We start from the raw sequence: 114,669 nt of genomic DNA, 5'->3' as shown, positions 1-114,669 counted from the left end.
TTTACTTGAAGGGAAAAGGAAAGTGTATTACTTGCTCAGACGAGCAGAGAACCGAAGCATTGAAAACGCTTTTTGTAATGACGAGGGAAATAGCCATGCAATAACATAGTCCACAAAATAAATATTTGGCATCCCTTAATTGGCAAGTTACTTATTCATGCCCGATGAAGTCTCCGGGTTTGTAAATTTTCGTCTCGTTTTTCGCAATAAGTAGCAAAGAATCAAACTCAAGAAATTTCTTAGCGTTTACCAGTTACTATATATAATGCTTTGTTACATTTATAAAGATTTTTTACGTTTTTAACACGGAATATTGCATGGGAGCTGCATCATCATCATCAGCATGACTACCCCCACTGCAGGGAAAATGCCTCTCCCATGTCTCTCCAATTAACCCTGTCCTTCGCCATTTGCGGCCACCATATTCCCGCAAATTTCTTAATCTCTTCCGCCCACCTAACTTTCTGCCGCCCCCTACTACGCTTGCCTTCTCTTGGAATCCACTCCGTTACCCTTGAGGACCAGCGGTTATCTTGCCCTCGCATTACATGCACTGCCCCGCAGAGCACAACGGTAGGTCTTAAAATGAACATGCAGAAAACCAAAGTAATGCTGAATAGCAGTTCGCAATTAGTAGCGAGGTGCTAGAAGGGGTAAGGCAATACTTGTACTTAGGGCAGGTAGTGGCCGCTGATCCAGATCATGAGAGGGAAATAACTAGAAGAATAAGAATGGGGTGGAGCGCATATGGCAGCTTTTCACAGGTCATGAATGGCAGTTTACGAATATCCCTGAAGAGAAAAGTATGCAACAGCTGTATCTTACCGGTACTGACCTATGGGGCAGAAACGTGGAGGCTAACAAAGAGGGTTCAGCTTAAGTTAAAGACGGTTGTGGATGAATTTGAATGAATTTGTGGTTGCATGTATCAGTTTTTAGTACGCTATGTGAAGTTTGGCTAACAGCTGTCTTCACATATGATCGGTTTCTGTGCATATGGAAACAGAGCCATGCACTCTGCGTCGCCTCTACAGAGCGTTCGATCAGTACACATGGGGCGTATTATATAAGCTGAAATCAGAAAGCAGCCTGATTTTTTGGCTGCGGTGCTCTTGTCCCCTGACTGGGTTTGTCTACATCCGCACAGACGTTTCCTTTATAACATAGCATCTGTGGAGCTGTGTGGCTTTGTTGGCAGGGGAATCCTACGTTCGAACGCACTACACAAGGGTGACGCGATCTGTACTTTGTAACATGGCACTTGTCAATCTCCGTAAGGGAGAATGGTTTATGCTTTATAATTTTTGGAGGTTTAACGTCCCAAAGTGACTCAGGATATTAGGAACGCCGTAGTGAAGGGCTCCGGAAATTTCGACCACCTGGGGATCTTTAACGTGCACTGGCATCGCACAGCACACGGGCCTCTAGAATTTCGCCTCCATCGAAATGCCGCGGCCGGTATCGAACCCGCGTCTCGGGTTAGCAGCCGAACGCCATAACCACTGAGCCACCGCGGCGGCTAAGAGAAAATGGCTAAGCAAAAAACGAAAACAGAACCACCATTCTACCTTTTTACCCTCGTTCGAGCTAAAGCTTTCAGGTGTCCTTCTTTCTTTGTTGGCCTCATTCGTTTTACCTCTTTACCAAGTTCTAAGGTGTAACTCCACATAGAGACAACTCGACAAGAGAAGCTCCAATTGGATTACAGGGAGTACGAATTGAGAAGAGCCCTTTTAACACGCTTGATGATGTCGGGGCCAAAGCATCAGTTCGTATGAACCGGAATGTCGAGTTAAGCGAGTTCGAATTACCGCGCTTCAACTTATTACGCTCTTTCTTCCATGTCAGGGAACTGTGGCTGGCCTCGGTGTGCGCGTTGGCACTGTCCTCGTCGCCATCCGTGCTGTGGAACGTGGAGATACCCAGGCCCGCACCAAGAAGCGACTTCGAACCGTGCGAATCAGCCAACGTCCGCCCCGCTAAGCAGATAACGAATACCAGCGGTCTAGTCATTAATGTCACCCTTCTGCTGCCGGCGATCCACCAGGGAGTGAGGGAGAGCGTCAAGTACCTGCAGAGGCACGGTGAGGGAGAAAACAGATGCACATTTGTTTGCTCTCTCCTTGTGTGATATGTTGATTGGCGTGCACGTCACGTGGTTGAAACGAAAAAAGGACAGAAAGCTGATCTATAGTTGGTGCGTTTCTAAATGGAACAGCTCAGACTAAGGACGGAGTGAAAGAAAAAAATTGCGAGGACACTTTGGCAACTAAAGTGTTGAGAGGTGAAAGCCGAGGACACTATGCCGTGATGACTTCCGGAGGATGTGACGTCACACCGTTCCCGTGAGTATATCGATACCCAAATTATGCATCTTTCGAGGATCTTAAGTGTTAATTACGCTTAATTACACATTTTTTCATCTAGTCTGACACAAATTCGACGTTTTTCCGACCATTCTGGGACAGTTTTAACTATGCCGTGACGACTTCCGGTGGATGTGACGTCACACCGTTCCCGTGGCTATATCGACGTTCACGCTATTCCGATGCAATTTCGACATTTTTGTCTCTAATTAATTAACCAATTAATCTACAGTCATAAAACATGGCTTCTAGGTTCATTTTTTCCTCCTCTATCTGAAGCAACCATTGGTTTTCTTCTGTATTTTTTAGTTCCCGAGTTAAACGCGTGTGACACCGCCTGCTAACGGACGACAGTATGAGCCATTAAAGGCTTTCGCCTTAATGCAGCGCCTGGCTTGCCTACTCCTTTTGTCCGTGCCTCTGTGCTGTTCCATTTAGAAAGGTGGTCGTAACGTGCCAGGGGAATTGGACGCATATTCTACGCTCTGAACAGAAAGGAGTATAAAGAGAGTAAGGGAGACAGAGTAAGGGAGTAGGAGAGGACAGGTTACTTCCTTCTTTGCTCCCACATAGGCGTACAAAAGAAGACGGTGGAACAAGCGAAGACAAAGGAGGCTCCTGCAGGGCAAGCGCCAAGGGATATGGCCTGAAACCAGTGTGCGATTATGTTCACGATTATATAATTTCATCTGGTAGATTCCTCTGCTAGAATGAGAATTCACTATTTTTTTCTTTTCCGTATTTTTTATTTTGTACAAATTCTAGCTTTAGGTTCCAAAATTTTCCAAATACTCCACTCCTTGTACAAGAGTGCGTTTGTATACACTATGCACCCTGGCCAATCCCCCGCCGGGGGTATGTGACATTAAGCCTGAGGACATCACATCATCATCATCATCAACAACAAAAGGCACACGAAATGATAGGACTGGCTCCTTCGTCTTCGTCAGTCCTATCCTGTCGTTTTGTGCATAGAGTTTCTTACTATTACCTAGAGGGAAAGCTGGCGGCGCTGCACTTCAGCCACCATGGACGCTCAAAGCATCATGGGGCGGTGAGCTACTTGTTGCGGCACAGTCGTAGTTTTTCAGGAACACGGAGTGTCATTACTAAGATGTTTCATTCCAAAAACGCTGTCCGTGTGTGCGCAGACGACTTTCGCGCGAAAGCAGTGTGCAAAAGCCACAGTAGTGAAAACGCGACGACACACGGCGCCAATAAAAGGTTTTACTCTTCCGAAATGCCATTAAAAAACCTCTTAAGGTATCTAAGCAACAACATTTTTTTAAAAACATATTTACTTTTAAAAATGCGCTTGTTAATTACGAAATATCAGTTTTTATAGTGTTCATTACTTGGCCAATAGGAGAGCGAGTCGTCTCTTATTTAGGGCAAACTTTGCACTTAAATGCTTTTCTGCTCGTTTGTAGCAATCACTAGACAAGATATTGAATGTTAGGAGGTTTGTAGTTATTGAACAGCTTTATTTTTCTATTATTTTTTGGCCAAAAGTTGCAGTTCCGCAACAAGTAGCTCACCGCCCCATGATGCTTTGAGCGCCCATGGTGGCTGAAGTGGTATCGAGGGGTCGCCATGCAAACTCCCATAGAGGGGTCGCCAGCTTTCCCTCTAGGTAATAGTAAGAAACTCTATGGTTTTGTGTGCCTCCTTTGTCTTCGTCTGTCACGCCGTCTTCTTTGGTAATTCTCATGTACTAACTAGACCATACAAGAGTTCTACTTGAAACCATATCGGCCTATTTGTTTTTATAGCGTAGCTGGGCTTTCAAGATACAATGCGCAGGCATCATTCGAGTGACAATCCGGGAACGCGACTGCATGCTCACAGGCTTCCAGAAGTCCAAGTACGAGAACGTGACCTGGCCCAGGCTGAGGCGACGTCCGGGAGCCCGGGACTTCGAGACGGTCGCCTACGCATCCCAGTTCGCCACAGAGTACATCGCTCGCAGGTATCCACACCACGCGAAGTCGTGCATACTACGACGTCTATATTTGTCTAGATAGATCATGTAACCGATGTTATACAAGACAGCAAGTTCCAGCAAGTTACAAGAGAATTTGACAGAGCTACGTTTGTTATTCAGTGAAAGACGTTTCCGTTTATGGTGAGTGAAATATCTGTAATCGTGTGCGCGCGTGAGGATTGAACTGCTGTGTAAGTACTCCGCATCGATTCTGAAAAAGGTCACATCACAATCATGTCTGCCTGATTCTGTATTCACTTTTCTTTCCGACTTAGCCCCCGTAATTCTTGAAAAAGTCAGCATAAGACCATGGTCATGGTGGACTCCTCTGCATTTGCTGTCTTCAAAGCGAAGCTATAGTTCTGTCGTGCTATGTTGACAACAGCCGCACTATAGTTACGTACGTGATCCAGGGAGAGAAGAATGGTTCAAGGAGCCAACGTGGGTTAATGATGTCCTAGTTTAAATTCAAAAGAAATGGACGTGGGCTAGGCGTGCAATGCGAAGGCAAGATAACCGAAGCTCGTTGAGGGTAAAAGAATGGATTCTGAGAGAGAGAGAAAGCGCAACAGTGGGTAGCAGAGTATCGGGTTGGGTGGATAAATTAGGCGGTTCCCGGGAATAAGATGGCCGCAGCTGGCGCAGGGCCTGGTTCATTGGAGAGATGTGGGAGAGGCCTTTCTCCTAAAGTGGACGTATTCATGCTATTGGCGATGATCAGTTCTATACAATGTTGTCACTGCTTCACTTTAGGGGACGATTCAGAGAAGGTTTTGTTGTTGACAAACATAGTATGGCTTGTTGTGGCAAGTTTGTCGAATGAATGAAGTCCAAGAGATGAAGATGACAGGGTACCGGTGTCCTCGTAATATATAATGCTGGCGAACCTAATCACAAAGCCGCTGCTGTCATCGTTAGTTCTAGACCCCGACTGGTCTCAGATCAGAACAGCCATTCGCCACAAATGCGCCCTTTGAATGCGGACACATCTCAGATTCACGGCCTTTGAACCTTGAACAGGGCCAACACCTGGGTTTCGCAGTCTATCCTACAACGAGTCTTCCGAGCGTCGTCAACGCCGCTGGCACCCGGCGACATTCGACCCGCATCATCTCCATCGACGATGTAGGCGTTAAAGAAACTTCTCCGCGACGCTGGTAAAGATCAGAACAGGCTCACAGCAAACAGTGGATATTCGTGGATATTCGTGTTGCTGCCAAAAAGCACAGGGCATATGTGATGGGCTACTATAAGCTCCGGAAGTGAGACTATGGGCGACTTCCGGAATTGGGATAAATCACAACTCGAATCCTTCGATAGGCGACTTTGGCGTTTCCAACGGCAGTTCACTTGACCGTCAGTTGAACTGAACGGCAGTTAGCACCGTTCAAATCTCAACGGCAGTTGAGTTCGACTGAGATCGGGGTTCCCAGTTGAACGGCCAACTGACAAGATGGCGACCAACGAATAAAAAAAAAATCCTGTAGTGATTGTCGTGGCTCTGTGTACTGCGGCATGCGCAAAGCAGCAAACTAAGCAGCAAAACTGGAGACGCATTAAACACATGTAGACATAGCGCGTGCATCGAGCAGGCGAAGGGTGAAAACAAAAAAACGACGATGACCAGCGAACCGACCCACATCGGATAGTCTTCGCACGAACCAAAATCGGCACGCAAATTTTTACCCAAAAGAAAAAAAACAATGCACAAAATTTGCCGCTATAGAAAAGAATATCTACAAGGCAATCATTTACTACCCACAAAAAAAAATGTACACGCTGTTTTTCTTTACTTTCACTTCGCTCTAGATGAAACTTCACGTGGTTAGTGTGCTAACTGAACTGAACGCAAAGTGCTCGTGCAACAGCAAGCGAATCCAGTTGAGTTCAACGACAGTTGAAATACTCAACTGGAGAGATCTTTAGAGTTCTTTCCTTCAAACCGTTTTTATTTTTCCAGTGCAGCAGCCCGGAGATATGATCTTGTGGAAGGTGTGTCCGTCTTTCTTCTTTGAAAGACCTTTCTGCTTTCGCGCCTCAGTTGGTTTTGAACGCGGATTCTCGTCCGCCCGTCAGGTTGAAGCTGAAAGCGGACGACGTACACGGCGCCGTCATGTGCGTGGACGTGGGCGACACCGCGCTGGGCCGCATCTGCCCCAAAGACCTGACCGAGGAGACCGTGTGTCCGCGGAAGGCACTGCACTACCGCACCCCGGACGGCAGCTGCAACAACTTCGACAGGCCGTCGTGGGGCTCCACCTTCTCCGCGCTCGTGAGGCTCCTGCCCGCCAGGTACGCCGACGGTACGTTTTCCCCGTCAGCTCGTCTTTAACTTATCACGATTTCGGCTAGCTGCAACCGTACCCTTATAAAAATGGTCTACAGAAAGTCTATAAAGTTCTTACGACTCTACCGACTTCCTATTTTTGTCTATTCATAGTTTATAGACTGCCTATAGAGAAAAGTATACTGAAAGTGTATGTCCATAAATCTATCGATTCTCTACAGACTGTTTATAGCATTTGTATGGCCTATAGACTTTTCTCTTGGATTTTTTTCATAGAGAGTCTATAGACTTTACAGACAGAAATCTATAGACAGTCTATAGACTGTCTAAAAGAATTTTGTAAGGATAGAGTCCCTCAATCATTACCAAGAGCTCAGGACAAGTGTTTCTAGTTCCCTTGGCCGCCACCAAGTGGCGCATGAATTTGAACATTCAAAAATAGCGCGTTGGCATCATCTGTGAGTTATGAAAGAAGAATGACCGAGTGGCTGCAGAACAGAACGTGATTGGCCGCTAGGCTTAATGGCCCTACATGGACTCTGTCCCGAATCCCTGGTGATGATTACAGGGAAAAGTTGAGAGGTTGAGGTTGCTGCAAACTACAGGTGGGATTAGCCTTCGGATTCTGCCGGCAATTGTTCAACCATAAGGACACTTGAATGCTAAATAAGGTCCACTAATTAGGCACATACCTGAGGCCTGGCTGATCTACATCGCTGTTCTCACAGCCACCCATAGTTCCCAATAGTCAACTCCTTATGTCACCATCTGGAGTCCAGGTCCGAGTCCTGGATAAAATTTAAAAGAAGGCATGAAATCTCCTTTGTGCATAACTGTTTTCCTCATGGGTAGACTATGTCCTGAAGGGAAAAGCGAGGGGCTCCTGTCTTCTTGAGGGAAGCGAACAACACAGACACTTCCGCGTTGTACAGTGCATAGCACATAACATAATGTTCTATATCCCCGCACACACCACATGTGGAAGATACACCACATGTGGGAAAAGTGGCGCCACCGTCTATGCGAATTTCTTAAAGAACGCTTCGTCCACTACGAGAATGCCGGGAAGACGAGCCTTCGCATTCGGTTTGGCTTGTTCGGCCGAAGACGTGGATTCTGTCTTGGAATGGGTAGCTGCGCCGCGATGCGCTCCTTAATGCGCGGATTAAATTATTTTGCTGGAGCGTTTTTCGCGTCAGTAATTTTAACTCAAGTGAAAGTTCGATGTTAGTGTGTTATGGAAACTTACCCAGCATTTCTTCGAGGTTTGCCTCGAGAAGAGCCTTATTGTTACGGCTGAATCCGCGTTTCGTGCGAAGCTATAGCCATGCCAAATACGAAACCTCATCTTCCCGGCATTCCTCTGCCTCTCAATGGTGGGCTATTGCAGCTCCACTTTCCTTCGAGGTAATGCAGTCAAAACTCGTTATAACGAAATAATGGATATAACGAAGGAACTACGATTTTCCTTGCAAGCTCCGTCAGCACAGGCTATAACGAAGCTGCGCTTATAACGAAGCCGGTCCCCTTTAACTTCGTTATAACGAGGTTCAACTGTATTGAGGAAATCTATGGTTGTAGCAGCTGACGCTGTAGTGAAACTTTTGCCCTCTCCTGTGGAAACATCGCAGGGATATCAAGACCCCGTGTCTCGACGGGTGGCTCGCCGCTGCCCAGTGGCCGCCTGGTCAGCCTGACGCTGACCAACCTGGACCGCACGGGTAGACCCCTGGAAGACCCGAGGGCCACGTTGATGCTGATGCAGTGGGGCCAGTTTGTGGACCACGACGTGTCCCTGACCACGCTGTCTGTGTCACGCACGGGGTTCCCGCCCAAATGCTGCCGGCCGCAGATGTCGGCCGAAGACGTGCATCCGGAGTGCATGGCCATCTCGGTCTCGTGGCGGGACCGGTTCTACCGCAAGTTCGACACCACTTGCATGGAGTTCAGCCGCTCGGCGCCCGCTGCCAAGCGAGGCTGCAGGTTGGGTACGACATCTGCGAAGATGCGGTGCTGATAAGAACTATTCTAGGTCACTGATGATCACTCAAACATCGGCCTTGCTTTTAGGATGTTTGTAATGTGTAGAGCTGCCGCCAGCCGTAAACAGCGTATCAGCTTTTGGTACCAGGCCATTCCAAAGCACTTTATAATACTACAGACACATCACTGAATCTTTGCCCTTGTGTTTTACTAGGATTTACCCGCCACCGCGTTCAGTTTCTATGGCGCTCGTCTGCTGAACGCGAGGTCAAGGAATCAGAGGCTTCATATAGGAAGAACAGCACACAATGCGGTGGCCCGGGATGCATCATGTCAAACGGCGTACGCTCATGAAACGACGCATTGTGTTGCCGATTATCGCGTGTTTGTTGACTAACTACGCAGTAAGTGTGATCGCAGACGACCCTTGTGATTGACACGGCTGTAGTTGCGATTTCTGCGTTCGTGAAGTGATTCCCGTGAGTTTTATAAGCGAAACAAATCAGAAAACGTTCATCCCAACTGTAGTCTGCCATATGCTGGCTATGTAGCTGTGGGCAGGAGATGCACGCATAATCTTGAGGAACACGCATCAGCTGGCTGAACGTCTTTCTCGCGGAAGTGCGCGTACCACTGATACAAATTTAGCGGCATGTCGCATCTGTATGCTACAGGTTCATCGTCCAGAACGACCGCTTATATGAAGGGCGCTAAAATCCTGCCTTTTGGCTGGCGCCTTACGTATGCGTGTATGATGACTCACGCTTGGAAACTTTTTTTTCTTTAATGTGCCAAATGACAGGTGATGGCACGCTCATGTGTTACTCCTCAGATATTCATACCCAACAATACTGGACAAAAGTATTTTTGAACGGCAAAGAGTTTATGAAGGCCATTTTTTCATATATTTTAAGGTTTCACTATAACAGTCAACGTATTCTCAGATCTCCCATCTACAGGGTTACATTTTTTTGCTATTAACATTTTTGCAATCGTCAAAAGCTTCCCACATTTGTTTTTTAATGGCAGTCAACTGTTCGATGCGCCGCCGCGGTGGCTTAGTGGTTATGACACTCCGGCTGCTGACCCGAAACACGCGGGTTCGATCCCGGCCGCGGCAATAGAATTTCGGTGGAGGCGAAATTCTAGAGACCCGTGTACTGTGCGATGTCAGTGAATGTTAAAGAACCCCAGGTGGTCGAAATAATTCCGGAGCCCTTCACTACGGCGTCGCTCATAGCCTGAGTTGCTTTGGGACGTTAAACCCCGATAAACTAAACTAAACTTAACTGCTCGATGCCAGCGATTGAGGAATTAAAAGTCTTAAAGCTTACTTCGCCTTTTCAACTAACGTTCCCCTCCTCGTGGTCATTTCGAGAGTGCAGACACCAACGCTGCCTACTCTACGGTTTTATCTGTCAAATGAAAGAAATTAAGCCCTATCGAGTTACGCTGTTTGTGCAGCAGCGGTTATCGTCGAGGTAGAATCAGTCGCTTATGACACCGGTCTGTCGCGCTTCTCAGGTGCGCGGGACCACACCAACCAGGTCACAGCTTTCATCGATGCATCCACGGTTTACGGTTCCACCGCCGAAGAAACCAACCAGCTGAGGTCGTTCCGGAAAGGTTGGTGCCCATCGTTTGCAACCTGAACAGCAGTTCCTCATTGTAATGGTTAGTGCACAAGCTAATGGCCGGAATTTGAAGGCCTGCTGGTTCTTCAACGAAATGTAATAAACTAATATTACCTAGCGTGATTTAACGTTAGGTAACAGGTAGATAATCGATGGTTACTGAACATACTCATTTGCGGCTGCAAGGGGTTCATACTTAAACGGAATAAATGCTCACTCCATCGGCACAACGAAAAAGTACCATTCAATTTTGCTTCAGACATGAATTATTACAAACAACCATTCTTAACTATACCTGTCAACACCAAAGTTTCACACTGCGGTTAATGTCGCCGGAGATACAGAGCTAAGAAACGACTCAAAACCATCACTGGTGCTGATCCTGCTGGAAAAAAACAACCTAGAATTTCAACAGTCGTTCTTTTCACCCAGAAATCGAGGATTTCCCTTTACGCCGATATTTATATCAGGGAGCAGCCTTTTTGAGGCTTACGGTGTTGTAGAAACAGGGAAAGCGGTATGTCTACTATAACAAAAAAAAATGGCTGAGGCTTAACTTGGTTAAGCCTGGAGAATGCGAAGCATCATCGTGTCGTGTAATTTGGAGGCGCACAACCACAGCGACGGCGCGAGGTGGGCCCCCGTTTCTCCACTGTCGTGACGTCATCGTGTCACGTGGTGTGACGTCATGTATCACGTGATTTGGAGGCGCATAACCACGGTGAAGGGCTGAAGTGGTAGCTATAAAGTAGTATGCTTAGCATAAAAAACTTCCACCGCAGCGGCGGCCGGGTTCTTTGAGCGTCCGCCTCTCATACTGCAACACAATCTTCCGCATGTACTCAACAAATATAAACATACCACAGATTTCAGATTCAAAAAATTGCGACGGTATTTTGTTGATATGTGATGTATTTTTTTTGCACTCATTATGTATTTCTGATTCTCTAGGTGCACTATGATCTACACAGACAATTTCGTGCATTTCTCTAAAATTTTTGATCATTTCATACAACTTGATGTGTATATTCTGCTTTAATGTATGTATATTTCATTGTAAGTGTATTTCATTGTTTGTATTCTATAGTGTGTACTTTTGTTCTCCTTTTGTTGTATCTTGCTTATGTTTATTTCAATCACCTTAAATGTATAAGCCACTGTATATAACGGTTTTCCGGGCCCAGTCAAGCTGCGAAAGCAGCTTTTTGCCTGGAAATCCTTCCAGTTCTTCTGGAAAAATAAATTCAATTCAATTCAATGCGGGAGGTTCGGGGTTCGATCCCCAGTGCCGCCGGGTACCCACCGGTGACGCAATGAGTACAAGCTTTCCCCTGCCTGATGCTTTAGGATGAAATACTTGGGAAATGGGTCTTCGATCCCACCTTGAGTAGGAGAAAAAACCTTGTGCCATGGCACTCTTTGGCCTTGGATGCCAAAGAGCGCCAAAAAAATTCATCGCCATCAACAAAAAACTCAGTGATGTCACCACTCTAGGATCATGTGCTGAACATCTGATCACTGAGTATGAAGCACCGCCGTATTCACCTGATAGCCGAGGAAAATGTGCTATGTGTGGTCCACTGCCCAAGCAGCACAGGTAATCGGTCCAGTATTGTAAACGTATTGGTAAAGTCCGGTCCAACAAAGGACCAGAGTGAAACCATCTATTTGCAATACTGGGCTGTTTACCTGTGCTTTTTGGGTGTGCCGTCTGTAGCTCAGGTCCGTATACCCTTCAAACTACACCACAGACTACATGATGACACATGGAGGCCCGCTGGATCGCACAACTTGTTCACTGTGCTCGCTGTCGGCTCGGCACTTGCTATCTATTGCTGCTCACACGTAACTCATCGTTGTCTGCAGGCCTGCTTCGCACGCTGGACGTGAAGTGGTCCAAGCCCCTGCTGCCCCCGGGCTCCGAAGCTGAGATCCTCGAATGCCAGGAGAGGGGACGGAACTCCAAGTGCTTCATGGCAGGTTCGTGCTGCGCTCTGTGTGCAGAATATTGGACTTCTTTGGTATTGCCACGAAAAGATAGAATTCCGAAACGTTCCTGTATGTAAAAACTTTCTTGTAAATCAGAAATACAGAGGAACATTGAATAACGCGTGCTACTGTAAATCGCGCGAGTTGGCGGCTGCAGCAGAGCCGAGCTGGAATAACGTTTTTCTTTGCAGCGACGTCTAACACCACGCGAAGCAGATTTGTCAGCAGTGACGTCATGACTACAAAAGTTCTTGGCGCATATCCTCAAACGTTGATTTAAAATAAAATATTCCACCTCTAAAAGTTCAACAGCGGGTTCTAATAATGCAAAAGGACGGCTTTCTTCCTGGCACCGTAGGGGACTCCCGTGTGAATGAGCAACCGGGCCTGACAGCCCTGCACACTGTCTGGATGCGAGAGCACAACCGCGTCTCCCGCGTGTTGTCCTCGCTCAACCCCGGCTGGGACGACGAGCGACTCTTTCAGGTGAGACCCAAGGCCACAGTGATGGACCCCTCCGAAAGTTGCACGCGTCAAATGATGTTTTGATTTCAGATGTTCAAGCTAACCGTTCAGTCTAACGAGCCCAAGTTTTCTGATGACGATGATGATGAAAATTAGAAACTAGCGCCATCTGTTGGCTGCCAATAGCGAACACCGCTTAACTCAATAGGGATATTTACACTTGGGATTTTGAGAAAACTAGAGAGTCTCTAAAGATTCCGCACAAACGTGGTAACGTCCATGGCTCACTCTTACTTCTCGCTGCAAAATATGACCAATAAAATGCTTCTTCTCGCACTGACTATTTCCTAAGGCCATAAATAACCAATAGGATGCACCGAAGATTCTAAATTTCCAAGGTTATTTTGAGTATTCAGCGCCAAACGCCTTGCCGTGGCAGGCGCGTGAACTACAAGCGTTTGTGTTTGTCCGCATTTCTTTGGCTCGTGAACGAATATTCCTCCCTCCAGGAGTCGCGACGAGTGGTGGCTGCCGAGGTGCAGCACGTGACCCTGTCGGAGTTCCTGCCCGCCGTGCTGGGCGAGTCGGTGGTGCAGATCTTCGGCCTCAAGCCCGCCACGGCGCCCCGCTGGCGGGGCTATGACCCCACCCAGAACCCTGGCGTGTCCAACGTCTTTGCCGCCGCTGCCTTTCGCTTCGGCCACAGCCTGGTGCCGCATGCCTTCCACCGATACGACAAGCGACACAGGCTGCTCCTCAACGGTGGGTCCGCGCATCCGCCCTTGGCATGCATAGTTAATAAACAGGGCTAGTCCGCACACTGTATATTTGCTGGCAAAGAGCGCAGCTATACTCCGTTTCATAGATAGCAGGCAACGCTGCCAAAGCTAGCACGCCTATTCGCGCAGGCTAAGTCCGCACGCAAAAAGTAGTTTGCCATACAACCAAAGCTAACACAAACATATTTCGTAGCGACAAATCTTAAGTGCGTGACTGGCACCTCCCGGACTTCGTTTTACCTCTTGCCGCATTTTCGTCCTGCGACTCGTAGAGATTTCGAAAAGCAAAAAGTACACGTGGCGGTATGATACGCGGTTGGTAGGGCAAATCGCTTGTACTGAATCCGCGCCCAAAAAGTTGTTCACTCTCCGTGAAATTATGGCCAGAGAGCCTGAACGCTGAGCGCCTCACAGCTTCGACCGTGATTTTTAATGTTACCACATATTTTTATACCGCTCTTCGTATTCGTCCAAACAATGACCGGAGTTTCGAGAAGAACGAATGATACGTGGCGGAGTAAAATGGTTTCGCGGACGCACTTCTTCCGCAACCTCCGCAGCGTTGCCTGCTATGTATGAAACGGAGTATAGGTTACCTTGGTGTCTGCGTGTTACAGTGCATTTCTTGTAAATTCAACTATTTACTGCACCTCCTTCCTGTCTCAAGTGCTCTCTGCCTTCTAGATTTCGATCTTCAAAGCCTGCATTTTTCTTTACTCCTGTTCTTCTGGTTCGACGCGTTGTTTGTTTGCCAAAAGGAAGCGTTAAACGACATTGCGCTTTCCACTACACTCTGAAAAGAGCTCACAACGCCACGTGTGTAGTACGCAGAGATATACATGGTGTTTCACCTAAGACTATCCGCAATTTTTAAAAATAGGTATTGGGTGTCAGAAGAGTACTTTTTTCGACGTATCATTGCTTGCGGTGTAGTGCGCCAGAATACAGCTAAGCCGAGGTAACTCGTAGGCTGGTTAACTAATATTGAATAGTAAGCTTTTTACTTACTACTGCTATGCTCGTTTACTGAGAGGGTTGCAGCCCACCGTAAGTAATATCCGTATCATTTTTTAGATGTTCCAAAATATCATTCTCGTCGCCGCTGCAGTGCAAGCAATTTTTGGGCCGTGCCACAGCCGAAAGCAAAACCGCGCGACCAGAAAGAGTGCTAGTCACGCCTACGAGCACGCGTCACAGATTGACGCCCCTGTAACGTGCTCTTTTCCAGCTTGCCGCGCCCAGTCGGGTGCTGCTAAAGGAGCACGTGCGCACCCGTACATCATAAAAGGCTTAGCATGTAGCGGATAGGCATGCGAGTGTAGGCATATACTGGATGAACGTATGCCTACAATCCAAACAGAAAGGAGTAAAAAGGGGGTTAACTTCTCTCTAGCGAAGGGAATGACGTAGAAGACAGCTTGCTCCCTTTTTACTCCCATATAGGCGTACTGTGTTTAGAGTACACTGTGCTACCAGAAGCCATTTGGAGTGCGCACCTTCCACTGCACCTACAGTCTTTGTCAAAAGTAACCAGGCTACATGGTTTGCTTCTAGTTCGTACAGTGGAGCCCTTACAGCTTCCCTGAAGCTTAAATGGTCGTTAAAGGTAAGGACTGGGCGTCTTCTTACCTTTCAACACGTTTTGATCTTTAGGAAAGCCACAGGGGCTCCACTATACAAGCTAGAAGCAAACCATGAAGCCTGGTTACTTTTGACAAAGACTTTACGCAGCAGGCATTCGGCTCCTCCGTTACAAGTCTGCGCTACTACGTCGACTCCGCTGTATGAGAATCTCCACCGTCTAATCTCTTCCTGCCTTACGCTCGCCTGCGCCCCCAGACACTCCCCTGCACTCGGAGTTCTTCAACCCGACGCACCTCTTCCGACCGGGCGCAGTGGATCGCCTCGTCCTGGGTCTCGTCAACCAGGCCGCCCCGGGAATGGACGAGCAGCTGAGTCCCGAGGTCACCAACCGACTGTTCCAGCCGCAGGGTCAGGACTTCGGACTGGACCTGATGGCGCTCAACGTGCAGAGGGGGCGCGACCATGGGCTGCTCCCTTACGTCGCCTGGCGGCGCCAATGCGGATTGCAGGAAGTCCGGGACTTCCGGGACCTGGAGCAGTTCATGGGGCCCGCGGCAGCGCAGGCGCTCGGCAAGCTGTACACGTAAGTACAGAAGTCTAGATCAATGTAAAGTCGCAGCATACTCGTACTCTGAATGCCTGGGAAAGAGGCTCGATCTACTTTGTTGAATTATAGCTAACATTATAGCTAGCTAACGCTGTATATTCAAGCGCTATTTAACATTTATGTAACCAACTGTATTTTTCTCTCCGTTTTTATATATTTACCACTCTCCGTCTGAAATATCACTGACCGTGAGGTTTGGTTTGGTTTGGTTTATTGGGGTTCAACGTCCCAAAGCGACTCAGGCTATGAGGGACGCTATAGTGAAGGGCTCCGGAAATTACGACCACCTGGGGTTCTTTAACGTGCACTGACATCGCACAGTACACGAGCCTCTGGAATATCGCCTCCAACGAAATGCAGCCGCGGCCGTGATCGAACCCTCGTCTTTCGGGTCAGCAGCCGAGCGCCGTAACCACTGAGCCACCCCGGTGGGCTGACCGTGAGGGATAATGTGAATAAATAAAAATAAATATGTTTAGTTTAGTCTATTCTAGTATAGTCTAGTCTAGTTTAGTTTAGTTTATGGGGGTTCAACGTCCCAAAGCGACTCAGGCTATGAGGGACATCGTAGTGAAGGGGTCCGGAAATTTTGACTACCTGAGATTCTTTAACGTGCACTGACATCGCACAGTATACGGGCCTCCGGAAATTCGCCTCCAAAGAAATGAGACCGTCGCGGCCGGGATCGAACGCGCGTATTTCGGGTCAGCAGCCGACCGCCATAACCACTCAGCCACCGTGGCGGCAAAAATAAATATGATTATGTCTTCATGCCCCTCCACAGGGAGTTCTTAGTTGCACTGAAAGCCATTGAATAGAAAGAGTAGGCCGAAGGGATGCCTGCAGCACTCTTTTTTCTGGATCGCCCGTCCCGTCGTGGACAAGCTAGTTATCCTCAATTTTCCTTTTTTTCTTGCTGTTGTGGAAATATTTGATTCATTTATAGAAGGACGGTACGACTGCATGACTTGACTGAGTAAGTTATCATGTGAAAATCAACCAGTTGAATGTGTAAAATTGAGTTCGCTGAGGGCTGTTTGAGAGATTCACTGGTTATGCAGCGGATCGTCAGCTGCGGTAGGTTGATTAGGTGTATTAAACTAGTTGCCAAAGGATGGATTAGGTAAATTGGTTTTTGAGGAAAGGAAATGACGCAGTATCTGTCTCACATATCTCGGCCGACACCTGAACCGCGCCGTAAGGGAAAGGAGGAAGGAAGGAGTGGAAGAAGAGAGAAAGAGGTGCCGTAGTGGAGGGCTCCGTAATAATTTCGACCGCCTGGGGATCTTTAACAGCACAGCACACGGGCGCCTCTTGCGCTTCGCCTCCATCGAAACGCGGCCGCCGCGGTCGGGTTCGAACCAGGGTAGACGAGCGCCTTACCACTGAGCCACCGCGGCGGGTAAGGATGGATTAGGTCATCGACGCGTTCGCTAATTCGGGAAACTGAACGAGCAGGTCGTTGGACGACGTGGACCTGTTCCCGGCGGGCATCGCCGAGAAGCCCGTGCTGGGTGGCGTGGTGGGCCCCACCCTCGCCTGCCTGGTGGCTGAGCAGTTCGTGCGGCTTCGCCGGGGAGACCGCTTCTGGTACGAGAACGGCGGGCTGGCCTCGTCATTCACGGCCGGTGAGCATGCATGCTGTGCACGTGGTATGGAGGCACATATGTCCACTACGGAAGGAGGGCAGCATTTTGTCATGAGCTGCACGCTCTAGACAGAGAGGAATAAAAAGGAGAATAAGCTGTCCTCTAGCACACTGCCTGCACTCTTAACATAAAGGAGTAAAAAAGGAGTAATCTGCCCGCTAGCACACTCTCATTTATAAAAGAGAGCGCACTAGAGGTCAGTTTACGCCCTTTTACTCCCATATAGACGTATTCATGTTTAGAGTGCAGTTTGGATGGAAAAACTGCATTTGGATACTTTTCTGCCAAGAATTACAGTAATTTCCGGTATTCTGCCAGATGGGATGAATTTTTGCTAGAAAAATTTAGTTCACTAAATTGTCCGCACCCATTAAAAAGTCCGTAGGGAGCAAGGCGTGCCATTCAGTACATACAAATTTATGCGCACGCACTGCACAATTATCACGAAACCTCCCAATAAAATGAGCATCGGAGGTTTTGTGCCATATTAGGCGACATTGAAAAGAAAAAATACTGTGTCGTCCGCACCTAAATAGAGCCCGCAAGACGCTAAGTTTAAACTTTTAAACATGTATAGCAGGCAGATTGTGTGCCGGAAATTACGGCAATTAAATTAGGACTCCCTTACCGGGTAATGCTAGTGTCGTGCCTTCCCCTGTTCCCCTTGTCTGTAGTACCTGAAGCTTTGTCACTGAAGGTTGAAACCAAATTGAGATTGTGTGAGTGAAAACGGTCAACTTTTTTGCGGGGCCCGCATGTATTTCGCAGACCAGTTGCGTGAGCTACGCAAGGTAACGCTGGCGCGGGTGCTGTGCGACAACCTCGACGACATCGAGACGATACAAGTCAGGGTCATGGAGCAGGTGGACCAAAGACGGTGAGCCCCACGTGTCGACGATGAGTGTTGCTGTGTTTCTGTTCAGCGATAACTGAGGAATATCGGCGCGGGTATTTGTTGGAGCCGATACTGCTCGGTACACGTGCGTCACTGCTTTAGCCTTTGTCCTCATCATCTCCTCTACTGCAGCATCGTCATCATCATTATATCTTGGGCCAACGTGCGTTTATTGCAGAATAGATCGAGGCCTTCCCCAATTTGAGCCAAACTCTAAACTCGCTAACCTTACTGAACCACTTATGCTTCTACCACTGTCGATTTTGTTTGCTTCCTTTTTCTACTCTGTCCTTTTTTATTTTAATACTATATGTGCCATAATAATAATAATAATAATAATAATAATAATAATAATAATAATAATAATAATAATAATAATAATAATAATAATCAGCCTGACTATGCCCACTTCAGGGCTAAGGCCTCTCCCATGTCTCTCTAATTAACTCTGTCCTTTGCCAGCTGCGGCCACCGTATCCCCTCAAACTTCTTAATCACACCCGCCCACCTAACTTTCTGCCGCCCCCCTGCTACGCTTGCCTTCTCTTGGAATCCACATCCCTTTACCCTGAAGGACCAGCGGTTATCCTGCCTTCGCATTACATGCCCTGCCCAAGCCCATTTCTTCCTCTTGATTTCGACTAGGATGCCATTAACCCGCGTTTGTTGCCTCGCCCACTCTGCCCGCTTCCGGCCTCTTAACGTTACGCCTATCATTTTTATTTCCATTAACATCTATGGCGGCCTCTCCGGATCCAGAGATTCTTAGCGTCCTCCGCTGGGTCATAGGTCTGACTGTCGCCTTGTTCAGTTGCTCCGCAGCCGCTGGGGACTGGGGGCCGGGGGTTAATTGGTTTGTTCATAGAAGGTTGTGGTCAAGTACTACACCAAGGCGGCCAAATCCAGGATGGCATAATAATAGGCTGACAGAAAATTAAAGTAAGGTCGTGGAACCAATTATCTTCAACAAACCTTAGCAGGCTTCGGCTGGGCAAGTCCCCGGAACGCAGGACTCAAGGAGAAGACGATTACAGGAAGTTGGACTTTCAGCTGCGAAGGAAGAACACCTGACCTTGTGGTTAATGGACGACGCTAAGAACTCTCTATCTCCTCTGGGATCGCGTACCTTTCCCCAAGTCCAATTTTTTTCAGCTTAGTTTTGAGTAAAAATATGTCATTAACCTTTGACCTGCAATTTTCCCCTAAAACTGTGTTTCTTTTAAATTTTTACGCCTCATATCTATTTAATTATAAATGCGAGAACATTACATGGCTCTGTCGCATCAGCAAAAAGGGTTCGGAAATTTGTCCGCACGAATTGTGATTGGACTGAGAGTGTGTGATAAAATGTTGCCATGGGAAAAATTTGGTTGATGAGGTGTAATTAGCTAATTCGCTAAACGCAAAAAAAAATGCGAAAGAAATAAGCTCCGACGTCAAAATAGCCATGGAAATCGATATATTGCATGGACATCAGAGCAGTCACGGGCGTTGATATAGTATGTGGACGTATTGCTTTCGCATTGCTCCAATGCGGGTCGCCGTAGTGATCTCAAAATTTTTTTCTCTTTGTCTTTTCACTGCAGGAACAGAAGGCGGCCGTGCACAAGGATACCGGAAATGAACTTTTCGTTTTGGAAGTATTAATATATTCACGCTTGTACATATTCATTTGTGAGCACGTCCCCCTATGTTGCGATATGGAGATCAAATAATAAAAAGAGAAATGAAAGGCTGAAGAATCCTGGCTTTTTCTACTTGTTTACTCATGACAACAGAACTATAATCAGCGTTAAAATACTGCCTGAAAACAGGCCACCTTGGATGATTCATGGAAAAAAGAATGCACTTCGAGTCGTTGCAAATGGACGCAGGCATATCATTTACGTCACGACATGGACGACGTCATGAATGTACTATCCATCGCATAAGTTCCTTGAAACGCTATGGAAGCTAGACATATTCTCGCCTAATACAGAGAGTGGTTTAAGGTGGCGGTCCCACTCTGACGGTGAGCGGGAACCATTTTTGGTGATATTTGTACGTCGACTGTACCTCGCTCGTTCGCTTCATAAATATGGTTCAGATATCTCCGAAAAGCTACTTTTCTCTGCTTTCGAAAGATGCATTTTGTTTAACGGTAGCTGCAAATTTATTTCAACTGTAAAAGAAAACGCAAAGATGAAAACTGGCAGTTGAGCTCAACTTGTCTCAGGAAATGCAAAATTGTGAAAAACCTCTTGCACCTAGAGAAATATCTTTCAAGATACTTTGAGATCGGATGCTAATCAACATATTTAAGCATTTAGAAGTACGTGTATAGATTAGTTTATTAGCCACGCATGTTTGAAAAGCATAGAAAACAGAACAATGTAATCTGCAATAACTTTTGGGATATGCATTGCACTGCGGCGTTTTTTTGCACAGTTTGAGGTCGTCTAATTGCCCTTCTATTCTGAAAATTTCATCCGTCTGCCTTGTTTAGTTTAAAAGTTATTCATGATCAAAGTTAGCGTTTTTTCGAAATAGTTAAAAACGGAATGCAAAACTGTTCAGGTAACCAGCGCGTGGCAGTTTTGAGATTTTGCGTGAAGAAACTTAATACTTCGCTCTACGCGGCTAAGCATCGCCTTTACTCTACGGCTTTTGGGGAATGCGCAATGTCTAGTTGATTTTAGCTACCTTTTTTGTTCTCCTCATGAAGGACACAAGCTCTTGAAACGTACCGCGGCTTCTTTTTTTCTGGCAAATATACTCTTAAAATGTCGGTCTCTCATTCCTTTAATCAACTTGTAACAATTGCCAAGAACAAAGTCCACAGAATACAAACAATAATAGCAATAACGCAGCGACATGCGATAAATGTAGATAAATTTAGTAAGTAGCGCCATCTACACACATGCACGTGTACTAAATAATCACAGTTCAAAAAAATAACGAGTGTGGCGCTGCTAAACATTTCCAATCAGGAGGTGTTCACGAGAGGGAACGATACCTCTACGATGTTCGCACGTTTCCCTCGATTTTGCCCTATGTAGTGTGTGTCGAACTTCCAAGCAGATTTCCGTCATATTGCTTTGCTGGATTGTTTTGTAGCGTAAAGCTAGTAAAGCCACACTGCACGGGTCAGAGCCGAGTTTTGCGCGAGTGTGCGCCGCCTGTTATGCGCATGCGCGAGAACCGCGTGACATCACGAGAGGCGCAGGTCCGCAGATGCGTCGCCACCTCGCTGCCGGCGCCGCCGGCGTGCGCTCCTCTCCGACGCGTGACCTCGTGTTTACGACAGTTGCGCCGCGCGCTACTGCGCATGCGCGAGGAGGGTGCGCGGAGAAATGACGGTCGCGCTCAACATGTAAGCTCTGGTAAGCTAAGGAGAGTCGAGCCGCTGCCAAACGGCGCAGAAGACTGGAAAATGTAAATTCTTCCGATCCCGAGGTTGTCGCCTGGCAGTTTGCTGTCGAGCAGCCAAGGCGAAACGTGCGGCCGAAACACCGGATCACTTTACGCTACGTATACCCAGGCATAGCAGAGCTAAGCCACTGCCAATTTTTTTCACCTGACGCTACGAAACGCATTCTGGGCGTCGTATTATTTTTCGAGGACAACTTTGGCATTGCTAAAGCGACAGGAAAGGGAAGAGACAGGCTTTCGCCTCGTGCTGCCGGTTGTTCGTTGTTCCGGCTAGCGCTGTGGAGGGGAGTTGGAGAGCGCTCGATTCGCCTGCACTCAATGCACCAGTTCGGCAAAGTTCTGCGGCAGCGGCGGGTGTGTACCGCTAGTTCCGGCACTTTGAGCGCAGTTTGGCACTGTCTGCTTCCAAAACGGATGGTCGAGTGCAGGCCTGGCCGTCGCTAGCCTTTACGATGCCAATGAATTGTAGCCAGCTGTTTACAGCCTACATCAGCGGCAGCCAACCTCTCGTACCTCATGAAGAAATGTGCAAACCGCACATCACAATAACATGTTGCCATGAACCAGCCTCGATCCGTTTCTTTGGAGAACTCGAGCAGCGTTCTAGCTTGTCGACGAGTGAAAGTTACTTGAGTCTCCGCCGTTTATCACAACCCGCAAACCATCATCTGCTTCCATGGCGGCTGCAGCTGCACTATTTCAGCACTAACCATGGAGCAGGTGCAGTTTTCCTGAACTAGACTCGCACTTCTTTCAAACGAATGCCGTGGTTCAGAGGGCGCCATGTTCCACCGCTGAAATGAATCCATGTGGTATATAAGTCGGGTACAACTCAAGAACGAAACAGCACATGCCCATCAAAGGAGACCGCCCAGCCAAGCGCGTCGACCGAACAGTTTTCTGTTCGGTCTCCACAGGTGCGCCGCGACAGCAGTGGAGACTGAAGCTGCCACGACCGTCTGTTGCCGAATATGACCCCACCTGTAACATTCAGCGCTTTTGCGAAAAAGACGCTCTCGCGCGGATCTATGCGAAAGGTGAGCAGCCCAGCCCTCTCTCCCCCCCCCCTCCCCCTTTAGTGGCCAGTGTAGCTGAGACAATAAACGGGGGCACCACACCTACTAGTACCTTCGCCTTTCTCCCTGTCTTTTCCCCTGCTCCTGCTCTCAGGTGCTCCTAAAGACGATGGCGGATGCCGGGGCAGCAAAATCTTTTCCTTTCTTTTTGCGTTATTATTCTTTTAGCCTTATCCCGAACAAAGGACATCCACCGTCGGCGACACGGGGACAAAGCGCCGACTCCTTCGTTCTCTTTCGCAGACTTGGCTGCATGCACAGCCACACAAATCGACGTGATTGGCTGAGAGCTCCGTCTGAGTTGCGTGTGCCGCTTCGTTCTTTTGTTGTAACCGACTATAGTGCTGAGAAGTCCCCTTTTCGGGAACTGGCACAAAGGACCGCCCCCTCCCCTTGCTGCGCGCCTCTCCTGCAGGCGGGGTAGACTAGCGCCGCAGGAAAAGGAATTCTCGGAAAATGATTACAAGCACGTTATAAGCGGTGTTTACATGACGGGTTGAGTGGAGGATTTGAGCTGAAAACCGGTTACTGGGTTCATGTAAACGAGTCGGGTCCGGGAGTCGAGGGAGCGAGTCCAGTCAACTCCGCTGCAGGGGGTGGGTTGACTCACTCGACCCCAACAGCAGATAGCACGTAAACCGGTCTGAGTCGGGTTAGTGGAAGGAGGGGTGATAAATGCGAACCTGTTATTCGCTTGCGCCGTAGCGCCTGCGAGGCAGCCGTGCATGCCGCAATCTTCCCGGCTGCCACTGCCCTTTCCCGCTGCGCCGTTCGGCGCTTGGTGCCGCTGCTGTTGAACCGGTCGCGACTCGCTAAAATCGAGTTCATGTAAACATGCAGTCAAGTTGGGCTGACCTTGCTCAACTCGATCTCCTGGCTCGACCCGCCGAAGTCGGGTTCATGTAAACGAGGTTATAGTTTCCTGACAATAGACGGTGTGAAAATAGCAGCTGTTCCTACAGTTTCCAGGTACGCGCGCGTGGACACGCACGCATACACACACACATACGCGGGCGCACTTTTTCAATCTTTGATCCAACCAAATCGAGGCAAATCGACGCAAGGTTAGAAAGATATACATTTCAGCACGCGATGGAAAATTCTGGAGGGAATAAGCAACCTAATGATGCAAACTGGATACAAGAAAGACGTACGTCTAAAATGAATAAGAGCACGCAGTTGAGGGTCCAAAGGAGAGAGGGGAGGGGGTCGCCCTAAGTGCCTACAGAACTATCGCTTTGTAGCCGACCCCTTTTTTTCGGCAGCATTCCTGCACACCTCGCCCCCCCCCCGTTCTTCTTCGTACAATGTCTATAAAAAAGTCTCGAGTCCGCCTAGTGAATGGTATGCATCTGTATTCTGCATTTTTGTGAGCCTTGGCAAAATTCCGTCGAAGTTGATCGGAATTGGTTGCAAGGTGCCGCCGCATGTACGACGAATATTTGCTTCTGAGGTAAACACATTCCGACACCCTGCGGTGCTAACCCTCTCAATAGCAATTTCACGTCTCTTGCGCAATGTCGATTCATCTCAAGGGTAAACAGAAATTGACAATTGCCCACTTCTCTCTGCCTTTTTCTTTACCAACCATAGTTTATAAGGTTGGACAGGCATACGCTGAGCGTTGACTAAATTGTATAGCTGTCTTTGTTATAGTTTTCTTATCATAGATGCAATATCATTTGATAAAAAAATATATTTTTTTCAGCGCTATAGTTAGCAGGTTACACTCTAGACCAGGAGTGTTCCGACTACTACTAATATTACTATGCATCAACAGTGACGAAGCGATTGAACGCGCAAAAGACGAGGGCAGAAGGAAGGACACAAGAAAGGCACCGATTTCAACTATAAGGTTCATTGAAAAAAAAGAACGCTAGAAATATATACATGGGACATAAACATAATTAATTTTCTTTATTTCACACCTTCCTTATTTTTGGCGTCCGCTTCCTCTTTTCGCTTACTTACTAATTTGCTCTGTGCAATTATGTCGACAATTATCACTAACTCTCCCAAGTTTCCACTGTGTCGACGTTGTGCCTTTTGCGATGCGGGCTGGGCAGCATTATTTTTTTCTTTTTCTTTGGTCCCACTAATATATGTCACGACATTGAAAACTGGAAAGTCTGTAGTCGCGTAAAACTCAAGAACGAAACGGCACGTTCCCTCAAAGGAGGCCCTCCAGAAGTAACATCGACGGTACAGCTTTCTGCGGCTATTTAGCCAAGGCTAAACAAGAGAGAGAAGGAAACGGTCCTCTGTTCCCGTGCTGGCATCCTTATCCCGAACAAGGATCACCTCACCTCTGACGCCGTTTGGACAAAGACGGTACCCTCTTTGCCCCGGCTCTCCAACTTTTTCCCTTCACCCTTCCGGAACCATAGACCGAATAAAGGAAGCCCCACTCTTTTTGGCTTTGGCGAGGGACAGGCAGAGAAAGAAGCATGCGGAACCACCCCAGCCAACACCTCCCCCCACGCACGACGGGGACTAGCAGCCGGGCTTTCCATGGTTCGTTTGTAATCCTCTGAAGGCAGGCGCAGCAACAAAAGAAAAGCCTTCACGCAGCACGGGTGCACTGGTCAAGAAAGGACCGGACACGTATCTCAACATCTCAACCAAAACCAGTCTCGGGTCGCTGGGGGCAAGACGGGTAGACACTTTCTCAGTGATGGATCAGTGTCGTAGCCTGGTGGCAGAATATGAACTACTCGCAAGATGGCGGCAGTGGAACCGCCACCTTAAACGTCTTCCTCCACATCTCGTCGTCTGCCCATGACATATGGGCCATGGGCAGATGAGGCCTGTGCACGCCTGAACATGACTCTGGCAGCTGGTGCCCAAAGAACAACCTAGGAGGCAGGTGGGCCACCTAGCCACGTGACCTTGAGGCGTCATCAAAACCTGCTCACCGGATAGTGAGGCCTGCCCATCGTGGCAGGTGGCAGTTAAGTTAATGATTGGTCACCCGGGAAGAACAACCTTGGCCGCAAAATGCCCACCGCTGGGAGCACCCCGCCATTCACGATTAATGTCAAAAGCAGAGCTGGCGTTTGAATAAAAAGTTCGGGAATCGACGAAAGATAAACATCACATTGTTTTCATTTCTCCGTTCTTGTTGCGCAATGAAGAAGCTTTCTCTCCATCGTAGAGGTCGGCGCAATCAGCGTAACCCTTATGATCCAAAATGGCGTCTCCCGATCGAACAGTGGATGTCCCCACAATGAATTCTGCTGCATCGAGGCAATCGGGGCGCCCTACTGACCGAAAACTGGCACTGAGTAGAGGAAAGACGCAGCACTGCCTCAGTTCTCAGTGGACACCTCAAGCGCGCCGTCAGGAAAGGGATGAAGGAGGTAATAAAAGAAGAGAGAGAAAGAGGCGCCGAGGGAGTCTGAAATTATTTTGACCAGTATGGTGACATGGTGACAAGCATGGGGTTCTTTAAAGAGCCTTTTGCGTTTCGCATCCATCGGAACGCTGGCGGCGAACCCGCATTCGCAGGCTCAGCACCTACATGCGCACGACCCTATGCGCACTGAATCGAAATCGAAAATGTCTCGGTTGCTTTTATCAGGCGGCAGACATTTTAACAGATATCCATTTTACTCTGTTAGTGCATGATGATGCAAGGAAGCTACTTCGAAAGATATGGCGAGCGAGATTTTCTTGCTCGCATGCTTGTCAAAGGTTCGTAGATTTCCCAAAAGTCCCATCGCCACCAATATCAACATTCATCAGTTTTGTTTTGTTTTAGTATTGGCGTGAAAACAGCTGTCCGTCGCGCCTGAAAGTACCTCAGAGCAACATTTCTGGGTAAGTTTCGCTTTTCCCGGCTGCACGTGCTTTCACGATTACTTTTTCCTCAATTCAGGGCGCTCCTTCCAAGCTCCGACTCTTTCCGAAGTTCTCAGCTGGGTTTCGCATTGCGATCTCGTTTCCGCGGGTGCGCACTCGATAGTGTTGTTGCTGCGTTTCAATCACGTGCAGTTTTCTTCCAAGGCGAAGTTAACAATGCCTCTGCGGTTCCGTTTCGTCGAGTACCGTCCTTTCGCTGATCGCCAACTTATCTCAAGCTCGCATGCCGCATGTAGGATCATGTAGGAGAAGGCTCTTGGCGCTGTGGTCATTTTCTTGCGCGCTTTTATCGACGGCTTGCCGCGTTCTCTGCTTTGATCAGCATGGTTTCTGTTAGATCATTGCTCTTAGCTGAGGCAACAACGTCTTAGCTGACGCAGCATAAGTGCGCGTCTTGGCGATGCAGCGCTGACAGGAGCGTTTTGGTAAGATTTCCTGAGGATAGTGTAATGCGGGATCACCTGTCACCCTTGACTGATAAAAGTGTGTGCTCTCGCGTTGCTCGGCAGGCGTTGGTTTTTCTGCAAAGAGTCGTCCGTCTTGCTTTCAAGAGTCCTGCATGTTAAGGGGCGGGCGTGTACAGTGTGCTTTACGTGTTGCCGGAGTGGTGCGTTGTTTTCATACACTTTGTGCATGCTGCTGTGTCGCTCGGATATCGCAAACTTGGATAAACCTTGGCCTCCCGACGCACACCGCTGCTGTCCGAGCTTTCCTGTTAACCTGGATGCAGTATTTTAAGAGAAAAAGTGCGGTTACCCCGGCTCGTTGTCACGCCGTGTATTGTTTAGAAATTTTACTTGCTGCATTCTTGCCTAATGTAATTAGAAAGAACTGCGCTCATACAGCTAGAACTGATCGAGACATGAACTTGTTTGAAGTTGGAACACTTTGCGAGCGTTTATTAATTATGTTTGCAAGAAGTGGGGTGATAAAAATTTTTACCTAGAGTGGTCTGTGATCATGTAATAACGTAATGGCTTAATGTGGGATTTGAATGAACTTGCTGATTTCAAGGACTGTCGAATCTTGGGCGTGAGCTTCACGTTCATGATCTATGTGTCGTGTTTGTTCGTTTTTCAGCTCATTGTCAGTGTCCACTTGTGCTTCATTTTATGAGCTGTACAAGGTTCTATATATCGCCTTAATGCACCTCGGCGGTTTTGTTCTACCATTGTATTTGCTTACCATGATTTATGGTATTTCTTTTCATGTTGTCGTCTTTGTTTTCTGTGCCACTTTTGATGTTCTTCCGGCAGTATGTGTAGCACACTAACTGCTATGCATATACGCTTCTGTGACGAACTGTCTCTTCCCCTGAGAGAACACACTGTTCTTTTTTTCTGTACATCATTGCAACAACTTGAAACTTAGAATCTCCGTCCTGACGTTTGCAAAATTTGCAAATGTGTCTACTGACGCTTTGTTAATCGATTACAGTTGTTGAAATCATAGTTTATGCCAACTGGATGAATTAGAACAAAATAATGTTTCAATGGATGGGATCAACTAGGTAGCTGGGTGCCTTCGTTTTTTTTTTTTTTCGTTGTGATTCAGTTGTCAATTGCAGGGCTTGTGCTGTTAATTTTTGTCTTATGAAATGCTGACAAATATTGAAGCCTACATTTGAAGTGCTGTGAATTGCTGTGACGTGAATAAAAAAATCATTTTCCTCTTTGTCGGTTGCATATCAGCTGTGAAGATTTATGCTGCTAATTTACATTTTGTGCCCCTTGAGCCCGTTGATATTTCATCATATTGTTTTTAAACATACGTTTTGTTGATTGGTTTTGGTAGGTGCCATGCTGCATTTGTGTGAGATGTGCTTGAAGTGAGTTTCAGTGGTCACTTTGGAAATTCTAAGAAAAATGAGTTGTGCAGTGGTGACTGACTTTACATAAAAGCTTAAGGAATCGGCCAAAATATTGATTTGTCATCTACCATATTCTCTGCCTTTGACCTTTGTTGCCTTTCATGCATAAAAATCTGGCTCACTGGCGAGAAATTTCCAGTGAATGACAATTTCAATGCCGCAGCCAGCACATACTTAGATGTGATCGAGAAGAACAATCTTTTGAAACAAAATTAAACCCATGACAATGGCTCAATAAAAATGTTATTCTGCTCTTGACCAGGGAATAGAGAGTTTGGCACCTTGCCAGAGTGGGTGCCTCTAAGCAGAGGCGAAATGTGATGATGCCCATGTGACAAGATATGGGAGCCCATTAAATAACCTGATATGGTTGTCTAACATGCCCATTCTTATTGTACCGCCTGTTCCGTATTTATCTGTCCGTGTTAGAAAAAATTATCCTGCACAAACTACTGGACTGTATGCGCTGAAACGCCGACTACAAGGTAGCTTATGATAGTCTTCGTCTTTCGATATGTAATTTAACATCTAAACTTGCCTACATTTTCAGGAATCGGTGAAAAACTGCATTCGGCTTCGGCAGAACTTTTCGTCCAGGTGAGCAAAGAAGCCAGTCTGACAGACTGCGCCATCTGGCGAGCGGTGTTAATTTCAAGGAGCAGACGACACGCACATCCCAAGAAACCGCGCGAGGTGCGCATTCCAGCCCCAAGCCGTGACATCGGTTGCCTCACCGCTCGCCAGATGGCGCAACCTGTCAAAGTGGCTTCTTTGCTCGCTTGGACGGAAAGTTCTGCCGCAGCTAAATGCAGTTTTTCGCCGATTCCCGAAAATGCCGGCAATTTTAGGTGTTAAATTACTTATCGAAAGACGAAGACCATCATAAGGTACCTTGTAGTCGGCGTTTTGAGCCCGTATAGTTCAGTAGGTTGCGCAGCGGAATTTTTCGTAACAGGGACAGATAAATACGGAACACGCGGTATACACTGAAACTATTACACTTGAGAACCTAATGATACAAAAATTTTTATGAAATGAAAATACAAAAATTTGAAAACTACGTGACCCTTGTCAAGAAACACGATTAATATTATAATAGAATTGCGTGCAACTTCTATATTGGTTGCTTGGTTTATGGGGTTTAACGTCCCATAGCGACTAAGGCTAGGAGAGACGCCGTAGTGGAGGGCTCCATATATTGTTTACTAGACGTGTTAACTACCTTTGTAATCAGCCATATTTGAATGATGAAAACAGCACTAGAAATGGTATTAAGAACAAACAAAGACAGAACTGCAGTGCCTGTCCTGTCCTCATTACTCTTTGTATTATTTTTTTACGTTATTTTTGTTGTTCAAGTTGGCTGACCAACTGTTTCCGTAATTTGCATCCACCGTCATGAGTTGATGGAGCGGCACTTTGCAAATTAATTTAATTTCTTACCATCCAGGGTACATAGCTTGATATTTAATGGTGCCATGTTTAAACTGTGTGCTCATAATTAAGCTGCGTATAGTGTGTACTTTGGTTTAAGCTCATAGTTTTTCAGTTTCTTTGGCCGTGTGCCGTTGCACTGAAAAACTATGAGCTTAAATCAAGAATACCAACTAGCCCAAGAACTAACTCTAATGAAGTGTATTTTGGGCTGTGTGCAAAGGTCTCAATGAAATTAAGCTTGTTCGCTAGCACTGCGTCCCATAAACTTTTGACTGCGGCTGTACCTTGTTTTCATAAACAACCTTTTGTTCACTTATGGGCATTTTTCATTTCATTTCATGTATTGAAGCCTTAAGGGCCCGTGGGCATTACATAAGGCGGGGTCAAGAACAGTGTGTAACAACATATGATACCAGCTCAACAAAAACAAAAAAAGCAAAGAAACGAAACAAAGCAAAAAAAAACCATGAAAGGAGACAGTAACACAGGATCAGATTTTGATAAAGCCGAATACATCACGTAAGACACAGGTGACTCGCTAATTCAGTGCGGAAAATTGCTCGATCTGTGCAAGAAGCAATATTATCAGGCAAGGCATTCCATCGGGCATCTGGAAAGAATGAATCATTCATAGCTGACGTGCGGCCTTTCATGGGAGCTATGGGATGACTGTGGTTTAGGCGAGGGGATATTCTTGATGGCGGCTGTAGCAAAGGATGCCTGTTAAAGGGGCTGCGAAACACTGCTTGGGGGTATACCGGCTATACTTCAGTTGGGTTGTTTATGTCACACAGATGCTGACTTAAAAAGAATTACAGGAATCGATGCACAGGAACGGGAGTTATTCAGTGAAGAAATTTCAAAATACAAGCAAACAAAACGCTGCCCTCAACTAGATTTTGGCGGGGCTTCCCACTCCTATTTCGCTCTCCCAATGACGGCACGTGGGGCAACCAATCAAAACAGCCAGCCAGAGCACGTCGCAGAAGTTTGTACTGCATGGTTGCCTGCTCTCTGTAACTCCTTCTTGCTGAGGCTAGCAGCGTCGTTTCCATGCCAGAGCGCCCCTGGTGGTGTATTTTTATTTTACTTGCTTTGCAGGGCTTTTATCTAAGACAAACAAGCTGTTTTTGTTGATCTAATATAAAACGCAGACAGGTGACAAAATGTGTCTCTATTTATTCACACAATTTGCAGTATATTTACTGTTTGTCCGATCATCAAGCTCGCGCCAGGTGATGTCATATCCGCTGCTAAAAACCCACCACTGTGTGGCGACACCATCAGAGCCATGAAGTTGTTTTTGGGAGGACATTAAAATATTAAAAAACGGAATATATGCGGTATTACCGACGCTAATAGCACCATTATAACTCACTGTATGCAATCAACAGGCAAAACAGTTGACTAAAATTGTGTTTCTGGGCCCCTTTAATAGGGCGGTAGAAAAAGGAATGAAGGAGGCATAGGCATGAGAGACTTGGGAGGGAAAGGGCTCGTTTTAGTGCAGTGACACTACTATCACGCGAGTACTGTGACATGATAAACCGCACAGCTCGATTTTGAACGGCTTCTAATTCATTTGTAAGGTATGCTTGTGAAGGGTGCCAGATGGATGAAGCTTATTCAAGCTTTGGGCGTACGTATGTCTGATAAGCTAGTTGTCTGATTTCAGGTGGTGCTGATGTTAGGTTCCGTCGCAGATAACCAAGAGTGCGTGAGGCATGGGAGCATATTGAATTAATATGAGTGACCCATGATAAGGATGATGTCAGGTGAACGCCAAGGTATTTGTAAGAGGAAGTTCGGGCAATGGGAGTTGAATTAATATGGTATGTGCAGTTAATAGAGGTTTGTTTACGAGAAAAGGACATGAGTTGGCATTTGTCTAGGTTAAGTGGCATGTGCCATTTTTCACGCCATGATGCAATTGTGTCTATATCATTTTGTAGCTTAATGGTTTCTTCAGGGGCATGGATGATGTTATAAACAACGCAGTCATCCGCGAAAAGTTGAAGTTTGGTTCTTGTGTTAGATGGGAGATCATTTATGTAGATTAAGAATAACAACGGTGATAATCCTGCGACCTGAGGGACACCTGATGTGACGTCAGTATGCGATGAGCTGCAACAGTTGGCGAATGTAAATTGCACGCGCCCTTTCAGAAAGTGCTCGAGCCAGATAAGTAACGTTTGCGGGATTCCAAGTAAAGCAAGTTTAGCTAGCAGATGATTATGCGGAACACAGTCGAATAAAAGTCGAGAAATATGGCATCAATTTGTAGGTGATTGTCCATGTACTGAAGGATGTCGGGAGTGAATTCTGCGAGCTGTGTTTCGCATGATAGTAGCTTTCGAAAGCCATGTTGGTGCGGGTAAAAGTAATTTAGTGATTTAAGATGAGCGATTAAATTTGATGCTATTATGTGCTCAAGGAGTTTGGATGGCATGCTGGTGAGCGAAATTGGTCGATAGTTGTTTGATTTTGACCGATCGCCTGATATGTAAATAGGTATTATTTTTGCTTTCTTCCAATCATGAGGAACTTCGCCGGTACTGAGGGAATGTGAGAACAACAGGTATAGTATTTTACTTGATATTGTGATAGTATTGTTTAAAGAGACACTGAGGAGAAATTGAAGTTGGCTTGTATCGACAGAATACCAGCTCCTGATTACAAAAACGCCACTCATACTGACAACAAAGCTCTTGTAACGTAGAAAAGAGCAAGAACCAAAATACAGGTATCGCCGCCACAGGCCAAACTCGCAAGTACAAGCGTGATGAGATCATAGGCCAAAACAGTGTTGCTAGAACCAATGGTTCTAGCAACACTAGGACACTAGAAGCTACGAATCACTGAGGCGCAACCAACGCATGCGCAAATCTTCTTGACATCGCCGGATGGCGCCACGTACACGGCAGCTACGCGCGCGCCTGCAGCATCGGGACCAATCAGCGCCTGCTGACCGGCAGACCGGCGGTAGGCGGGCTCCCGGTATTCCGCTAACGGTAACAGGATCCATCGTAACGCTGGCAAAACGCCGGTGCAAACGTAAACGAAGCGACGGTAGCGACGGCCGCAATAGCCGATAGATGCCTTCAACGTGCGGCTGGCGGCAGCTTTCTTTTCGGCTGCTGCTAGGCCGCACTGCTGGCCGCCAGAAATCACGGAGTCTGCGTTACGTCATGTGTACGTCATGTTTCACGTCACTTAGTCCTGTATCGTCATAGGAGAATCCCAAGTTTGAATCAGAGCGGCGGGAAAAACTTTTTCAACTTCTAATCCAAATTTCTTAGAAATAAATGCGTCTTTCGCTGCAGGCCGAGTGGCAACAAAGCCATGACATGCCGGACTATAGGATTTTGCTTTAAAAAAATTATTGATAGAGCTCTCCTCACTGTCACTTTAACATTTTGGTGCTAATTTTGTAGAACCCTGCTCTGGTCTTGCCATGGACAAGACCTGACTGGCTGAGCGTGCGACTGCAAGCCCGACACCATGCCGGCGTCGAATCTGTGGGCGGTGGACAGCACCGGGAGGGTGCACACTCTGTCCACCGTGGGCACCAGGTGGCAGGAGCTGCCCTACTCTGGTGTTGACCTGAAGCGGGTGTCGGCGCTGCCCACCTGTGCCTGGGGTATCGGCAGCGGACACCAGGTGTACATGTACCTGCCCCAGAGTGATGTGCCCATCCGGGTTGCTGAAGTGACCTACGAGAACCAGGTCAGAACAATGCCTGCGGTTGAGTTAGCATCAGGAGAGTGAAATGGAGACGTGAGGCTATATTTTGTCGTGTCGTATTGTTTTCCTTTATTTTGGTCCTATATCATTCGTTATGGCTGTATGTTGACGTGGGCTGTCATTCACGGCACTAATGATAGTCAACCAAAAGAAAGGAAAGCAAAATGAAACATTAAAGGTGCACTGAAGAGGATTCTGAACATGTCTTTTTGCCGCGGGAACTCGATCCACACGTTCCTAGCATTCTTAGAAACAGTGACTTATTGCCCTGTGAGGCCGATTTCCCCAATTAAAACGAATTAACGTCCGGCTCCCGCCTTTTTTTTTTTAATTCTGCCTCGTATGGTGGGCGGAGTCGACCAACGCGTGGAGCGCCTTTCACCCAGTCCCGTGGAGGCTTCGCTTTCGCTTTATTTTGTTTTTTAGGTTTCCATGAATAAATAGTTTCATTCGCAGATAATATAGCCGCAAAATAAGCCCAAAGAAATAAAAATACGCGCGGACTATTTGCTACTACGGACTACTACGTATTACTCCGCCGATGGCAGAGCGGCAAGCCGCCACGGGACTGGGTGAAAGGCGCTCCACGCGTTGGTCGACTCCGCCCACCGTACGAGGCAGAATTAAAAGAAAAAGGCGGGAGCCGGACGTTAATTCGATTTAATTGAGGAAATCGGCCACACAGGGCAGTAAATCGCAGTTTCTAAGAAAGCTCGGTACGTGTAGATCGAGTTCCCGCGGCAAAAAGACAAGTTCAGATTCCTCTTCAGTGCACCTTTAAAAATTATGCTGCAAACTACTGGTATCTTCAATTGAGTGGTGGGAGGCAATGCTGACCAGCGATCATATCGAGGACCAAAGAGCCGTCATAAAACAGGTCCGTCTGACTGCTCAACTCAGTGGAGCCCTGGAATGAAGACCCCACCCGCAAGCCTCTAGAAGCATTCCCCTGATTTTAGTCATTAAAGTTTACCTACCTCCCTACATTATTAAAAGTTCCTACGTAGCCAGTGCTCTTATTTTATTCAGGTTTTATGCTTATTTTTGTTTTACAGCACTCGCTGTTGTAGCGAAGTTTCCGCTAATTCCTTTTTAGTTTGTGTGCTGTGGTACTTGGACCTGAAGTTGGTGCTGTAAGCGTTCACTAGGGCCAGATTTGTTATTATTATGATCATTACTATTCATAATATAACTTTGATTGGTCTGGCTGAAAACACGATTTCTGGTTCTACAGTTCAATACAACTTAACTTTGCAGTGAAGCTCTGCGCACATTCAGGACCGCCACACAGAATTCCTCCGTGGCAAAATAGTATCCGTTGTTGGAACTTTTTGTTGTTATCTAAAGAAGAAGCGAATCACAAGGTGACATTATGAACTCAAGAATTTCGATGCCTCTGTCGTAATTGATATAGTCAAACATTGAAAAGTTGATTTAGTTCATGGTTGTGGTTGGTGAGCGGAGAAACACAGGGCGCTGTGGACTGTGGCCCATTGTTAGCAGCTGTTTTTTTTTTTTAAGTTGTATCCTTTATCTTACAGAATTTGGGAAAAAACATGCATCAACACAAGTACGCTTCAATGTAACCAACTACATCTAAACAAATCGGGAAATTGTAATCTTTAAGATAGTAGGGGCTCTTGTACAACACAATTTAAAAATAAGCTGTAGGTTTTTTAGAGTTGGCCGCCATGGTTTTTTTTTATTTTTACAATACAACACACAACACAAGTATACAACAGTTGTATTCTACCGGTACTCACCTACGGGGCAGAAACGTGGAGGCTAACAAAGAGGGTTCAGCTTAAGTTAAGGACAACGCAGCGAGATATGGAAAGAAAACTCTTAGGTGTAATTGTTAAGAGACCGGAAGCAGGCCGAGTGGGTGAGGGAACAAACGCGGGTTAATGACGTCCTAGTCGAAATCGAGAGGAATTAATGGGTTTGGGCAGGGCATGTAATGCGAAGGCAGGATAACCGCTGGTCCTTGAGGGTAATGGAGTGGATTCCAAGAGAAGGCAAGCGTAGCAGGGGGCGGCAGAAAGTTAGGTGGGCGGATGAGATTAAGAAGTTTGCGGGGATACAGTGGCGGCAGCTGGCGAGGGACAGGGTTAATTGGAGAGACATGGGAGAGGCCTTTGCCCTATAGTGGGAGGGGTCAGGCTGATGATGATGATGATTGTTCACTTTGAAGGGCTGAGGCAGCACACGTTGTCATCGTCATCATCGTCATCATTGGTGGCAAAACTTGAAAATTGGAATAGGCTGAAGCGTTAGGTGGTGGTGACGACACGGCGGGACAGACTCCGCTGTAGCTAAAAGTTGGCGAGGACATTGGTATAATATCTACCCATAATTGAATTCAATTCAATTCAATTTCATTTATTTTCCAGAAAATTCTGGCGGCTGCCTGGACTAAAAGCTGTAGGTATACAGCTTGACGAGGCCCAGGCAGCCGTTACAAGGCATAGGAGCAGACTTTGTTGAGAACATTGACATATACACACACAAAAAAAAATAAAAACGAACACACAGTCAGGTTACAGTTTTCACAAAACAGGACATCCAGAAAGCACAAAATCATCAATAAATTACAATAAATTACATCAATTACAATAATAAAGGGGTAAGCCCCACATCCAATCCAGTTTATGTTCAAAAGGAGGAATAAATGAATGGGATACAAACATGCACTGTACCACTGATAATTAAACCATCCTCGCTTCTCTTCCCGACTTCAATGCCTGCAGCGCTGGAACCCAAAAGAAGGGTTCTGTTCCCGGCTGCTGCCCACAGACCGGCCTTCCTGGAGCAGTAAAGATGGGCTGGTGTCCCGGTACAAGGACGAAATCCACCTGCCTTCTTCTGGCTGGCAGTGGGAAGGACGCTGGTACCTCGAGGACAACATGGATGGCCACTTCCTTGGAAACGAGGTGTGTGGGAATGTTTACTTCTTTGTGCGTGAGAGCTGAGCTCTGTTTGTGGGTGTTTCTTAGTGGTTTTCTTTCGCGGTGGTGTCATTAGAGGAAGAACACTCGGAGAGAAAGAAATGAATTAGGTACAAGGGCAGTTGAATTATTTTGCCTTAAAACAAAAAAGATTGCGTAAATGATCCAAAGGATAAATATAAGGTAAAGTTTTTTGAAAGACTGTATCAAGTGCTTACTTCTTAATTTTATAACGCCCGCCGCGGTGGCTCAGTGGTTTGGGCGCTCGGCTGCTGACCCAAAAGACGCGGGTTCGATCCTGGCCACGATGGTTGAATTTTGACGAAGGCGAAATTCTAGAGGCCCGTGTACTGTGCGATGTCAATGTTAAAGAACCCCAGGTGGTTGAAATTTCCAGAGCCCTCCACTACGGCATCCCTCATAGCCTGAGTCACTTTGGTACATTAAACCCCCATAAACTTCTAATTTTATGAGAGCTGACTGGAACAGCCTTCCTCTTGATGTCTTTTTTTTATTTGTTTTGTTCTGGTCTGTACTGTTTGGGATTTCTTTTGAGTGTTCTGAATCTTGGTCTTGGTTGAAGCTAATGTATGTATGCATGTATGTGTAATGCGAAGGCAAGATAACCGCTGGTCCTTGAGGGTAACGGAGTGGATTCCAAGAGAAGGCAAACATAGCAGGGGGCTGCAGAAAGTTAGGTGGGCGGATGAGATTAAGTTCGCAAGGATACGGTGGCCGCAACTGGCAAAGGACGGGGTTAATTGGAGACATGGGAGAGGCCTTTGCCCTGCAGTGGGCGTAGTCGGAATGATGATGATGATGAATGTATATAGGTTATATATAAACGTAGAAACAAAGGGAGACTAAGTTAATTGTGCTTTAAATTTCTTACTTTGTAGTAAGCCTGTATGAAATTCTGCACATTCTACTCAGTGCACTCTGGCCGTGGAGTTTAACGAATTCGTATCACCCTGAAATTTTGATCAGCTGTGATGAAATCATTGAGATATTACTATTGGGGCAAGTTTTCCCCTGGCCTTGTGCTCGGCAGCCAAGGAGTGAAATGCTGGGGAAGAAAAAAAGGGTCGTCGACCCTACCTAATCATGCACACCACAAGACACCCAGGTGAAAATCTTTCCCAGCTCAACTGGTTTATGGTACAATTCCCAGCTGGTTCCAGTTGGAACCAACTGGTGGAACCAGCTGGGAATTGTTCCATAAACCATTTGGGCTGGGAAAGATTTCATGGTGCTCTTTGGCCAGGTTGCCCTTGCCTCATTCAAATGATTAAATCAGCAGTCTTCATCTCCACTTGACAAACTGTGCCTATTCTTTCTCTCTGCTTTGCCTGTGTCCAGGGCTGGACCTACTGTGTGGACTTCCCCTTCACGTACACACCAGAGAAGCGGTGGAACTCGATGGTTCGACGGCGGAAATGGGTTCGGTATCGCCGCTACGTTGCCACGGACCGCTGGGCGGAAGTGAGTTCTTCCCTTCACTTGTTCTTGACTTTGATCCTCATAGTTATTGTTGTTTTATTGTTTTCGCTAATGGGCTGAAACGGCAGAACCAGTCACAGTAGCTCTATTAGAGTCACACCAAGTCAAAGTTTGATCATGAGTTCATACTCAGTAGAATAAGCTGTACAACACAAAATTAGACGTTCTGATTGGGCTTTGGAGCTTTCATTTGCATTTGAAGTGCGCTATTAGCAAGAAAGCCCCTAAAAACATCTCAGGTGCTTCCTTGAACTGCCGTATATACTTGCTTGAACTACTTTGTTTAAAAATGTGCGTGTTGTGGTGACGAGGGGTAGAATACTGATTGCTTGTCCAAGCCACGACAGTGGCTCAGTGGTTATGGTGCTCTGGTGCTCGGCTGCTGACCCAAAATATATGGGTTCGATCCTGGCTGCGGCGGTCTAATTTCGATGGAGGCGGAACGCAAAAGGCACCCCTGTGCTATGGGATGTCAGGGCAGGTTAAAGATCCTCAGGTGATCAAAATTATTCGGAGAGGTCAGAGGTCTCCACTACTCACTATAGCACCTCTTTCTCTCTTTCATCTTTCACTCCCACCTTCTTCTCTTCCCTTATGGCTCGGCTCAGGTGTCCACTGAGATATGTGAGACAGATACTGTGCCATTTCCTTTCCTCAAAAACCAATTTACCAATTTTAAATTCTAGAGGCCCGTGTACTGTGCGATGTCAGTGCACGTTAAAGAACCCCAGGTGGTCGAAATTTCCGGAGCCCTCCACTACGGCGTCTCTCATAGCCTGAATCGCTTTGGGACTTTAAACCCCCATAGGCCACTATAAGCTTTTGCACTCTTCCAGACTTCAGTAAATATAATTCTGCAGTCTCTTTAATACCATCTCAAGATAAAATCAGTATTTATAGAATAATTTGCAAATGCATTTGAATGTGTTTATTATTGTTTTTGCAGATAGAAGGTATTCACTCAGATCCGGTCCTTGAGCCTGTGGTGGACGTCTCCATAGGTGGAATTGAGATTCCTGGTGGGGACTGTGAACACATTGCCGTCTGGGTCATCACTGTTCTTGGCAGAGTGAGTGCTGAATGAATTGCTGAATTCAGTTGCCTGAATTGTTGAATCTGATTTGATCGCTTTTGTCAGTTCTGTTGGCAAGATACTATTGTATGCTCTTTTTTGAGGGACACAGGTAAGCTGCTGTTCATGACATGAGTGTACAGAATACTCTTTAAATGCACTCCATCCTGTTCTACTGGCAGTAGTCACCTGCCATCTTTGTCCTGTACCAAATATGACCATGGTTCACATGAAAGTTTTTTACATCTCATTTCTACATCACTGTACACCACTGTGCGCAGAACAGAACGGGACCTCAAGTAGCAGCTAAATCTTCACACTGATTGGAAGATCATTGTTTCAGTCATCGATTTAGAGGATTATCTGCCCAGAAACCCACCCTTCACATACGAGGGGGTACCCAAAAGAAACCGGACTTATTTTTGTTTGAACTTATTTGTTCACGTTTTAAGCACAGACCTTCAATCTCCTTCAAAGTATTCCCCACTTGCAATGATATGCTTGTCGAATCTTTCATTCCATTTTTCAAAACATTGTTTAAATTCATCTTTTGTGATGCTTGACAGTGCCTCCGTCGTTTTTTTCTTCACCTCAGCAACATCAGCGAAATGCTTTCCATTCACTTATTTTTTCATTCTAGGAAACAAAGAAAGTAGCACGGGGCAAGGTCGGGAGAGTATGAGGGTTGAGGAATAGGGGTCATGTCGTTTTTGGTCCAAAATTGTCGCAGAGACAGGGCTGTGTGAGCAGGGGCATTGCCATGATGGAAAAACCAGTCACCCGACCGCCACAAATCTGGCCGCTTCCACCGCACACTGTTGCCCAATCTTTTCAAAACATCCAAGTAGAAAGCCTGGCTAACTGTCTGACCCTGCGGAACAAATTCTCAATGGACGACTCCTCCCATGTCGAAAAAACAAATCAGCATTGTTTTGAGGTTTGGTTTCACCTGACGAGCTTTCTTGAGGCGACGTGAATTTGAAGTTGTCCATTTGCATGATTGTTGCTTTGATTCAGGATTCGATTCAGGAACACTTGAGTTGTCCCCAGAGCATCGTCCTTGTACGTCTTTCTTAATATTTCAAGAGTTTCCATTCAACTTTTTCCGAGCAAAAATCAGAATTTCACCGGCGCACGCTGTTCACGAAAATCAGCCATTGCAAAAACGACATTAACACACAACAGTCGTCACTCTAAAACTCTGCCTAAACTAGTCTGACCTCCTTCGACGACGGCACTCGGCATACTGACTCTGGAATGTTCGTTCTATGCGCTCCTAGTGGCAAAACGCGGCACCACAGAAGCTTTGCCGACCAAGAAATTTAGTCCGGTTTCTTTTGTGTACCCCCTCGTAATAGTATCTCTTTCGTGGTACCTTTGAGGTGCTGATAAATAGATGAACACCGTCTGCTTTTGCTGTGTGTCCCAGGTGCTCTTCCGTGAGGGCGTCACGAGACTGTGTCCCGAGGGCACGTCGTGGACTCCCGTGCCAGTCCCCGAGAACTCCGAGGTCAGCCAGGTGTCGGTTGGTCGGACTGGCCTTACCTGGGCGGTAGCCTGGAACGGCAACGCACTCGTTCGCCTCGGTGTGTCGCGCAGCAACTCCATTGGTGAGTGCTGCAGCATGCATTTGACTTTCTTGGTGGCCTGTTTGACTGCCTTTTTACCACTTGTCTAGATTGTGTGAGCATGATCATTAGTGTCCCTCATCTAAGCGTAGTTATATCTCGTTATGAGAAGATGTGTACACTCTGAAATGTAAAGTTTATGGATGATAGGTTCATTGGTCTTAAAGGGACAGTGAGGAGGGCACTATTAAAATTTTTTTTATAGCAAAATCCTATAGTCCGGCATGTCATGGCTTTGTTGCCACTTGGCCGGCAGCGAAAGATGCGTTTATTTCTAAGAAATTTGGATTCGAAGTTGAAAAAGTTTTTCCAGCCGCTCTGATTCAAACTTGGGATTCTCCTATGACGACACAGGACTAAGTGACGTGAAACATGACGTGCACATGACGTAACGCAGACTCCGTGATTTCTGGCGGCCAGCAGTGCGGCCTAGCAGCAGCCGAAAAGAACGCTACCGCCGGCGGCACGTTGAAGGCATCTATCGGCTATTGTGGCCGTCGCTACAGTCGCTTCGATTACGTTTGCACTGGCGTTTTGCCAGCGTTACGATGGATCTCGTTCTCGAAGCCTTCAACGAAGTTCTCGCAAATAGACACTTTAGCATACCGTGTACCTTGTTACCGCTAGCGGAACACCGGGAGCCGGTGAGCAGGCGCTGATTGGTCCCGATGCTTCAGGCACGCGCGTAGCTGCCGGGCTCGTGGCGCCATCTGGCAACGTCAAGGAGATTTGCGCATGCATTGGCTGCGCCTCAGGGATTTGAGCCTTCTCGGGTCCTAGAGTTGTTAGAACCTTTGGTTCTAGCAACACTGCTTTGTCCTATGACGTCAGCACGCTTGTACTTGCGAGTTTGGCCTGTGGCGGTGATACCTGTATTTTGGTTCTTGCTCTTTTCTATGTTACAAGAGCTTTGTTGTCAGTATGAGTGGCGTTTTTGTAATCAGGAGCTGGTATTCTGTCGATACAAGCCAACTTCAATTTCTCCTCAGTGTCCCTTTAAAGCCCTCATTTAAGTCCAGGTATGGGGTTGGTGGCAAGATAAGGCATGACAACTGCTGGTCCTTGTTAAGGGCAACGGAGTGGATTCCAAGAGAAGGCTGGGTTACAACATCCGCCTTCAATTTTAGAAGACGATCGTTTACAGGATGCGAGGCGTATGTTCAGAAAATAAACTTGCATGTCTCTTTCAAGCGTCTTATACCCGTGCCACACGCGTGCAAGAAATGGCAGTAAATGCTTAAGGCCTTAAGTTTGTTAATGCCATTATTTTCGGAGTTGGTGCTACATGTCCACATTTAATGCCATTATCGAAAGTGAGGATGATCATAACGCTTGCAAGGCAGTCAAAAGTTTCATCTTAATGTAAACAGTGCTAATGAGCACAATATATCGGGAATGTCATTCAAATATAATGTAAAAATGATTTTCCAGGAAATACGGTTGTTCCTGCTTTATAAGTCGAAAAAGTAGCCATAAACTCGCATGTCGGCACACAAGTCGAGAGTACTTGTCAAAAAGGCTGGTTAAAATGGCGCTCACTCTTAGATTCTTCATCTGACAAAGTTACGAATTAACCATTCGCTGCTGGTTAGGAAGTTGTTATTCATGCTTTTCTGTGTGTGGAATGGGAACGAGAGTACGCACTGCACGGGCGAATGAGTTGTGGTGAACTCAGTAGGCTGCGAATGGCAGTAAGGCTAATGACATTAAATGTATGCGTGTGGCACCTCACGAATGCCATTAAAACTTAAGGCGGTAAGCACTTAATGGCATTAAATCTGGCCGTGTGGCATGGGCATTAGGCTTCCCACGGAATTTCTCAGGTTCTTTATTCTGCATCCGTGCAGTTTGGATTTTTTCACTGCAGAAAGTTTGGGCCCTTAGAGATCACTAAGGGGGGGGTTTGTTCTGCAGTGGGCATAATCCAGGTGATGATGATGACACTTATCTCTCCCAGGAACTGAGTGGACTGAAGTGAGCGCTCCTGATCCCGAGGAAAAACTGCTGCAAGTCGCTGTCGGACAGCACATGGTGTGGGCTGTTGGTAGAAACGGAACGGTCAGTTGCTAGCACTTCCTTGAGCGAGGTACTTTGAAGTTAGTGTAGCATATCTTCCACTTTTCTCATAGATGTGCCTTCAGATATATATATCTTCGTTGCCAAGCTTGATGCAAACATCCGTTTGACCACATCTTAGTGACCGCACCAGTGCTTTGCTGCTTTCATGCTTTTGCGTGGCCAGTAAATTGACTGGATCTCTTAATTTGCATTAATTTAAATTACTTGCATGCGGTTGTTCTGTGGCCATGCATTTCATTAGTTCAGTTTGTCATTTGCTCGCGCATGCTTTAAAGCTTGTATTGTGGCTGCAAATCTAATTCATGAACCTTTTTCTCTTGAAATTGGTGGTTATTTACTGTGTACGGTCTGTGGAAAGATTTGGTCACATGGGAGAGTTTGCGTTGAGGAAAATTAAGAAATCAGTTGAAGTGGTATCATCAGTTGGTATCATCAGTTGGTGTCATCATTTGTTGTTCTACAGCGTAACGGCATGAGGCTACAGGAAGAAAAGGGATGAGGTAGAACGCTGATTGTATGCTTCTGATTGTATTTCACGTTGTGTGCTTCTACTGTGCATTGCTTTTGCTTTAAGAATAAACTAAAATTCTCAAACTTGATTCCGTGGAACCTTTGTGTTCCTTGGAGTACGTTTGGGTTGCCCAAGCACCTAAATTATTTTTTGTTTGATCAGGCTGCTACTAGTCATTGCAGACTGTTTTACTGTACAGCCAGTCACTATTGATTACAATTGGTCATCCTTCCGAGTGACCTGTGTGTCTGCGTGGTTTTCTTCTTTGCATGCGTGTTACGGAAGAAGTGATGGAATACAAATTAGATAAGGTTCCCTACATTTTGAAAGCCAGTGGGGTTTCCAGAGGCTAAGAAGATTAAAGGTGCACTGAAGAGGAATCTGAAGTCGTCTTTTTGCCGCGGAAACTCGATCTACACGTTCCTAGCATTCTTAGAAACTGCGACTTATTGCCCGGTGTGGCCGATTTCCCCAATTAAATCGAATTAACGTCCGGCTCCCGCCTTTTTTTTTTTAATTCTGCCTCGTACGGTGGGCGGAGTAGACCGACGCGTGGAGTGCCTTTCACCCAGTCCCGTGGCGGCTTGCCGCTCTGCCATCGGCGGAGTAATACGTAGTAGTCCGTAGAAGCAAATAGTCCGCGCGTATTTTTATTTCTGCGGGCTTATTTTGCGGTTATATTATCTGCAAATGAAACTATTTATTCACGGAAACCTAAAAAACAAAATGAAGCGAAAGCAAAGCCTCCACGGAGCTGTCTGAAAGGCACTCCCCGCGTCGGTCGACTCCGCCCACCGTACGAGGCAGAACTCAAAAAGAAGGCGGGAGCCGGACGTTAATTCGATTTAATTAGGGAAATCGGCCACACAGGGCAATAAGTCGCAGTTTCTAAGAATGCTCGGAACGTGCAGAATGAGTTCCCGCGGCAAAAAGACGAGTTCAGATTCCTCTTCAGTGCACCTTTAAGAACCCCTGGTTTATGGATTAATGTCTCAAATGTTGCCTTTGTCAACCACTCATGTTGCATAACCTGTTGCAAATGCAAGTTTGTTTTGATTCATGCTCTTTCAACACCCGCACAGGTTTGGTTTCGGAAAGGCATACGCAGTGAAGATCTCGGCTGTCGAGCGTCCGTCACCGGCTCTGGCTGGGTGAGGATGATTGGCACCATGGCCATGATCAGTGTCGGCCCCAATGACCAGGTGAGGTCTGGTGTCATCATTGCTCATCCCATCTGTCTCAGTAGAGTTAAGGGGGGATGAGGGGATCGAAGGCAACTTTTCCATTTTTCAACTTAAGGGGGGATGGAATTTGGCTGACTGGCTTAAAACAGCATCAAACAATCAGATATAAAGTTTCACAATGATAGCTGTTGTAGTTTCCCTTTTAGCATTGTTTATATGTTGTCCCCATGTTGCTCGCTTGTGGAAAGCCTAGCATGACAAAAAAACAAGCTGCAGGTCTGTAAATGCCTTTAATATTTACTAAGAAGCGTGGTGTAAATCAAGGCTCTCTTAAATTTTTTTAAAAATTTCTCTGCCCTTTTTTATAAAGGACACAGTATGCACCTTCTTTTATGTTTAGAATGTATCATGCTCTAATTACCATGCAATAAAAACATGCGAGCCTAAATGGTAAATCTGAGACTGTCATGACGTAGACCACATTTCAGTGATCACAACAAAACAAATGGGGTAAAAATCCATGCACCGATTGCTGTGCTATGCTTTCCATGAACAAGGTATTAAGCTCAAAACAAACTTTCGAGAAAACATGCCTGAAAGTTCTAAGCTAGCACACACTGTCTATGTGTAGATGCCAACAAATATATTTATTTGGAGCGCTTAAAGTTTATTTTTGGGTGAAATATTTCAGTGCAACATAGAAACAGTGTTGGAGATGCCAAAAAGTGTACTTTTCAAAAATCGACTTTTTTCACAATTTTTGCGATCTGATCCCCACATCCCCCCTTAAGGACCCACCCTTTTATTATAACACATAGTGTGTTGTGTGGTTAATCCCTTGGGGTTTCACTTGCCAACCTAAGGGTTGTGTAGTCATATGCGGACAGCTTTAAAGTGAGGATATTGTTTGCTTGAAAGAAATTGCAGGCCTCTGTAATGCTTTCATAGGCAGCAGGAACAAGCGTGTATGTGACGATGGAAAGAGAAAAAAGAAATTGAATAATGGCAACTTGAGCAGCCTGCCTAATCATGTTGTGTGAACTAATTATCTGGTTATGAAGTTTCTTTAGAACACTGGCCTTTTAGACTAGTGATAGAAGATCCAATATATTTTATTACTTTGAGACCAGTGCTCTTGTAAAGCTTACACTGCTTTTATTACCAGGAAAACCAGGAGATTTCAGATTGTTCTTGCTGACTTAATCAAAATCATGACATAAAACATATTTTCTTTAATGCAGAGTTGTTTTGAAATTGTAAAGTATGAGGTCACTGCTTTTGATTATAAAAGCTCATTACAGTTAATTTTGATGAAGGGAAATTTTGCGCTTTGGATAATTTTAGCAGTGTAGGTGCATAGAGAAACAACTTGTTTCCTCTTCAGAAAACTTTTTAGTTGAATAAATAATTTATGCTGGTCCAGGACTTTAACGTAGGGTGTCAAACCGGGGCAGCCTCTCTACCCATTGAGCGTACTACTGTACCCATTGAGCGACCCATTTAGCTAATGAGCAGACCAGCAGTTGGCAATGTGAGAGTGAACCAATCAATATTTAAAGCAGTGGTCGGTTAACTCTTTCCTTACCGCACCTGTTAAAATCGTTCAATTTGTTGAAGAATGGCGTGAAATAGCCCATTTTACGCGGTCTAGGCAGCTTCTGGAAAAATAACGCCATTCAATATGGTGCAGAATAAATGTGCTTCTGTTTTGGATGGCATTTTTCATTGTCCGAATGAGGCAGAATTTTTAAACTCATGAAATATGTCAACTTCTCACGAAACATGTCAACACACAGCGATCAGGGAAAGCATGGCGTCCAAGATAACGTCCTCGTCTCACACAGAGCATGCTCAGCAACGATGGTGTTTTCACCATTCTTCAGCATTTGTGCTTGACTTTGTAGATGCAAGCGATAGCTCTGTGCAAAATGATTTGTTTAATTTTCACTTGGACAGAGATGGTTGTTCTGTTCAGACTGAACTATAAACAAGCCGCCGCAGTGGCTCAGTGGTTATGGCGTTCGACTGCTGACCCGAAAGATGCGGGTTCAATCCCTGCCGTGACGGTGTAGTTTTGATGGAGGCGAAAATCTGGAGGCCCGTGTACTGTGCGTTTTCAGTGCATGTTAAAGGGGCTGCGAAACACTGCCTGGGGTAACACCGGCTATACTTAAGGTGGGTTCTTTATGTCACACAGATGCTGACTTAAAAAGAATTACAGAAATCGATGCACAGGAACGGGAGTTATTCAGTGAAGAAATTTCAAAATACAAGCAAACAAAACGCTGCCCTCAACTCGATTTTGGCGGGGCTTCCCACTCCTATTTCGCTCTCCCAATGACGGCACCTGGCGCAACCAATAAAAACAGCCAGCCAGAGCACGTCGCGGAAGTTTGTACTCCATGGTTGTCTGCTCTCTGTGAGACTGGCAGCGTTGTTTCCATGCCAGAGCGCCTCTGGTGGTGTATTTTTATTTTACTTGCTTTGCAGGGCTTTTATCTAAAACCAACAAATTGTTTTTGTTGATCTAATATAAAACGCAGACAGGTGACAAAATGTGTCTCTATTTATTCACGCAATTTGCAGTATATTTACTGTTTGTCCGGTCATCAAGCTCGCGCCAGGTGATGTCATATCCGCTGCTAAAAACCCGCCACTGTGTGGCGACACCATCACAGCCATGAAGTTGTTTTTTTTTGGAGGACTTTAAAATATTAAAAAACGGAATATACGCGGTATTACCGACGCTAATAGCACCATTATAACTCACTGTATGCAATCAACATGCAAAACAGTTAACTAAGATTGTGTTTCTGGGCCCCTTTAAAGAACCCCAGGTGGTTGAAATTTCCGGAGCCTTTCACTACGGCGTCCCTCATAGCCCGAGTTGAGTCGCTTTGGGACTTTAAATCCCCATAAGCTAAACTGAACTATCGACAGGTGCCCATCTGTAACTTTTCTCTTTATGGTGTTTTCCAAACGTCTCTGAAGGTACTGGGCCCATTCTGAATGATTCTGTGCCACCAGCAATGTAGCAGGTCAAAATGCGGACCGGGATTGACCTTGACACTGCACTGTGTAGGAGCCCAAAGAGCTTCACATGGGCAGTTGCTTTTTATTACTGATTTTAAAGTTAGCCTGAAAAGTGCTGTAACTTTGAATAATCATTTCTGACAGCAGTGCATGAACATATGTTGTAGAATGTTTACCGTATTTTCCGGTGTATAAGACGCGGTTTTTTTTAAAAAAATCTTGTTGGTGCGTCCTATACAAGGGTGCGTCTTATATGCGAATTTTCCGTTTTTTTTTTTTTTTTTGCGAGTTCAGAAATGACTCGGGTTCATGTTCAAGCTTTTTCCACCGAAAAAATATTACTACCAATAATGCGGTTGTAACATGGTTAATACTTCAATACGGAGACCGCCGTGCGCAACTTTTTTAGGTGAACTTTATCATGAAACAGCGGGGTTGACCCCTTCCGGGATCTTAAACACGCGGCCGTTTCGGAGGCCCCAAGCAAAGGTAATGTGAAATGCCAAAAGATGGCGACAGTCGCGCTTCTCGCCATTGTCAAGACAAGCCAAGAGAAGCCGATGTTTTTTTTTTTAGTCACCTTTTGCAAGTACGTAGTGCGAAGAGAATGCTTCAGACGTGTTGCCTTTTCGATAGCGCATCCGAAGATGAAGACTTTGAAGGTTTTATGTAAAAATAAATTGTTATGGACATAAAGAGAGTTCTTTCGCTTTTTTTTTGTGCTAAAACGTGGGCTGGTATGGCGTGAGTGTTGCCTTTTTCGATCACTTAGCGTTGCTTAAGAACTTCTCACACGGACGGTGTATTTTGCGATGGTCGCATAAGCATGTTTAATTAAGCCTCACTATCCTAACTGGGTAAATTGGGGTGCGTCTTATACACGGGTGCGTCTTATATACCAATTTTTTCAATGACAGCCTGCATATATGGCGGGTGCGTCTTATACAAGGGTGCGTCTTGTACATCGGAAAATACGGTACTCGTTTGTTTTATGACGGAGTTTATTTATTAATTTTCTTAATTTGGTTCGAGTGTCTCAAATTCAAAGACTTTCCTCGGGAGCAATACATGTCCTTTTTTTTTGTTTCTTTCGGTCGTTAAAAGAGACCCCTTTTACCTAGAGCATAATGTGTAGTAAAGGAAAATGTTGGCGAAATTTATGGGTGAATAATTATTTTACGCACACCACCCTAAAATTGCCTGTTTTCCCAGCTAACCCCAACAGTGTAAACTCTGTGGTTGTATAATACAACATTTTAGGCGAGTTGTAATGCTCCCATTGGTAAATGACGGAGCAGTTTTGAATTCTGCTGCTGATTTCCTTTGTGTGCATGTGCGATGGCGCACATACATGGTCTGTTCTGAAAGTAGTAGGACTCATTTTTTTAAACAAAATTTATTCAAGAGAATAGTACAAACGATTACAATTTTTCAAGGTAGCACCCTTCCGCACCTACACGCTGCTGCCAATGAGTTTTACAGTTTTCGTACGCCTCCAGGAACGCCTGGACCGGAATGCTGTTTAGCTCCCTCGTCACGGCCTGTTAAACCACCTCTACCGATCCGTGATGTTTCCCCTCGAGCGTCGATTTTATTCTCGGGAATAGAAAAAAGTCTGGCAGGGCCAAGTCGAGGCTGTAGGGGGGCTGAGGCAGCATTGCCGCCTTGTGCTGGGCAAAAAATCGGGGTCCTCATTCACATGATGAAGAAGATCCTACCGGTTGGCCGTTTACTCCTCTGACAACACTCCCGGCACCAACTTCACGCGCGCTTTCCTTATGGATAAGTTTTCGGGTTTGAGGAATGCTCAAGTCATCAGCAATCATTCTGATACTCATTCTACGATCACTGTTAAGTATATGCTTCACTCGCTAGACATTTTCGTTGGTCTTGCTGGTCGAAGGGCGTCTGGAGCGGTCGTCTTCCTCCACTCTTTCCTTACCTTCTCGGAAAAGCTTGTGCCTATCAAAAAACACCTGATCTACCCATGGCAGCATCACCGTAGGCCTCCTTAATCATGTTGTGAGTCTCTTTGCCCGTTTTACCAAGATTTACTCAAAATTTGATCGCGTATCGCTGATCCAGTAAACGCTCGACGATTCTGCGTGACGAGACGTTTCGACAGGGGTTCACAGTACAAGCGACCTCCTCTCTTCAACGGCCGAGAGCCGACTGCCGATTTTCTCCAGCATTCCCAATATCCCCCTTCAACGATCCTGCATGCGCAGACCACCTCTCGTCTGCCCGTTCGCCCAGGAAAAAACCAGTCCTACTACTTTCAGAACAGACCATGTATTTTAGTGCTCAGACAGGAAAAAATCATGCAAATTAACTAAATTTAATTATGCTATAATCGTCTCTCTTCTTAACAAGTCTCCCAGTCTTTCTTACATTTCTGCAGTGATGGGATCATTAGCAATGGCATCCTGGAAGTTCATACAACTCTTGTCCGATGGTTTCAATGTTTGGCCATTGCAGGGTTAACAGTGATTGCTGTAAAATTTTTCTGGAGCATGTTTATTTATATTTTATTTATTTATTTATTGTTTCCTCAAGGGTCCACAGGGGACATTACATGAGGGGTGGGCAAACAAAAGAGTTAATATGAACACAAATGGTCTTCAATGGCGGTTTTGAATGGAACAGGATTGATGATGGAAGGTCATTCCAGTCATTGGCTGTTTGAAGAAAAAATGACTTTTTATATGTTTCGGTGCGGGCCCGTTCAGGGTAGACGGCGTTAGGGTGACTATGACGAGAAAAGCGATGAGCGCATGTTATCGGGGCAGTTTCATGATCGGAAGTGTGATAAAATTTATGATACAGCGAAAGACGGGCGATTTTACACCGACAGGCCAGTGTTGGAAGATTAAGCTGAGATTTTAGTGCTGTAACGCTAGAATAATGAGAGTAGTGTGAGCAAATGAATCTGGCGGCGCGGTTTTGGACTGCTTCGAGCGTGGTGATTAGGTTAGTATAGTGGGGATCATATGCAGCACATGCGTAATCAAGTTTAGGACGTATGAAAGTTATGTAAGCAAGAAGCTTAGTTATGTAAGCAAGGAGTGACGTTACGCAACTCTTCTTCCAGGTGTGGGGCATCACTCGTGACGACCGGCAGCTCTGCCTCCGCACGGGCGTCACGCTCGAGGAGACCAGTGGCCGGGAGTGGAAGGAGATTGTGGCCCCCTTCTGGAATGCACCGAGCCGGACGGCCAGCGTCAGCTCGCTGACTTCCCTGGGCAGTCTCCGGCTGGGAACCCCTCTGCATGTCACAGCTGCGGCCTCAGAGCATGGCGATGACTTGATGCCTCCAACGCCAGAGAGGAAGAAGATGTCCCGTTACAGCTCCCAGTCTGGCTCTCTATCTGGTGACGTTGTGACATCGACGAAGCAGGTGGGAAACCTTGATTGATGTGAGTGTGAGCAGAGATCCTGCTCTTATTTGTGTGACTGTGAAAAGTGTCTTCTGGCGAGCTAGGCAGCCGAGTCCAACCTGCATACTGTGCGAGATGCTGATGGGCATATCGCTGGTCTTTTGTAGTGAAAGCTACACTACTATAGCTGGGATGCAATTTGCCATGAGCCTCCAAATGACCTTGAAACGACCTTGAGATAGGTCATGGCTGGTGTTGCAATGCACATATATGTAACCATGTGTGGTCCACTTGGTGGACCACCTTAGACCTTGAATTTTGATCTTGAACTTCGAGATTGAATTTTGACCTTGCAAGGTCAAAACAGAGGCAGTAAAAAAGCCACATGGTAATCACATTGTGTCAGGAATGGAGTATATATAACCAGAGCTGTGCGCTTGACTTAAACACTATGAAGTAAGGAGAGCGCTCTGAGGAGTGCACAAATAGTGAACTGCATCTCCGAACATTGTGGCAAGCTGCTTCCAGCTTTCACTATGTGAAACTAGGTTCGGCAGAATTGAACCGCTGCCTAACTTTTTTTGTTTATGTATTGGTTTCTGAAAAGCTTCTTGCCATTGCAGTGACAGCGTGCACTTGCCTCACTTCTGTCTGCATGACGCCTGCATTTTTCAAGTGCGCCGAAAGTGCGTGATCTTATTGCATGTTGTTTGCTTCTTGAGTGGTAGAGCTGCCTTTCATGCGGTGATACCACGTGACGAGGCTGCAGGGGCCTTTACCGTTATCGAGTGGTTCTGTCATTGCATTGCTGACAGTGCGCACGCAGTTGAGCATGTGATGAAACTGTGAAAGCTTGTAGCTGGTGCGATGTTTTTGTACCAGAATCAGGCAGTGCTAACTAAAATGTACTCTGATGCAAGTGCTTTTTAACGTGAGAGCATTAAAGGGACAGTGAGGAGAGCACTATTAATATTTTTTTTATAGCAAAATCCGATAGTTCGGCATTTCATGGCTTTGTTGCCACTTGGCCGGCAGCGAAAGATGCATTTATTTCCGAGAAATTTGGATTCGAAGTTGAAAAAGTTTTTCCCGCCGCTCTGATTCAAGCTTGGGATTCTCCTGTGACGACACAGGACTAAGTGACGAGAAACATGACGTGACATGACGTACGCAGACTCCGTGATTTCTGGCCGGCCAGCATAGCGGCCCAGCAGCAGCCGAAAAGAAAGCTACCGCCGGCCGCACGTTGAAGGCATCTATCGGCTATTGCGGCCGTCGCTACAGTCGCTTCGCTTACGTTTGCACTGGCGTTTTGCCAGCGTTACGATGGATGTTGTTCTCGAAGTCGTCAGCGAAGTTCTCGCAAATAGACACCTTTAGCATACCGTGTACCTTGTTACCGCTAGCGGAACACCGGCAGCTCGCCTGCCGCCGACAAGCAGGCGCTGATTGGTCCCGATGCTTCAGGCGCGCGCGTAGCTGCCGGGCACGTGGTGCCATCTGGCGACGTCAAGGAGATTTGCGCATGTATTGGCTGCGCCTCAGTGATTTGTGGCTTCTCGTGTCCTAGAGTTGCTAGAACCATTGGTTCTAGCAACACTGGTTTGTCCTATGACCTCATCACGCTTGTACTTGCGAGTTTGGCCTGTGGCGGCGATACCTGTTTTTTGGTTCTTGCTGTTTTCTACGTTACAAGAGCTTTGTTGTCAGTATGAATGGCGTTTTTGTAATCAGGAGCAGGTATTCTGTGGATACAAGCCAACTTCAATTTCTCCTCAGTGTCTCTTTAAGGCTCCCGTTTCGGTGAAAATCCTTTGTCGCCATTGTTGGCGTCTTCGGCGTTGTGAGTGCGAGAAATCCCCGGAGAAGCAATTTAGGTGAGCCATCTGTGTCATGTGACCTCGTGGCGTCATCATAACCTGTGTCCACCGGATAGTGAGCAGACTGCCCACTGTGGCAGGTGGCGGTTAAATTAATGATTGGTCACGAAAGAGGTTGCTCGGGAAGCCCCACAGGTGGCAGCACCTGCCATCGCAGGGGAGTGGCGCATCGTATACCCGTTGCTCCACTGCACCAGGAGTGGTATGAAAACTCCCAGAGATCTATGAATGTTAAGTCGAGGATGACCAATTGTGCATACATGGGAAATAACCCATTAACACTATCGCATCATACCCTTAAGATGGAGCTTAAGGCTCCCCTGCATTTTTTTGGCTTTTCTGGGGGACCGTTTGATAATTCGGTCTTTGGATGTATGATTCGGACTTTTCTTTTCCCGTCACCTGAGGTCCAAGTTAATAAGGCTTTACTTTAGTAGATTCTGTGGGTAAAAAAGGAAAACCTTGCATTTTTTTTTCTTTTTACAGGAATGCAGAGACTCTCCACTAAACCATTCTTCTGCCTATTCAACGTCTGGAGAGGTCTCATTGTGCATGTAAGTATATAACCTCAACCTTCGACGGGGTTCTTGTGGGACAACTCTATGGCTATCACATTAAAAGCAACAGTGAAATTCAGTTCAAAGATGCAATGCGAAGGTGATCAGTGTAGAAGTGGAAAAAAAAAATCTGCACGAGCAGTATACTGCTTGTGCTGCCAGGACAGCAGCTTGGGCATGTTGGTTATTCATGTGTGACAGAACAGCGCGAAACACCGGGACAAGAGACAAGCACTGACTTGTCTCTTGTCAGCGCTTGTCTCTTGTCCCGGTGTTTTGCGCTGTTCCGTCACAAATGCTTGTGCAGATTTGTCGTCACATCACATCCTATGATTGTTTGTGCATTTTTTTTTCCTTTTCCTGTTGTTTTCTTCTTCGTCTCTCTCTCAGGCGTTCCACTTACCCCGAAGACTGGTCCACTGCCCTGGCTCAGGATGTGGTGGCTGGCTCCATCACGTGGTCTTGGGTGAGCGGCACCGCTTGCACCATCGACTTTGTTGCCCCCCTGCCCAACTGGTTCAGCCCAACAGGTGGGTGCGAGGGGACCAACTTCAAGACCCTTTTAAGGCGGAAGCCTTTAATGCCTCATCGTTGTAAGCAGGGGTTGTCGACAGAAATGTCACGCTTTTCAGTTGGTCCAAACGGTCGTGACGACACAGTGCGCGAATTTCAAACAGGGTCAATTGTGCTTTGGTTAGTAAGCATGCAATCAATCCACCCGGAATAATTCCAGTCCCGTGTGAGGGCCGCACACCATCAGAACTGCAGAACACAAAGTGCGGCCCTTACACGATTATATATGGTGGGTGCCTTAGTCAAGAACTCTGGAATGGAAGTTAAAGGGACAGTGAGGAGAGCACTATTAATATTTTTTTTATAGTAAAATCCGATAGTTCGGCATGTCGTGGCTTTGTTGCCACTTGGCCGGCAGCGAAAGATGCATTTATTTCTAAGAAATTTGTATTCGAAGTTGAAATAGTTTTTCCCGCCGCTCTGATTCAAACTTGGGATTCTCCTATGACGACACAGGACTAAGTGACGTGAAACATGACGTGCACATGACGTAGCGCAGACTCCGTGATTTCTGGCGGCCAGCAGTGCGGCCTAGCAGCAGCCGAAAAGAAAGCTACCGCCGGCCGCACGTTGAAGGCATCTATCGGCTATTGCGGCCGTCGCTACAGTCGCTTCGATTACGTTTGCACTGGCGTTTTACCAGCGTTATGATGGATCTCGTTCTCGAAGTCGTCAACGAAGTTCTCGCAAATAGACACCTTTAGCATACCGTGTACCTTGTTACCGCTAGCGGAATACCGGGAGCCCGCCTACCGCCGGAAAACAGGCGCTGATTTGTCCCGATGCTTCAGGAGCGCGCGTAGCTGCCGGGCACGTGGCGCCATCTGGCGACGTCAAGGAGATTTGCGCATGCATTGGCTGCCCCTCAGTGATTCGTGGCTTATCGTGTCCTAGTGTTGCTAGAACTATTGGTTCTAGCAACACTGTTTTGTCCTATGACGTCATGAAGCTTGTACTTGCGAGTTTGGCCTGTGGCGGCGATAGCTGTATTTTGGTTCTTGCTCTTTTCTACGTTACAAGAGCTTTGTTGTCAGTATGAGTGGCGTTTTTGTAATCAGGAGCGGGTATTCTGTCGATACAAGCCAACTTCAATTTCTCCTCAGTGTCCCTTTAACCCTTTCACTGTCACGGACGTACCGGTACGTTTTCGCGCTTCCCCCCCACAGTGTCACTGACGTACCGGTACGTTCTCTATCGTGCGTTCAAAATTTCGCGCTTGAATGCAAAGCTGACGCTCTTGGACTAGCTGCGCCATCTGTTGAATCTTTCTACAAGTTCCTATTTTCGCCCCTTACTGTTTTGGTACGTGTATTGAAGAGTACGGAGCGACTGCCATCCCACCCCTCCCTCTTTGCTGAGTGGCGCGGTCGCTCCGCGTTCGCCGGATCATGACGCGCGCGTGTGGTTATGGGTCCAAGGGTTGTTCTGCCATCTGCCGCTGTTTTGCAGGTTTTTATTTTTCTTCTGTCGGCGTGTGAGCTACGGCACTTCAAGTTCAAGGGCGCGCGCCGTTGCCACTCCGAGAGTCAGAGACTGACACATGACTCGATCGCTCCTTTCGCTCTCTGGTCACACCCTCGCTTGCGGCTGGAAGCAGCAAAAGCAAAGCCCCTCAACTTTGTTTTAACCTCTTTCCATCTCCCTCTCTCATCTTTATTACACAGCGTCCCATTTCTCTCCGTTTTGCGGGCCACTGAAAGCACACCCCCGCTGCGCGCGGTTAAAGCACACCCCCGCTGCGCGCGGTTACTTTCGGATATGGCTGATCGCGCGGGACCTTCCTCTGCGCATTGGATCGGTGGCTCTTCAGATTCTAAATACGAGCCGAGCTTGGATTCGGACTCTGACAGCGTCTCATCCGAGGAAGAGGCGAGTTCTGCATCGTCAGATTCTGACGTTGAAACGGCGGGACCATCATCCCGGAAGTGTGCGACACTGGGGGTGCGTCACGGGCAGAAACACCCGACAGCGAAAGGGTTAATGTGCACTGACATTGCACCGCACATGGGCGCCTTGCGTGCTTTCCCTCCATCAAAATGCGGCTGCCACAATTGGGTTTGAACCCATGTACTCCTTCTCGGTAGTGGAGTACCCTAACCACAGAGCCACCGCAGCAGGTACTCAAGTTTTGCGATAGGTGGTATGATAATTTTACCCTTATTGCATTCTCTGAGCTCAAGAAAAACCAGCGGTATGCATTTTAAACAGTTCCCTGCAGAGGAATTTCTTAAATGCATAGGACAGAAACCTGTGTAACATGTTACAAATGTACTCAAGGACTTGTTTTTTACATGAAATTTAGTGACATATTGGTAACTGGTGCAGAAAAATACATCTCTGAGGATTTCATAATTGTGACTTCATAAATAAAAAAATTTTCATTCAGACCCTTCTCTCCTTTCCAAAAGGACACTTCAGGACAACTCATTATATATTTTTGTTGTACGAATGTGTTGTGTATTTCTAGCTCTTTTTTTTTTGCATTAGCTTGTTGTTGTTTGATTACTATTGCATTATGTATTGCTTTTCATGCACTCAGTGGAAGGCCATACACTATTTTGAAAAGAAAAACAGCAACGTTTGCCTGCTTATTTTTTTTTCTGCAATTTCTCACACTGAACAGATATTAATTGTTCGAAGGCACTTTTTCTTCCTATTTGTATTCAGTTCTTATTCGAAAATTGCACTGTTTGTACGCGTCTACTAAGGAGCTAAAAAATTTTCATCTAAATCTATCGGAAAATGAGAAAGTTTCTGCTGAAAGCCACATCCCCGCATAACTTCTTGCTGGGACTCTACTGTAATAAAACTTAATTTGTGGAGGCAGACTTGAATGACTTCTTTTACTGTACATTTTTCCCCTCCGTTGACTAGACGGAGAACATAAAGTTGAAAGGTGCTATAGTTTGTTTGTGAGGTGTTAATTCTACTTTATAGAGCTGCGAAGTATGGTTGGAGACTTGTAAGTGTGCACAAAAACGACATAGCATTGCCATTGCCAGCTCATACGAATGGAGCTGGAGTCAGTGGAATCGGCAATTCATCGGTTGTTCTTTTCTTTTTTTTTTTGCTCCACAGGCTCAGCAGTGGACGGTGCAATTCGACACGTGGAAAATGCCGAGTGGCGGAGGCTGGTGCTGCGTCGCCTCCGCGACCGACAGAAAAGAGAAACAGAGAACTTCAGCTACGATTCTGCGATTGAAAAGGTGATAAGGCTGCCTCCAGAGAAGGCTGCAGTTCTTTTAAGGGGGGATGAGGGGGGATCGAAGGTGACTTTTCTATTTTTTGACTTAGGGCGATGAAATTTGGCAGACTGGCTTAAAACAGCATCAAACAACCAGATATAAAGTTTCACAATGACAGCTTCAGTAGGTTCTCTTTTATTATTGTTTATATGTTGTCCTCATGTTGGTTGCTTGTGGCAAGCCTAGCATGACAAAAAAACAGGCTACAGGTCTGTAAATGCTTCTAATATTTACTGAGAAGTGTGGTGCAAATCAAGACTCTCTTAATTTAAAAAAAAATGTCTCTTCTCTTTTTTTTAAAGGACACAGTATGCCCCTTCTTTTATGTTTAGAATGTTATCCTGCTCTAATTACCATGTAATAAAAACATGTGAGCCTAAATGGTAAATCTGAGACTGTAGATGCAGACCACACTTCAGTGATCACAACAAAACAAACGGGGTAAAAATCCATGCACCCATTGCTGTGCTGCGGTTTCCACGAGCAAGGTATCAAGCTCAAAACAAACTTTCGAGAAAACATGCCTGAAAGTTCTGAGCTAGCACACACTGTCTATGCGTAGATGCCAAAAAATATATTTATTTGGAGTGCTTAAAGTTTATTTTTGGGTGAAGTATTTCAGTACAACATAGAAACAGTGTTGGAGATACCAGAGAGTGTACTTTTCAAAAATCGACTTTTTTCGTGACTTTTGCGATTCGATCCCCCATCCCCCCTTAATGTTTGAAGTTTTGTATTGAATTATTGAACAGTATTGAATTGAATTTAACATTATTGAACAGCAAGCCTGTTGAATATTGCAATAGTGGTGAAAATCTGACCCTTGATCTTGATAACGTGTACTCGAAGGGGACCATTAAGTTCTTTTGAACTATTTATTGTTTGAATCAACACAAGCATGTTCAGTTGACTTGATTGACGGAGCTGGAGCATCAGTTTGAATAAAGTGGAAGTCAAGAAAATTTTTTTGTAGAGAGTTGCAACAAATCACAGCCACGAAGGAAATGCTCTTTGAGACCTAAAAGTGGTGTCTGTGTGGCTTTCCCCCTTTTCTCCAGTCTACGTGGGTGAAGTCGGCGAACGCGCACTTGTGGCGCGATTCACACCCCTGCCAGTGGGTGCGCTGTCGGCTCGAGTTGGAGCGTCTGGGCACGGAGGGTGAAGCCTGCGACCTGGCCCTCCTGAGACTTCTCTACCGCCATGCAAGCTCTGACAGAAAGGTGAGGATGGCATGACCACTCCTGGTTGAGTTAAATCATTGAATAACATTGTTACGTTACATTGAGTAACATCATATGCAAGGCATTTGCATAGCTACTGCAGTCCACTGGTGCAAAACCTTGAAACGCTTTACTTTTTGGAGTAAAAGCTGCTAGTAACATTGAACTTACATGACACTTTAGTAATATGAGAGAAGCCAACAGCCACAGAAACCAAGGGGCACAGGGGACTTTTTAATTTATTTATTTGTTTTGTGCTGTTGTTCGATTTAGAATATTACTGATTATGTTATCACTTAAAGGTAATTGATTAGAAAAGCAGAAGACAAAACAACCACATGCCGCCGGTGGGATCCGAACCCACGGCCTCCGAATTACGCGTCCGGTGCTCTACCTCTGAGCTACGGCGACGGCTGTCAAACCTTCTGCTTTCGGGGGTATTTATGTTTACAAATAACCTAACCTTGAGAGTGTTCACCAGCGCCACCCACGTTCTTAAGCGGCGGACGTAGCACGTCCTGAGTTACCGCTGATGTGACGTAGAACGCCATCGAACGGCGAGGCTGGAAGCTGTGTGAGAACCCTCTTATTCTTCCTATGGCATCAAGGCTGCCAGAACCGAGGCCCTCGTTAAGCAATTAAGCAGACAAGGAAAGGGGAATGAGGGGCTCGTTATAAATAAAACGAGCCCCTCATTCCCCTTTCCTTGTCTACTTTAGTAATATGTTTGTTAAGTTTGCATGTGTTCGTGAACTGTTTTTATTAATGTATCTTAGGAAAACTCTATGGTTGACTTGCAAGTCAGTCTCTGTATTAGGCCGGCTACTCAGCTGCAAGGGCAATCAATCCGTGTAGTATTTGCCTACATATTTCTTAAGATGTTTAGGGACGTTCCTCTGAGATATTGGTTGATTAATTGATTGCTTTTGTTTATCTCTTAATCTATTCACTTTCCTTGCTTAAACACTGCCGACTGCCATCATGTGTTGATATCGAATTCTGCGTAAGATAAGTTTTTACTTACTTTAAAGGTTGTGCAGCTTGCAGTTTTTAAAAAGTAGGTCAGGAATTTTTTCAGTAAAACTTTCAAAGCGTTCACCATATGTGATATGGATTGATGGCGTAGACACTATTATATATTTGGTGGCCAGAAAAACTTCAAAGAGCTTGTCATCTCTGTAAGTATTAAGTTCAGCTGTCAACTTCTTTTCTTTGTTTTTTTTTGCATTACCTTTTTAAGAAAGCTAATAAAGACTGACAAGAGGAAGGGTAATTGTGCACTCAACTTTGTTCATAGGATCAGATCGTGCAAGAGTTTAGTTTCTCTGTGAGGTTCTGAATTCTGTTTTTTTTCTTCTTTCACCCACCAGATGGCCCTGAACTTGGCCGAGGTGACGTCCGCTTGCGACCTCTCGGATCGTGAGCGCCGTCTTCTGGGGATCTACACGCAGACGCTCAACGAGAAGCACTCCTACATCAAGCTGGCGTTTGGGACCGACCACGAACTGGAGGACTGGGTCTGTAATCGCTTTCTCCCGTGCTGCCTCTTTTGTGTGTCGATTTCTGAGGGTAGGCTGCACCGCTACTCTCATCCAGCCATTGCTGAAAGAGTCCTTTTCGGTATGAACGTCGCGAGTTTGTATGGAGTGGCGGGGAAAATTTTAATTCCAACTTTCTCAGCAGTAAATGGGTCTTTTTCTGTCAGACAAAGGTCAGCATAGCGAGGGAAAATCAAAGAATCGATTAAAAAAGAAATAAAGTTGGAATTATTCTCGGTGCCTCTCCAAGAGAAGCCTTGTCAATTGACGGGACCGAAGCATTAGTCGCGGTAGACCAAAATTCAAATTAAGCCAGTTCAAATGAATGAGATTCTGCTGTACCCAATCCCTGAGACGGCAACTGCACAACTCTGCAAACGTATAGAGTTGCAGAGGTTGTAGTTCGAGGTGGCAGCATCATTTCTCTGAAGGATGAATACTAAATGAGCACGTATGGAACGTCCCACAAATGGTGTTTATAGTGGCATATCAGATCGATGAATACTCGTACCTTTGTTCCAGCAGTATTACTCATTCGTAGGCTAGCTGGTGCATGCTGACAGCAGATGAACTGTGCGGGAAGAACAGGGGCTGGGAAAGAGACATGCATGGCGAATGCTTATGCAGAACTTGCAGCTTGGGTTGGAGATGCATTTACCTTGTCGTGTGGAGTCAGGTTTTCGCTTTGCTGTTTAATGTTTCTTGTCTCATGAGTAGAGGGCCCGTCGGCGGAGCGTGTGCACTCGAACTGTCAGTCATTCATTATAGAGGTAATTAATAGAATAGTTGAATAATTGTGTAATTAGCATGAATGAATAATTAAATCAACAAACCAATTAATGTAAAGGATAATTAGCTGGACAAAGTGATGAATTAGTTGAAGTAGTCAATCACTTCACAAATTATTCAGTAATTTGTATGAATTGATTAACTGGTTATGCTTAATTATTTGAATAAACTACTAAATCAATTCCATACAATTCAGTCACCATATGATTAATTAATTGGGCAATTAATTATTGGCCCAATGGCTTAATTAGTTACATACATACATACATACATACATCTTTATTAACTCTCACAAGGTTACATCAGTAACAGAGGAGAGGGGACACAAGGCAAAAAGCTGCGTTGGTGCAGCTTGAGGGCCACCCTGCGCCCCCTGCCGGCGGTATCGCCTGGCAGCTAATCACAACAGCAGTGGAAGAGCGCACTCACAAGCAGAAAAGAAAATACAGCCACAAAATATATACATCAACATTTGCATGACGTTATGCCTCTGTTATCACTCGACATTATTGGACAAAAGAAACTGCTCAAAATTTTTATGTACAGGGAACGCATTTATAATCAACCGAGATACAAATCAAGTAGAAAGAAGATACACAAAGCTATATATATATATATGTTCTAATCATGATGTCAAAATGATGCACAGTTGGTTAATTACTTCACACATTTGTCGGTACTGCAATCTAATTGATGGATTACTTAATTACTGAATTAATTAACTAGAACATTGGTGTGCTTACTAGATGCTCTAGCGACGGGGCCCACGTTTTTGGACATGGTAGAACCAAAGTTAGAGTGAAAACACAGCTTATAAACGGCAAACGCATGAAGAAACGAACACGCAGCAACATAATTGGCGGCAGCAAGAGAAATTTTTTTGCATTACTGCACCTAAGCAGACTCAATTGTACCCCTGCAATTTTTCCCTATGTGCTTAACATTGCTTGAGCGTCTCCCTCATGGCGACTGTTATCTTTTCCCACCTCTCCTTGCCCCTGGGCACTGCAGATAGCGACGTTGAACCTGGTCGTTCTCGGCATGCGAGGCATGCATGATGGCGCAGTCCAGCCCGGTGCTGCGTGGGGTGTTGCGGAGCGCGGTCACATGTTCGTCCATGACGTCGACATAACACAGCTGCACATCGATGACATGGCCATGACTGACATGTAAGGAACTCATGTGCCTACCATGTTGCTTTGGGCTTTGGAATGATTTTATACACAGTGGAGTATAGTGTGAATATCCCAAATGGTCAGACTGGTTTAAAGGTGCAGTGAAGAGGAATCTGAACTCGTCTTTTTGCCGCGGGAACTCGATCTACACAGTCCCAGCATTCTTAGAAACTGCGACTTACTGCCCTGTGTGGCCGATTTCCCTAATTAAATCGAATTAAAATCCGGCTCCCGCCTTTTATGTTTTGAATTCTCCCCGTACGGTGGGCGGAGTCGACCAACGTGTGGAGTGCCTTTCAGCCAGCTCCGTGGAGGCTTTGCTTTCGCTTTATTTTGTTTTTTAGGTTTCTGTGAATAAACAGTTTCATTCGCAGATAATATAGCCGCAAAATAAGCCCGCAGAAATAAAAATACATGCGGACTATTTGCTACTACAGATTACTACGTATTACTCCGCCCATGGCAGAGCGGCAAGCCTTCATGGAGTCGACCAACGCGTGGAGTGCCTTTCAGCCAGAAAGGCACTCCACGCGTTGGTCGACTCCGCCTACCGTACGGGAGAATTAAAAAAAAAGAAAAGGTGGGAGCCGGACATTAGACCGATTTAATTAGGGAAATCGGCCACACAGGGCAATAAATCTAAGTTTCTGAGAATGCTCGGAACGTGTAGATCGAGTTCCTGCGCCAAAAAGACGAGTTCAGATTCCTCTTCAGTGGACCCTTTAAGGAACAGGTTCCCATTTGATTCCAACTGGTATCAACTGGTGTAAATATGGTAGCTAGTGCATGCAATACTCCTGGGCACATCTGATACGTTTCTAATGCATTTTTTCATGACAAAGGAATGAATTATAACCGCTTATCCTAAAACGATCTGATCACGTGAAGTCAAGTACAGTATAGAATTATCTGCTGCCCTTCTGCAATGTATCTTCTATGTCCTTGACGTTAAACAAATGGTCCCTTTTTCTTTTCTTTGCAAAACACCAGCTCCTGGCGCCACCTAGGTGGGGGCCATTTCCAGATGGTCGAGAGCTGCCCCGCAGGAGTGACCTGGGCTCTCGGAAACAACAAGACGGCCTGGGCCTACACTGGTGGCTACGGTGGCGGTGTCTTCAAAGGTAACCCTCACCAGATTTCTTTTTCATAGGATGTTCGATGCAGGATGTTTGAGTGGCCCGTATACTCCTTAAATTTGTTTAATGGAATCTTCATTCCCTGCAAACATCAGAAAGGTTAAGAAGAACTTCTTGTTGGGCGAGTTGGTGCATACTGTTGCAGGTAAGAATTGCGCACAAAAGACAGTCTCCCTCGTGTGTTTTTTTCCTGTGTGTGTCTTTTGTGCGCAATTCTTACCTGCATCAGAAAGGTTCCACCTTGAAGGACGTGATACTCCTTTAAAACCTGCTGGGTTGTGGAAGGGCTTGATGTGAAGAACTTACTTATTGTGTGCAAACAGCAGTTGGTTATTGCTTGCCGCTTGAGACACAGCTGACAGCTGTCAGGTTCAGTTTTTTTTGTTTGGTTTGGTTTTTCCCCTCAATCCTTATTGTAGCTCTGGAGTTGCCTGTGGTTATTGTATGATCTGGACGATTATGAAAGATGAAGCGGGCCCATTTTCAACTGGGTGACTTAATATCAAGATTGGGTTTCAGTGCTTTTGCGGTCTTTAGAAGAAAGCCTTGAAAGCTAGGTTCATCTAATCAAGGCTTCTGACTTCACTATTAAAGGACTGTAGGCACCAAATTTTGACTGTATGTTTTCTTCTTTCAAATGCTTCATTAGACATTAGTATACATGGATCACCGCATGATATTTGCCTTCGACTGCTAAATAATTTATAATTGAATGTTCTTCTTGACGCTGTCAATTCACTACAACACTTAAACCAGTCTGCCCCAAGAGCTGGAGTAACAACAAACAACGGTTCAGCAGTTATATTGCCGTTTTTTCCGCCTCATTTGATCTAAATGTTAACTACATGTCACAGCCATTGTTGGGTTGATGAAACCGAGACAGTGTGGGAGAGGAAATTTAATTGTAAATTAGTACTTATTTGTCTTTGGCAAGTACCACACAATGATCTCTGTATTATACTGTCTAACATATCATTTGAAAGAAGAAAATCTGCATCTAAACTTAGTTGTCTACAGTCACTGGATTGGTTGATCATCAGTATTTCTGCGCTTAAAAAATAGCCTTTCATGAAAAATTGTAAATGCCTTCTGTAATTAAATAATTATGTTCGCATACCTGCTTGACCATGCTACTATGATCACTCCTATGATCACTACTATGCACTACTATGATCATGCAGCACTGCATGTTCACGGTTGCACGGAGTCCAGCGTGTGGGATGGCGTGTGCATGGTCGTACAGAGTGTCGCAGGCATTCTGTCAGCTCCCAGCATAATTATGCACACATGAAGCGATTCTTTTGGCTGACTTTTCTTTCCCTAATAAATATTGGCTGCCAGTTGGGGGGGTGCGGCCTTTACACGGGGGCGGCCCATATACGAGTATATACAGTAATTGAAGTGGTGTAAAAATTTTCGTATCCAATATCCTGGGCAAAAACTGTGTTCTTTGCTGCCAGACAAACCTCAGCACACTCAGCTAGAGCCAGAGAACAGATTTTTAAGAGCATTAGCTCTTACTCATCGCGTTTCGAGATTTCATGGGGTCTGCTACCACCCTGAGATCACAGCGCCATCTGTGGCAGCAACTAGAAAACAGCACATCTCGCACTGAGACTTGTAGCGCCATCTACAATAGCATTGTAGAAACAACCACCTGCCGCATGCCAATGATGATGTCAAGGTACTAACACTCATTACTTCAACGTCTTCCAAGTGGTAGCGACGTTTTTTTATTCAGAACAAAAATTGGAGAACAAAATTGAGTTGTCCTCGTGCCCATTGAATACGGTTCTGCTGGTACAAGTTCAGCACCAGGTGTTTTGCAGGTACACGACTTCAGTGTGGCGCACTGCATAGCAGCCACCTTTGACCTTCTTTCTGTGTTGGGCCTTGTGCAGGTGTGACTGGCCACAATGTGCGGGTGGGGCCGATGTCGGACATGAAGTGTGTGTACATCTACGAGAACCAGCGGTGGAACCCCATCTCGGGATTTGCGCCCCGAGGCTTGCTCACGGACCGCCACATGTGGAGCGATGCCTCGGGACTGGTCGAGTGCACCAAGGAGAAGACCAAGCTGGACTCCATCCACTGGCACTGGGTGAGTCAGTCTGCTTTGCCTTTTGCGGCTAGTGACTTATGCTGGTAGAGGGGAACTCTTGTTAATTCGAACTCGTGCAATTCGAACTGACGGTTTATACGCACTGACATTTTGGTCTCATCAGCACCAAATTAGTAAAAATTGGCAGTGGTTTAACTCTGTTATACCTGGTGAGACAAGCGAAAGGTCTAGTTAAAGGGACCAGGACAGGGTTGTTCTTCATATTGCAATTTTGTACTTCAGCAGTTAATACAAGAGCCTCTGAGTCAATTACCAAGATTTGGGTGCCCAGGGTGCACTGTACATAAAAAAAAAATGCAACCGAAATTGAGGCCAGGAAATTCCTCCCACCGGCAGCGACCACCATATTGAATGCTCTCGTGACATCACTGGGGCAAACACGGAGCAACGTCGTCTGTTATCGTCGATGCAATGCAGGCAGCGAGGTCTCTTGTCCCCTGTACTTTCGCGGGAAATCGCAGTAGCAGCCGTCCCTCATATATGAGTGACTAGTGCTGCAAAAGCGATAACAGTGACGTAGTTTTCGGGTAGGGTCCGGTCACACTAGGCTGATGCAATGTCGATCGACGGTTGGTGGCCTGGTTGGTATACAGATGCCGTCGCTGAAGCACTGGTATGTCACACTGGAACCAGCGACGACCGCGTATCGTAGTAGTGTAAAGAACTTTTGCCAGATTCTTAAACTTCGGTGGACGGCAGACCACCGGCCCCTTGCTCCTTTTGTGATCAGGCCTAGAGAGTCCGCAGTATTCGTGTGTGCAATTTTGGCGATTGCGGAGAGTGAATTCACAGCTCTTAGCGCATGCAAATAACCGTCGAGCATAGTTTTTTCGCGGGTGGAAAGGGAAGCACTCTAGTCTGGCCTGCTGCAGTGAATAGAAAGTGGTCTTGTTAGCCCAATGTGGTGTACTTTTGAGTTGTGAGTGTTACCGGTAAAGTTTTTGTGTTAGCTCAAGTTCCAGGATATTCAGGTAGCTCCGGTATGAAAGCAAACAGAGGACAACTTTGTTGTTACTTCTGCAGTGAAGTTGAAAATGTCTTGTGGGCCATGTCCGTCAAGAGGAAAACTGTTTACAATAAAAAAAAGTTTTGAAAAACAGTACTCCTGTGAAACTCAGTCGGGTGAATTCACTCGACATCCTTCATTTCATGGATGGTAACCCTCAGACTGGCACCGTCACTTTGTGGATTTTTCCGAGGCCTTTGTCAGTGTTCTGCATTCGAGCCTGCTCGCAGAACTCTACTGTCTAGGCATTCCTGTTAATCCTATTAAGCTGTATTGATAAGTTTTTTCAAGGGCACATGCAATTGACTTCAGGCAGGGATCACCGCTAATCCCTTATCAATGTTACATAAGGTGGCCCCCAGGGTGCTGGCTTATCCCCGTATTCATTTACATCCGTGACCTTCAGTTCGAACATAAAGGCCAAGGTAAGACCATTTGTGGCTATTTGCGGACAACTGTCATCTATAGCCCGAGTTGTCGTCTCACCGATAGCCATCTACTGCAGAAACACATTGATACAGTAGCCACATGATGCGACAAGTGGCCCATGCCTTTTAAACCTGAGATAAATGTCATGAACTGTTGTCGTTCTCTTGCCTGTGCACTGTAATTCGGCATGCATAAAGCATTAACAGAGTCCCTATTGCCCCATTGGCAACCTATGTTGAAACAGGATGCTCTGATGCCTTACGTATCGGATTATATCTGACGAAACCTAAAATCAGCATCCGAGTAAGCGGCGGGCATGGCCTTTAAGTGCTGACCAGGAACGAATCAGCACTTTGCAAGACCGTGCGGTTTTGTATTAAGGGGGGACACTGGTCTTAGACCTATTTTCCTTATTTTTAGTCTAATCCTAATGAAACTATACCACCATGCTCAGTTTTTTATACTGATTTCAACAATGAAATGACCTTTCTCATAAATTACTCAGTTCCCAAGATAATTAGTTTTAATGAGTCATTCATTAGTACCTCGGTGCAAAAAAAACTGTTAGATAAAAAATAATTTTGAATCCATGGCTACATAGTATGGTGAGTAAAGAGTGCAATAATCAAAACCATTGTTCCATTTTACCCTCATTAGTAATTTTACAGCACTTGGAATATCAGTGTTCAAGGTGTGAATGTAATGCATCGGTAAACATTGCAAAGTTATAAATTTTTCAAGTGCGATTGAACGAATCTGCTTCGATTATTGCACACACTGTGCCTTCAGCTTCCCTTAACAAAAAGTCTGACATCTATATCTGTCCTAGATGTTGAGATATCGACATACTAAGACAGCCAGATGTCCAAAATTATCATGCCATTAAATTGTCTACTCCTGCATATATTCAACGCACACAATCATCTGAATTTAATATTATGGTCAAAATGTTGGTTTCTTGAAGGGAAAAATTTGCACAGTTGGAGAATAATAGCTGTAGATTCCACAAATGTCACTTTTTAAATCGATTTTTTGGTCATTTTTTGGTCTCAAAGACCAGTGTCCCCCCTTTGAACAACCAAACAAACTCCTTGAAGCAACAAAAGAAAGTTCTCTTCTGACAACACCCCTGTCCCCCCTCCTCTGGGGAACATTCCACTCGGCATCCAAGAAACGATAAAAGAAAGCTCTTCTGCCTGCCCCGATTCAGCTGCACCTCCCGTTTCGACAGATTCCGCTCTGCATCCACTTGTTCTTTGCGTCCCCTTTCTGAAACGAGAGAGCGGAACACACAATCACTGCACTGCACTGCGTCTGCCTGGACCAGACAGAGCTAAAACGATAGGGTTTCTATTTTTATATGCATACCACTAACGTTGTAATGCACTGATTGCACCAATAGGTTGATGCACATTAATTTTTCCACAGGCACTATTATGAGTCCTGACTGTCCGTAAGGGTGAGGCAGGTCTTAACGCGAGATGCGTATCATCTCAGCCTGCTGCTTAATGGGACAGTGAGGAGAACTTGAAGTTGGCCTGTTATGATAGATAGCTGCATTCTAACGGTGGTCCTTTCGCTGAAAAATGGGGTGTCTAGGAAAGGCAAAACAATTTAGTACAGGTGTCGCCACTTTCGGCCGATTTTGCGAGTAAACTGTAGTGTGTTGACATTTTTTTGGGTGGTAATACCAGAGGCAAGGATGCACCGCCATTTACCTCTATACAGTGATCACGGAGTCCTTGGGAAATTAGGGAAATTGCCACACAGGGCAATAATTCGAAGTTTCTAAGAGTGCTTGGAAAATGTAGATCGAGTTCCAGTGGTAAAGTACGAGCTCGGATTGCTCTTCAGTGCACCTTTAACCTCGATAAGAGCTTAACCTGAGTCTAATATCGTTGCCAGACGTGCCAATGACCCAGCAAAGCAAAACCATGATCAGTCTAAACACATGCTTTCACACATCTACTCGGTTTAAATAGTTGAAACCCTACCATTTTTTTTTATTTGAGCAAGCATTTGGGTCATACGGGGCTGGGCCTCGGGGCTCATTGATTGCACAAGTAAACTACAAATAAAAACTTTTTATGTGTTAATTGTGGTGTCCATAAGTCATTATTCTCATGAACTACCGGAGAAATGGAAACTGTGCACAGGACATGCACTCACCCAGTAGCGGCACGGTTCGTTGTCTCTGTTCTGCCTCAGCCGGGTGTCGGTGGGCTTCAGGCGACACCACTCGATGCAGTGGTTCACACGGTCCTGCACGAGCGACGGTGATGAATAACCGCTTTAACTAACTACTGTATGCTGACTGGTTTACATTTGTGACGAATTCTATAGTGACAGCAGTTCTCTCGGTGATTTCAGGTGAACCAGGCCACTAACTACAAATCTGGGGAAAGACGCCATTCCCACTTTGAGTTGTTCGATTTGGCCTTGCCTCACCAGCTGCTAGCCATCCTGGTTAGCTTGGTTAGTAGAGTGACTGCCCTAAATGGGCAGTGGTCTCAGGTTTGATCCCCAGGTCAGGGCGAATTTTTCTTTAACTGCAGACCTTTCGAGAAAGCTGTGTAGTTTTCCTTTGTAACCATATGGCTGCACTCAGGTTGATGCTGATGAGTAATTACTCCCTTATTAAAATGTGATGAAAGATAAAACTTACCTGTGCATGGATTCATCACAGCGTATGGGTAAGCTGTTGTGTAATGTTTTATGCACAGCAGTATGGGATTTGATTGCATCAGGACAGGCTGGGCGATTGCAAAAGAGAATGGAAATACAGTCGACGACTGAAAATTCGGACGCCTGATTTTTCGGACATGCTTGATTATTCGGACTTTTTCGCGGCACCGCGACATGGCCCATAGAGCCAATGTGTAAGAGCGCTTGAAATTTCGGACGCACCGCAACTGACCACTCGATTTTTCGGACCTCGTTCGCACTCGCCCCCAGTACCCAAGCCGCCATATAATGTGTACGGTGGAACCTCATTAATTCACACATCGCGTGTGGAAAAAAAAATAAAGTACGACCCTTATATGAATTTATACGGTATGCCGCGCGGCGAAATATAGTCATGAGAAGCTTCAGAATGTGTGCAATACAACTGGCCGCTTCCTCCGGCATATTGGTGATTTTTTCGGTGAAATTTGATTTTCCGGACTGCCCGATTTTTCGGTCGTTTTCGCGGTCCGTAGAGAGTCCGAAAATTCGGTCGTCGACTGTACTGATTGGGGCCTCCCTCCTTCAGTCTAAAACCTCAGACTGATGCTCTTGAAGAAAATAAGTACCGCAATCAAAAAAATGCTCTCCTTTCTTGAATAGTTAGTAGCTCAGCTTGTTCCGTGTAACGAGTTGATTGCATTGTCACAGAATCAGGCCATAATTTCAAGCAGCATGCTTACTTTTGTCATGTAAATTAATGCCTCTATAGTTGGATACTACTTATATCTGCAGTGAATCTCCGCCAACATTCAGAACCACAGCACAGAATTCCTCCACGACAAAAAAGTAGTCCGTTGTTAAAACTTTTCTTGTCACCTAAACAAGAAGCTAATCACAAGAAAAAACTTAAATGCTCTAGAATTTTGAAACTTGGCTTGTTTAATAAAGTTAAAGATTAAAAAGCTGATTTCATTTACTATAGTTGTATCCTACTATAGTTTGCTTTTTTCTGTGGTGATTAGTGTTACTCTACGAATTTCAATGCTGATACGAGGATAGAGCTTTGGACCATATACATTCGTGTCGCGACAGTCTTCATTGAGCATTGAATGTCTTCAGTATGTGCTGATTGCTGCCTTTGAACTGAGCAGAATTAGCTTCACTGTTGTGGGAAACAGGCTGGTCTGACATGAAGACTTTGCACAGTGTGCACATGGTGTGGTGCCTGACCTGGTGGTAATCGAGAGTGTGTAAGAGGCACCATTCCCCAACCTTCAAAGGACACTTGCAGTGCAGCCTGTCTCCTCCAATGGAAGGAATAAAACAATTGCTAGAACACTGCCTCCTCCCTTGAAAAGCTCGCAAGCTTGTCATCCTCCTCCATCCTGAAGATGACTACAAGGGTGATAGATATTCCGTCTCCTCCTCAGAACAGTGTTGACTCCTAGTGTCACATGGGACTTTTGAGAATGCCAAATTTTGAGCTTATTTAGTTTCTACAAATACCTACAGTGCCCATGGCTATCATTACAGGGGGCTATTTTCGGACCCAGACGCCAAGGTAAACAGAAGAATGCAAACAAAAGTATGAAATCAGCTGCTACATTAAAAATGATACAAACTGCTAAATGAAAGGGCAAAGCAGGCTGAATGGTACGGCAAAACAGCGCTGACGTCAGCGCTGTTTTGCCGTACCATTCAACATGAACCAACCAGCCCGACTCAGCCCTCTCCTCAAAGCAGGCTACTCACATTCAATAGAAAGTGCAAAGCATCCAATCGAAACTTGTTGCACAAAGCAGAAAGCAGCACAATAGAAATGCTACCTAAAGCACATCAATGTGAGATCTTCTATAGAAGACAAAAAATAAATTGTTCAAATCACTTCATCTGGGAGCAAATTTCATTCTTTAGTTATTTGGGGAAAGGATGAAAACTGAAAGTACAGTCATGTGTAAAAGCCAGCTCTGAGGTGCCTCTCAGAGAAGAGAAGGAAAATGCTCCATGGTGGAGGAGTGCGCAGCTCTGCACGACACAAAGAAGGCTTGTTGCTGTCGCGCGTTCGGGTTTCAGCCATAGAACGAGCAAGACAGCTGCATTTCAGCCATCAGTCCTATCTTTAACTCTTCATTAAATGTTCTTTATCTTCCCTGCAAAATGGAGTTCATATTCTCGCACAGTCCAACCAACCGACTGGCCGGTTCCTTTGACCTATGTGATTTGGAAGTGTTCTGAGCTTTTTTAGAAGTGCCTCACCTCTTAAAATAAGGAGGCTGTTTTAAGCATAAGCAATGTAATTTGCACTGGCTGGCAGGGAAACTTATGGTTTTGTTGTTACCAACTACTACAGCCACTTTTGCCGTTTTTCTCAGTGATAGTCCTATATATAGTTCTTACTGTATAGACACCCTCAGGCAGGGCGTATTATTTTTATTTCCTTTTTGGTTGCCCCAACCTATTCTTTGTATAGACACCCTTGATGCCTCCCTAGCAGTACATCCTCAAAATGCTAAGTGCATGCTCCCAGGGGTCAGAGCATATCGAAATATTGAAGTCGCGAGAAACTGCATTCCTTCCTTCCACGCTGCCAGATATTGAACAAACATGGCTGCCACTGCGTGGTGTTCCCAGCACAGCGGTTCTCTGCTCCTGTGTGCTAACCTTGATAATAAATCTGATAGTAAACATGTAGACTAACATAGTTGGTAAAGTTGGTAAAAGGAGCATATTTCAGCATCATGCATTAGTTCAGAAGGCATTGAGAAGACTATTCTTGCAATGGATGTCAGCGGCAACGTGTGCATCACCGCACATTCTGCGGGGTATCAAGGAGCCATTGGAAAGTATGTGTATCTACATTTACGAGAAAAGTTGGCTCTCATTGTGCTGGTAACATGTGCAGCGGGAACCACGCCACTTATAAGGCTGGCGGCACATGGGAAAACGTTTTCTATTAACTCTATGTCATCCTGATACCCCCGTACAGTCTAGGTTAGAGCTACTGTATAGGTTCCCAAAGTTTTGTATCACGATCACAGGGTCGAAAAAGCATCTATGCATTGCGGAGAAGCCAACACCTTCGCATCGTTTAGCTAGCACTAGACTGCTGCTGACAGTCCATTGGGAGACGTGCTGTTCTCGAGCTTTGCGGCAGTTAGTTTTGTCAGAGTGCAAAGTGAGGTTTCGCAGAAAAAAATATGTGCTAACTGTTAAAAATAATACGCTTGTGACTTGTGGCGTTTACAACAGATGGCGGCACACATCCACATAGCATGTATTTTTGTTCGTAACTCATTGAGGTTGCTCTTGGTGCAGCCAGTGCATTGTTGGCAAGCTGTACGATTCACCGCAACATTAATTTAGCTAGAATAAAGCAAGTTCGGCAGCTAAAAACAAGCGGATTGAGCCTGCACTCACTCTATCCGCTGTACCAAGTCTGCCTCCTGTATGCGAGAGTTACAGCTTTCCGTCGTAACTTGGATGCTTGGGAGAGCATATGGTAGACCTATGCACAACTCTGGGAACCTCTTGTGGGACCCTAGTCTATGTAGGCCCGCCCCATACTCACGACGATGCAGTCCATGCGTTTCCGCAGCCTCTGGTCGTCCCGAGCCTTTTCCGATCCGAGGCGGTCTTCGACGCCACTTCCTGCTCCTCTACTGTCCACTGGCTCCTCTGCGGGCTGCTTCTCCCTGCGGTGGTCCGCGCCGTAGTTGCCCCCGCGGTCATCACCACGGTCGTCACCGCGGTCGTCACCGCGGTCGTTCCTACGATTGTCGCCGTCGTCGTCATCTGTGTAGGGGTCGCGGTGGCTGCTCCGGACGCGCCCTCCCGATCGCCGGTCGCCGCCCTTGTCGCTGTCGCCTCCGCCTCGCTGTGCCCGGGGAGAGAGGGTGCGAGGTACACGGTCATACGCCACTCAACGTGCGTTCCCAGTTCGACCTTTTCAATGCCAGGGCTTTCGCTCTTGATGCGTTCCCACCGCCAGCGTGACTGCAGGATCGTTTGTTAGAGATGTTCAAAAGGATGTATAGGTGGGCGAGTTGGTGGCGTTTTATTCATGTTGAGAAGTCCGGACAAAGTGCGGAGGACATGAGTGCGGATGCGAATAGTATTGGAGGCCTATCATATGGCTGAAGAAACCGCCACATGCATTATCTAACCTTCAGTGGTGCTCGCTGACCAAGAGATCTCTTATTGAGTAGTCCCCTTGATTTTAGAGCGGTGGTTGTGGTGTTGGATTTGTTCTATTCCTGGTGCGCTTTGCACATATGCGTTATAGCCTCACATAAAATTCTGTGCTGTGTAAATAGAATTTTACTTGCAAGTATCTCTCTTCTATCGTCCTTCTTGGCACTTTCGTTGTGCCAACTGCCATGCATGCATGTGTGCGACAAGATTTTGACGGGCGAGAAATCGAGTGCAGCCTAGCTCCTTCTTGCATCCCTGTTTAGCTGGCGGCAGATGGTCAGTTTTTCCGCTGGCAGATGTAGATTCCATACCGATTGCACTCGCCGCCGGGATCTCCGCCAAATAATGGGCCGCGACGGCAGACTGCATTTCTTAACTTCTACGCTGACCTTCTCTTCATGCAAGACTGCGGCGGAAGCCTCAAAACCGCAGCGCCCCTCTAGCGGTTGCTTCGCGAATGACCGAATGAGGAGAGATGAAAAGGAGGATGGGAGGAGCAGGAAAGGAGAGGATCGAGATGTCAGGTGCGTTTTACCATTTCGCTATCGCCACCACGTCTTAATTGTACCCTCGAAGTTACTCAAATGTAGTCAGCGATTTGCACGTTGTATTGTTTTACAGTGATAAGATTTAACTTTACGGAGGTACAGTTACGTTTTCCTACGAGAATTTCCATGCCTTGTCAGTACAGTTCAAAGTTCGGACACATCTTTAAAAATTCGTTTCCGAAACTACAGGACAGGATCCCCGAGAAGTAGCCCTTAAATGCATACTGCGTTGAATCAATAGCTTTCAACCGAAGCTGGTGACGTCACGTGACGAGCAGTCGCATGCAGCGCCGCGTCTGGACAGCTTGGCGTGTGTTCGTACCGTATTCCCGCGCTTGTCATCCGCGTCATCTTCGTCGCCGTAGAGCGTGTCGCCGGCGTCAACGTCGTCGTCTCCGTAGCTCTCGTCGCCTTCGTCGTCGGCGTAGGCGGCTCGGCCGCCCGCTGCCGCACGGTGGGCGACCGCGGGCGCGTTCTGGCTGAGCCTCTGCCCTAGCTCCGGGTTGGAGCCGGCTTGCTGCTGCTGCTGCCTGCGCAGTCTGAGCATGCGCAGCAGCCTGGCCCTGTGCACATTCTCCAGGCGGTCCCTCAGGGCCATGTCTCCGATGACGTCAGAGGGACGGCGGTATTGGTCGTACTCCGCTATATCCGCTTCGGCTGCTGCTTCTGCCGCTGGCCTGTGGCGCTTGGCAAGGGCTCCTGAGTGCGAGGGCGAGGCGCGGTCACATCGCGTCACTTGTGATCGAAGACATGAGAATGACGACGATTTGGTATTAGTTGGCGCCAGGGCAACTCCGCCCTCAGAGATAGCTGTAGGGATGGCTTAGTGCAAAATGGTGTGTGATGATGGTTTGATTGGAAGTTAATGGGATTGCAGTCGATTTGCATTGTTTCTCCTGTTCAGACATGGAGACAAGATGTAAGTGCGAAAGACTGCGCGGGACGAGGGGCGGGTGCGGAACAGCCGTTGCTGTCAGTCCCCCGCCCGGAGGCCAGCGTAAATTGCGGGTTTTTGTTTTTTTTTTGACGTTGAAGTTTTCCTCAAATAGATTTCTTTAGCTTGCCGAGTATCAGGATCCCGCCCACCGCCAGCGCGCACGCGCTGATTGGTCACGATGGGGCAGGCGTGCGCACAGCTGCTGGGTACATGGCGCCCTCAAAGTGATCTTCGCATGCGCACTGACGGCGCGCGCGCCCCTGGTACTCCAGTAACATTAAACGGTACCATGTTACCGTTACCGGATTACCGGGAGCCCGCCCACCGCCAATGTGCACGCGCTGATTGGTCCCCAAACGGCAGGCTTACAGGCAGCTGCCGGGAACCTGGCGCCATCTTGCGAAGTAGAACGTTCTTGCGGGCTAGTTGGTTCATTGCAGAAAAAGGATATTACTGCTCGAATGGGACACGACAGGAAAACGAGGAACAAAAACTGCGCCTGTGTTGTCGTTTTTGTTCCTCGTTCTCCTGTCGTGTCCCATTCGCGCAGTACTAACCTTTTTCTGTCATCTGGTGCCCTGAAGGCGATTTGCGCGCGGGTGGCAATGAGCTTAGGACGTGGCGAAAGGCAGGGGGCAGTATATTGCATGCCTCACTCTGGGTAGCCACATGAGCCTAGTCGTGCTGCAAGTAGGATGCTGTCAATGGACACCTCACTTAGTTGTCCATTTATTGCCTCCGTTATGAAGAATAGCGCGGCAAAACTCCGCCTCACTTCGGTATTGTCCAGTCGTTGGTCATGGCCGAGAGAGGATGGTGGGGTGGTACGTGACATATCTCTCTGCAGGCTGCGTTAGCCTTGCATTCAGTACACCGGCAATTCTTTTGGCCGTGCCTCATAGTAAGAAAACAAATGATTTCTCTTTCTACTGGCCTGACGTCCTCAAAAAGCTCGGAGAACAGTTTTTCTACCACTCGTCGCTCAAGTCTTGCACCCTCAGAGGAGCACAACGCGAGCGGCGTTGTCCACTGGCACATTCCGCCTCCTGAGATTTCGCGCCTGTGTCTCACGCTAAAAGTGGGGACTCACAAAAGCAGAATACCGCGCATCTCCGCAACACCGCAATTCAAGCACACAAGGGGCGTGACGCAGTGAATCTCGCGTAGCCGTATACCGGCGTATCCCCCCCCCCCCCCCGAGTATTGGCGGGCTGCAAACCCTGAGTTTGCTGGGGTGACCTCAGCTCGGCGAATGTTTGCGCGCATCACGGCGATAGCCGCGTTCCTTCGCTGGCTGGGCACCGGGTGAGAGCCGCGGGTTGTCGCTTACCGGCAACGCAGAGGAGAAGGCAAACTTTGATGAGGAGGTGCATGTCGCCCGCTTGAAGCGCCCCCGTCTAGGGTAGCGGGCGGGTCTCTCGTTTAGCGGTCCCTGCTGACGTGAACGTTCGGAGCCCGTAGCGTGTGCGGGGCTGCCGCGCGTGGTCTGTTTGTCGTCGTCGTCTTCGACTTGGCGCGGCTGGCGGGGGGATTTTTTCGTCTTTTTTTTTTTATGCGAAGCATACTAAAATAGCCCAACCCCGCTCCTCGAGCGCGGCGGTGTCGTTACCATTGACCTTTCGTGTCATACCACGTGATGCGTGACGTCACAGCAGATGAAAAACGTGGAGAAGATTGCAAGGGGGGAATCATATAAGCCCCTTCTGGGTATACATAACAATCTCCAAAGAGGAGAAAGACCAATATTGTATAACGTGCGGGGAGAGGGGCACTCTCGACCATGTCATATGGGAATGTGCTGGAAGCCCGGGCGCCGAGCAAAAGATAGAAGATAGAGAAGCCTGGGAGACCTTGCGGCGGAGCGAGGACCCCGCTAAGCAGCAACAAGCCATCCGCCTGGCGGCTGAGGCCGTGAAGAGACAATGTGTCTTCACCAGTTTGCGAGGCTCCTAAGTAGGGCTCCCTTAGGCCTGCGTGCCGGGGGGTCCAAAAAGGAGTCTCATTTCGGTGGAAATAAACGTTTTGATGATGATGATGACGGGGGCCCAACTCGCGCCGTCGCGCGAGGCGTCGCGACCAAGGAGGACCACGTGATGCGTGACGTAACGACATAGGAGAAACGGGGACCCAGCTCGCGCCGTCGCGCGAGGCGTCGCGACCAATGTGTTTCCTGCTTCTGCCGCTAGGTGCGCTGTAGTGAACATGTGATGCTGGAGCGGCGGTATACAAAGGGGTGCGCCTGCCTCTCGCTTCCTGCCTCTCGCTTCCTGTCCTGTATCTGTCCTCGCTTCGGCGAGCGCGGCTTCGGCCGCTTATCTGTTTTTATGCGAAGCATACTAAAATAGCCCAACCCAGCTCCTCGAGCGCGGCGGTGTCGTTACCATTGACCTTTCCTGACCTCCATGTCATACCACGTGATGCGTGACGTCACCGCAGATGAAAAACGGGGGTCCAACTCGCGCCGTCGCGCGAGGCGTCGTAACCAAGGATGACCACGTGGTGCGTGACGTCACAGCAGATGAGAAACGGGGGACCAGCTCGCGCCGTCGCGCGAGGCGTCGCGACCAAGGAGGACCACGTGATGCGTGACGTAACGACATAGGAGAAACGGGGCCCCAGCTCGCGCCGTCGCGCGAGGCGTCGCGACCAATGTGTTTCCTGCTTCTGCCGCTAGGTGCGCTGTAGTGAACCCGTGATGCTGGAGCGGCGGTATATAAGGGGGTGCGCCTGCCTCTGCTAGGCGTACACGGGATAGAGATGCCTCCTGGAGACAGGGCTGCTCGTTGGAATGAGAAGCAAAAGTTGCGGCGTGCTACAGAGACTGATGAAGAGCGTGAAGAACGTCTAGCCAAGCGGCGTGCTCGATATGCAAGTAGGCGACAATATGCTTCGCATCTGACTAGGCTTAACCTAAGCTAAGCCTTAACCATTTTTTACGTGCGTATACTTTCTTTGGGCTGAGCTGATGGCGCGGTGGTCACTGCGTGACGTGGCAGTGGACACACAAGAATGGGCCTTCCGTGGTCATGTCATCCCCCCACCCCTCCCCAACCTCGGACAGCTTTGACCACGTGACACAGTGCGTATGCTTGACAGCCCCCTCTCTGTGGCCCAGCTAGATATCACTCTTGATTGGCTGTGTGATGCGAGCAAGGCAACTTACTGCTCCGCAACGTCCGTTACCCACGGACAAACCAGTCATCGCAGCAAAAAGAATTGAAGACGTTGGCCCATAATAACCTTAGCGTCTTCGAATCCTAACCGTCACGATGCATCAGCGCCGTTAGTTTGAAGCGCTGAACAAACGTTTTGCGTCGCTGAGTACTGGTACCAGGCTACCAGCTGTATGGTGATGGATTCGGAAAGTGATTTCTGTTGTATCCATTAGTTTCAGTTTCGGTTTTCAATTGATGGACAGGCTATTTGCTTGTTTGTGTACGTGTACTTGTTGATCAGCTGTTTGTGTCACGTGCTTGTCTGTGAATAGTGCGCATGGAGGAAAAAACACTAAGGAGGGAGCGTGACGTCACGCGGCCAGCGTTCGCAAGCCGAATGTTTACGAAGCCGTTTTCTCCCTCAGTTTTTCGCTCTCCGAGTCTGTCCTTTATGTTTTGATTCTGGTATGTTTTAGTGCGCGCGTTTGTGCGACCCGCGGCGCGGGCGTCTACAGCAAGGAGGTTGATCTACAGTCAGTCTGCCGCGCTAATCTGCGCATGCGCGCGCGCAGCGGGGCTAGATTTTACCGCACGCTATCACGTGGTGTGATCACGGGGGGACATACTCTTTTACTATATCTTTACTTGTTAAGACTAGGCTTCACGGTTGTCGCCGGCTGCTCCCTCCTCAGTTTTTTTCCTCCATGCTTGTGCGCGTCCAATAAATTGGTCACAGTTCATGTTGAGCGTGGTCTCTTCGTACGGCCGGCTCGGCCCATACTACAATCCCGACACGTGGTTTAATGTGCACGACAAAATTTGTCAGTACATGACAGAGTAGCGCAAAATATTTTATTTATTATTTTATTTATTGATATATACTGCGATCTTTTACAAGACCTTCGCAGGGTGGGCACACAATCAGGGTGTCGAACCGGAACCGAACCCGAACCCTAAACCGGAACCGAACCCGAATTTTCGCCCGGAACCGGAACCGAACCGAACCCATAATTTTTTAGCCATCTTGGAACTGAACCCGAACCGGAACGATTCAAAGGAACCGTTCCGAACCGGTTCGGTACCCGGTTCAGCCCCATTTTTTTGCATCTCTGCATACGTCTTGTTTCCGGACAAAATGAGATGATCTGGCGCATAGATTTAACCACCCGTAGCTGTCTGCGCTGGGAAGTGCGATAATGGTACCCATTATATGCGACAGCAAACTTACAGGAAGTCTGGGGCCTGGGAAGATGCCTAATTGACGCTTTTGTAATGTACTACCGCCAATTCTTTGTACTTCAGGTTTATGTGAAATCTTGAGCTATTATTCCTCCCCTTTTACATATTTGCGTAAATCTTTAATCAAATTGTTAGCACTGCTCTAACTCAATGAAGAACTATAGACACCAAATTTTTGCTTGCGTGCTTTCTTCTTTCAAACGATGCATTAGACATTGGTGTACACGGAGCACCGCGTGGTATTTCACCAACACATAATAAATAATTTATATTTGAATTTCTTCATGATCCTGTTTCGGTTTCACCAACATAACGATGGCTGTGACGTGTAGAGGAAATTAGGTCGCGTGAGGTGCAATAAAATGGCAATACGACTGCTGATACGTCGTTCGTTGTGATTATAGGTCTTGAAGCCAGCTGATTTAAGTGCTAGAGTGAGTCAAAACAACGCATCAGTGTTTGTATTAGTTTTCTCGTGTCTCACGTGACTTAATGTTGATTTATTTCTTTATTTATTTATTTCAGAATACTGCAGGCCACTGCTTGGCCCAAGCAGGAGTGAACTTACATTGTTACATAACCAAAAGAATAAAATTATTCAATATTAGCAGCACACGGATACCAAAAGAATAAAACCAAAAGAATAAACTTATACAATGTTAGCAGCGCACGGATATCAAAAGAATAAAACCAAAAGAATAAACTTATACAATATTAGCAGCACACGGATACAAAACATACATATAAGCAATATTAGCAGGGAAGTAGACGATTTAACGCATCAGAAAAATTTTCCGAGGAAAAAACAGCTTCCGGTACCGAATTCCAATCTTGCACTGTTCTAGGGAAAAAACTGTATTTAAAAATGAGTTTTGGCGAAAAGAGGAATAAGTGAATGTTCATGAACGTTCCGAGTCCTTCTCACTAGAGGACGCTTAATGCACTCCGGAAGCTTCAGTTTATTTTTACCTGTTAAACTATTAAACAAGAATACCAATCTATTAATATTTCGGCGGATTTGTAGTGTAGGAATGTTATTTGACATCATTAACTGCGAGGGAGAGTCTTCCCTTTTGTATTTTCCGTATATAAACCTAACCGCGCTTTCCTATTGACTTTTTCAAGGACCATTATGTCCTTTTTCGTGTACGGGTCCCACACGACTGAAGCATATTCAAGTAAAGACCGCACACAAGTTTCGTAAGCCAATTTTTTCATGTGTGCTGGGACAGTTTTTAGCCTTCTTCGTATTACAGCCTTTCTTAGCTTTATTCACATCACAGCCATCATTCGGTTGATGAAACCGGGCAGCATAGAAGAAAAAATTAGTTTCTAAATTATTTAGTGGCAGTAGGCGAATACCACACGGTGATCCATGTTTTCTAATATCTATGGCGTCATTTGAAAGGAGAAACACGCAATAAAACTGGGTGTATCCCGAGGCCCGCTAAGGGTCTCAGTAAATCAGAGGAATGTCACCTTCGCAGGCTACAAACTTTGTCTTTCAATAATCCAGCTACGCTTCACGCCATTGAGCCCGAGTCCTTTTCGGCACAGTGCAAATTTTGTGGCCAGAAGGCAAACTTGTACCACATGGTATGGGCTTGTCAGAAAAATGACAGCATTGACATCATAAATCAGCCAACGCGGGAGGGCTGGGAGGCGGCCCTGTCCAGCTCGGAGCTCGAGGAACAACGAGCCCTCGTCGCCAGAGCACGGACAGCGGCTTTCACCAACGGCGTCCCGGACTAGGGACCAGATCAGCCTTCCCTTTAACTAAGGCATTGTGCTTTAATAAACGTTTTCATCATCATCATAGTCATTTAAGCACCGATTGAGAATGCCTTCCTTTTATTTGCGTCATTTCTCACAAATAGATGAAATATTAGCGCGAGGATCCAACAACGTTGTGATGGTGGTTTTTGAGGAAAGGAAATGGCGCAGTACCTGTCTCACTTCTTGGTGGACACCTCAACCGTGCCGTAAGAGAGGGAGGAAGGTGGGAGTGAAAGAAGAAAGAGAAACAGGTGCAGTAGGGGAGGCCTCCGGAATAATTTCTACCAGCTGGGGATCCTTAATAAAGAGCAACTGCATAGGTTTTAGAAATCGACGAGCTAAAAAGGGTCGAATGTGTGAAAATTCCAGGTAAAGTATGCGAAGTCCTTTTGGCCTAGCATTTGAAACGCTGACGTAATCACCAATTAAAATTGGGACGGCCTTCAAGCTTCTCCGCAGCGTACAACGCTAAGTGGGGGACACATGAAGACGTCATCGAAGGTATCGGTACATTTCCAACTCATAAACGCCTGCTTTGAAGGAAAAAAACCAATGCCACCGAAGGCAAAACCCGCCGAACGTTGTTTGGCCGCGTCCAACCAGGCGCGGCAGGGCGTGGCTGACGGCAGCGGTAATTCGAAATCATACCTTCCATGACGTCACACTAAACTTCCCCGCGCTCCTCCATTATTTTGAAAAGTGCAAAATTTAATCGTCGATTACGTCACTATTTTAAATGGTAGTGCAAAAAAACAGCATGTTTTACCTACAGCCTATATAGATTTGAATCCTTGAGTATCTCGATATTCTCAAAAGGTGGCGCAGTGCCCTTTAACGTGCACGTCCCGCGAACATGAACTGTGAAGACCATAATGGCCGGCGCCTGGCGCGGGCGGAAGCCCTGGCCCGCCACTATGGGTCGAAACCCGGCGTATTTTACGTGGATGCCTCCGGCCCCCACCATGGGGGATGGTACACGGCCGCAGTCGTCCACCAATCCAAAACAGTGAACGGCCTTACTTTCCGAGCCCGTGACATAACACACGCGGAGGAGGTCGCCATTGCGTTGGCTGCATCTGATTCTAATTCAAAAACAATTATTTCCGACTCGCGAGGGGCATGTCGGTACGTCGAGCAGGGCTGGGTGCCATATCTAGCCTACCGCATTCTCCAAAACAGCGTCTACACCGGGGACCCCGCGCACCGGCGTATCGTTTGGGCTCCTGCTCACATGGTCGAATTCTCTATTCGACTCCTTATCTCCACCTACGGAAACAAGAGGAGGACACCCTTGAGGTAAACCTTCGCAAAATTGTTAAGCGTGCCCTTGACCTCCCCATCACTACTTCAAACAGCCGGCTTATGGCTCTTGGGGTGGTGAATACTTTCCGGGAGCTCCGGGAGGCGCACCTTACAAACCAGTACACGCGCTTGTCGCTAACGGAGTCGGGTCGCCGCCTTCTTGCTCGACTCCATATCCAACACACCCCTCCAATGGAAGACAGGTTTCGCATCCCGGAACTGTGGAGACGTGCCCTCCACGTGCGGCCTCTTCCAGCAAACATGTCACATGAAGACCATAATGGTTGGCGCCTGGCACGAGCGGAAGCGCTAGCCCGATATTATGGCAACAAAACAGGTGTATACTACGTGGACGCCTCCGGCCCTCACCACGGGGGATGGTACACGGCCGCGGTAGTTCACAACAGCAACACAGTTAACGGCCTAACTTTCAGAGCCCGCAGTGCAACACAAGCAGAAGAGGTCGCGATTGCTCTCGCAGTCTCACATTCCAATTCAAAATACATAACCACCGACTCGCGAGGGGCCTGTCGGAATGTCGAACAAGGCTGCACTCCCTTCGTAGCCTATCGAATATACCAAAACTGCATACGGGATACGGACCCCGCACACCGTTACCTCATATGGGCCCCTGCTCATCAGGGGTTGGCAGGAAACGAGGGAGCAGACGCAGCCGCCCGCGCGCTCTCTCACCGGGCTGTTTTCTCCTTCCCATCCGATCAGGAACCCAATTTTAATCCGGTCTATACATTCAAAGATATTACAACATATTATTAAAATTGTCATCGCCTTTACCCTAGCCCATGTAAAGGCCATGTAAAGAAGGTGGATGAACGGCTCCTTCTCCGCCTTCTCACCAATACATTGCTGTGCCCGGCAGCGCTAAAACATTTTGACCCCTCCTTTAGCGGCAGCTGCCCACACTGTAGTGCAGTGTCTTCTGACACTTACCACATGATGTGGGCCTGCCCCTCCAACCCCGCTATTCCCCCCATCCCCAACCCAACCCGGGAGGACTGGGAGGCGACCCTGCTCGGCTGCCACGACTTACAGGCCCAACAAGCCTTAGGCGCGCCCGGGCGGCGGCAACCGCCACTGGGGTCCCATACTAGGGACCTCCACCTAGTGTTTGTAAGGATCGGTCTCTTACGGGCTGATCCAAACATACCTCCTGCTCATTCGTAATAAATGTTTTCACCACCACCACCATGGACCTTGAGGGAAATGAGGCAGCTGACGCCGCCGCCCGCGCGCTCTCTCACCGGACATTCCCATCCGACCCCGACGATCAGGAACTCGAATTCACTCCCGCTTACTCCTTTAAAGACATTGTTTTACTTTATCAATCTGGCCACGGTCTTTATCCCCGCCCGTGTAAAGGTCTCTCAAAGGCGGAGAAGCGGCTTCTGCTTCGCCTGTATACCAATACTTTGCTGTGCCAGGCAGCTCTCAAACACTTTGACCCTTCTTTCTCGGGCAGCTGTCCGCACTGTGCGAAGAAGTCTTCGGACATTTACCACATGGTGTGGGCCTGCCCCTCCAACCCTGCTATCCCCCCTCACCCCAACCCAACCCGGGAGGACTGGGAGGCGACCCTGCTCGGCTGCTCTGACCTGCAGGCCCAACGGGCCTTGGTCGCGCGAGCCCGGGCGGCGGCCGACGCCACTGGGGTCCCGAACTAGGGACCTCCACCTAGTACTTGTAAGGGCTTGCCTCCTCTGGGTCAGCTCATGCAATACCTCCAGTAGTGCATGTGTAAATAATTTTTTTCCACCACCATCGCCTCCGTAGAAACGTGTCCCCCGGGCTCGAACCCGGATACACCGAATAAGTAACCGAGCGCCGTAACCACTGAGCCACCGCAGTGGGTAGTGCAACATATACTTTTGTAGGCGCTCATTGTCTCAGACAGCAGGTTCTAAATAAAACCCCTCACGATGCAGGGCAACAAAGAAAAAAAAATGGCTCAATGACTGTGGAGCTTGGCTGCTGATTCTAAAAATACAAAAACCAGCGTGCTCTGTCGCACGCCGAAAATCCCCAGTTGATCTCCGTTAATTTGGAGCCCTCCACTACACCGTCTATCCTATAGCCTCAATGTCTACTCGACACGTTAAACCTGCGATATTACTACTAGTATTACCAAAAGGAGGATGTATAAATTGGTGCAGCTGTTTTTTTTTCTGGAATCCGCATAGTCCTGTTTGCAGCGACTGAAATAATCAACGAAAGGCGGGTTCTTGGCAACGGTGGAGATGCACTAATAAGAAAAAAAAATTAAATACCGGATAATCAAAAGGGCAATGCGGAAATATATGCGCTCGCTGGCATGCGTTAGTGATCACGCCCAGAAAGCATAGCTGCCAGAAAGGGGTTGTTTGTAGTTTTGAAAATAAATGCGTGAAACAAATTGGTGGACAAATGGTGCACGCCAGATTAACCACTCTTTATCACTCTATCAAGGGCGCAAAAAATTCTGTTGACGCAAAGGTTCCCTTTGATAGCGCCCCAGGAAAAGTCTCAAACATTCAATGTAGTGCAAGTATATCTCCTTCCTCGCACAATGCTGCACTTGCAAGAATGTTGCAGCTGAACGTCGGAACAAACATGTTGCCAATTTATTTGGTTTGGTTTGGTTTATTGGATTTTAACGTCCAAAAGCGACTCAGGCTATGAGGGACGCCGTAGTGAAGGGCTGCGGGAATTTCGACCACCTGGGGTCCTTTAACGTGCACTGACATCGCACAGTACACAAGCCTCTAGAATTTCGCCTTCATCGAAATTCGTCCGCCGTGGCCGGGATCGAACCCACGTCTTTCGCGTCAGGAGCCGAGTGCCGTAACCACTGAGCCACCGCGGCGGGGCTGCTGACATTTTGTGTCCGTGCAAAAACGAAGCGTTCTCAACCCATCCAAGCATGCGTTTTTATGATACTATTTTTATCAGAAGAGAGGAGGTTGACGTCATCATAATAAGTCAGTGTCGTAATTTCTTATTGCATTATAGTGAGAAGCCACGATTAGCTGTGTTTTTGAAGATACTGAGCTATATGGGTTCGGGATATATAACGTGAGTCACAAAGGTGGTGTCGAATAGGTGATTTAAATAAAATATGTTTGGTAAGTTCTGCAAGTTAGGGAGAGCATGTGCTCCCACGAGGCTCTCGTTGGGCGGCAGATGGGCGGTGGAGGGATTCTCGCACATTTTCTTACCATTTAGTAAAGGAGGGGTGACTGGCAAGTCGGTTTCGGGGCGACGGAAAGGTGTCCGTCTGTATGTAGGTACCGATACATGGCAGTTTCTGTTCTCAGTAGTGCGCGGGAACGTAGAGGGCGCGTGCGTCGGCAATCTTAGGGCCCCGTAATTACACTGCGTACAAGAAAGTCCCAACTGACTCAAGCTTCAAAAGAGACCTATTACTCGCGCAACTGGGTCTCCAAAATTGCTCACGCAGGAGGGTCTTGTAGATTAAAAAACCAACCGGCTTTTCGCCTTACACCTCATAAGGTGGATTATAGCGTATACATAGCCGATTTTCATCAATTTCGAGTTCATTTCATTTTGCGGCTCTTGCCGTAAATTCGTCTTTGCTGCGGACAATAAGTAAAATGGGTAAAGTGAGAACATCTCGCATTAAACAATTTTTCATGCTTAATTAACGCAGTAAACACGACAAAAGAAAGACTGGAGACGACACGAGTGCTGACTAACAGCTGGTTATTTTATTCTGGGAAAAGTATATAAAGGCGCAGGACTCAAGGAACAACCCTAAATACAGAACAAAGGTTAAAACTTAAAAACCATACTGCGCATGCACACCACAGTTGAGTCATGACGTTTTTTTCAACGAAATTCTAAGACTATCTTCCATATTAGACAGCAATCCGCTATCTCCTGGACCTCACACGGTTGACAAGAAAGCCTTACTCCTTATCTACCAAATTGATAGATGGTGAGGCAACACACTCATCAGCTTCCTTCCTGGTCATATAGGCCTCGACCAACTCCCTACTTATGCAAACAGGGTTATTAACACGACACTTGTCTTATCTACGGGGTAAGCAATCGTTGCACTCGCTGCAATGCAAAGCCAAGTTGTACGACACCGCTACTTTTTCACCCATCTGTGATGTTCGAACAAATGCTCATTGCTTACCCATTCAGAAAGACAAGTCTCCTGCTTATTCACTCAGATCGAATTTGTAGGGACATGGTGGAGGCCTTTATGATTAGTAAGGAAGCAGATGGGCGTGTTGCTTCACCATCCGTCAATTTGTATACAGGAGTCAGGCTTTCTTCCCAACTGTATGAGGTCCAGAAGATAGGGAATTGCTGTCTACTATGGAATGTAGTCTTCGTATTTCGTTGAAAAAGATGTCATGACTCGACTATGCAGGGCATGTGCAGTATGTTTTTTTTTTAGTTTTAATCTTTGTTGTTCTGTTTTTTGCATGGTTCACTGTGTCCTGCGCCTTCATACACTTTTCCTAGAGTGTAACAACCAGTTGTTAGTCGGCGTCTGTGTCGTCTCCAGTCTTCCTTTTTCCTGTTTATTGCGCTGCTTAAGCATGAACTCTTACCAGCTAGCCCAGTTTTATGTTCTTGTAAACAAATCTTTGCATTTTTTATTATGTATACCGATGTGCCGGAAAAATGAAAACGCATAGCAGGGTTGACAAACTCATCTGCGTTCAACTTTTTGTCCTGAACCCGTTTGAACCGGTTCGAACCGGTTCGGGACGGTCCGAACCGGTTCGAACCGGAACGAAATGGCCCTCTGGAGCCGAACCCGGAACTGAACCCGAAAGGCGTGAACCCGAACCCGAACCGAACCCGAAAAAATGCCGGTTCGACACCCTGCACACAATACATAAATTCTGGAAACAACAAAAACGACCTCAGGAACAAGCAAACAATACAAGTGCTCCTTCCGAAATATGGTGAGCCTAAAAAGAATGCACTGAAATCGCCTACGTTTTGACGAAGCCAAGCGCTTCAACCAGCACTATTACGTTAGTTACATTCTCGAATTTATCATGGCATTAAAGTTCGTACTTAGGAAACAACTTGATGCTCGTTCGCTGTGTATGAAAGGAACCAAAGGTTCGAGCGAGAGGTTTAGAGCCTTCCATATTAGCTCCAGAGACCTCTTTCGTACGTTTTCTTGCTTTCAGCAGCTCGCTTCATCTTCGCGTTTCGGACGACACACAGAGAGCGAGTCCATTAATGAATGAAATGTCCGAAGAAAAGTGTGTGTTCTCGCTATCCTGTCTTGTGTCCCGTAACTGCGCTAAAAGTTCCGTGAGGCGCTTTGCCGGAAAACACCAAAAATTCCGCGTACCGACTTTGTACACTGAACATACAAATGATGGGCAGATGATGTTGCTTACATTCGCAGGTAATTTAATCGCTGTTCGCTGTTTTCTACGTGATAGAGGTGTCCACTACGTTCTTATCGGCAGGTGGCAGTAAATATCACTATATTGTACGGTCACGGATAACCGGATATTTCGTCCTCATCCGCGTCGACCTGCTCCACGGGCAGGTCCCAGAAGGAGCACTTGTCGGCAACGTGCATCGGATCCCGCTTGGCGCACCCGAAGGCGTCGGCGAACTCCTTGAGGTGCTTCAGCGGGACGTTGCACCGGTCCTTGTCCACGTTGCGCTGTCCGCGCGCGTCCCCCAGTGACTCCTCCGGCGAGCACAGCCTGAAGCAGTAGTTCAGGTAGAAGAGCTGCTCCCTCGAGAACTCCAGGAACGCCGGCATCTTTCCGCGGTCGTGGAGGAACGAGCGGTGTCGCTGCGCGCCCAGGACAGCGGGCAGCGAAGCGAAGTCGGCCACGTTCTCTTCCGCGGTTCGCGGATCGACGCCGTAGGCTCGCTGCAGGCAGGCTACTTTGCCCTTGTAGTTGTTGAGGGCGTCGGGAGACCACCAGTTGTGAAGTTTGCCCTGGTTGTCCCTGTCCATCCCGCGAGAGTCGAACCCGTGCATGACTTCGCGGCCCACGACCGCACCGAGACCCGCGTAGTTGAAAGCCGTCCAGGCCCTGTCGTCCAGGTACGGAGGCCTCATGATGCCGGCTGTAACGAACACGGCGTTCATCTGAACGTCGTAGAAGGCGTCCACGTCCAGGGGCCAGAACGTCGCTCGTTCGACGGTCGTCTTGCCCGAGGACAGCGTCTTCATAACGAGCCTGGCCGAGGACCTGGCGGCCTCCAGCGACGCGGTCAGGTAATTCGCGTGCGTCGAGAAGTTGGCGTAGTGTTCGTCGAGCACGTGTTCGTCCAAGAGGAAGGCGGGCTTGGCTAGGACCTCGGCCATGGCGCCCATCTTCGCGACGGCAGCGGTGCGCGTAGCGTTGTCCATCCAGGGGACGTTGGCGAAGATGGCGGTGAACTCTCGCCTGATGTCCTTGGTCAAGGTCACGGCGGTTGCGTGCGTCCTTGCCGTGGGCGCCTTGGTCAGGTAGGGATAGCTTGCCGCGAGTGGCATGACGTCGGTGACGAACCTGAAGCAAGCGTCATTGTAACTCGCCTTGTTCTTGTAGACGAAGCTGGCCGCCTTGTAGGACGCTCGCGGAGCCAGCTGGCGGAGCAGGGTCCAGCCGATGAACGTGGGTACGAGCGTGGGCTTCGCGGTGTAATTGAGGATCTTGCCGACTTGTAACAGGTAGTGGCTGTTTGCTACGCTGACATAGTGGTCGACTTCCACCTTGAAGTACGGCTCCGTCTGCTTGTTGACGGCGTCGACCCACGCCTCGCCTATGACGTCCGGAATGAGCTCATGCAGCTCGCTGTACTTGACGACGTCCGGGAGGACTTCGTCCGTCTGCAGCGAAGGGATAATCTGCGAGTCGGCGTCGGCGATCTCGGTCAGCAGCTGTTCGGCGCGCGCAGACCTGAAGTGGGGAAGTACCTGCAGGTGGCTGATGAAGAAGTCTTCCAGCTTTCCCGAGTCCTTGAGGATGTTGCGCCAGAGGAACCAAGTGAACAGGTCGCCGTTCTCTCTTATTTCCACCGTTGGCCGTCCGCCTTCGTCCGCATTGGGGAAGATGTTTACTTTGAACAGCGTGTGGATTCTCCAGGTAAGGGAAAGCTCGACCACCGTCGCGATTATGCTGGCCGTGTCCTGTGGCTCCACTGCCGGAAACTTCGTGTAGGTATTCATGAACCCGGCCAGTTTCTCCGTCTCGGAGCGTTTTTTATCGACGACGTCTTTGCAAGACTCGAACATGAGCGCTGCCTTGAGCATGGCTGATTCGCTGTTCTTCTGTCTATGCACGGATGTGGGTGCGTGGTGATCTCTCAGCGCCTGTCTATCGACGTTGCCCTCTTGTCGCGTCTTGTTTGTATCGTCGAATTCCGAGGAGCCTTCGAGCCAGGTCTTAGCGGACTGTCTTCGCCGATGGTTCTTGGCGGCCTCTTCGAATGCGTCCAGGGCGTCGAGTAGCGTTTCCTGCTGGACGGAGTCGGCGACGCTGAATTTGTTTTTGGCGTGTTTGTGTATCCAGCCGGTGCAGACGAAGCGGTAGAAGTTGTCGCACGGCGCCACGGACCGGTCGATGGACTCCTCGAGGAGCCGCGTGTAATTGATGCGCTGTCGACCGCCGTGTTCCTCTCGGGGGACGTAGAAGAGCAGGTACCAGGCCAGCGCAGCGACGAGACCGATGAGGCATATGCTTCCGAAGCCGATCAGGCAGAGTTCGGCGAAGTCGGCCGTCACGAACTCCATCTCGGTCTCGCTCATCGAACTCTCCTCCTCTTCGGCGGCGACTTTCTGGGCCATGCTGGTTGGTTGTCTTTCTCTCGTCGTTGGCGCCGGCCAGCCCGCCGGTTGAGATGGTCGCGCGTCTTCGGTAGTGGGATCGTTGCGGTAGCGGTTCTCTGCGACTTGCGAGGTCGGCGTCAGTTCGCGCCGGCCTTCTTGGTTAATGGCTCCCTGGAATGTTTGTCAGGTGCACCGTTTAAGCCTTCCCCATTCTGTTTGCGACCCCTGGACGTGTTGCGTAGTGCCTGTCTTGGAGGCCGTTAACGGGACCTACCTCGATCGGAGTCGCCCAGATCCACGAATGCGTACACGCTGGGGAGTTTCGCCGCTCAGGTTCTTGCGCCTTAGCGCAGGTCGGGGCGCTTCTCGCGGAGGTCGCGGCACCACGCGGTCCTCGCCTTGGTCAGGAACCGTTGTCGTTATTCTTCGAAGGTCTCGACTCGCGAACGGCGTGTTCCCGCTAGCGGATCGCGAGTCGACGCATTAACGTTATACCTAAAAGAGCAGCGGTGTTCCGAGTCCTGGCGACCGCAGGTGTCCGGAAACGCGTGCTGCAAAGCGCGAACTGCTCGTGTCAGCGCGTGTTCGGCTTCGTTGTTGTCCTCTTCTTCGCGCACGTCGATCGACCTTGGTGGCTAAAGCGCTCGGGTGCAGAGCGCGATGTAGCGACATCGATCGCCGCGGCGGAAAGGGACTTCGATCCGCGGTGGCCGCGGAGGAAAAGGATCAGTGTCCGTGACATGCACTGTCGAAAATAAGCTTACACACTTTGGTGGGGCACTTTGCAGCACCTACGTATATGCAGTATGCTATAGTTGGATACAACTTAAGTCTGCAGTGAAGCTCCGCCCACATTCAGCCTCCGCACATATAATTCCTCCACGACGTAAGAGTAGTCCGCTGCTTGAATGTTTCTTGTTACGTAAACAAGAAGCTGTATGATTTTGACACGTGGATTGTTTGATACAGTCAGGCATTAGAAAGTTGATTTCATTCACAGTTGCGGTTGGCCAGCAGAGCTATACAGGACGCCGCGGACCGTGTCCGCCCAGTCAAAAAAAAACATTGAGATTTCCAATTGGAACCAGCTGATTCTTGGTCACCATTGGAACCAATTGGAAAGACCAATTGGTTCCAGTTGGCTATTGAGCCAATTGGTTTCATTGGTGTCTGAAAACCAATTGGTCCCAATGGTTTTTTTTGACTGGGTAGTGCCAATCAACATTTTTCTACGGAATTGAAATTAACATGCTTTTATGGAAATCAAAGCCAACAGACACACATACATCACACACAAGCAACACTGCACATTCAGGCACTAGTAGCATACATTAGCTCAATATGTATATCCAGAGAACACACTTCTGCTCCAACTTATATACCCAATTTATTAGGCTCTCATGCTGGGGCCGGTGGTGCTTGCCCACTGAGCGCAGTTATTTAATTTAATTTCAGCTCCAGTGGTGGTGTAGGTGATGAGTACAATTTATTAGGCTAAGCTGCTGATAGCTCTTATTGTAAGTACCATATTAGTTCTCCCTTTTTGGTCAAACATGCAAACATTCATTGGATAAATTGGGTGCAGTTCGGCGGATCAGTTGGATGCAATGGGTAAGATCAATTGGGCTCACCAATTGGAAACCCAAATGGTCCAATTGGATAGTCCATTTGGACCATCCAAATGGAACACTATTCCAATTGGAACCAATTGGAAAGTGAACTCGTCCAATTGGAACCCATTGAAAATCCAATTGGTTCCAATGGTTTTTTTTTTGACTGGGCGATGTTAGCAACTGCTGTTTTTTTAAGTTGTATCCTACTATAATGAGTGGTTGGAGCAAGGTGGGTGCAAGAAAATTTAGGGGCAAGCATTTGGACTGACGTGCTTTCACTGGCAAATCTGTTCCAACTTTGATTATATTCCAATTCTATGCCAGTCTTGTTTCCATTCGAAATATGATTCTATTCTGATTTTGATTGCTTCTTTTATTAATTTTTGGTGCGTCAGCGTCAGCCACTTTCAAATGAGCTCAGTCATTCTTAGTCCTGTGTCTCTCTCCTCTCCCTTTAAGTGGAGGGGAGAGGAGGACAGTTGGTTGGTATGAGGATAATGGCAGTCGCCGGGTCTTCACTCCAATGCAGCTTCTATGTTGCCGCATGATAGATCGCTGTGATTTCTGCTCCTGTAGCTGGGGCAGGGCAGGGTTAACTGGATGTCAGTGGGTGTGTCCTTTGTCCTTCAGCGGACCCATTTGGGCCGATGAAATCGATTTTCACTGTGCGCCATAAATTTGTGTGTCTTACTGCCCGCCTTTACCAGCATGCTTCGTCTCAGGTTCGGTCTTACCGCCCGCCTTTACCAGCATGCTTCATCTCAGGTTCGTTAACATTAGCACGTAGTGGGAAAAATTCATGGTATGCCCAGTGGCTTGCAGTGTCACAGTGCTGGACCTTTGTGGAGAAAAGTGACCTTGCAATATAGATTAAAAGTTCGCACCAGGGTTTCTGCGTGCTTCACTTTGTGTGCGTGGATGTGTGTGTCGTATACAAAAGCATTAAACACACATACGTTGAGTGATGGTATGGTCACCGTGTCACAGGTGACTGACTGGGCGGTGGACTACCACACCCCGGGAGGTGTGGACCGGGATGGGTGGCAGTATGCGGCCGACTTCCCCTTCTCCTACCATGGCTCCAAAGGCATCACCGACTATGTGCGCCGGCGCCGCTGGTTCAGGTGAGTGCCGGGGACACATGCGCTTTGGAACACCATGACATCTTCTATCACATGATCCACGGAGTTGACTCTACATTGCCTTTTAGCAATGTTTTCATCCTTCTGCTATACGCTTTGGAAGCATCCCTCAAATTGAAATTGTGTACTTTCTGCTGGGGGTGTAGACCACCTATACTTGGTGTGCGTGGTCATTAATTACCATGTTTCCTAATTTTTGGACAAATTTGGTGGCAATGTTCAGAGAATGCCTCAGTTCCCCTGAACACAGAGCAGAGGACAAGGACTCAGAGAAGAAACCATATACAGTCAAGCCCACTTATCACAATATTCAAGTGCCATGCAAATACCATTGTTATAACCAATAATTGTTATAACAGGGTTGTGCCGAAAAAAATAAAAGATGACAAACTTCAGAGCATTTATTGACAGTAAATACCGGAGGGGTTTGACTGTTCTAATGCCTGTAAAAGCAGGTTAAATCGAACTTCAGGGAACCGGAACAATGTTCACCGTTTACCGATGACCAAAGCACCACCATCACTGTGCCAACGGTAGCTTCGCGCACCTCCACGTCACAGGAATCAAGCCGTCTTTCCGGAAGTGATTCTTATGGGAAATTCAAGAAGCATGCAGAACTATGGGTGCGGTGACAGCTGACAAGAGAAAGACCGCGCTGGCTGCATGCACGCGCACTGCACCGACTGATTGGGGGTACGCATGGCACGCGTAACCAATGCAGCAATGCAGCAGCTCTCCTGACGCGATGACGCCTGCCTCTTTTGCTTTCGTGGCATTGCTGCGGCCCCACACGTGCACGCTTTTGTGTTGTAAGTATGGTTTTGCTGGTGTGGTTGTAGCATATCCTTCTTTTTTTTCTATAATGGTTGACACTCAATTACCAGATTTAATTGTTGTAACCAATAATGTGCCTTGACAGCATTGCTATAAGCAGTTTATTTTACCATAGAACACATGGAAAAGCTGATAGTGCCATGACTGACCATTGTTATATCCGATATATTGTTATAACCAGTATTGTTATAAGTGGACTTGACTGTATGAGTGCTGCCTTGTCTGTCACTAAACCACTAAGTCAACAATTATCTTTTTCCTCCCTGTGATTTTTATGCTGTGCTGTCACCATGGAGCACAAACTAGTTCATTAGCTCTTTCCCCTAAATGCCTTCACTCTACCGCCTGGGTGTCTCACAGCTTCTCTTTCCCCCTTCATGCTGACGCTTATGACTGTTCATCGTGATTCCCTTACGTCCTTGTGCAGGCTATGCCGGCTGAACACGACCGGTCCGTGGGTTGAGGTGGAGCCCATGCTGCTTCGTGACCTGTCACTGTCCCTGGACTCCCGCCCGGGGAACATCGGCGAAGGGGGCGTGGCACTGTGGGCGGTGTCCTCCACGGGAGAAGCCGTCTACCGCAGGGGCGTGACGCCTGACTGCCCCGAGGTGGGTCGTTCTTTGGCGTGTGGTTCCTCTAGCAGCGCATGGCAGTTGTCAGCTGGGCAGTAATGAAAGCCAGTGGTCGCAGCCAGGCAAATAAAAAGTTTTGTCAAATCAGGTGACAGTAGAGTGAAGGTGTTAAGGGAATTGCAGCTACAACTTGGCATTAGATTAGTGGGTTGGGCACCTTGTTGAAAAGCTGTTCCAACCCTGTGACTCGGAAGCTACAAAACACGGTGGTGTACACATGCATTTTAGCGTTGGGGTAGTCCAGGTGTAGCACGGATTACTGATAATGAAAGATAGAGAAGATGATGGAAGGTACACAGTGCTTTGTGTGTGTCTTCCCATCTCATCCTTGTCTTGGCACTGCGTGGTTTCCAACACGAATGACGAACCAACTGCCTGAGCTTCTGTCGTTGCAGATTCTGGAAAGTGTCAGTTACACGAGTTGGCTGTTTACATCCTGCTTCCCTTCCTCCTTTCTATGGCTCGCTGTGCGCAGGGCAAGGCATGGATGCACGTGGCAGCAGAGCAACTGTTCGAGGCCATTAGCGTGGGCACGCGCCACAGGGTGTGGGCCATTGGCCAAGACGGCTCCGCCTACGTGCGCAACGGCATCTCGACCGAGCGACCCACCGGTGAGTGGCTGCTGCGTGTGCCACGTGATGCAGGAGACCCTGAGACACCTTGTGGTCGACCGCGAGAACCGCCTTGGGTAGGGTGCCTTGTATGCTATGCTTTTCCTTAAGAGTTTCACGACGAGAGCCGTTAATGGAAGCACACTGTGATTTATGTGACTTGTCCGCCACTTTCTCTCCTGGATCATAATCCTATAAATTCAAGGGGTGGTTCACGGGGCCATTCTCTTGCTGGGTTCGAAAGAGAGCAGACTCTTTTGTGCAAACTTGTTGGGCTTGTTACCATTTGCACTTCGGTACTCCAGTCTCGTCTGCAGTGCCAAAGAAAGCTGGTGATAAGCGAATTAGAAAAATGCTCAGGTTTTTGCTGCATTTCTTGTTCCAGAGATGGCAGCCATCATGACGCTAGTACAAACTAATGGAAGCTTGGTGGGGGAGGGTGGGGGGCCCTGGGGTGGTGTGTGAAGTGGCGTGAGGCTTCTCACTGGCTGGTATTCCTGTAACAACAGCTTTTGCTGTTAAAATCACGGCCAGCACATATATTCTCTCTCCTCCCCACCCTCACTGCACACTAAGCTGAGGCGATTTTGTCACTGGTATGTTTTTTTTGCCTATACACGGCCTATCCCACCCTAGTTGCGGCACTTGGGGGAGGCGGCAGTGGAGGAAAGTTGCAAGAAGAGGAAGAGCCTGTGTCCCGCGCTTAAGCCTAGTGGAGATTTTTTGGGTTGCAATTTCATGCACTGACGGCGGCAACACTTAGCTAGCACTTAGTGGGAATACTCAGTGGTGGCGGACAACAAAAGGACGTTAGCATGCGGAGAGGTAATAAGCAAAGGAGGTGTTCTTCAAATTTTTCACATAGCATTGGTTTCAGCATTTTCAGGCCACCATAGGTGCACTCTACCACACCTCCAAACACTCCCAGCCAGCATGCCACTGAGGTTTCAGGCTCGAAGTATTGCATTGCAGAATCATTGATCATTGTTTGTTTTCACTAGAATGGCTATCTTTGCGCGGCACGGCAGTAAAAAACATGAACTGAAGTCGGGCAGGAATAAGCCTTTTTGGTTCCTGCTTGGCAGCATGAATTGTTTCGCCTCTCTCCTCCAGGCACGGCCTGGTTCCATGTCGAGCCGCCGACGGGCAACTCGCCTCTTGTAAAAATCTCGGCGGGTGACGCGACCGTGTGTGCCGTGGATGCCGCGGGTAAGCTGTGGCGACGCGCCGACGTCATGGACGTGTTCCCAGAAGGCACCGCCTGGAACCTGGTGTCGGAAAACGTCCACTCCGTCTCTGTGGGCCCTGATGACCAGGTATGTGTTGATGTATAGGCACTGCTGCAGGTCGCTATTAGCGCTGACGGATTTAATAAATGGTATAGGTGGGGTGGCTCTTACTGTTTCGATTAACCAGCTCTGTCACACGGTGGCGAGGATACGAAATAGGCATAGTGTGCCTACTAGGCAAATGCAACTAAAAAGCCAATGGGCAGGTACCCTTCAATGAAGGCCTTCCAACGAATAGTATCGACCTGTAGTCATGATGTGGCCAGCCGCCTTCTGCACCTTCCTAGGTTCAGCCAACTGTGGAACTTCCTTCAACCGCACCACATTCCACACGTGTAGACTGTGCGTGTAATTAATAATTATCACTAAGCATGCAGGGATGCAGTGTGGCCATAGCATGGTGGCTGCCAGTAAATAATGTTGCAAGCAATTAGGCTAGTTACATTGGCATCAACTTGTAGTGTGGACATAGTATTGGCACATTATTTGCCATTGAACTCTTTTTATTCAGTGTGTTTCATTTAGTGGTTATTATTGTTTGGTTGCAAAGGACTTGGTGCACAATAGTTCCACCTGTCCCACACAATATTTTTGAAGTATGAGTCAGGCCTTACTTAAAATTCCTTGTTGTAATGCACGCTGATGAACTTGGCATGTAATAAAATCCCCTCAGTAGCACAGCTAATCAGCCCAATATTGGGAACGTATTGGCAAATGCTCGTCCTGCAAAGGACCAGAGTGAAACCATCCATTTGCAGCATTGGGCCGATTGCCTGCGCTGCTGGGTCCTGAGCTTGTTATGTATGCGCTTCGTTGTAGTCAGAATTTTTTGTTTTTGATTTTGTGGCCCAGGTATGGGCCGTCATAGATGTCATGCGAAACAAGCGGGTCTTTCTCAGCCGAGTGCTAGCAAGGAGGAAAGGCATCACGGAAGAAAACCCTTTAGGAACGGAGTGGGACACAGGTTATGGGGTGAGTTCCGGCTTTGTTCCTAATGTTTATGGGGGGATGAGGGGATCGGAGGCAACTTTTCTACATTTCGACTTAGAGTGATGAAATTTGGCGGGCTGGCTTAAAACAGCATCAAACAATCAGATATAAAGTTTCACAATGACAGCTTCAGTAGGTTCCCTCTTATCACTGTTTATATGTTGTCCCCATGTTGCTTGCTCGTGGAAAGCCTAGCATGACAAAAAAACAGGCTACAGGTCTGCAAATGCTTTTAATATTTACTAAGAAGTGTAGTGTAAATCAAGACTCTCTTAATTTGTTTTTTAAATTTTTCTGCTCTCTATTTTTATAGGACACAGTATGCACCTTCTTTTATGTCTAGAATGTATCATGCTCTAATCACCATGTAATAAAAACATATGAACCTAAACAGTAAATCTGAGACTGTCTTGACGCAGACCACACTTCAGTGATCACAACAAAACAAATGAGGTAAAAATGCATGCAGCCATTGCTGTGCTACGCTTTCCACGAGCAAAGTGTTATGCTCAAAACAAACTTTCAAGAAAACAAGCCTGGAAGTTCTAAGCTAGCACACACTGTCTATATGTAGATGCCAACAAATCTATTTATTTGGAGTGCTTAAAGTTCATTTTTAGGTGAAATATTTCAGTACAACATAGAAAGAGTGTTGGAGATGCCAAAAATTGTACTTTTCAAAAATTGACTTTTTTTGCGATTTTTGCGATCTGATCCCCACATCCCCCCTTATTCTCTCAGATTTGTTAGCTTTTTAAAACGAAAGCTCAACTACTCGAGGTGCAACTAGAGTTTCGCCTGGCTTTGCGCATTTGACCTTGAAAACCGACCAAGGTCAAACCAAGCATACACCCTCAAGACTAACAATGCACTACTATGTGTCTCACTGCACATAGCCATAATATGCCTGTATGGTATGGTCATAGCTAATGACCAGCCACCACGTGACCGGTGACCAGTGGTCACTTGACCTTTGACCTTGACCTTTAAAACTGAGATTCGCGTTGCCCGTTGTGACAACATGCGATGGCGTAGCAATGACTTCACATTGTTCTTCGCTACATATACTGCCAGCTTTGCTTTTGCTTGTTTATTAGGCTCAGCCAGGGTTCACCTCAGCCAATTTTTTTCTTTCCAGCAGTGATGTCACTATATACCATTTGTTTCAGGAAGCACTTATAAATACACCTGAAAATAGTGAGTTTGAAATTTTAAAAATCTTTTCAGGAACAAACTGTTGGCTGTAGTTACCATAAAGCCGTTGTAATCACGTGCTAAAATTAACACTCATCAGTTAAGTTTTAAATTTGCGCAATGTGGGGGGTTAGTGCTAATTGTGAGGTTGAAGCCATGGACAAGGCAAAGCCAAGTCAGTTTCTGAAGCAAAAGAAAAAGTCATTCTCTGAAGCCCGCTGCATGAGGAAATGTGATGTTTTTTTCCAAGCAAAACTGAAACTGAGCGCACGAGGGGCGCAGGAAGCTTGGTGCAAGCACAACACCCGCTAATGATGCAATACAGGGCCTGCTGCGCCAAATTTGAACTGCCTACGCTGTTGTACCTTGTCATGCACATTCTTTTTCCTCACCTCTTGGTGCAAAGAAAATAACAGTCATCGCTAATTACATGGTCGCTGCTTTTGAGAGTGAGAGGGCTAAAGAAATTGCATGCCTTGGTTCAGTGGAGCAGTTCGGGCGAATTTGACGGAGTCGTCATTGCAGTGCATCACCAGCAGATTGTATTTTTGCAATGCAGCTAGAGGGTCTGGAGAGGTGAAATTATAGGCAACACATCGCAGCGACTTTGGCTAAAGGGGTCCATAATGCAGTTGTACATTAATAAAATTGAATGCCACTAGTGCGGGCGGTATTTGTTTAATTTTATTGCACTCTTTTCCAACAGATGAGTTGGCGACACGTGTCTATCCGTGGCTGCACCAGACACGAGTCCTGAAACACCAGAGTGTGGAACAGTGATGCAGCCTTCATATTTGTTCTTGGAATTGTTTGCCTGACTCGTCAGTAAAAACTGTGCAACGCCAATCGAGCTCAGGCAGAAGTGAACTGTGTGATTCAACTGTTTTTGTGGACCAGTGATACGTTGCCTGTTTTACTCGGGATGGGACGACATCATAATGCAGCAAACCTTCATGACCCTGGTCAGGATTTCGCTAGAGCTCATCAATCCCGATGGTTAATGTATTTCCAGGTTGTGTTATAATTGTTACGTAATCTTATGTTACATCATCGCTGCACTGTTTTACAGAAGCACAGTGTTTATCTGTTAAAAATCTTTTCTCTCAGCATGCCTGAGAGAAAAGTCAAGGCTTTCTGTGAATGATATTGTGATGTTGTTTATGGTTCTCGGAGACAGAATTATACTCTAAGAAATCTAGGTAATCCAAAGAGAATGAAGTCACGAGCAGGTTTATTGTGATGACTGATAACTGTGGCCAGCGTATTTTAGAATAACTTAGGTCACAGGATGGGTCAGAATGCGACAGTAAACTAATGCCAGCATGGCTTACAAGAAGGTTGTAATTTAAAGCGGCACTAGCCATTGTTAAGAATTGCCAGCCCTTTTGTGAGTACCTGCATCTTTATTTGTTGTAGGTCGATCACCGTCATCACTTCATCACTTTGGGGAAATAATTATTACATGTATGCGTACATCAATAGATGCTGGTGTGCATGTTATGAGATGTTTTCATACGTAATATGATCCGGCTGCAAAGACCCACACACGAGCCACACTGCTTTTGATGGAGGGTTTGAAATTTGAAATGGAAAAATGTGCACAATAATTTCTGTAATTATACAATCACTGTGCTGTGGTGCACATAACTGGAATACAAAAAAAAAAGTTTAGATCTTCAAGGTCGTGTCTTTAAGATAGCTTTCATATCTATTGGCTCTTTTGTTGGCAGTGAAAGGTGCAATGCAAAAGAACGTCGCAGACATGTGCAGTAATTTAGCATGGTTTGAAGTTTTTATTTATTGACTTTTTTGCTCACATACATAGTCATCTTGTTGATGTTAGCTGTTTGTACTGTTGCTGGCGTGTTTTGTTGTTTTCTAAATACTTTATGAAAAAACATATTCATGGTGAAAGCCTGTAAATCGATACGCAGGAAACACATATTTTTCATATTTCCGCAGCCACTCTTAACTATGTCAAAGACTTGATTTCTAGATGTACAGTTGGGGACAAAAATCTCCGGACCACGTGTTCCTCAAACGAAGCTTATAGCTCTACTATCAGACAGCAGCTGGAGACCGCACTTGCGGAGATGAAAGAACAAAAATTTAACTTTTACCTCCACAAGTGTGGTCTCTAGCCGCAGACTAATAGCAGAGCTGTCGGCTTCGTTACAGGAACACGTGGTCCAGAGACTTCTGTCCCCGACTGTACTTCATACACCCAGCATACCATCATCTGTAACAAAGACTGTGACTTATTGATGACTGCTTCATTCATTAAGGATGTCACTGCACCATGTTGCTTAGTCCTCCATCGTGAAGTAGCGTCTGCTCACGTGATAGAGTATGTGTTATTGGTACTTTTCCAATGAACTGGTCTTGAATGAAATGTGCATTTTGCAGCAGGAGGATGAAGTTTGTTTGGTCTAGTGCATGCCGTTAGCGCACAAACTTTGGTACAACTCTTTGAGAGAGCTCAAGGTTGTTAAGCATAGAAGTGAGTGCAAGGTTGGAAAACTTTTTGTTCACAACATAGTAAACAGTTTGGTCTGTGTTACTGTGCCGCTATGTCCAGCTGCTTGTTTTTGGCTTTATACAGTTGTGTGTACTTGTTTTTTCAAATGCTTTTTATGTCAGGGCTGAAAAAAGAATGGATGTTTCATTTTCACTGCCATCAGAATGCATCCACATAGCAGGCAAGACCAGTAGGAGAATAAGGAGGGAAGTTCAACACACCTGACTGAGTGATTGTGAATTACATACTGAAAAAATTGCGCAGAAAAACGAGGACGAAGCAAAGACAAGACGAGGACGCGCGCTCGTCCTCGTCTTGTCTTTGCTTCGTCCTCATTTTTCTGCGCAATTTTTTCAGTATGCATATCAACCAACTTGCCCAACTTTCTGCTCTCCTGATTGTAAATTATCTGTGTTATTCAGTGATGTGGTGTTTACTGTGGTCTTTTTCCTTGTATGTGTAGCACCTGTTTTCTCCACTTCAGTATTGTATTTTAGTGTTTGTAAGCATTGTAAATTACTCTCTTCATTGCAGAGAAAGTCAATTCCAGCTCTCAATCTGGGCGTGAGTGGGCACTTTCTTGTTCAAAGGACCAGTACATAGTTGTTTCATTCTTGTCACTGGTCTTTTTTCTGCATAAACGACTGTTGAATTTTGCTCTCACATGCACTTCTTCTAGTTCGTCACATGGCTTGTAAATCTTGTTCTCCCAAGTCATAAGTTAAAAATAAACTGCAGTTGGCTACTTGCCATTTGGCTTTCTGTATTGCACTTGCTATATTTTCAGTATCCCTCTTTTGTAATCATAAGAGTTAATACTAATGTAGCCTAAGTCAAGAATGGCGAAATGGTCTGCTCTTGTCAAAGATTTCGATCAGATAAGCAGTGCCCTGATGTCTATAGATATCGCAAGTGAGAGACAAACATCCCCCTTAGTTTTGTTTTTTTGATGCAGTCAAGCTGTGATTTGTGATTGAGTATATAGTAAAAAAAAACTGAACTTACCAGTGTACAGGTAAGAAAAATGTATTGTGTGTTGGCACATATCAGTGTTGTATGAGCCAGATAAGCTACAGCAGGAATAACATCGCCAGCTCTGTGAAAGTGACCGAACTGACTTTAACGTCAGTCACTTTGCTAAAAAAATTAAGGCCATTAACAAGAAACTGTTGAGGGCACGCACCCATGAGCAGCTAGAAGTGCCCATGTTGCATCAGGTGTCCACAAATAGGCGAAACTAATCAACCACCTAATATGTCTCATTTCGTCGGTGTGCGATCATTAATTTCTCGTGAAAGAATAAATTCTAACCACAAAAACTAATCACAAGTGTCAGTAAGTGTATGAAGATGCGTTCATTGGTACAAGAAAGCACTTGAAAGAGAGTAAACTTTATAGCCCCAGCCAATGCAACTACTCCAAGGAGACGTCCATGCGATGTACGTTTGAGGGCACTGCATCATCCCGAGGACATCCTCTACTGATCTCCAGGAAGTCCTTTATCTAGTCCTAATGTCTGGCCTCACCCAGTCAAAAAAAACCATTGGAACCAATTGGACATTACAAATGGAACCAAGTGGACATTCCCATTGGTTCCAATTGAATTTCCCAATTGGAACCAATTGGTTCCATGGTCGAAATTTCCGGAGCCCTCCACTACGGCGTCTCTCATAGCCTTAGTCGCTTTGGGACGTTAAACCCCATAAACCAAACCAAACCAATTGGTTCCAGTGGTGTTTCTGGACACCCGACCAATTGGACCCAACTTGACTAGCCGATTGGACCCATTAGGCCAGGCAGTTATTTCACCCAGAAAATATTCACAAAATATGTTATGTTCATTGAGAGAGGTAGCTAAATGTTTGTGAATAATATGCTCTAGAATCTTGGACAAATATTTCTACAACTGAACATATTATAATATGCAAAAGGAAAACTCATTTATGAGGACTGCAGGGAGATGTCGTGCCTAGTGCCAATCAACATTGTTCTACGGAATTGAGATTAACATGTTTTTATGGAAATCAAAGTCAACAGGCACAAATACATCACACGCAAGCAACATTCAGGCACTAGTAGCATATATTAGCTCAATATGTACATACAGAGAACATACTTCTGCTCCAACTTATATACCCCGTTTGTGAGGCTCTCATGCTGGGGCCAGTGGCGCTTGCCCACTGAGCGCAGATATTTAATTTAATTTCAGCTGCAGTGGTGGTGCAGATGATGAGTACAGTTTAGTAGGTTAAGCTGCTGATAGCTCTTATTATAGAAACCATATTGGTTCTACCTTGTTTGTCAAAAATGCAAACATTCATTGGAAAAATTGTGTGCAGTTGGGCGGTCCGATTAGATGTAATGGGTAAGACCAATTGGGCCCACCAATTGGAAACCCAAATGGTCCAATTGGATAGTCCAACTGGACCATGGTCCAATTGGAACACCATTCCAATTGGAACCATTTGGAAACTGAACTAATCCATTTGGAACTATTTGGAACCAGTTGGAAATCCAATTGGTTCCAATGGTTTTTTTTTGACTGGGCAGAACATCATAAAACTTCCCCCAAATGACTTTTGTTGAACAGTTTCTAATGCAGCCAACAAGGAGTTCATGCAGTCGTGGTATAAGAATTATTAGGTGCCAAAGGAACACTGTGTAGCATTACACCTTAGTCTATGGCTCCGGCTCAGTTTCATCTGTTCACATTTATGGAAGAACATATTGAAGTGTTAGAGGAACTCCAATGTATACAATAAGCAATCAAGACAGCTGTGGTTTCCTGTCTTGAGAAGATCAGAGCGAAGATGTGTCAGCAAGTAATTTTCAGATGGCCGCAGCGGAAAAAACAGCGTGCAGAAAAAAGTGTGGAGGGGGTTGCACTCCAAAATATCTCTATTTAAAAATAAAGTTGATTGGCTTCAGCAGTGCATCATTATTTTTCTAGAAATTGTTGCTTATTACTTCCGGTTAGAGCCTGCCGAGTCGGTTCAAGCAGCAGATATATTTTTGTAAAGTGATGTCGTAGGTAGCATGATTGACCTAGCTGCGAACACGGAAGATGTTGACCTCTTTAAGAACTTTTTAATGTAAAAAAAAAAATTGGCACCCACGATATACAGTGGACTTTACCGCACGAGGCTGATTTAGGGTTGTTTGATGACGAAACGAATCACTAGCCCGTCAACACAACAGTTTGGTCGAAGACCCTTCTCCCTATCATCTCGCCCCAGAAAAGCCAAGCACCGGGCTGTGGAAGTCTTGTACCCATCAGAAAACCGGTAAGTACCAGGTGGCACTGGGGATCGAACCCGGGAGCTCCCGAATGCGAGGCGGATTTCTGTGCAATTTCGGGGAGCAAACGGAGTGAAAACATTCACAGGGACGCCCATCGAGGAAGGAAAGAATGCAGGATAGGCTGCTACGTCACATGTTATTTTTCAAAGTAACAGAGTGGATTTTAACGGAAGGCAAGCCTATAGCAGGGAGTAGCAGAGATCTCGAGCCTGGTGTACCCACCAGAAAAATTGGTTTTTGAGGAAATGAAGAAATGACGCAGCAACTCACCTGAACCGCGTCGTAAGGGAAGTGATAAAGGAGAGAGTGAAAGAAGAAATAGGGGAGGTCTCCGGAATAATTTCGACCACCTGGGGTTCCTTAACGTGCACTGACATCGCACAGCACACGGGCGCCTCTTGCGTTTCGCCTCTCGAAACGCGGCCGCCGCGGCTGAGTTCGAACCCGGGTACTCCGGCTCAGTAGGCGAGCGCCGTAACCACTGAGCCACCGCGATGGCTACACGCATGGGATTAGGAGGTTTTTAGGGACAAGGTAGCCGCAGCCTGCACAGGACAGGGTTGGTATAGGATAGATGGGAGCGCGGCCTTTGTCCTACAATGAACGTAGTTTGGCTGATGATGACGGCAATGGTAGCGGTCTGCTTTCTGCAGTGGAAATAACCAGGCTGCACGATGATGATATGACGTCGCGGATGACATCACTGCTAGCGTTTTTCATGCGAAAAGAAAAAAAAACTATGAGGGCCACTTTGGCAGCCTAAAGTGCGCTAGGCGAAAGCCTTTGCTGCGCTACTTCGTCGAACCGCCTGGCGCGGAATCGCTGCACCGCTTGGGAGCCATCCTCCTCCACTAGCTGCCGCACACCGGCTGACGACGGAGCAGCGCTCAACAGCTCCACCTGTCGACGAAGATGGCGTCACCTTTTGGCAGCTGCGCCCGTCGATGAGTCAACCCAGGCGCTGGATGTAACGCCGGACGGACGGACGGGAGAATGAGCCATTAAAGGCTTTCGCCTTGAGAGGCGTATCAACGAGCTAGCGCTTGGAACGCAGCGGACGTTTTTAAAGGGCTCTTAGCGCCACTCAGAAAGCAAACTGTCGATGCGTGAAATGCTCTCCCTCGATGTGCTGTATTCTGCCGAGGGTTGTACTCCGGCGCCGAGCGAAATCAAGAGGAAGAAATGGGCTTGGGCTGCGCATGTAATGCAAAGGCAAGATTAAGGGCAGTGGAGTGGATTCCAAGAGAAGGCAAGTGTAGCAGGGGGCGGCAGAAAGTTAGGTGGGCGGATGAGACTAAGAAGTTTGCGGGGATACGGTGGCCGCAATTGGCAAAGGACAGGGTTAATTGGAGAGACATGGAGAGGCCTTTGCCTACAGTGGGCGTAGTCAGGCTTATGATGATGATGATGCCGAGCGATGGCTCAGCGCCAGCCGACGCCCCAGGAGTGAATATATCTACACTCTAATCACGAATTGGCCTGTATGGGCGTAAAAAGGGAGCAGGCTGTCCTCTAGCGCACTGCCTTAATTTTGTGGGCAGTATTTGTTGCCCAGTTTAATTTGGAGAGAATAGAGCATGCCCTACAGAACGGAGGTAGCCCAAAAGCGGTGAGTAGGAAACTAGGCATAGGCAAAAATCCGAAGTACACGTTGAGAGAGAAAGAGGACAATGTCACTGACAATATGGATAAGGCAGTTATGTAGCCGAACACTTCACAAATCTATACAGTAGCCAATGACATCCGAACATTAATGAGAGAGGCAGTAGTGCACAGAAATGGGGCATCCTGACAGTAACGAAAGAGTGAGAAATCCTTGGGAGCAATGCAAAGGGGGAGCGCATCTGGTGAGTATCAGGTAACGGCATATCTGTTGAATGATGGCGGGTAGAACGCGCTGGAAAAACTGACCACCTCGAGCGTACCGAACGCTTCGAAGAACACTAACATCATCATGATCCACAAAGAGGGAATATGCAGGACTTGAAAAATTAGACCTATCAGATTACCCTCCGTTGCCTACAAAGTAACTTAGGTAATCGTTAATAGGGTGAGGACAAATTTACACTTCAATCAACCAAATGATCAGACAGGATTTCGTTAGGGCTACTCGACAATAACCACATTATAAATCAGGTGATATTGAAATAAGCGTATATAACCAACCCCTATATACGTGTAGTCTTCATGGATTACGAGAAAGCTGCCTCAGCAGTCATGTTGGAACATGTCTATAACGGCTCCACAGCCACCATCATCATCAGCCTGACTACGCCCACTGCAGGGCAAAGGCCATTCCCATGTCCCTCCAATTAACCCTGTCCTTTGCTGGCTGCGGCCACCATGTCTCCGTAAACTTCTTAATCTCACCCGCCCACCTTTCTGGCGCCCCCTGCTACGCTTGCCTTCTCTCGAATCCACTCCGTTACCCTTAGGGACCAGCGGTTATCTTGCCTTTGCATTGCATGCCCTGCCCCAGCCCATTTCTTCCTCTTGATTTCGACCAGGATGTCATTATCCCGCGTTTGTTCCCTCACCCACTCCGCCCGCTTCCGATCTCTTAACGTACGTTACACCTACCATTTTTCTTTCCATATATATAGCTCGCTGCGTTGTCCCCAAGCTGATCCGTCTTTGTTAGCCTCCACGTTTCTGCCCCATAGGTCAAGTCTGTCATAAAGTCTGTCTTTCATCACTGGACGAAAACATTTTAGAGTACAAAACCTTTGATGAACGCAATTTTTTCATATAATGTAAGATTTCACTACAATTTCCTGCATATTACAAGAATGGACCGTTACCTAGAATATTTCCATAACATTAGCTTACACTTTTTTGATTTTCAAAATTTTTGTCCGAGAATGTTGGATACGTATACTGTAAAATATTCTTAAGGTTCTTTTGGTGTTCGTCTGGGCCAAATGCCTGTACTTTTGCCAAAACTTTGCATTGTAGCCGCCGCAATGGCTCGGAAGTTATGGCGCTCGGCTGCTGACCCGAAAGACACGGGTTCGATCCCGGCCGCGGCGGTCGAAATTCGGTGGAGGCGAAGTACTAGAGGCCCGTGCGCTGTGCGATGTCGGTGCACGTTAAAGAACCCCAGGCAGTCGAAATTCAAAGAGCCCTTCACTACGGAGTCCCTCATAACCTGAGTCGCTTTGGGACGTTAAACCCCCCGTAAACCAAACCGAAACTTTGCATGGTGGACTGAAGCGTTCATCCTGCCGCTGGTTCTTTTGTGATGTTCCGTCTTCCCTGCCCTTTTTCTACTCTGCAGACGACAATGGAATTAACCCAAACGCATGCTAATGCTGCCTTCTGCTTCTGCAGTCGGAATTACATATACACGCAACTAAAGGTAGCTGCGAATCAGCGCCTTGTGTATGTATGTGTTCCTTCGTCCACGTCGTCGTGCTGCTCCGTTGTCAAGACTAACTGCATGTCTTTTTCTTAATTTTATTGTTTGGATAGGACCATCAAAAGGATCATCTTTATTCACTCCTGCAATGTCCCAATAAAATAGGACAGTAGTATATGCAGAGAAGCACGCGACTACTGTCACGGCTCTAATATATATCCCTCTGTTTCTGTGCTGCTAGCATGGCAAGACTGCTTTGATTTTGGTAGTCTTAATGCTGTAGGTTGGCACAAGAGGTTTTGCGCAGGGACTTTCCTCTTTCTTTCTATCTCCTTCTCCACTTTCGACCATGTTTCGTGCGGCACTTGTGATGCGATAAGATACCACGTCAGCTCATTAGGATGTGGAGGTGTGAGCACTCTCAAAGATAGGCTACACTTCACTGAAAAAAAAAATGCGTTGAAAAGTAGAAGGCGAGACGGCCAACCCCACAGGTCACTTGGTGACACCACACGTGACATGCGAAGGCCATGGGCTCAGCTTCCATCGGTGGCATGTCTATTCGGCTGCTTTGTCAAGTTATCTCTTATCGAAAATCATTATTAACATTCCTTCCTTCCTTAAAGACAACAGAAAAAAATATTTCCAATGCTCTCCGCAGTTGCGAAGGCTGTTGGCTGCTTTCGTACTACCTTCGCTCTCTATACCTCCTGTGCTTTCCTGCCCGCATGTACAGTTTTTGCCAAAAGTAACCAGGCTGCTTGGTTTGCCTCTCATCCTATAGTGGAGCTCTCCCGGTTTCCCTAAAGATCAAAACGTTCCTTCAAGGTGAGGACAGGGGTCCTCCTCACCATACAGAGATTCATAGCTTGAGGGCTGGCATAATAGCTTTAAAAATTGGAGGGGGCTCTTAGGCTCCGCCTTAAGAATATGACGCGATAGCAGAACGTCATTCTATTCTTTGCATTCACAGATCCCTCGGAGTCCTCATACCACTCCTGGTGCAGTGGTGCAGCGGTTAAGGGATGCGCCACTGCCCTGCGATGGCAGGTGCTCCCAGCGGTGGGTCTTGTGCTCGATATCCGGTGGGCAGGTTGTGATGACGTCGCAACGTCACGTGACCTAGGTGGTCCACCTGCCTCCTAGGTTGCTCGCTGGGGACCACCTGCCAGAGTCATGTTGCACAGACGGCGATACCCGGCTTTACCTAGCAGAGCGAACCGTGCAGCCTGGTTACTTTTGGCGAAGGCTGCACCTACAGTTGCCAGCACCAACTGGCACGGAGCGCCCTCTAAGAGGAAACGAGTCGTACAGATATCTCTAAAAGGCCGACCCTCACTGCACCTCTTCATCCGTGTAACGAGAAAGGCGGTGGCGTTGTTCAGGCTTGGCGTCCCGGAAAGAATTTGTCCATCGCCTCGGCGCTATAGCGAGATCCGATCGAGTGTGTCGTTTTGTCGCACCGCTGAGTCCGTTCGGGGAAACAGAGGAGGATTGACTGCAACGGCCGCAGTGGCCTGATAACTGTCGCCGGAGAAGTGTCTCCGGCAACGCCTCACCACGTTCGCCCGACTGTCCCCCCCCCCCCCCCCCCCCCCGGGCTTGAAGGAGCAACCCGAGCGTGCGGCACTAAATACGGAAACGAAAATTGCGAACTTAGGCGCGCTTTCGCGACTTCCGGCAGGCCCCCTGGTGCAAGATGGAGCGAAAGAGAAGGAAATGAAAGGTAAAAGAAATGCGTGAAAGCAAGAAAATGAATGAAAGACTGAGAGAAGGAAAGTTACTGGCTTCTCCTCCGATATCTCCGTAGTACAGGACTTGCGACAGGTGGTGACGACGGCGCGGCTATAGTTGACTCTATAACTGTATACAACTTAAGTCTGCAGTGAAGCTCCGCCCACATTCAGCCTCCGCGCACAAAATTACTCCACGACGAAAAAAGTAGCCCGCTGTTTAAGCGTTTCTTGTTACGTAAACAAGAAGGCTAGTATAAGAAAAAGGTTATGCGCTCTAGAATTTTTACACGCGGATTGTTTTATATAGCGAAACATTAAAAAGCTGATTTCGTTTACTGTTGCGATTGGCCAGCGGAGTAATACAGAACGATGTGGACCGCGACCCAGTGTTAGCGGTATATAGTAGGACACAACTTAAAAAAAAAAAAAACAGTTGCTAACACTGGGTCGCGGTCCACATCGTTCTGTATTACTCCGCTGGCCAATCGCAACAATAAACGAAATCATCTTTTTATTGTCTGACTATATTAAACAAGCCAAGTATCAAAATTCTACAGCTTGTAAATTTTTTTCTTGCGATAAGCTTGTTTAGGTAGCATTAAGAAAACTTACAACTTACTTTTTTGTGGAGGAGGAATTTTGTGCGCTGAGGCTGAATGTGGGCGGAGCTTCACTGCAGACTTAAGTTGTATCCGACCCTAGAATACAACTTAGGGCACAAATTAAAAAAAAACAGCAGTTGGCAACAATGAACCATGGCTCGCGTGTTGCTGTATTACTCCACTGACTAATAAGTAAACAAAATCAGGTTTTAATTGTTTGATGATTATAATAAAGCCAGGTGCGTCAAAACTATTGCGAAATTTTGTCTTTTGGTTAGCTTCTTGTTTAGGTAACTAGAGAAGCTTTAACAACGAACTATTTTCTTGTCGCTAAGAGGTTCTGTGTGGCGGTCATTAAGTCTTCGCTGTAGTCGTATCCGGGCATAGGAACGTTTCTATTTCACATGTAGCTCTGAATGGGGTCAGTTTCTTTATTGTATGTTATTTGTATATAAAGTACCACTACGGCGGAGCAGTTGCCGACAGTGAATGCATGAACTAGTCCATGTAGTGGCCATCAAAAAAAAAATTCCTTAGATTGACGCTTTCCTGAAAAGATTGAAAAATAAGCATCTGCCTGCACCGCTCATGTTCAGCAAACTCGATGAAATGAGGTAGAACTGGGCTGCCGAAAAAAACAACAACTAAATATAAAAAGTAAAGAAGATTATAGAAAAAGAAACGAAAACAGCAACTGGAGTGTGAGAGATATCCTCATCGGAGTACGGCTACGTCTTGCACAGCCGACAGGCATCAGTGCTCAAAAAAATTATCAACAAAAATAGAGCCTTGTTTTCGATTTGCTTTTTTATTTCTTTTGCCACAGTCACGTGGGTCTTAATTTTATCCTTGTCTACTGTACGTCTCCTTCCTTAATTTGTGTCCTTGGGCTGACCGCGGCCTGTAAAGACAGCTGTATGAACCGACTACGTCGCGCAGAGATATCTTTCAGCGCCACCTATCGCTCATTTCTTCTTCTCACACCGATATGCCGGGTGCGAAAACGAAATTACTTTCGGTTTTACCCACGAGATGCCGTACCGAGATGGCGCGATCCGTCGAAAGATTGCTATACGGCGCGTCTCGCATTGCTTGAAATGGGCTTTCCTGTTGCGGGGCGCATACGGGTTCCGACTTTAGTGGCTTATAGGCAGTCTGTATTGAATGGTATACTCCTACTTCTTTTCCGATAAAACTTCCCGAGCTGAAATTAATAGAGGCAGATTTCGTCGGCAGGAAAGGTTGGGAAGGAAGCGGGATGAAAACTTTAAAGCCGAGAATCACGGTACAAATGATAACTGTTTTTGCTAAAGGAATGGGCAGGTTTCGAATATAGACACGGGAAACCGGTGCCATTGAAGAAACGAGAAGATGGATATGACATCTGAAAACCTTGCGCTCTTGTCAGGTGATAAATTACAAGGGTGCGATGAGTATATATATAGTTCCGACTACATTTAATATCTCGAAGCGTGAAGTAGACGGTGGAGGGGTTGCTTTTTCCTTAATTGACGTTGTGTTTCCACAAGCGGAGAATTCCGCAAACCCACTTTTGTTATCACGAAGATCCAGTGATGAAGAAAATCACCGTTTTTTTTTTTTTTTTGCTGAGCTTCTGTTCGTAGGTTAAAGATACGGCAGTTCGCTCGGCATTTTGCCTCCTCGAGCAATGAGCTACATTGAAACGCACGATGCCCAATGCATCAGAGAGTACACTGCATAATAATCCATAAGCCAAAACCATTTTATATTTGACGGCAGGCGGAGAATTGTTCCTAGGTGTCATATGTTTCATTTCATTTCATTTCATTTTTATTTCCTTAAAGACCCCCTGTTGGGGGTTTTACATAAGGGGTGGGGTTAATACGACCAAGCAAAACATTATTTTCATAATGACAGATGGGGTGTAACATTTTCTAGGAAGATTGATGGGCAGGTGATGGCTGCAATTCCATGGGGAAGCTCGTTCAAGTCGCTTCATGTTCGGAGGAAAAATGTGTTGGAAAGTGTAGTCGTACGGGCACGTTGGCGTGAAACTTTCAGCGGGTGACCAATGCGGTGACACGTGCGTGGTGGCGGTGCGCAGATGTACGGCTGCTGTTTGAGCTGGGAATAATACAATTTGTGAAATAGGCATAGGCTACAAATACGGCGACGGAGAGAAATGGGACTGTAGTTTGGGAGATGAAACACTAATATGGGATGAGTATGAGCGGTGAATGAAACGGGCGACTCTGTTTTGCGCGGCTTCTAATGAATCAATGAGGTATGATTGCTGCGGATTGCAAATGGCGGATGCATACTCAAGTTTTGGCTTGATCAATGGTTTATAAGCAAGTAGCTTTACATTTTGAGAGGCGTAGTGAAGATGACGTTTAAGAAAGCCCAGTTTTTCATTCAGCCGCCGCGGTGGCTCAGTGGTTATGGTGCTCGGCTGCTGACCCAAAAGACGCGGGTTCGATCCCGGCCGCGGCGGCTGGAATTTCTTTGGAGGAGAAATTCTAGAGACCCGTGTACTGTGCGATGTCAGTGCACGTTAAAGAACCCCAGGTGGTCGAAATTTCCGGAGCCCTCCACTACGGCGTCTCTCATAGCCTTAGTTGCTTTGGGACGTTAAACCCCATAAACCAAACCAAACCAGTTTTTCATTCGCAGATTATATTAGCTTTGTTACATGCTAGCGCCATGATAAATCATTGCTGATAGTAATGCCGAGGTAAGTAAGGACGGGACAAGTTCGACAGGAGAACCAGAAATCTTATAAGTAAATAAATGCGGGTTGCGACGGCGATGAAAAGACATGAGCTTATCGGGATTAAGTGTCATCAACCAGTGATTGCACCATAATTTAATGCGGTTAAGATTGTCCTGGAGGGATTCTTGATTAGCGGTATTAGAGCAGAAATCAATGCTCAAACTTTGGTCCCTCTAATACTGCTGACGAGAGTACACCTGAATTCAGAAGTTTACGGAATAAGGCATTGGCAACGAAATTCAATTTCTTCGCATCCGAGACACACTGCTTGAGATTTTTCGGTGCTATGTGTGCTTTGCCTCCTCAGAATTAGGCTTCTTTATCTATTCTAGGTTACGTGCAAGCACGGAGATGAAATTAATTTTTTCGCTAATATTTCTTTCCATTAACTTAGGAATGTAAGTGTGCAACTCAATATCATTTTTCTAGAGCAAATTGACTGTTTGCGACTTTGACGGTTGGGATGCAGAGATTTAAGCGGTATGAAAAGATTCTTTTTGCATGAATGCAGCCTACGATTGCTTTTTAAATATACCGGGTGTTTCAAATTATTGAACACAGATTTTTATTTTAAAAGCCATGAGAGATACGACAGTGCGGTTGGTGCAAATGGATTCTATGGTGTGGTGGACATTAGGTACATGATATAGCTCTCTATAATTAAACTACTGTTTAAGTAAATCTATCTAAATACTTGTTTATTTTTTATTTCAGGTAGCATTATCATATTGCGTAATTGAAGGCCGGCAATATCGCCGGTAAGACCAGTTTTTAAATTTTCTTAATCGGCAATGGGGTTGCAAATACCGAACGTCAAAAATACGCATTTGAAAGTCAGTTGAGCTCACTTTCACGCATTTTCACATTTATAGGATAGTGTCGCTACGCGCAGTATCGTCCCTGAAATCACGTTAATTGCTTCTACGTCACAGAAATACATAAACACATTCTGTATTTGTTGCATTATAAATGGGAGCAACGCCATTTTATAAATGGGCAACGCCAAGAAGACAACTCAACGAGCTTTCAAATACGTATTTTTGGCGTTCGGTATTTCGAACCACATCTGCAATTTAGAAAATTTCAAAACTGGGCTCACCTTCCACGTTGAAGGCCTTCAACTTCGCTATAGTGCCCAGTGAAATCAAAAATAAAAAAAATATTAGTCAAATTCAGTTCATCGATCGTTTAATATAAGAGCTCTATCAGGTGCATAATGTCCGCCATGCTATGAATCCACCTGCACAGACCACACTGTCGCATCTCTGATTGCTTTTCGAAGAAAAATCTGTATTGAATAATTTGAAACACCAGGTATAAGTTGCACTCATTGTTTTTGTTTCTCGCTAACCAGACTATTTCACCACGCGATCCCATTCAGAGCTTCTTCAATTTCTATGCAGAAGTAAAAATATATTTCGGCCTTTGTAGAAACCTAGCATCATATTTCTTAGAGCTTTGACCTGCGTAGTTAGAGTTCATTTGCTGACTTCTCGGAAGTTTTTTTTGGCTGTGCAAAGCAGGATGACAGTTTTTGGTAGCGAAAGCTACATTGCCCACGAACTTCCGATTTCGCTGTGGCGGTGCTACGAGGAGGCACAGAGACCGATCTTGAGCCGTTGCCAAGCAACCGCCGCAGCTGGCGGACGCCGCGCGCTCGCCGCGCCATCTGGCATGACGTCACACCGCGCGCCTCGCCGCGGAGCCGCCGCCGCTTGGCATGACGTCACACCGCTTGCCTCGTTGTTGCGCTCGCTTTTGCTACGTATAACCTGGCATAGCCAAGCTAAGCCAGTGCCAATTTTTTACGGCCGAAAAAGTACAATCAAACCACTGACGGCATGGTAAGACTACCTACACTCTGTACAGAAAGGAGTAGAAATGGAGTA

At 46.7% G+C, this 114,669-nt stretch overlaps 4 protein-coding genes across 7 annotated transcripts in view; 2 read left to right on the top strand and 2 right to left on the bottom strand.

Annotated features, from left to right (window-relative positions):
* The window catches only part of LOC149348895 (salivary peroxidase/catechol oxidase-like), a 21,553-nt gene extending 1,499 nt beyond the window's left edge, over positions 1–20,054 (top strand). The window contains exons 2-13 of one of the 3 annotated variants that reach the window (XR_016282531.1): positions 1,849–2,084; positions 4,215–4,335; positions 6,427–6,653; positions 8,269–8,625; positions 10,145–10,246; positions 12,121–12,234; positions 12,602–12,729; positions 13,218–13,470; positions 15,327–15,654; positions 17,137–17,268; positions 18,096–18,204; positions 19,809–19,833. Coding sequence is in view for 2 of the 3 variants with exons in the window: in XM_089541014.1 (XP_089397140.1) it covers positions 1,849–2,084; positions 4,215–4,335; positions 6,427–6,653; positions 8,269–8,625; positions 10,145–10,246; positions 12,121–12,234; positions 12,602–12,729; positions 13,218–13,470; positions 15,327–15,654; positions 17,137–17,306; positions 18,096–18,204; positions 19,809–19,869 (2,206 nt within the window). In the remaining variant the exon portion in view is untranslated. Of the gene's footprint in view, positions 1–1,848; positions 2,085–4,214; positions 4,336–6,426; positions 6,654–8,268; positions 8,626–10,144; positions 10,247–12,120; positions 12,235–12,601; positions 12,730–13,217; positions 13,471–15,326; positions 15,655–17,136; positions 17,307–18,095; positions 18,205–19,808 lie in introns of all 3 variants that reach the window. The other 2 variants (XM_089541015.1, XM_089541014.1) reach the window with 2 other exon arrangements.
* A 6,388-nt stretch (positions 20,055–26,442) lies between these two features.
* Positions 26,443–101,781, top strand: Pex23 (tectonin beta-propeller repeat-containing peroxin 23). 2 transcript variants are annotated; one of them, XM_089541012.1, is made up of 23 exons: positions 26,443–26,528; positions 33,312–33,603; positions 36,372–36,554; positions 37,929–38,051; positions 39,016–39,138; positions 40,571–40,751; positions 42,727–42,827; positions 44,442–44,561; positions 50,668–50,973; positions 53,320–53,387; positions 53,781–53,920; positions 57,042–57,169; positions 58,267–58,428; positions 59,799–59,945; positions 61,767–61,924; positions 62,921–63,051; positions 64,968–65,167; positions 92,807–92,943; positions 94,223–94,403; positions 94,903–95,038; positions 96,152–96,354; positions 97,180–97,299; positions 99,218–101,781. In XM_089541012.1, the coding sequence occupies exons 2-23, from the start codon at positions 33,379–33,381 to the stop codon at positions 99,266–99,268; spliced, it is 3,324 nt and encodes a 1,107-aa protein (XP_089397138.1). In that variant the 5' UTR covers positions 26,443–26,528; positions 33,312–33,378; the 3' UTR covers positions 99,269–101,781. The 2 variants fall into 2 exon arrangements, with proteins under 2 accessions (XP_089397138.1, XP_089397139.1); XM_089541013.1 differs by lacking the exon at positions 26,443–26,528 and adding an exon at positions 26,543–26,995.
* LOC149348894 (uncharacterized) lies at positions 68,724–76,498 on the bottom strand. The gene is made up of 4 exons (XM_089585935.1): positions 76,297–76,498; positions 74,352–74,728; positions 72,859–73,164; positions 68,724–68,885 (listed from the first exon to the last, which is right to left on the bottom strand). Exons 1-4 carry the CDS (start codon positions 76,337–76,339, stop codon positions 68,745–68,747), a joined length of 867 nt encoding a protein of 288 aa, XP_089442061.1. The 5' UTR covers positions 76,340–76,498; the 3' UTR covers positions 68,724–68,744.
* LOC149348893 (neprilysin-1-like) lies at positions 87,886–90,224 on the bottom strand. Its single transcript, XM_089585934.1, has one exon. The coding sequence runs from the start codon at positions 90,222–90,224 to the stop codon at positions 87,930–87,932; it is 2,295 nt and encodes a 764-aa protein (XP_089442060.1). The 3' UTR covers positions 87,886–87,929.
* Positions 101,782–114,669: the final 12,888 nt, after the last annotated feature.

This window comes from Amblyomma mixtum, chromosome 4 (genome assembly GCF_055824585.1).
Source record: "Amblyomma mixtum isolate Tamu chromosome 4, ASM5582458v1, whole genome shotgun sequence".
NCBI lineage: Eukaryota > Metazoa > Arthropoda > Arachnida > Ixodida > Ixodidae > Amblyomma > Amblyomma mixtum.
The sequence above is the reverse complement of the archived record's forward strand: the minus strand, read 5'-3'. Positions and strand labels throughout refer to the sequence as shown.

Bases quoted from the DNA above. Each gene is read 5' to 3' on its own strand.
- LOC149348893 (XM_089585934.1), bottom strand. From the start codon at position 90,224: ATGGCCCAGAAAGTCGCCGCCGAAGAGGAGGAGAGTTCGATGAGCGAG.
- LOC149348894 (XM_089585935.1), bottom strand. From the start codon at position 76,339: ATGCACCTCCTCATCAAAGTTTGCCTTCTCCTCTGCGTTGCCG. The intron at 73,165-74,351 runs GTACGAACACAC...CCCCGGGCACAG, and splicing joins ATGACAAGCGCGGGAATACG to CGAGGCGGAGGCGACAGCGA. The intron at 68,886-72,858 runs GTGAGTATGGGG...TCGCTCGTGCAG, and splicing joins AACGCATGGACTGCATCGTC to GACCGTGTGAACCACTGCAT.
- Pex23 (XM_089541012.1), top strand. From the start codon at position 33,379: ATGCCGGCGTCGAATCTGTGGGCGGTGGACAGCACCGGGAGGGTGCAC. The intron at 63,052-64,967 runs GTAACCCTCACC...GGCCTTGTGCAG, and splicing joins CGGTGGCGGTGTCTTCAAAG to GTGTGACTGGCCACAATGTG. The intron at 92,944-94,222 runs GTGAGTGCCGGG...GTCCTTGTGCAG, and splicing joins CGCCGGCGCCGCTGGTTCAG to GCTATGCCGGCTGAACACGA.